Source organism: Procambarus clarkii, chromosome 7 (genome assembly GCF_040958095.1).
Source record: "Procambarus clarkii isolate CNS0578487 chromosome 7, FALCON_Pclarkii_2.0, whole genome shotgun sequence".
In the NCBI taxonomy this organism is placed as follows: Eukaryota; Metazoa; Arthropoda; class Malacostraca; order Decapoda; family Cambaridae; genus Procambarus; species Procambarus clarkii.
Genome location: NC_091156.1, coordinates 10,974,434 through 11,118,612, shown reverse-complemented (window position 1 = coordinate 11,118,612; position 144,179 = coordinate 10,974,434). Strand labels below are relative to the sequence as shown.

At 42.7% G+C, this 144,179-nt stretch overlaps 2 protein-coding genes across 2 annotated transcripts; one reads left to right on the top strand and one right to left on the bottom strand.

Annotated features, from left to right (window-relative positions):
- Positions 1-60,730: 60,730 nt before the first annotated feature.
- LOC123761302 (uncharacterized) lies at positions 60,731-115,104 on the bottom strand. Its single transcript, XM_045747233.2, has 6 exons — positions 113,535-115,104; positions 69,872-70,085; positions 67,823-68,028; positions 67,200-67,319; positions 65,839-65,963; positions 60,731-65,067 (listed from the first exon to the last, which is right to left on the bottom strand). Exons 1-6 carry the CDS (start codon positions 113,796-113,798, stop codon positions 64,902-64,904), a joined length of 1,095 nt encoding a protein of 364 aa, XP_045603189.1. The 5' UTR covers positions 113,799-115,104; the 3' UTR covers positions 60,731-64,901.
- Positions 115,105-115,740: 636 nt separating this feature from the next.
- On the top strand, positions 115,741-141,308 carry LOC123761300 (katanin p60 ATPase-containing subunit A-like 2). Its single transcript, XM_045747232.2, has 16 exons — positions 115,741-115,775; positions 122,574-122,640; positions 125,274-125,344; positions 128,589-128,712; positions 129,730-129,869; positions 130,111-130,284; positions 130,914-131,073; positions 132,128-132,245; positions 133,127-133,236; positions 133,795-133,963; positions 134,334-134,446; positions 135,317-135,513; positions 136,238-136,409; positions 137,017-137,116; positions 137,927-138,185; positions 138,313-141,308. Exons 2-15 carry the CDS (start codon positions 122,581-122,583, stop codon positions 138,064-138,066), a joined length of 1,848 nt encoding a protein of 615 aa, XP_045603188.1. The 5' UTR covers positions 115,741-115,775; positions 122,574-122,580; the 3' UTR covers positions 138,067-138,185; positions 138,313-141,308.
- The last annotated feature ends 2,871 nt before the right edge of the window (positions 141,309-144,179 follow it).

Here is a 144,179-nt window from a genome sequence, read left to right as displayed (position 1 = left end):
ACATCCACTGGAGCACGAGAAGGCTTTGTGTTCTAAAGATGGATTCAAATTACTTCAAGTGATGGAAATTGTAACAAGATAATTATTTTCAGCTATGTTCATGTTTTTAAATAAAAGAAAATTTTAGAAGCTGAGCGAGGTGCTCGGTGTACACCAGCTTCTTATGTACATAAGAGTTCGTTGTCTGTTTCTTTCAGAGTAAAGAGTCTGTTTTTAAACGAATTGTTGGGTGATTGGGTAAAATTCTTTTGTTTTTTTGACAAATTCAAATATTTGTGGTAGAATTATCTTAATACGAGTTTGTAAATGGGTGCTTTTACTAATGTCTTCTCACATTTAAATGAGAGTTCTCTAAATTCCAAGGCCCGGGCAAAAGAGATATTTAGAGCATTTAATGCAAATCTCGACCATTATTGATTGGTTTTTATTTGAATAACATTGGGCTGAACTATATCAAGTCAATTAAACTATAGAACTCCAGAGGAACTACCAACCACTTGCGCTGGACGGTAGAGCAACGGTCACGCGTCATGCAGGTCGGCGTTCAATCCCCGACCGTCCAAGTGGTTGAACACCACTCCTTTCCCCCCGTCCCATCCTAATCCTTATCCTGACCCCTTTCCAGTGCTATATAGTCGTAATGACTTGGCGTTTTTCCCTAATTCCCCCCCCCCCTCCCTCCAAAGGAACTCTATAGTGTAATAGTTCACGCACCCAGCATGAACTCTATCATGCGGGATGCGTCCATCCTGTTGTTCACACAGTTTTCATAGTAAATCAGTATAGCACGTAGGAAAATAATGAACACCTCTCACATCCTGGCCTTCCTACATCTCTGAATTATAGCTACGGCAACAGATAGAAACTGGGAGACTTCCGTCCCTCGATATCTTACCTATAAGGATTCGAAAGGCAATTTACATTATTGTTTACACTTAAATCCCAGCACAACACAAATATAAAAATATCCCGACATGACCGAACGCATTTTAATCCATATATATATGTAAGTCGTTCGGATGAAGGCAACAGTTGAAGATCAAGAATGGATTTACCTTGTCTTATTGACGCGGATATTTGGGTACCTCGTCCGATGTGGTCAGTCTGGGGAATAAGTCGTTGGCCAAACACTGTCTACGACTTTGGCTGTTCGTTAATGTTTCTCATTCGGTTCTTTTAACTCACTGTGACTGATCACACTTGCTCCTCTTATCCAGAAGTTGTGTTAAGATTATTTATTTACACAAGATATTTCCGTTAAACTCCTCACAGAACAATCATCAATTCCCTAAGGTAACGCCTTAATGATTCGACCAGCAGGCTCGTCAATGCTGCGGCTGTTTCCAGAGTTGCATTCCTAAATTTTATCATATTAAAAAGAGGTTTGCTCTCATATATAAATTAATATTATTATATATTAAAGTTTAATGTATAGTAAGGCATAGGCTACGTTAGTTTGAGTGCTTAGGTTCTGTTGGCGATATTTGGATGTTTGGAAGTACGTATTTGAGGCATTTGCAGCAACCTCTCCTCAGACCAAGTCCATTCCATCCAGCGGTCGACCCCAGAGACGCATTCATAAATTTTAACATGCTGTTCCTACAAAACAGTAATTTTCTGAAATTTAAATTTAATATTGTTATATATAAACTTACTGTGCATATTTAGGCATTGGCTAAGTTTGGTGTTTACGTTATGTTGGTGGCGACTATGTACGTGAGTGAATCATTTACCGGGTTTTGGTTCAAATAAAAGTCGTCAGCGAAGCACTTGTTCCGGAACTGTTCGAACGTCATCAGTTGTGAGTCGTGTGTAAACAGTTTTTCATTCAAAAACAGTGGGTTTGGCGGGAGCATGGAATGGACTTTGGTCTTTGTTTATGATGACAGACTAAAGTAAACATAATTGTCATCAGAACTGACAGTATACGCCTGACTTAATCTACGTCTAACTTTGCACAAATTGTAATATATAATAATATTATATATATTTGAGAAAATTCCTATTTGAGAAAATTGCAAGGTTGTTCTAATAAGAATACATAGCAAGACTGATCTTATGTAGATATGTTCCAAAGTTACTCTCGTATTTATATGTTCCAAGGATGCTCTTGTACAGATGAACTGGAAAATAACTTGGATCATACTCATACTAGAGCAGCCTTCAAATATATACAACATTAGATTAACTTTTGAAGATATTAGCTCTAGAGCGACCTTATTCTAACACAAATAACCTTGAAATATAGACACTAGAACAAACTTCGAATGTAAACACACTAGAGTTTCTTTGGAACATATACACACATACACCCAGAAGAGTTATGTTGGAACAAATACACACTAAAAGTTACTTTGGAACACATACATAGTAGAATTACATTGAAACATAAACCCACACTACAGTTACGTTGGAACATACACAAAGCAGGCCCATCCAGCACTCCTTCCTAGTGCATCACCAACTAATTAATTTATATTTGCATCTTCCTCTACCTCCCTTTTCTTCTCTTGTACCTCTCTCTCTCTCTCTCTCTCTCACTCCATTTCTTCCCTTCTACCACTCTTCCCAATCTTTTCTCCTTAAGTTACTCCCTTCCTTCTCCCCTGAATCACCACCCTTGTCCGCATGGCAACAGCTGCATGCTAGGAAGCATTTGGGGTAGATATGTCGGGAGGGATGTTGTGGAGGGAAGAGAGGGAAGGCTGGATGTTTCAGGGATGAATGTAGTGAAGAAGGGACGGAGGGATGGGCGAGATGAGAGGAGGCACGGAGTGGGAAAGCCGTGACGATCACAGTATTCCGTGACCACTCGACCCCGCCTTCATTTTTTGTATGTTTCCTCCTGCATCTAGTTCGACCACTACACACACGGCAATTCCCGTGACACAGGCAGAGGCTGAGCCCATCACGACATGAGAGGCCATGTAGTCCTAACCTGGAATTTATCCTCCCTGGACGGGGACGCTTTTCCGATCATTTCAGGATGGCAGAATGTGTTTTGTTAGTAGTTCTGCCCTGATATGTGTGTGTGTGTGTGTGTGTGTGTGTGTGTGTGTGTGTGTGTGTGTGTGTGTGTGTGTGTGTGTGTGTGTGTGTGTGTGTGTGTGTGTGTCGGAGAAACACAAGCAAGATTAAGTCCCAAAACTGAGAGGATTGATCTAAACAATATACAGGAAAAGCCTTAAGATGAATGGTGGAGAGTGAAATCACTAAGCAAGCTGACAAGATTCACATGTCAGTTACTCTTCTTCACTCCTGTGTAAAAAAAAAAGTGGCAATGAAAAGTATAATTGTCAAAACAGAAACAGAATTTTACAATATTATAACATAGTAACTAGTGTTTAAATAATGAACTCTGTTCTGTATTCAGTGAACAAAAGTGACCTGAAAGAGGCTTGAGTTCCCTCGTTCAGTATCCACGGAGAAAGAAAACAGTTCTCACTTGATTATGCTTGCCTGGGTCGACGCTGTATATGATTCGTTGAGCGAGAGTTGAGTGTGAGGCAGTGACGTCCTTTTCTTCCACTGGATGTGTGTAGGAGTCCTTGGAGGAACCAAGGACACTGGGATCATTTATGTTATCTTTTCCCTCGTCTTATATTATTCAAGTTCCTTAGCTTCCTTCACCTCTTTAAATGTCTGTTCTACTTCTTATTATTTTTTCCTTCCTCCTCCTCCTCCTCCTCTTCCTCCTCCTCCTCCTCCGCGGGTTGGCAAGCCATCGTTCCATTGTAGTTCATTTAATTATTGTCTGATTTGATCGTAGCTCTTGTTGAGCTCCTGCTGCTAGCCATTGTACTGCCAAGATGGTAATCAAATTGCAATTTTTCTCTGTCTATCTCTCTTCTGCCTTTCTCTTTTATCCTTGCTTAGCTTCATCACAATGAAGCTTATATCATCTGTTTAGCACCTCCAGGCTCCACCCACACATGTCTTCAGTCTCTGGCCTTGAAACATCTGCTGTCTGAGTGCATGTGAATCTTTATGTTCACTCTATCCCGTCGTGCAGTTGATGTATATGTTCTGTCTTTGCTTTACCTAATGGTTAAATCGTCTCTAGAGTATTGTTTCTGGTGGCCAAACCTGACCACTGTTGCTTCAAGACCTTCGCTGTTTTAATGACACTTATTTAATTTGAGAACTTATAAATGTGTCGCCTTTCTTGTTTTTACTCATCTTCTTCTTTTTGATTGGGGATTTTGCATAATTATAGCACTTATCCTCTGCTTCAGATAATTTATGCCTTACATGTTCTTTATCTCATAAATCTCTGTATCACATAATGTCTGTCTCTCAACCTTATGTACGCTCATTAAACAGCAGTTTGGGCTTTAGTAAATGTAAGATTATAAGCAGCAATTGCTGCATGAGAAACCTGTGTACAAAACGCTTACCCAGTTAAGAAGGGCAACTCCCCGTGTACACTTTTCTTTCTATATCCATAGTAATATATGTTTCTTCACTTCTCTGGTTCCTAAAAATAATTATAAGACGATTCGCTGTGGCAGGTACACGGCCAAGGTCCACTAGGTCACCTTGCCATTTTTCTATAACATAAAGGTCAAGGTCGTCCTCCACCTTATAGGTCAACGTTGTTCTCCTCGCTACAGGTCAAGATCGTTCTCCACCTTACAGATCAAGGTCGTCATCCATCCGCCTAGATCAAAATTGTCCTCCATCCACCTAGGTCAAGGTCATCCTTCCACATGGGTTGAGGTCTCACATTATTAGCTTGTCAAAGCAAGTTTAAACTGACTCTTGATACCCATTCAGCCTTGATATTTCCAAGACACTTGCACATGAAGGCGTATGATACACGCCTTGTGTGACCTGTCAACAGCTTACGTTTTCTGTAAACTGTCAGCAACATTGGTTTTGTGTAAGCTGTCAACAGAATAGGTGTTGTGCAAACTGTCAGCAACTTTAGTTTTGCTTAATCTGTCAGCAAATGAGCTAGCCACCAGCTCTGAAATGAATTCTGGAAGCTGGTGTGTAGGATGACAGGCGAGGAAGTTTTGCCCAATCAATGTCTTGGGACGCGGAAGTCATATGTTTTCCGTTTGTCTGGATGCTCTAGGTGGTTGTAAAGCTCTTGGGTTTTTACAACTGGAGGAGTGAGAAACATCGTCTCCACCTCAGCGGAAATTCCATCTAGAATCTAATGGATTCTCACAGAAGTGGTTGGGTACCTACCTGGTAACTGGTAAGGGCCAGTGTATAACTGGCGACAGGAATGGTCATTGCGCCATGCACTGTCGTCGGTGATCATCACGTAAACAATTGTTTCCTAGATTATGGTGTTCATTAGCAGTTATTGCTGTCACTTGAACAATCAACGTAGTGACCACATCGGAATGCAGGCGATGAGTCACAATAACGTGGCTAAATTATGTTGACCAGACCACACACTAGAAGGTGAAGGGACGACGACGTTTCAGTCCGTCCTGGACCATTCTCAAGTCGATTGTGAGAATGGTCCAGAACGGACTGAAACGTCGACGTCCCTTCTCCTTCTAGTGTGTGGTCTGGTCAACACCACACCGGAAGCTCCTTAGTGGTTTTCGGCAAACTTCCTTTTCGCCTCACGCCTCTCCACCTGCCTCTGTCGACGGCCACGCGATCGACACACTATATATAAATTCTCGATGTAGACAACTACATTACGGGCTATTCATGCCCGTGCCACCTCTTGGATGGCCTTATCTTTATCATTCAAACAAATATAAGCTGGACACCCTCATAAATAATATTAGGCAGTATCCTCCCCCGCGATAGCAGCCTGACGAATAAAGGCGACCTCAGCACACAGTATACATTTACTAAACAAAATATCTACTACTTACGGGCTATTCATGTCCGTGCCACCTCTTGGGTGGCCTAATCTTCATCAATCAAATCAATCAAGTAACTTTATTTTAAAATATGTATCAAGGCTTCACGGAGAACCATAATATACCAAGAACTTCAACAAAACGTCAGAGTTTTGAGGCAAAGTAAAATATATGCTATTCAATCCCATTACCATCATTCTACCATGCAAAAAGAGCCGTACATCTTGCATCTTTCACTAAAATGTTAAAATATACATCACTTGCATGTGTTGAATTAATGGGCCAGGAAAATTATTCCCACACTGCATCACTAAACAATGAAATGCGAACAACAATTCAAGAATTTAGGGGATAACTATTATTAATGTTCAATAGATGTCTAAATATTTTGTTTAAAATTATACACTACAGAAATGTCAAGTCAAATAGCCAAATTCTTCCTACTGCAAATAGTGCCTAGGAGACTAACCTTCGCCACACCGGCCGCAAGATGGCTCTCGGGTGCATGTTAGGCAAATTGAAATTATAAGTATCTTGTCCAAAAGGAAATATAATTTCTTGGGTTAATGAATATAGGTCCAGTTCCTGAACTCATCAAAGTGACTCTGTAAACCTTCAACCACCGTCCACAGCATTGGTATGGGCAGTACCTGTTATCTAGCAGTAAAATAGGTACCTGGGTGTTAGTCAGCTGTCACGGGCTGCTTCCTGGGGGTGGAGGCCTGGTCGAGGACCGGGCCGCGGGGACACTAAAGCCTCGAAATCATCTCAAGATAACCAGACACTGTCCATAGGATTGGGAAGTGGTTGATCATCATCGTCCACAGCATGGGTATGGGGTCCTCTAACGTTTACAGGATAAGAATGCAAGGTCCATCACCCTCCACAGGATGAAAATGCAAGATCATCACCCGCCACAGGATGAAAATGCAAGATCCATCACTCTCCACAGGATGAAAATGCAAGATCCATCACCCTCCACAGGATGAAAATGCAAGATCCATCACCCTCCACAGGATGAAAATGCAAGATCCATCACCCTCCACAGGATGAAAATGCAAGATCCATCACCCTCCACAGGATGAAAATGCAAGATCCATCACCCTCCACAGGATGAAAATGCAAGATCCATCACCCTCCACAGGATGAAAATGCAAGATCCATCACCCGCCACAGCATTAAAGCGGAGTATGTCAACAGGATGAGCGTGGGAGGCAAATAAACAAGCAAAACTAAAGGTCAACATCAGAGTGTTCAACTGCTCAAAAAATAGGTGTTGATGTGACTTTGGATTACGAACTAAAAGTTATCTTCCTCGTTCAAGAAGCGAGCAAAATGATACTTTACGTGACAGAACTCTGACATCTCGAGGAATATATACACAAAGGTGTACCCCGCTTCTCTGTGTATGTACACCGTTTAGTCCAGGACAATATTTACGACAAAAAGTATACTTGCTGGATGGTGAGTAAGAGGTTGACAGCCTTTAAACCCAACACCAAAAAACCTAACCAGTCACATGTAACTCACTACAAAGACAACATTTGCTATCGTGGTGGTATACATCTGCCTGCAAGTGAGAGTTTACATTAACCTTAGGCTATTGTAGAAGTTAAAAGATACTGAAAGGCTGGAAGTAACACAGACTGAAGCTCCTTGACACCTAACCAGCAGCTCGTGTTGATTAACTTCCCACCAGCAAACTTTTGACAAATATTTTGACCGGTGCAATAACGTTGTGTGTTTGCTGGGTTGGTATTGATATATTTTGGGAAATTTTCTCGTAGCAACTGGCAGTCAGTGGTCAGGGTCAGCCAGACACCTTTTGCACAAGATATACAGCAATACTGCACGGGGAGTGTTGGTGGACACCATGGTGAGTTTTTGGGTCCTTCTTCTTATATTAACGGGAGGACCTTGGTGTTTATTATTAGTTTCAACAGCGATGGAGAACCAGGCTAGTATATAAATAAATATACATATGAGGAGGTACAATGGGTTGTGTAAGTAATGGATTTGAGGTGATTAAATGGCACATTTTATGCGAAGCCACTAACATGCATGGTATATATATACAAATATACATACTGAAGGTGTGTTATCTTGAGGTTATCTTGAGATGATTTCGGGGCTTTAGTGTCCCCGCGGCCCGGTCCTCGACCAGACCTCCACCCCCAGGAAGCAGCCCGTGACAGCTGACTAACACCCAGGTACCTATTTTACTGCTAGGTATCAGGGGCATAGGGTGAAAGAAACTCTGCCCATTGTTTCTCTCCGGCGCCCGGGATCGAACCCGGGCGTTTGTGAATATTCACAAATAGTTGAGGACTTACTCATTTGACTAAACATAGCAGAAATAAATACAGATGAAGGAAAGATTCTATATATGTGTAAGTGTATTAAAAAAAATCGGATGTAATCAACATCTTCTCTTATGGTGCTGTATACAGTGTCCTTCAGAACATTCTATACAGAGGCTAAAACTGACATTTCATGTTCAATTTTAACTTGATAATTGATGATTCAGAACGACCCAGAACGTCGTCGCCTTTGCGCGTCCCAAACGTCTGATTTAATTTGGATTACTAAATTTCTCTTGACAAAGTAAATTATATAAGAACTGTTCCATGATTAAGAACATGAATATATTTTAAAGCGCAGATTTGAAGTCTAAATAAAGAAAATTCAGGTTAGTTTTCTTAAACATTAGGAAAAATACAGAAGGTCCAGTACACTATATGGCATTTTATAGACTCTAAAATCTAGCATATTAACGAGACATGCATAAAATTATTCCAAATAACTAGAACGATGACTTGGAGTCCCACGAACGACAGTAGTGGGCGTCCCAGCCTGGAATGAGCTTGCCACAGGCAATGAGTTTAATTCATTTATTATGCACCCTATACCCATCTTGTGGGCGGTAGTGAAGAGGGTTACAGAGGCAAATAACTGACTCAGGGACAGGTGATGACCTGAGGCAACACTCTACACTGTCCTACACTTTGTAAAGTTTCCTAATTTGAAGGGTTTCCACAGCTCTATCCTGGCATTTCCTGATAGAAACGGGTTAAAATATCTGACGGGATTCTCGGGAACGTCCAGCTGCTTTCACAAGACAGACGGAAAGGTGTGAGAGAAAGGAGAGTAAGAAAAGAAGATAATAAAGAAAGGGAGATAAAAGAAAAATAAATGAAAAGAAAGAGAGAGAGAGAAGGAGTGAAATGATGTAATGAAAAAGTTAATCCTTGTGTATACACAAAAATGTATAGAGTGTGGAAGAGTGGATGAGCTGAACTGAATAGTGTCAGAATTGGTGACAAAACTGGTATAATATGGCGAGACACTGAGCAATATTAGCTCCTTAGAGAGACAACATCAGTCTATAGATATACAGCATCAATCTACATTGAAACAGGGGTTCAGCTATAGACAAAATATCAATTTACGGAGATGAAAAAACATTCTATATATATATTCTGCATATATACAGTATCAATCTAGAAATAACAACATCCGTTTATAGAGGTTTAGCATTAGCCAATACAGCATAAATCTATTAAGATACAGCATCATCCTATAGAGATACAGCATTATCTTATAAAGATACAGCATTATCTTATAAAGATACAGCATCATTCTATACTGTAGACGCAGCATCAATCTATGCTGTAGAAGCAACCTGGCTATGTCAGTGTTACAGACTGGGTGACTCAAGTGTGGTAATGATCATAATCTTGATGCTAACATTACGTTAACTTATTTCTTAACGTGGGCCAACGTTATTGGCTTTTAACTTTCCCATTTTGCATGGAGTTGCCACAGCATCACTCTAAACTCTACCTCAGCATCATCCCTAAACTATGCCTCAGCATCATCCTAAACTCTACCACAGCATCACCCTAAACTCTGTCCCTTGAATATATCTTTAAGTTTCAGGTTTATTCTCATAAAATGTAAATATTGAATGGCCTTAGCAGATGTAGCTTAAATTAACGAAGATATTACGGTAATGGGTGTGGTTAAACTTACATCTCTGGACTTTCCAGAAGCACACACACCACCCTCCTTACCCTTGAAGATCTCGGGTGTTCACCGGTACAAGACGTGCTGATGGACCGATGCGTTTATAAGAAGCTCTGAGGGATGTACAGATATCAGTGGTAAGTCTAGCCTCATAATGCTGGAACACAAAGATTGTGGCGATTCACCCATTGTTCTACTGTATTCTGAATATTGTACTGAGTCAGTCAGGCTCATGCCGTCATCCCACGAGAAAGATTTATTTGCTTCTAAGTGACTTAACATGGTAATTAAGATAATATCTTTCTAAGCAATTTAAGTAACTGTGCAGCAGCCTTGAAATGTATTTTATTAAGCTCCTGGCCGGGGTCAGCTACACGCTATTATCATATTTACCATGTCACATGGTACCTTTCCTGCTGCTTGAGTACAGATATAAGCGATGTGTGTGATAGCTAATCATCACATCAGTGAGAGCTTCGAGCGGGATAATGAATGGTTGGAGCATGTTTAAGTCTTGATGGGGGTGGGTAGGAGATGAGAGAGAGAAATTATCTTCTGGGAGAGTAGGAAAAGGTGCTGGGTGAAGGAAGTACAATATAGGGCTTTAGAATGTGTTCTTGTGTGTATTTCCCCTCCAACCCCCATTTAGTTTACCGGGTCGCTCAATAGCTTCTTAGTCCCATTTTTCTAGAAATTGATGACTTAATGCAATGACTTTCCTTCCTCGTGTATCTCGTCGTAGTGTTTTTTGCCTGTGCTTGCGTGGGTTGAACTCTGTGTGTGTGGTGTGTGTGAGTGTGTGTGTGTGTGTGTGTGTGTGTGTGTGTGTGTGTGTGTGTGTGTGTGTGTGTGTGTGTGTGTGTGTGTGTTGTGTTGCTTGTGCAATTTCGTTTCTTCAGAAGTAATGTGAGTGTGGTTTTTGTTTCTATCGGGTCGCCATTCACACTGACAATCACTTTATCTTTCTCCTTGACTGGGTTTGACCTCACGAAAATTGTATATGTGATGGAATCAACACATGTCCCTGCCTTCAGAGCGTTCGCAGGTGTATGAGTATCTGTGTGAACTCGCCTACATGTGCCTTTAACAATGTATATTATATATACATAGTTACATTTCTTTCGAGTGTCTTTAAGTGACGAATTCGACCCAGACGCGGCATACTAATGAGAGGGGAGACAGCCATCTACCGGGCTCCCCATACAATAGCCTGGGCCTTGATCTATCCAACAAAAACTCATCGCTTTGATCATCTGTGGGTCGCATGACTCAAGTCGCCATTGTATCGAGACAAGTAAGAGTGCGGCAACTAGGTGATGGTGGTGACTGCCTCTGGCAACACAACTACGTCTATATACGACTGATTTATTACGAAGTTTTATATATAAAGAAATGTCCTCTGTATTATGTGAAATTATTTGTGGATTTTTTGTGATTTTTTTGTAATATAGGAACAAGTTGGTATGAACTGAGTGAGGATATCTTGAGCTACCTCATTCCTTTGATGGTATATGTATATCTCATCTTATTTTAATATTAATTTCCTCCATAAATTATTTTTTTTTGGGGGGGTCCGTAAATTCTCTGCATGACTTTCCCAGATAACATTAATTAATTAGCCAGCTGGCCTCTAGGGGTAGCCTTCCCAGGCAGCCGACCTCTAGAACTAACCTTTCCAGCCAACTGCCTTGGGTGCAAAATCTATACTAAGACATTAATGAGGACTGTTAGTCCTATGTGGGAAGCTGAAGGCCGAGCTCTACAAAAAAAACACATTAATTTTTAAATTTCCTTTAGAGTTAAAATGCAATATAAAAACCCGCATTGATAGTCAAAAATGTATATTTAAAGAGAGTTTTCGTGGCATCTCCCAGGAAACACAAACCGAAACTGTCTCTATTTTCCGCTTGTTATAACTTGCAATAAAGTTGTGACATCTTGGCTTAACGTGTTTATGAGGTATAAGAACGTTGTTACTACTTGCTATATTGGTTGTTATAACTGGTTAGGAAGGTGTTAAAACTTGTTCGAACGTTGTAGCAACGTCGTAATTTTGGTGTGTGTTTGGCGGGCTAAGAGTTGTCCACATATATCTCATCCAGTGATCTGGGTTGTTAATATCTAACAATCTCTACGGTGGTGGAGTGTAGCCAATACTCTCACGCTGCTGCACACAACTATTGAATGATAATTGCACGCTGGCTCTCATTAGGATGATTGTTTACATCAATCAAGTCATCATTTTTTAAAGTGAATGTGTATTTAGTGCCTCGCACGTTCGACGAGAGATCTAGCTTATGGGAAAATTAAATCACACTCATAGGCGAAGTCTACAATATTTACCCTACATCCGTTTTTTGATAAATTCTATGTTTATACGCTTTTCTGTCAAGTAAAAGGACGATTTTTGGATTAATTTTGTCTGAAATGTTTCTTTATGCTCTAACGAAAGAATGAAGGTCTGCCTCCTTGTGTGTGCACAAGGTCTGCCAAGTGCACACACAAGTAAATACATGCACAGGTACCCATAAATAATGCTACATGTAAACACAGGTACACATAAACATTGCTACATGTAAACACAGGTACACATAAACATTATTACATGTAAACACAGGTACACATTAACATTGCTACATGTAAACACAGGTACACATAAACATTATTACATGTAAACACAGGTACACATAAAGCGATTAAAGGCAGCGTCTGGGATGCTCTCGGACGCAGGTTCGAATCCTCGTCACGGCCCTTGTGGATTTGTTCAATGAAAATTACATTGATGGATCAGTTTGTAGGTCCAAAGGTCCCGGCCGTCTTAGGCTCCTTTAGTTAACACTTGCATCACATCACAGTGTGTCTGAGAGCCACCAAGACCTTCTCTAGACCTCGGGGAAACATTAATAATGTAGCCCCTGGCATCTTACACCATACTTGAACCCAAACTTCAGCGCCTCCACCTGCGGCGTGACGCCATGGTCGGCAGACAGGTGACATTCCCGATTGTGAGTTAAGAACGAAGCCAACTGTACTACGTACTACCCTACCTTACCCCCCCCCCCTCCAAACAAAACAGGCACACGTAAGTAGAGATAAACAGAAGCACAAGTTAGAAACAGGTAAACAGGGGGCCGAAGCACCCAGTTGGAGTCAACCCTTGTGTTTCTTCCTCATAGTTTTGCAAGAATGACTTAATGCAAATTGCCTGTCAGTTCTTCCAGTTAAGTCTGCAATGTTACACGCGAGATGCGAGTGGTAATATACAGGTATTAATATACAGACTAGATTTGATGGTAAATGACTCCCTTTGCTCCTCAAGACACAATGAAGTCACGAGAACGTGATATATATACGAGAAAATATTTTTAGTCTATTTCACATCCAACCAACACCTGGCGACACTCGTGGCGCGTACTGGGTCAGGTTATTTCATCAAATCTCTGAACATGCTAAGATGTCACCGAGTACATGTGTGAGCAAGGCTTAAGTGGTGGCCAAGCGCAGATATCACATGCCTCCCGTTGCCTCAGTCTCATCCTCTATGATAATCTTCCTTATCTCCCGTTCCGGTGCATTAGACTCGCTTCGGGGACTTGAGAAGGGTTCTCAGGGCCCCCGAAGCTGTGATTGCTGGGAAGGTGAGGCGACAGCGTGGGAGAAGGGCGTCTGGGAAGGGGTGGAAACAACAGTGTGGGTTAATTTAGGTAAGAGCTGTGTTAATGTGAGGTGTATACATACCTACTGCTCAATTTGTGTTACACAGCGTGAAAGACCGTTTATTTTTGTTAATGTGACGACTTATACTCAGTTTTGTAACTAGCTTATCAAGATTGTAACTTGCTTAGCTAAATGAATTGTGGGGGTTCAGTCCCTGAGCCCATTATGTGCCTCTGTAACCCTTTTCACAACCGCCTCAAGATGGGTATGGGGTGCATAATAAATGAACTAAACTAACTTTTTCGTACCTTTCACATCTTTCTTCTCTTCCCCTACACATCCTTCCTTCCCCTTCCCTTATTAGGTTGGAGGAGGCAGACCATAGGGGCACAACTGGGAATCTAGCTTTAGATTCAGCTACTGGGAACAAATGGTTCCAAATAGCACGGTCTATGGTGAGCTCGTAGAGGACTTACCTGAAACAGCAGCGGGGCTGTAATTCTGGGAACATCGCCTCATCATCTAGACAATATTAATAGTTTACGGGATTACTTTCACGGTTCTGTTTAGCATCTTATTCCTCCGGCTCCCAACACCTGTGTGAAGACTGAAAGTGTCGTGATAACGCTCTACTGTCATCGTTTCCTCCCCCCCCCCCCACCCCGGCCCCTGGCACACCACCCCTACACTCCATCTCACACCCCTTCCCCCACCCCCCCTCATCTACTCTCCCCCACACACCCTCCATCCTTGAGTGCAGTTAGATCACTTTCCATAGGGCCCGACCTGAAGAGATTCTTTCTCCATCCCAGAGAGCGACAATAGAAATAACACCTTATAATATAGGGAACCCTGCACAATGATGCTGACCATCGCACCTTATCATCAGCCCGACACACCATTGATTACTACGCGTTGTGGCAAGTCCTCGAAATCGACGAGTGATCTGTGTTTTTGCCTCTTTTTTCGCACTGTAATTAAATAGCGGCAGAGCTCGTATTCACCCTTCACATGCACCGATGACTTTGATGTGACACGACCAGGAGTGTCACCAGCAAACTTGGTTATTATAAGTTATTAAGTTAACCTGCATCCTCCAGTGCTCAAGACATGTGCAGTTGCTCCCATATTTGGGGGTATCGACGAACTTTGATATCGTACAGCACACCTCATTATCGATTTGTATGTAAATCATCTCCGCTTCACAGTTACGTGTAAATAGACTCTGTAACTGTTTTTGCACATGCAAAAACAGCTAAACCATTTCCACCTGAGCTGTTGGGGGTGAGATGGCGGGACAAAGTGCCAAATACAGACGTTCTTGCACAGACTTGTTTGGGCCAGCATCCACACCTTGCTTTGCAAAACACAGCTCACACGGAGCTGGCCATGTTGGGCACATACCCGATCTCAAGAACTATGAAAAGCTGGGAGTGCATCGCGGAGGATCACTCTGCCTAACGCGGACGAGTCGAACAAAACACCAGAATGATGCTGTGGATAAACGGTCGCTTAGCCAGTACAGAGTTGGTGGTTCCCAGTGTTGGGAGCCCACACATCCATGGCCCCACTGGAACCGGAAATTCCGAACTCAGATCGGGATAATCAGTCATCTCCGAACCCATACTCGGAGAAAAGGATGACATCGAGTGGTCTTCATCTACTCTGATGGGCGAACATCATTAGTCTAATTTACTTATAATCTTAAATCGAGAATACAACTGGATTTTAATTACGCTGGTTCTAATAGTAAAACCTGTAGCTTAACGCTTTCATGATTTTGTTTTGTAATTATGTTACGTTTTATTAAATACTTTACTACATATGTGGGATGGGATGGCTACATATGTGGGATGGGATGGCTACATATGTGGGATGGGATGGCATTTCATGAAGCACAAGAATATGAAGTTATACGTTGAAAGACAACGTCCCAGAGGATCCCAGATCCTCTCAGACTGCATATATCTTCATTTGCTCGCATGACGATAACTTCAACAGGTGTATGATCATAACTTCAACAGGTGTATGACGATAACTTCAACAGGTGTATGATCATAACTTTAACAGGTGTATGACGATAACTTCAACAGGTTCATGACGATAACTTCAACAGGTTCATGACGATTACTTCAACAGGTGCATGAGACACCTGTCCGTGGAGTGAGAGGAAGAGTGGAGTATTTAGAGGTATGGTAATAGGCGAATTACTCTAAAAATACATTTACTACCCGAGACCATTGGAACACGTCTCTAGTACGACGGAAACGCCTCTAGAACGCTTACAGTGCATCTTAAATAATAGCATATCAGAAATATTATAGATTTCTTGAGCATTAACGTCCTTTATAATTAACAAGTCGTATAATCCTGAGACGTAATTATCAAACCTATTATCATACATGTGTCGTAATTCACCTGAACTATAATCGTATACATGTAATTAACCAACCGTATTATCCACCCATTATCGCTTATAAACCTGCCCTATAATCCTAGCTGTTGTGTAATCAACCAGTTCTATGATTCTCATTCTACTTGGCATTGTTGTTGTTTTAGATTCAGCTACTGGAAACAAAAGGTTGCAAGTAGGACGGGCTATGGTGAGCCCGCAGTGGACTTACCTGGCACAGGAGCGGGGCTGTAATCCGTCTACTACTTGGCAAAGATCACAGCACATTTTATCTTAACGAAGAATACAGAAAGATCCTGCTAAAAAGGCTTAGACCCGCAGCTGATTAGCGTGGCATCAAAGGTTCTGTACTCCGGGGGAATGACTTCTAATTAATAAAATATTTTTCGAAATAAACTAATTCACGAATACCCGACTCGATCCCGCCCACCTGCCACGCCGTCTGGCTTAGGGTCAGGGCGCGTCCAAGGCTCCCGAAGTGAATTAGCATATTCTAGGAACCAGACAGCATGTACATGACCTCTGGGAAAGGGTGTGTATGTAACCCCAGACGCGCATTGGTGACATCAGTTAACAAGTAATTGTGTATATCGTCCTAAAAAAAAACTCTCGGTACGTCACCGAAGAGACGGGAAAGATATTTACCGAGGCGTGTGAGGGTGTGAGCCCGGCTCTCCTAGTATATATGGGTGATATGGTATAGATATGACATATATGGATATAATATGGGTCGGAAGGGCTAAAAGGAAAATTCATATACTAAGACAACGCGAATATTTACGCATAAACCGATCGCAAATGATTTCGAAAAATTGTAATATCAATTTTAGACTTTGTTTCAAGCAGTTTTATCAAAGACTGTTCATAATTTATGCTCTGAAAATGGCATGAGATATATAGATTGAGATGTCAATTTAAGTCATATATACAAGGCGCTCAGACTATCCGGGCATGCACGGGAGACATCTCCCGTCACGCAGGGTGCAGTCGCACCTCCACAGATCTCCAGTATCATCTATTGATACTGGTAATGGCTCAAAAGGGCCACCACTTACGGGCTATTCATGCCCGTGCCACCTTTTGGGTGGCTTAATCTTCAATAATCATCAATCAAATCCAGGCATGGCACCACTAGACTGACGCCACGTAAGGCGTGCCAACTATCCGGGCCATGGCACTACTCTTAGCGTACCATTATACGCACCCAGATATCGAGCGTCGATTGGCTCAATACGACGACTTTTCCCTCGTTTTTCTTACAATATTTACTCAAAACTTGTGTATCGAGGAGCTTATATTGAGTCAGAAGTACTTTTTATGTTCCCTGAGTTGCTGTGTGATCAGTGTGAGTCGCTGTGAGGTCAGTGTGAGTTGTTGTGGTCAGTGTGAGCTGCTGGGGTCAGTATGAGCTGCTGGGGTCAGTGTGAGCTGCTGTGGGGTCACTGTTAGGGAATATCAGTCCTAAATATAATGGCCGATTCTTCAGGGAAACGGTTGCCTCTGAGGGGGGCGGTGGGAAGTGAAGGAAGGGAGAATGGGGGGGAGGAGAGGATTGACTGGCGTGCTAGTATAGTGGGAAGGGCTGGGAATCCAGGTGTTGGGGTAAGGAAAGTGGTTCAGATATGTTTAGAGGAAAAGGACAGGTTCCAGGTACTGTGGGTCCGAGTATTGGGAAACAGGATATCCAGGTATTAATGAGGTAGGTGAGCTCCAGGTATTGATGGGAGAAGGAGAGGAGAGGAAGGCGTATAAGGGGAAAGTGAAAGGACTTCCAGGTATGAGCAGTACGGAATGTTGATTCTAGCGCTATATGGTCGTATTTGCTTAGGGGGTTTTCTCCTGATAATTACCTTGCCATGTTTAAGGGGGAAGGGGAAGGAGGGTTGGAAGGACCATGTATGATGGACAGGCACAACCACATATGATGAACAGGCACAACCACATATGATGGACAGGACCAACCACATATGATGAACAGGCACAACCACATATGATGGACAGGCACAACCACATATGATGGACAGGCACAACCACATATGATGGACAGGCACAACCACATATGATGGACAGGCACAACCACATATGATGGACAGGCACAACCACATATGATGGACAGGCACAACCACATATGATGGACAGGCACAACCACATATGATGGACAGGTACAACCACATATGCGGCAAAATCCACCGCCTGACTAATCTCTGAAATCATCACAATTTCTGAGTTATGTGAAAGAGTGAATATGCAAGAAACCTTTAAAGAATACCTGATCAACAGAGCTGTGATGAATACTTCAGGCTGCGAGCAGCGGCATCTAACAAGCAGGTTGACCAGACCGCCAACAAGGAGGCAGGGACACCGATTCCCGTAACCACCAACAAGCAGACTGGAGGTAGAGAACGCGGATATCAGGGGTATATAGAGACCACTAGAAGGAAGTAGTCCTAATAGGAAGGAGTAGAGAACACTGGGAGGGGTTAGAGACCACTGGGAGGGAGTAGAGACCACTGGGAGGAAGTAGAGACCACTAGGAGGGAGTAGAGACCACTGGGAGGGGTTAGAGAGCACTGGGAGGGAGTAGAGACCACTGGGAGGGATTAGAGACCACTGGGAGGGAGTAGAGACCACTGGGAGGGAGTAGACACCACTGGGAGGGAGTAGAGACCGCTGGGAGGGAGTAGAGACCACTGGGATGGAGTAGAGACCACTGGGAGGGAGTAGAAACCACTGGGAGGGAGTAGAGACCACTGGGAGGGGTTAGAGACCATGGGAGGAAGAAGATGACGGCAGATGAGTGTGGGAAGAGCGAATGATGTCATCTACGCGTGTTTGGTTACACTGGTGTTATATCACCTACCAAGAGAGCTCTTGCCTCGCCTCAATACTAACATTATCTGCTGGCTTCAGCAATTTCCGGATGAGAGCCCCATCTTGCGCGCCGCATCCCTATTAGCAAAAGCCCAGGAATATCCATGACCGAGAACTACAGCCCCTGAGTTACATGTTTTCGTTAATAGGTAACACTATTGCGTTACCCAATAGCTATTACCTAATAGGTAATAGAGGTCACGCGTTTTTGTGCACTCACCCGTCAACAGGAAGGTATGAAGCCGATTGTACCAACCCAGCCCGACATCTATATTCGCCACAACGTACAATATAAGGGGTGGTACTAAACCGCTTGAACTCAAGGCACTCACCTTTTTTTTTTTTTTTTTTTTTTTTTTTTTTGAGTTATATACAAGAGTTGTTACATTCTTGTAGAGCCACTAGTACGCGTAGCGTTTCGGGCAAGTCCTTAATCCTATGGTCCCTGGAATACGATCCCCTGCCGCGAAGAATCGTTTTTTCATCCAAGTACACATTTTACTGTTGCGTTAAACAGAGGCTACAGTTAAGGAATTGCGCCCATTAAATCCTCCCCGGCCAGGATACGAACCCATGACATAGCGCTCGCGGAACGCCAGGCGAGTGTCTTACCACTACACCACGGAGACTGCTAACCTAACCAATCTGGGTATAGAAAAGTGGATATGTGTAAGATATTACTTTTTCACAGGACCCCCTCATTTTGTACGTTAAGGACCAAAGCGTGCAAAATGAGGAGAATTAGTTGAGAGGACAGTAGTGGAGTATACTGTACGTTGAGGTACAACGTACAGTATACGTACGTTGGGATGGGTATACCATCCCAGGTATGGTATACCCCAGGTATACTCCCCGATCCTGGCATCCCCTGTAGCATTTAAAGGATTGACTGTTTTATTATCTGTTAAGAACATGGAACTACATGGTCTGTCGACGCGAATTAGTGTTCACTAGATAGTGTAAAGCATTAAAGGCTTGAATTAAGCTAGAATGTCATCCGTGATAGGCAACAGGCCAACAAATCTTAAACAACACCTAGACTAACTTATTTTAAGCCAAGCTATACATAAAATGCTACATTAAAATAATTATTATACGAGTAAATATCATGATTTAATTACGCAGCACGAAACAAATTACGAATCTGCCATACGGACGGTCCAACCTTAGATAAGCATAGCTGAGGATGAGTTAAATCTAACACACACTAGCCCCTATCTGTACTTAAGATCGTAATATATAATAATATTAGTTTACACGTGATTAATACAGTTTAGATTTACACAGCAGGAAAATAGTTTATGAATGTCCACTTTGGGGGACAAAAGCAGCCTCGACAAAGCAGCAGCAGCAGCAGCAGCAGCAGCAGCAGCAGCGTGTGTAAGTTAAATACTGTATTTTAATATTACCTGTGGGAAATGGTGTATTGTATACCCATGTTGTAGGCATGAGTACGTAGGACACATTGCCGCTGCCATCGACCTTCCAATGACCATACTCCGCTGTTCAAGAATCCTTCCACTCGATCTGAGCTCCAAATGATAGAAGTGATAGATAGTTTCTGCTCCATTAATGTTCATCCATCAGAGGTAAATTTGTTCGGTATATAGCTGTTTTCTGCGATTTTCTTCGGTGCTTTGTGATTTGCATATGAATGTTACCTCAGAACTGGTGTTTTCGCGCAGTGAGCGTTAGCATTGTTGAGAAATATTGCGAAGCGAATGAATAATATGGTTTGAATGTGACTATCATCTTCTCAATATATGCACTGTCAGCTGTGGAAGACATATATATATTTTTTAAGAATTTTCACTGTTTACAGAGCTTTATTTATTGAATTATAAATATAATATGTGCCTCTTATTGATTGTTTATTTCGATTGGTCTGTTTAAAAATTATTATGTGAGATGAAAGAATGTGTAGAATAGGTTCTTATACATTCTTTGCTCCGTAAGTCTTTTTGGTCCTAATCAATAATATATTTACTTTTGTCTGGAATTAGATGCAGCCTCTTTTACAAGGTATTTTTTAAATGTTTTGTTCTGGATATAATCAGTATATCCTATTTTCTCTCACCATCTTATCCTCTCACCATCATATTTTCTTGGAGTTTGGGAGAGGTCTTCAGTTCTGAGAACTTGTGGAGCGGGTACTTGGTATTATCTCAACCCGTCCTGAGCCATGGTCGTCCAAGCTGTGGTCCTCCTTACCAACCCGTCCTGAGCCATGGTCGTCCAAGCTGTGGTCCTCCTTACCAACCCGTCCTCAGGCCATGGTCGTTCAAGCTGTGGTCCTCCTTACCAACCCGTCCTCAGGCCATGGTCGTTCAAGCTGTGGTCCTCCTTACCAACCCGTCCTCAGGCCATGGTCGTCCAAGCTGTGGTCCTCCTTACCAACCCGTCCTCAGGCCATGGTCGTCCAAGCTGTGGTCCTCCTTACCAACCCGTCCTCAGGCCATGGTCGTCCAAGCTGTAGTCCTCCTTACCAACCCGTCCTCAGGCCATGGTCGTTCAAGCTGTGGTCCTCCTTACCAACCCGTCCTCAGGCCATGGTCGTCCAAGCTGTGGCCCTCCTTACCAACCCGTCCTCAGGCCATGGTCGTTCAAGCTGTGGTCCTCCTTACCAACCCGTCCTCAGGCCATGGTCGTCCAAGCTGTGGCCCTCCTTACCAACCCGTCCTCAGACCATGGTCGTCCAAGCTGTGGCCCTCCTTACCAACCCGTCCTCAGGCCATGGTCGTCCAAGCTGTGGTCCTCCTTACCAACCCGTCCTCAGGCCATGGTCGTCCAAGCTGTGGTCCTCCTTACCAACCCGTCCTCAGGCCATGGTCGTCCAAGCTGTGGTCCTCCTTACCAACCCGTCCTCAGGCCATGGTCGTCCAAGCTGTGGCCCTCCTTACCAACCCGTCCTCAGACCATGGTCGTCCAAGCTGTGGCCCTCCTTACCAACCCGTCCTGAGCCATGGTCGTCCAAGCTGTGGTCCTCCTTACCAACCCGTCCTCAGGCCATGGTCGTCCAAGCTGTGGCCCTCCTTACCAACCCGTCCTCAGGCCATGGTCGTCCAAGCTGTGGCCCTCCCCACCAACCCGTCCTCAGGCCATGGTCGTCCAAGCTGTGGCCCTCCCCACCAACCCGTCCTCAGGCCATGGTCGTCCAAGCTGTGGCCCTCCCTACCAACCCGTCCTCAGGCCATGGTCGTCCAAGCTATAGCTACCTCTACAGGCGTCTTCATAAATGCTAAAATACTGAGTAGTCAAAAACGGTGTTTTCTCAAACATTTGTTAATAATAAATGTTATATAAATGTGATTTCTTAGATGTAAGGTAGGTTAGACTAGGTGCTCTAATATGCAGCAAATACAGAATATAATTCCGAAGGATATTATTTGTATTTGCTCTACGTGAGTGAAGCATTTAGATTGGTGATCTTCGGACATGGAAAGTGAGCGGGGCAGTGTTTGGGAAAGGTGCGATCCTGAATAAGTGCAAACATGAAAAGTGACTATTATGAGTCGGCCCGTCTTCATAAACTCTCGACAAATATTCGGTAATTCAGCTGCCGCTTCTCTCTTTATATATATATATATATATATATATATATATATATATATATATATATATATATATATATATATATATATATATATATATATATATATATATATATATATATATATATATATATATATATAATCAGAAAAAATAACAGATAAAAGCAATCAAACCTTCACAAGTTTCTGTAGAAACTGAACAAAACAAACTGCATCAATTTAAATATTTACCACAGGAGTAATTTATTTAAGAGTTTGACCTCTTCTTCACCATAAATTATTTTTAACTTAAAAAACTTGATAAATTTCCTCGGGGAAGGACCTCAAGAGGTTTATATTATGAAGCGTGAATTCAGAAGCCAATTGTTGGTGTCTCAAGGTTGGCCAAGCGATACCCGGGTGGATATAATTAATATCTAAGGCATCTAAGTCCTTTCCAAGAAGGAACTGCTGACTCTCCCCAGGATGCAACCCCACAACATTTGCCTAACTCCCTGGTACCTATTTACTATAGTGTGAACAGGTCCATGAGGTGAAAGGAAACGTGCCCAGCCATTTTTGTGTACTCACCTATTTGTACTCACCTATTTGTGCTTGCGAGGGTTGAGCTTTGGCTCTTTGGTCCCGCCTCTGAACTGTAACTGTGTGTGTGTGTCTAGTGAAGATATTTTAGAAGGACTGTACTGATTCTGGAGACTGACTGGCGGAAATAGTAGCTGCCACCCACTGACCTCAGTCGAGGGATTAAAAACAATTAACAGAAACAAAAGCGCTCAGGGATGAGGGGGACGTGGAACTGGGGAGTGGGGACGGAGGGACGGCTTGGTTCCCATCCATTTGTACCATGAACAAATGGGGGGCGGGGAATCGATCGCTGACCTTGTAATCCAGCAGGTCGTCCAAGTGGATGGATGATATAATAGGTTAGAAACTCTGTTTAATCATACACTACACATATGGTTCATCAGGTTATCCTGCGTCTTTTAGGAAACGTGTTCACTCTACCGGGATAGAACAGGCATTACCTTTCAACACGATCATCCTCATAACTAATTATTTGGGTCAAATACTAACATATGAGAGTCCTCGTTAGTCACTTTGTATACCAAAGTAAAGCTGACCATGTTTGTAGACTGAGAAAAATGCCGTTCGTTATTGCAACACCTGAAGACTCTGTTATGCCAGCCGGGTGTCAGGTGTATAAGTCAGATATTGACTTAATAAACGGAGACGAGTCTACTTAGTGGAGGAAGCATTGATCTTAGAGCAAGGCTGTTTCCACAGGCTGGAGATATATATCGTTCAAAAGCAACCGAGGAAGATGTGTACTCCAACTGGGACTGGCGTCTATCCCAGCTGGGACTGGAGTCCATCCCAGCCGGGACTGAAGTCAAACCCAGCCGGGACTGGAGTCCATCCCAGCCGTGACTGGAGTCCATCCCAGCCGGGACTGGAGTCCATCCCAGCCGGGACTGGAGTCCATCCCAGCCGGGACTGGAGTCCAACCTGAAAGGGTGGCTGCCATTTGCACGGTCACCCACGCGTTAAATCGCCTCCCACGAGCCGGTTTGGACGATATCCAAGAGTAGTCAGTACTGACCGGTCTCGACCCAAACTGTTGTGTGGCAAGTTATCCGTCTCACATAATGACAACTCCAGTTGTCTCTCATAATGCTCACGACGACGATTCTCAAGTTTTAAATGTATAATAACCTGCAAAGGTGCGTTTTTTTTCATCATTATATGATTTTATTTGTGTTTTTATTAATATTGTAACCTGCAAAGGTGCGTTTTTTTCATCATTTATATACTTTTATTTGTGTTTTTATTAATATTGTTTATTATTTATTATGTTTATCCTTCGTGTAGATGTTAATGTGCTAGTTTTGCCTTTACGATTTATTAATTATTAATAGAATTACTGAAAATTTGCATTTTCAGTCAATCTTGAAAATTTGCATTTTCAGTGCTTTTATTATCGTTACTCTCAGAATTGTGAGGTCAGGTCACTTAAGGTCACTGCACACAAGCTCACGTCACACAAGGTCACATACAATGTCACGTAACACACAGACCGATAAAACTTGTAACGAAGCTCGAACTCTGGTTCTGGAAATGCGGATTCTGATATATATTAAAAATATGTAACAGATGACCTATATCACATATAAACCGACAGAAGATCGAGATACAGGTGCCTCACAAACTCTAGATATACGTTAAACTTACAGCCGAGGAATTAGACTCACTTTATATCAATGTTAGTGAGAAGATATTGAGGAAGATTTAGATTGGGGATGACTGCTTAGTTTTAAACGAGGATCTGGCTGAAGAACTGTCCCATAAGTGGTTACAAGATTTCAAGCCTAGCAAATGCAAAGTAACGGAGACTAAAGGTACAAGGAGACGAGAAGAATAGTACACACTGAACTATTTGGCATCTGTCAACTTCAGTAAAGAAAAACACCTAGTTCCTAGTAAAGAAAAAAAAAACATTATGCCAAACATTTACTGAAAGCTCTCAAAAACAGAAAAAAAAATTGCAACTTATGCATAGCTGAGAAAGTTTTTAAAAAGCCTTCAGGAACCTGGCTAATGATTATTTTACCACAATGAATACTTTTTACATAAGTCTAGAGTGTGAATATGTATCACCAGCATGGAATCCTCATCTAATAATTCACAAAAAGAAATCTGTAATAGCCATGAGGTTGACCGATAATTAAAAAAAAATACTTTGTACTTTGAAAAACGATCTAGGGGAAATGATCCACTTATCACTTCAAAGAAGAGCGCCAGAGGAGACATGATTGATACTTAAAAGATACTTAGGGTCAAAGTCTAAATAGATTAAGACAAATTGATATGTATTATTAATAATAATAGAACAAAACCACAAGGAATTAAATCACATATTAATAAGAGCAGTACTGACATAACCAAAACAAACTCGAGAAATAAAGCAGTGAGCAAGAGAAGCAAGTGTGAAGAAGAGACAGTTGAGGCTAACGCCATTGCTGGCATTAGAGTTGAATATAATAAAACCAATAAAGCAGAGCGCCTCAACATCAGATGCCCGACATCTAATAAAGGCAGAGCCCAGGAGAGGCAGCTTGACCCTTGCCGGCACAGTTAGGAGACCACATATACACATTATCCCACATTACCCAGTTGTAAATTAACCTGTACACATAGGCACTATATCATCCCACTACGCCCAGTTGCCTTGTAGGTCGCGGGTCAAGAGATATATAATCGGGTGTGAAGGCTTTGAATATATCAAAGTGAATTAACTTTGGTTACACGCATCCCCCGCAGAGCCCCTCCTGAACAACATACATGGCGACCTGGAAAGTCGACGATAGTTCACCCAGGTAAAAGGTCCACTAAACCTGGTAGAAGACAAACGAGGGGAACTTGGAGAGAAGGATTAAAATCTTGGGTTATTTTTACGGGATTTATATTTTTATTCCTCACGGTTCAACTTACAGGAAATACAGATTGGGGACTGCTCATTAAAATCCCGAATTTCAAGCCCAGCACTATGCTTTTCCTTCTTGGAGGTCAAGCTCTGAGTCCTTGGAGTCAATAAGTAAACTGTTGTGTACTACAAACACACACAAAGTTTCCATGGAGTGTTCACAACCGGGCCTGAGCAGCTCCCATTGTTTGAAAGAGAGATGACCCAAGACTATCGGATATAGAAGTGACAGAAGAGGAGGTAATGAAACAGCTGACAACACTGGATGAAACCAGAGCAATTCGATCAGACAATGTATCACCGCGGATACTAAAAGAAGCAGCGCAGGCCCTCAGCGTGCCTCTGGCAAGGATCAATTAAGTCACTTGCGAAGGGAGAGTTGCCCAGTTGCTGGAAGAAGATAAATGTGGTACCAATTTAAAAAAAAGTGATAGGAAAGAGGCCCTTAACTACAAATCGGTGTCACTGACAAGCATCTCCTGTAAGGTACTTGAAAGAATAAACAGGTTAAGGCTAGTTACACACCTAGAGAACATTAGTTATATAAATAAACACCAAAATAGGTTCAAAGAAGGGAAATCCTGCCTAGTAAACCTTCTGGAATTCTATGATAAAATAACAAGAATAAGGCTGGACAGAGAAGCATGTGCAGACCGCATATTTCTGGACTGCCAAAAAATTCTTTGACACAGTACGCACAGGAGACTGCTATTCAAACTTGAGAGGCAGGCGGGAGAACGGGAAAAAACCCTAGCTTGGGTAAAGAATTACTTGACAGTCTGGAGCCATAGAGTAACAGTCAGGGGCGAGAAGTCAGATTGGCGAACTGTAACGAGTGGAGTACCTCAAGGATCAGTGCTGGGACCAGTTCTATTTGTAATATACGTGAACGGCATGTTTACAGGAATCAAGTCCTATATGTCGATGTTCGTGGATGACGCGAAATTAATGAGACGAGTTGTGACAGATGATGATTGTAGGATATATTTAAGAGGACTTGAACAAGCTGCAGAGATGGTCAGAGAAATGGCTACTGGATTTCAACACGAGCAAGTGTAAAATTATGGAAATGGGACTAAACGACAGAAGACCAAAAGGTTAGTACACAATGAATGGAAACTATCTTCCTGTGACGATTCAAGAAAGGGACCTGGGAGTGGACGTAATATCAAATCTAATTCCAGAGGCACATTTAAATCGGATAATGACAACAGCGTACTCTACACTAGCAAAAGATAGAACGTCATTCAGAAACGTCATTTATATATATATATATATATATATATATATATATATATATATATATATATATATATATATATATATATATATATATATATATAAATATATATATAATATATATATATATATGTGTGTGTGTGTGTGTGTGTGTGTGTGTGTGTGTGTGTGTGTGTGTGTGTGTGTGTGTGTGTGTGTGTGTGTGTGTGTGTGTGTGTGTGTGTGTGTGTGTGTGTATCACGAAAATAAACACGTGATTAAAAATGCGACAGTGTCAGACCACGGAGGAAAAAATGAAACAGGAATTTCCTTAAGTACTTTCGTATATTAATACATCTTCAGAAGGAGTGTCTGACACTGTCATATATATATATATATATATATATATATATATATATATATATATATATATATATATATATATATATATATATATATATTTATTTATTTATTTATTTTATTTATGTAATAAATTCATACCTGTCATCGCAAGTAATCATGTTGAGGAAGGCAGGTGATTTATTACTTGGGTGTAACGAGATCATGAGTGTGTGTCAGTCAGTCAGTCAGCACACAGCTCCCGCCGTTTTCACACCTCCACCTCACGCTGACCGGTTGATCCATTAAAAGCTTATTTGGGGCCCCTAACAAGTTAATTGGTGGCGAATAAACAGTGTTGTTCTAACCTTTCGCTAAGGTACACAAATCTTGGCTCAACTCCCTAAAAGGAAGAGCGAAATTCGGAGTGGGAGGACTCGTTAATCTCACCAGGACCTCAGATAGAGCACCGGATAGAACACTCTTAGTCTATCTTCTATCCTTTGCCCTGAGGAGTTGAATTCAGAAACCTTATTAAACTGCTCTCATTTTCGTTAAAAGGAGGGGGTGGTGGGGGGTGAGGGGGGCGCATTTAGGGGGTGTTGGGTCGGGTTGAAGGGTGTTATTATATTTCATTAATTATTCTTTTGTTAGTACTAATTAATCCTTCATTGTTAGGGAATGACTTACGACAGTTCTAGATATTTGTTTACTCCTGGGATCCCATGTGTTGCCCTCAGCTGTGAGGAGAAAATGTCGAATGTAAACATATATCATCGAGTGACAAGGGAAAGGTATTGACGGTATTCAGCGAGGGTCTCCGCCAGGTGGCCTCGACTAGCCGTAAGGGTTACAACCCCGCATGACTCTGCATGACAGCGGGCTCTAATGAGGCTGGGTGGTAGTTGTGGTGGTGACGGTGGCTGGGTGGTGGTGGTGGCTGGGTGGTGGTGGTGCCTCTGCATGGTAGACAAATGGGGGACTGGGTTTTGTTTTGCATTGTGCAATTATTAAGAATTTCACTGTTCAGATTCTCTTTGGCATATAGACTAGTTTCTTGCTGGTGAGGATATTTTATGTTTAATTCAGTGTACCTAATCTTCATGGCCTCTACCTACACACTCTCTCTCTCTCTCTCTCTCTCTCTCTCTCTCTCTCTCTCTCTCTCTCTCTCTCTCTCTCTCTCTCTCTCTCTCTCTCTCTCTCTCTCTCTCTCTCTTTCTCTCTCTCTCATTATTGCTAATTTCTTTACATACTCATACAAAACAGATTCACTGCGTTTTAGGAATTATATAATTATATTGGCTGTAACACTCCATCTTAGGTCCATGGGATTTAGGTTAAGGCTACGCCCTCCTCGCCATCTACGTAGATTAATTAAATTACAGGTCAAATATAAAGTTCTTCGCCAGTACATACATTGTCAAATGACTTACTAAGATTGCCAGTCAGTTTTTGGTAATTGTCAGTTACCTAGCTGTTTGACCTGTCTCATTTTGCAATGACAGTGCAGTGCAATCGGTTCACAACGGAATGGTCCCGGGATCGATTCCCACTTCCTTTCACACGATGCCTTTGTTCACATGAGGTAAACAACTGTTGTGAGTGGCATTCTGGAACAGAGTTAACAGTACCAAATTCTACTGTGTAATTGTCCATTACGTCAATATATGTACGATGTTTATGTTATATAACATATATTATAACATAATAGAAGTATGAACACTTGACTGTTTCAAGCGTAGGTTAGACATTTATATGAATAAGATTGGTGGATATAAATAGGAGCTGCCTCGTATGGGTCACTAGGCCTTCTGCATGTACCTTCATTCTCATGTTCTTATGTTAACACAGTTACAAAGAGTGCTATGTAAAGATGGGTCGTACATTGACAACTTTTATTCCCAGAAGCAAAGGATGTCTGTGAGGAATCTGAGCCCCGCTATTTCAATTATATATCTTGTGTGTCGTCTGTGATCCACGATTGGAGGCCGAGCACTCAATTCACTTTGATCCGGACCGAGCTTTGTGTCAGTGAAGCCTTCCGAAGCTCTGCTAATCTTAAGGTTATCCAGGAGCAGTCTGGCCTCATAAATTATGTCTAAATGCTGGTTAATCCGGCCACCTAACCTCCCGTTTATGAGTCAAAAAAAAAAACTTTGCATATAACTTACCACAGATTACGTTTGAACTTTGCTTCTTGTGTTTGAACTACACCTCTCTGAATGCTTTACTAACTTAGAACAAAGATATTGAAATGCCAACAGAACCTAAATACCTAAACCTAACCTTTCCTAGGTTAGATTTAGGGTCTATCTAAACACACACAAAAACAGAATGTCATTAATTGATATTCGAGAATCTGTTTTTATTCTTTTTTTTTGTGTTGCACTCTACTGTAAGTTAAAATATACGAACACATGAACTACAAGGGCCGTGATGAGGGTTCGAACCTACGCACGGGATGTTCCCAGCTGCGCCTTAGTCAACTGTGCCACGACATCGTAAAAAGAATTGCAACCTGAAGTGCTACTGCCCTCACTAGGATCCCGAAGCATCTCGGAAGCCCAATCAGGGTTTCACGCGGTTCCCCCGTGCACCCGGGCTCTGTCAACCAGGTGTTCTACCTCTACAACCTTACTTCAATACCTACAGAAACCACAATAACGTCCAAGATATTGGACGTGGATATCTTCAAATGAAGATATCCACAAGTCCCTGAATCCTAACCTTCTAGTTACTACTCCGAACACTAGAATAAATATATAAGTTTATTATTTGTAATCCTGCGATAAAGAGGATTTATGGTTTTTTACATAATTTTTTTTTATTTTGGTTGTATTTATTGATAGCAGTAATACAAAACCTTTCTTATTTGCATCTTGACTATATTTGAAGCTGGAGGCGTGACCCTTGACCCAGTAAGTGACCCGTCGCTCGCCAATCAAGGCCTCGCTTCACCTCACTTATACTGCAGCAAAAGTCAAACATATTTCCCAAAGTGAGAATGGAAATTTAAAATGCTTGGTGATAGGGGGGTCAAGGTAGCAATTGTAATGTGTGTGCGTGTGTGTGTGTGTGTGTGTACTCACCTAATTGTACTCACCTAATTGTGCTTGCGGGGGTTGAGCTCTGGCTCTTTGGTCCCGCCTCTCAACCGTCAATCAACTGGTGTACAGATTCCTGAGCCTATTGGGCTCTATCATATCTACATTTGAAACTGTGTATGGAGTCAGCCTCCACCACATCACTTCCTAATGCATTCCATTTACTAACTACTCTGACACTGAAAAAGTTCTTTCTAACGTCTCTGTGGCTCATTTGGGTACTCAGCTTCCACCTGTGTCCCCTTGTTCGCGTCCCACCAGTGTTGAATAGTTCATCCTTGTTTACCCGGTCGATTCCCCTGAGGATTTTGTAGGTTGTGATCATGTCCCCCCTTACTCTTCTGTCTTCCAGTGTCGTGAGGTGCATTTCCCGCAGCCTTTCCTCATAACTCATGCCTCTTAGTTCTGGGACTAGTCTAGTAGCATACCTTTGGACTTTTTCCAGCTTCGTCTTGTGCTTGACAAGGTACGGGCTCCATGCTGGGGCCGCATACTCCAGGATTGGTCTTACATATGTGGTGTACAAGATTCTGAATGATTCCTTACACAGGTTCCTGAACGCCGTTCTGATGTTAGCCAGCCTCGCATATGCCGCAGACGTTATTCTCTTTATGTGGGCTTCAGGAGACAGGTTTGGTGTGATATCAACTCCTAGATCTTTCTCTCTGTCTGTTTCATTAAGTACTTCATCTCCTATTCTGTATCCTGTGCCTGGCCTCCTGTTTCCACTTCCTAGTTTCATTACTTTGCATTTACTCGGGTTGAACTTCAACAGCCATTTGTTGGACCATTCACTCAGTCTATCCAGGTCATCTTGTAGCCTCCTACTATCATCCTCTGTTTCAATCCTCCTCATAATTTTTGCATCGTCGGCAAACATTGAGAGGAACGAATCTATACCCTCTGGGAGATCATTTACATATACCAGAAACAGTATAGGTCCAAGGACTGACCCCTGCGGGACTCCACTTGTGACGTCTCGCCAATCTGAGACCTCACCCCTCACACAGACTCGTTGTCTCCTGTTGCTTAGGTATTCCTCTATCCACCGGAGTACCTTCCCTCTCACTCCAGCCTGCATCTCCAACTTTCGCACTAGCCTCTTGTGTGGCACTGTATCAAAGGCTTTCTGACAATCCAAAAATATGCAGTCTGCCCACCCTTCTCTTTCTTGCCTTATTTTTGTTGCCTGGTCGTAGAATTCAAGTAACCCTGTGAGGCAGGACCTGCCATCCCTGAACCCATGTTGATGCTGTGTTACAAAGTTCCTTCGCTCCAGATGCTCCACTAGTTTTTTTCGCACAATCTTCTCCATCAGCTTGCATGGTATGCAGGTTAGGGACACTGGCCTGTAGTTCAGTGCCTCCTGTCTATCCCCTTTCTTGTATATCGGGACTACGTTAGCTGCTTTCCAAATATCTGGCAGTTCCCCTGTTGCCAGTGATTTGTTATACACTATGGAGAGTGGTAGGCTCAGTTCTCTTGCTCCTTCCTTTAGAACCCAAGGGGAGATTCCATCTGGGCCTATAGCCTTTGTCACGTCCAACTCTAGTAAACACTTCCTTACTTCCCCACTGGTAATCTCAAACTCTTCCAGTGGTTCCTGGTTAGCTATTCCCTCACTTACCTCTGGAATTTCTCCTTGTTCTAAGGTGAAGACCTCCTGGAATTTCTTATTCAATTCCTCACACACTTCCTTGTCATTTGTAGTGAATCCTTCCGCCCCTATCCTTAATCTCATAACCTGTTCCTTTACTGTTGTTTTTCTCCTAATGTGGCTATGCAACAATTTAGGCTGAGTCTTTGCCTTGCTTGCGATGTCATTTTCGTATTGTCTTTCTGCCTCTCTTCTCATCCTGACATATTCATTCCTGGCATTCTGGTATCTTTCTCTGCTCTCCAGTGTCCTGTTATTCCTATAGTTTCTCCATGCCCTTTTACTTTGCTGCTTAGCTAGCCTACATCTTTGATTAAACCATGGGTTTCTCATCTTCATTTCTCTGTTTTCCTTTTGGACTGGGACAAACTTGTTCGCTGCGTCCTTGCACTTCTGCGTGATGTAATCCATCATATCTTGGGCCGTCTTTCCCCTGAGCTCTGTTTCCCATGCTATATCTGTTAGGAATTTTCTTATCCCCTCATAGTTTCCCTTTCGGTATGCTAACCTTTTGGTTTCGGTATCCCTCCTCGAGTTCAATAACCCTTCTTCAATCAAGTACTCAAACACCAGTACACTGTGGTCGCTCATTCCTACTGGGTCCTCAAAACCGATTTCTCTTATGTCGGAGTCGTTCAGAGTGAAGACTAGGTCGAGTCTCGCTGGTTCGTCATTGCCTCTCATCCTTGTGGGTTCTCCGACATGCTGGGTTAAAAAGTTGCTTGTCACCACCTCCAATAGTTTGGCTCTCCACGTATCCTCGCCTCCATGCGGTTCCTTGTTCTCCCAGTCAATCTTTCCGTGATTGAAGTCGCCCATGATGAGCAGGTGGGATCTATTTCTACAGGCAGCAGAGGCTGCCCTCTCAATTATAGTGTTAACTGCCTTGTTGTTGTTTTCATACTCTTGACTGGGTCTCCTGTCATTTGGTGGAGGGTTGTATATTACTGCTACTACTATTCTTGGTCCTCCCATTGTTATGGTGCCTGCTATGTAGTCTCTGAACTCCTCACAGCCCGGGATGGCCATCTCCTTAAAACTCCATTCCCTTCTCATGAGTAGGGCCACTCCGCCTCCTCCTCTACCTTCCCTCTCTTTCCTTATTACTGTATACTCCTGGGGAAACACGGCATTCGTTATGATTCCAGAGAGTTTTGTTTCAGTGAGTCCGATTACATCTGGGTTAACTTCTTGTGCTCTTTCCCTTAGTTCACTTGTCTTGCTTGTGATCCCATCTATGTTCGAGTACATCACCCTGAAACTGACTCTCTTCTGCTTCTTTTCTGGGGGGGACCTTTGGGATCTGGGGTGAGTGGGAGCTGGGGGGACCTGGCACGGGGGGATTGGTGGAGGAGGGAGGGCTTGGGGTGGTGGGGGAGAGGGGGAGGGTACAGGGGGTGGATAAGAGGGGGAGGGTACAGGGGGTGGGTAAGAGAGGGAGGGTTGGGGAAGCATGGGGGGAGGAGAGGCTGTGGGGGATAGGGGAGATGGGGGGGCTTGGGGGGAGAGAAAAGGGTGGAGGGCTTGGGGGGCGTGGGGGAAAAGGGAGGGCTGAGGTGGGTGAGGAAGAGGGGAGGGTTTAGGGGAGTGGGGGAGAGGGGAAGACTTAGGTGGGGTGGGGGAGAGTGGGGGGCTTAGGGGGGAGGGGGGGAAGGGAGGGCATGGGGGTGGGGGAGACGGGAAGGCATGTGGGAGAAGGGAGGGCATGGGGGATGGGGGGGAAGGGAGGTCCTGGGGTGAGGGGTGAGGGGGAGAAGGGGGGTGAGTGGGGGGAGGGGGGTGGGTGGGGGGAGGGTGCCCTAGGTGGGTACTTAGTGGGGGGCTGACAGGGGATGGGGCAGGTTGGGTGTCTGTTGGGTAGAATTTGGGGGTGGTGCCCCAATCCCTGTGGCTGTTGCACTGTTTGAGGAGGGTTCTCCACTTCGCTCTGGGATTGTAGGGTTCCGGGTTGTGGTACTCTGATTTCCTTCTCTCTCCCTGCGCTCCTTCCTCGCGTCTGCTGTCCGTATTCTCTCTTCCCTTGTCATATCCCTCTGCAGGAATATTTTCTTGAACTTCTCTACACCTTTTAGACAACACTTCCTTGCTAGCAGTTCCTCTTTCGCGATTTCGCTCATGAAAACCACCTTTATCATTCGGTCTCTGTCCTTGTTGTACTTTCCAAGCCTGAAAACCTTTTCAACATTTCGCTCAGCTCCCTCCATCCTTACCTCTTTAAGGATCTCTTTAATCATGTTTTTGTCCTTGTCTCTCCGCTCCTTTGGTCTGGTCCCTGTTTGTTCTTCAATGCCTGCTACTACTACTGCTCTATTTCTCTCTATCAGCCGGCTAGTACATCTAGCTGCTTCCTGAGAGGAAGCCACTTCCATGGCAACTTCCTTAACCGCAGACCTAGCTTCAGGGCTCTTTTTAAGCATTTCAGCAAATGAGATCTGGGTTGTGGTGGTCCCCTCCACAGTAGCATTCCATTGTGTGTGTGTGTGTGTGTACTCACCTAATTGTACTCACCTAATTGTGCTTGCGGGGGTTGAGCTCTGGCTCTTTGGTCCCGCCTCTCAACCGTCAATCAACTGGTGTACAGATTCCTGAGCCTATTGGGCTCTATCATATCTACATTTGAAACTGTGTATGGAGTCAGCCTCCACCACATCACTTCCTAATGCATTCCATTTACTAACTACTCTGACACTGAAAAAGTTCTTTCTAACGTCTCTGTGGCTCATTTGGGTACTCAGCTTCCACCTGTGTCCCCTTGTTCGCGTCCCACCAGTGTTGAATAGTTCATCCTTGTTTACCCGGTCGATTCCCCTGAGGATTTTGTAGGTTGTGATCATGTCCCCCCTTACTCTTCTGTCTTCCAGTGTCGTGAGGTGCATTTCCCGCAGCCTTTCCTCATAACTCATGCCTCTTAGTTCTGGGACTAGTCTAGTAGCATACCTTTGGACTTTTTCCAGCTTCGTCTTGTGCTTGACAAGGTACGGGCTCCATGCTGGGGCCGCATACTCCAGGATTGGTCTTACATATGTGGTGTACAAGATTCTGAATGATTCCTTACACAGGTTCCTGAACGCCGTTCTGATGTTAGCCAGCCTCGCATATGCCGCTGACGTTATTCTCTTTATGTGGGCTTCAGGAGACAGGTTTGGTGTGATATCAACTCCTAGATCTTTCTCTCTGTCTGTTTCATTAAGTACTTCATCCCCTATTCTGTATCCTGTGCCTGGCCTCCTGTTTCCACTTCCTAGTTTCATTACTTTGCATTTACTCGGGTTGAACTTCAACAGCCATTTGTTGGACCATTCACTCAGTCTATCCAGGTCATCTTGTAGCCTCCTACTATCATCCTCTGTTTCAATCCTCCTCATAATTTTTGCATCGTCGGCAAACATTGAGAGGAACGAATCTATACCCTCTGGGAGATCATTTACATATACCAGAAACAGTATAGGTCCAAGGACTGACCCCTGCGGGACTCCACTTGTGACGTCTCGCCAATCTGAGACCTCACCCCTCACACAGACTCGTTGTCTCCTGTTGCTTAGGTATTCCTCTATCCACCGGAGTACCTTCCCTCTCACTCCAGCCTGCATCTCCAACTTTCGCACTAGCCTCTTGTGTGGCACTGTATCAAAGGCTTTCTGACAATCCAAAAATATGCAGTCTGCCCACCCTTCTCTTTCTTGCCTTATTTTTGTTGCCTGGTCGTAGAATTCAAGTAACCCTGTGAGGCAGGACCTGCCATCCCTGAACCCATGTTGATGCTGTGTTACAAAGTTCCTTCGCTCCAGATGCTCCACTAGTTTTTTTCGCACAATCTTCTCCATCAGCTTGCATGGTATGCAGGTTAGGGACACTGGCCTGTAGTTCAGTGCCTCCTGTCTATCCCCTTTCTTGTATATCGGGACTACGTTAGCTGCTTTCCAAATATCTGGCAGTTCCCCTGTTGCCAGTGATTTGTTATACACTATGGAGAGTGGTAGGCTCAGTTCTCTTGCTCCTTCCTTTAGAACCCAACTCCTTTAGAACTCCTTCCTTTGTGTGTGTGTGTGTGTGTGTGTGTGTGTGTGTGTGTGTGTGTGTGTGTACTCACCCAGTACTCCTTGTTGTGTTTGCGGGGGTTGAACTCTGGCTCTTTGGTCCCGCCTCTCAACCACCAATCAACAGGTGAGGTTGTGTGTATGTGTGTGTGTGTGTGTGTGTGTGTGTGTGTGTGTGTGTGTGTGTGTGTGTGTGTGGGCGTGTGCGTGCAAACATTCACCAAGATGACGAAATACAAACACCTCAATCACAAAAGCAAGGGTTTCTTTGTCATCTTATCAAATACACAAAATCTTATCAAATACACAAAATACTTTATTTTCATTCTTTGCATTTATGTGATAATTGTGACAAGTGCGATAAGAATATATAATCGAGCCACAAGGGAAAGTTGGAAATACTTTAATATTAAGGAATTGTTGTCACAAAGAGTTGGTTGGCTGTTGAGCAATGCCGATTTTGTCAGCTTGCCTACGAGTGTTGCTTTGTATATGTGTATACATGTATGTATGTATGTATGTATGTATGTATGTATGTATGTATGTATGTATGTATGTATGTATGTATGTATGTATGTATGTATGTTATATGTTTATATATATATATATATATATATATATATATATATATATATATATATATATATATATTGGTAGCAATCTTTCTTGAAAACATGTTGTTGGATATGACCGAAAGGGTAAGATTAATTATTCTAACACGAAACACGAATCTTCTCAATATTTCTTGTGTTTTTCTTCACTGTCGGGGGTAGTTGAAAAATTAACTCTCTAAAGTTCATCTTTATCCCTTTATGGTCTGATGCCTAGAAGTGTTTCGCAAGACACTTCTTACATTTTCAAAGACAATTTTACATACTCAAATCGTGCTTAAATTCGTTTTTGGGTGAGGTGACAGGACACAAATTAAAGAGAAAAGACAGAACACGAATCATACTCAGTCCCTGAGTATGTAAAATTGTCTTTGAAAATGTAAGAAGTGTCTTGCGAAACGCCTCTAGGCGTCAGACCATAAAGGGAAAAAGATGAACTTTGGAGAGTTAATTTTTCAACTCCCCCCGACAGTGAAGAAAAACATAAGAAATATTGAGAAGATTCGTGTTAGAATCATTAATCTTACCCTTTCGGCCATATTCAACATGTATATACGTATATGTATATACGTATGTAATATACGTGTATGTATATACGTATGTAATATTAACAATTGTGTAACTAGCTGCACAAAATTGTCACCTACTTAGCTAAGCGAACTATTATGTGCGTTTGTAACCATTTCCACCATCACCACCCCACGGGATGGGTAAGGAATGCATAATAAGTAAATGAGTGAATGGAATGTCCTCGAAATTGGCTTCAGCTTAAAATAGGTTAAATCTGAGTAGGGGATTAGATCCCGTGCTTATGGTTGGGTAGTGTATCTAATTCCTCTGATTACTACCTTCTCTACGTGTCTCCTGATGGAGACCCCTTACCTTATTCTTTCTACAACATTCACTTCCTCACAACTACAAGAACAACTGGAGCATAAAGTGCTGTTTATCTATTGCCGTTTCTACCACTAACGTTGCTACTACTTCTAGGCTGCTTCCATCATTGAGAAAATCATTGGAGTAATACGGAGATCGAACCAGCGTCCTGAGTAATCTCTAGACGCGCGCTGTACCCCCTGCACCACGATATGCTGAAGGCTATTATTATTCCTGCTATTAACAAACTGCTACTTTTACAACGCTAATACTACTACTATTATTATTACTATTACTACTGCTGCTGCTCCCGCTGCCAATTCACCAATCCAAGGTTTAAAGCAACATAGTTCAACACACCAGCCTAAACAATGGAGAAGTTTTGTTTAAATCAAACATTTCATAATAAACAATCCCAATCGATAAAAAAAAGTCGTCAATCGATCACGAATTTCTTTCTCCTCGTCCATTCAATTTAAAAATAATCACATATTGCATAACGGGCGCAAGAACACAACCGGTTTCAAACGGTTCATTTTCTTCCCAGAGACGTGTTTCATTTCATGTTCCGCCGGATCTCGAAACGGAAAAAATAAGGTTATTAACGAGAGAAAGCGTCGAGTTGAACTCACAAGAGTTTGACACACAAGAAACTCTTAACTTATAACTGAAATGTACTCGTAAACCCAATTAAATATATACATACATATATATACATAAATATATATGTACATATATAATACATTTGTTAAGGGGTTAAGGGGAAGGTGCAGGAATGTGGCGCTGAAGGTGTGGCTTGGGTCAGACACCTACCCTGCAGGGAGACGGCTTTTTGGTGTGGTAAATTTCTGCCACATTAAGGCAGGTTTAACTTTCGTTTACTGTAGTGTCGGGAGAGGCACCGAGAGGTTAGAATGCTTAGAGATACTGCGAGTTTGATCTCGTTTAGCATTAAGGAAACGTCGCGTTGAGTTGAAAGAGGTCAGTTGGTCAACTTGTAATGTACTTCCAGTGGCATAGATATCGGTTGGTTGGTTTGCAATGCACTTTCAGTGGGATAGATGTCGGTTGGTCAGTTTGTAGTGCACTTCCAGCGACATAGATATTAGTTAGTCAGCTTGTAATGCACTTGAAGTGAGGAACAGAAGTCCTTCCGTCAGCTTACAATGCATTTCCAGTTGTCGATCGGCTAAACAGCTTGTAAAACTGTTTGGGTTGAAGATTGATTAGTCAGCTTCGCTTCTAATGCAGTTCCAGCGCTACAAATATATCGATTAGTTAGCTTGTAATGTAACTCCAGTGGTAGAGTGAGAAGGAGTCGGTTAGTCAACTCGGAATGCAGTTAGTGGTAGAAAAACGTCGACTGGTTTGTTCACAAAGCACTTCCAATGCACAAAACTGTTTCGCTAGCCATCCCATCTACCCTCCACTCTCTAACTTAAAACAGTAGTTCATAACTTAATGTAACAAGCTACTCAGAGTGTGCCACTTCTTGTGACCTTACATAAATTGGTAACACTTAGCTTAATAAACAAATGTTTAAACCCGATGTAGCTCCATACATGCAACCACTTGGGCTGGACGGTATAGCGACGGTCTCGCTTCATTCAGGTCGGCGTTCAATCCCCGACAGTCCAAGTGGTTGGGCACCACTCCTTTCCCCCTCTTATAACTCCCTCCCTCCATATATGCAAAATTTCAACGATAGGCTGTCACGTTAGGGGTTAACATTATGTTAACATGACAGTCAACTGTTAAACTTTGATATACATACTTTGGCAGTGCAATGAAGGACAATTATATGTACAATGCCTTGTTTATAAAGAGCAAAAGCTATGCTGAGCTTCGATGCATCAGGAGTGACATAGCATAGCATTCAATACACCAGGAGTGACATAGCATAGTATTCAATGCACCAGGAGTGACATAGCATAGCATTCAATGCTCCAGGAGTGACATAGCATAGCATTCGGTGCATCGAGTCACATAGCATAGCATTCTATGCACTAGGAGTGACATAGCATAGCATTCAATGCACCAGGAGTGACATAGATGCATACGATGGGTAGAATGTGAGAATTTGAATGTGAGGGGTACAGAAAGAACGTAATAAGCACTATAAGTACAGAAACATTAACGCACATCGTAACCCAGACTAGAACTCGCAAAGCGCTTGCGTGTCCTCTTACGAAAGCAGGAGTGTGGTCTGTCACCAAGAGGATGACAGTGCATACCTGGATGATTATTTTCATTTTTCAAGGTTATGAGATGATTGTTCATTATCACGAATATTGAGAGAAATATCTTATGTACAAGTTGACAAAGGGTGAATTTTTAACCTAATGTAAATGACTAAGGAAACAAGACCAGATTGACAGAGAACTTCTCTGGTGGGGCGTCCCGTCGACTCCTCGGAGCTGTCCAGGCCGGTGTGTGCTGGTTGGCCGATATATCGTGGCGTGCTCCGGCTCTTATATATTATATAGTGTACGAGCTTCAAAACCCGAGCTCCGAGTACGAGCTTCTTCTCCTTCGGAGCTCATAAATTGTTACATAAATGGAAGCCTAGTCGACTTGACTGAGGGAAGATGCACAGGTTTCTTAAGTGGACACGTCAATGTTTAACGAATCCTAGTCCAAATTACTACACATGTCCTGCCGAGTGTCTCGGTGGGTATCTGGCCGGTAATTTTAACGTCGTGCATGTTAACTTGGCCACTGGTGGCCAGAGAGCACGTTCTGGCCGGCCCTTCCATTCATGCATGACATTGCTGATAGGGACATTGTGTTCTGTGATGGTATCTGACTTAACATCTTTTGTGGTGTGGTACCTGGTATTAATATTACCTTTAATGCCTGGTAATGAGGAGCAATGGCAAGTGTGGGCCTGGAGGCCGTCGCCTGCTATCTTAGAGTTTAATGTATATTTTTTATGATGAAACTATGACTAAGAGTATCTAAGTGACCCCTGAACTTGAAAATACAGATACTAAGATTGATACCAGGCTGTGATTCATACGTCAGGCTGCGAGCAGCCGAGTCCAACAGCCTGGTTGACCAGACCATCAACCAGGAGGCCTGGTCAGAGACCGGGCCGCGGTGACCTTGACCCCCGGAATCACCACAAGGTAAGAGTATCTATGTAAATCGAAGTTACCTTTGTTCAGTTTCTAAGTTTATTTTCTGTTCTTTTCCCATCTCTTTCCCTGTATCACCCTCATTTCTCCCGTCTATCACCCTCCATCCTCCTTACATCTAACACCAACCTCCATCCCATCCTTGCCCTTCATAATCCCCAAACGGTTCTTAATTTGTCCCCATCATCCTTTCTTACCCCCTCACTTTCCCTTTCACCTTTCGTCCTTCTCCTTCTTCTCTTTCCTCCTCAATTACCTCATCTGCCTCCCCCCCCCTTCACTCCCCCCTCCTCTTTCCTCAGTAATTACCAGCCTGGTGTTTGAGTGACTGTGGGAGGTATGTAGGTCACGAGAAGGGGGGGGGGATGGGTATGAGAGGCAGTATTAAGCGGCTGAACCCAGGTCACACGAGGTCACAGGCTGAACTTAGCTGTTAATAGCGGTCCCTAGTGTGTGTATTATATATATATATATATATATATATATATATATATATATATATATATATATATATATATATATATATATATATATATTATATATATATATACATATATATATATATATATATATATATATATATATATATATATATATATATATATATATATATATATATATACACAACAACCTGTATATGCAGAGATCGAGCTCCAGCTCTTGGGTTTGTGTTTTCCAGTTCAATCCATATATGGAGTCTACTGTCACTCTATCTCGTTCCTCTTCTGTGACTCATTTACACCATATTTGGTCTGTCTGAAGCCTCGCTGACCTGTCTGGGTACCGTAGTCTGTCCTCGTTTATTCATGACAGGCCGTTCTCTCTATTTTCCACTCCGTAAAAAATGCAACTGGTTTGCCTAACCAGAAACGTACGAACCCAAGCAACCCACCTAACCTATCGAGGCCAAAGTATATATAAAACGTCAATACTACCTGGCATTCAAGTAATTCATTCCCGGCTCCTATGCCAGGTAAGTCCACTACAGGCTCACCATAGCCCGTGCTACTTGGAACTTTTTGTTCCAAGTAGCGTATCTTAAACAACAATAACTATCTTTTAAATCTATGTATATGGAGCTGATTTCTACTTCTTCCTCATCTAGCTCTTTCTGTTTTCCTACTGTCCTCTCGGTACATTTGTATTTTCTCCTGTCTCTCACTCATCTGAATGTCAGGAAATCAGACTTTTCTCGTTGTATTGATAATTATGATATATATTTCCTCCTTTTTCCTGCTACTATGTCACCTAAGTCATTTCTGCCTCTATCAAATCTCCTTTCTGTCTTCTTCTGAAGCGTCATTAGGCCATGTTTCTGATGGTCTAATGACGCTAAGGACCATTCCTCGCTCAGTGTTTGGTCCTACAGCATTGGTCTAGTGCCTCTGTTTATGTCCCAACCTCTTCTGTTAACTCTGTATTTGTAAGTCTTTCATCAGAGGTTACCTTCGCTCTCTCTCAACTTAGAGTGGTTTGGCTTCGATCGTGAATGCCTTTTTAAAACTTTTGTTGAGTTATTTGCATATTATCGCCTCTCTCTCTCTCTCTCTCTCTCTCTCTCTCTCTCTCTCTCTCTCTCTCTCTCTCTCTCTCTCTCTCTCTCTCTCTCTCTCTCTCTCTCTCTCTCTCTCCCCCTTCCTATTCCTCTTACCACTGCACTAAACCCATTATTTCTACCGCATGAAATAACATAGAAAAAACGTCGGTGAGAATAAAGATACCATCAGGTGATCTCTTACTGGAAGCGGAGGAGGACGTAGTGTGCCGTGAGATATGTACAGCCCCGCTGGCCAGCCGTAATTACACGCCCTTGATTGCTGGTAATAATAATGATAATCAAGGCTCTAGGTGATTTGCTGAGCCTTCCGCCGAGTTGAGGTCTGCCCCTGAACTTTGATTAGAGATTGTGTAAGCGATTTGCATATCAGCGGTGAAGTCTCACAGCGCGAGTTTGTGATGGAGGCCTTCGGGGAAGCACTGCTTTAAACCCCTCGTTAAGAAACTGGACGAAAATGGCTTGGAAAAGGAGAAAAATACAGGTTTCGTTTCCACGAAAAATTCAGTTTGTGTTGGGTTGCTCCCGAGGTCAGCCTGGCGTATACTCATCAGGAATTATAATGTAGCACGGTAAAGAGAAAATCAAAAGGCTTAGACCAGTTTCAAGAAGGTTGAACTCAAGGGACGGTTGTGCAACACAAGCACAACTGGCTGTCTTGAGCTTGGGTCACCATGTCGCTGAAGGAACCTCACCACACAAGTCCTAGAAACAGAAAACCAAGGAATGTATATACACTGAGAAGTGTATATGTTACTTCGTGGTATATGCACTGAGATTTGATGTTCAGGTCAAATGTATTTGCGGTGATTTGTCAGTTTGGAATATCATAATAATTATCATCTTTCGATATACCTCAGGAACAGTGCAGTATATATTTAAGTATACTGCTTAACTTTAGTGTATTAGTAGACACAAGGTGGAGTTTCTAAAACAAAAATGTAATAGCAGATGTCATATGTTTCCTACAATAATGTATAGATATGTAAAGTCCGCGAGAACTATACTACCTATAGATATTTAGTTAGCAACTAAAGCAAATAAAAAATATTATATGATGATGCAATAGTGGTTTAAAAATATACGATAAGGATTATCTTCATGCCTTCAACTAATAAAATATTGATTAACAAGATAATAAAGTTATAATATAAGTTGTAGTGTAATTGCATCACATCCGGGGCTCAAATAATCTAACATTGGTCAAATACGATATATATATATATCCCAACAGTTTAGGTGAGGAATATATTGATATGCAAAATTAATGCAACAGCAACTTCCATTATTGTGGGGGGTACACCCCTGGGGATGTGTGTGTGTTTGTGGGTGTGCTAGAGAGAAGAAATATATGTAGTAGACATAAAGAGTTTCTTACACCCAGTTGCCCCTGTTCACTTAGCAGTAAGTGAACAGCGAACCCTACCCACCTACAAAAGTTTTGGAGGCGTCAAGTCCAACACTAAACTAGAAAGCCTCTGGGGGATTCCGGTCTGCTTCTCCTGGGGAACCCAATAGTCAGTTTCCCCAGGGGTTTGAACTGGGGGTCAAATAACTCGGACAATATGGTAACGTGTTGGTCACCTAGTTGAAGCAACAGAAGTGGTGAGGACAAGGGTCAACACGCCAGTGAGTTGCTGATGTTGGATTCAGGACACTATTGAGTTACTGACAAAATGGCCAGGACACCACTGGAGTCCTATGTCAACATGGCCAGGACACCACTGGAGTCCTATGAAAACCTGGCCAGGACACCACTGAGGTCCTATGACAACATGGCCAGGACACCACTGAGGTCCTATGACAACATGGCTAGGACACTACTTAGGTCCTATGACAACATGGCTAGGACACCACTGAGGTCCTATGACAACATGGCCAGGACACCACTGAGGTCCTATGACAACATGGCCAGGACACTACTTAGGTCCTATGACAACATGGCCAGGACACTACTTAGGTCCTATGACAACATGGCTAGGACACCACTGAGGTCCTATGACAACATGGCCAGGACACCACTAAGGTCCTATGACAACATGGCCAGGACACCACTGAGGTCCTATGACAACATGGCCAGGACACCACTGAGGTCCTATGACAACATGGCCAGGACACCACTGAGGTCCTATGACAACATGGCCAGGACACCAATGATATCCTGCCACTATAACCTGCTGTCTCACATCTGGTTATAGGTTCTTCCAACATCATTCAGCTCTGTCTATAGTTTCCATTTCGTTGTATTTCGTCTTCATATTATTTAACTTGTTGCCTCTTTTGATCTTTTTCCTTCTCCTCTTCCTCATCCTCCTCATCTTCCTCCTCTTCTTTTTCAGTTTTAATCGGCTTGAAGGATAACAAATTTCTTCCCACTAATAGACGGAAGAGCCATAAATTAGGGTGTAGACACACGAGCAAAGGAAGATGTATCCCAAAGGTGTGTCGTGTAAGTTTTGTTATTGTGAGAGAAAAGCTTTCTTGTGAGCTGAGTTGAATGACTGTGAACTAAATTGTATATTGTGAACTGGCCCGTTTAGAACCATAGACAGTCATGGCGGTTGATTTTATCAAAAACTGGAGGAGACTGATTGCCTATATTAACTCAACCCGGAGGAAAACCTATAGGTAGTGAGGGCTAACCTGACTGTTTCTAAGTCAGTTACATTTCAATCTTACGGTTTCTAAGTTACATACTGGGATAAAGACCTACAGACGACAATGACTGATCCGGTCGCGCTCTCGCTTCATAAAACAAAACAGGAATGCGAAATGAACTTGCACCGTCCCCTGAGGTCAACCGGAAAAGGCTACCTGACGTGACCAGCTGGTCGACCTCTCATGTAACCATAGCTGTACAGCTGCCGCGAAGGATAAACCTGTGACGAAGAAATGAGGTTATCTCAAGAAGTCTTGAGCAGCCCACCTTAAGGTGAAATGTCATGGAAGGTCAGTGGGAGTAAGAGGAAGGCTGAGGGTGTTCTCAGAGAGTGAGAGTGACTAATCTGATGTAGTAATTCTTCTACCAAAAGTGTGTTCATGAGTTGACAACAATATGTTAAAGGGGTTTAGATATAACTTCAGTCTTGGTGGATATCTCGCTACATAGCTTATTCGGCCTGGTGTATTCTTTTGCTAATTACTTAATAGATAATTGTTGAAGTCTGCTGCAATTATTTCTTACCTAGTTAGTCATTTAAGCTTAAGGGATTACAGAGCTCAAAGTAACGACCCGCCAGTAACGCATGAGAAGAAATGATAATGAATAATTCCTTGATTAGAAGGTGTGGGATTCAGAGGAGACTGGGATTATCATATATTTTGACTAGCGCTGTACAGGGGGTGGTGGTGGTTCGATATATTTTGTATCTGTTGTGGAAGAGTTTTGTTTTGTATGATGATGAGTAATTATTGCCTGTTTTGTGATGAATTGTTAACATGTTTAACATCGAAGTTCTATGATGACTTTGTTCTACAAAAGTATTCGCATATTCTACAATGTAAAGCCTGTACGTAAGTCTTTTTGTTATTCCTCTTTTCTACAATGAGTGGTGTGCCGCTCTTCAACTTATATAATATTTGTTCTTACCCTCATTTACGATGAGCGGTAATAACCTGTTCTACGAGTGATATTACCCTTTTATACAATGAGTAATACTACTATGTTCTACAATGAGGGGTATTACCCAGCTCTACAAACAAGGCAAGTAAAATGATGGGGGTAAATTTCCATAGAGTAATTCTGTTCAAGTGATTTTATGAACAAGTAATATGGCCGCCTATCCCTGGACTTTTCACCATACTGTGCTCACCTATATACTCTCATCTAATTGTTTCTTGTCTAACTGCTTCTGGTTTCTGACTGGTTGAGGTCCAGGTACAGAATTCCAGCCCTCGGATCCCGTCTGTTAATTTTCCATTATCTGTAGAAATTGTTCAGTCATGCATACTACAGAAGGTGTATATGGCGGCTTCCTTCATTTACACTTAGATCGCTCCATATCACCAATACACTTAAAAATTTCCCTGTGGCTGAGAAAATAATCATTCTAGTGGTTGGGAAAGACGAAGGTATGGTTACGCCTCTGACATATAAGGGCCATATATTCATCTTTAATAGAAGGGTCGTAACAGGACTTTGAAAACTTGCAAAGGTTTTTTGCTTTAAGATATACGCATCGTCTATCTTTCCTGTTCCTGGGCGTATGTAGCGTGCCAAGATAATATGGGAAAAGAAGTTTGTCTTCTGTGGCTTCCTTCCCATATTAGTCTCCTAATGCATGATAGAACTGATGTTAGTCAAAACATTTGCTCGTAAAAAGGGAATTGGTTATCTCTTGGACGGCCTTCGAGTAGCCTGAAGGCAGTAATATTCCGGGAACAGCAGACAAATCTCGTAGACATGAGGGCAAAGTGAAATTCACATCAGTTACACCATCTATCATCATCTATCAAGCAGGAAGAACCGCACGTCTATGGGTCATCCAATAAGGTTAGCAGACTTCTAGACGTTACCACTGCTAGGCTTAGACTCGGCTACAAGTACCTCTAGGAGTCGGCACCATCTGCTGACGTAGACTTGACTAAATGTAAACTCTGTCAGCGAAAGTTTCACATAATTTGCGTCATTATATAACTGAATGTGAAAAAATAGCAGAATTTTGAGGCAGCTCCATCAATGATGTCCAAGAAATGTGTAAGTACTTCATTTATAATGACGTACTACTAGAAACTTTAGCCAAGTGCGCAAAGTTCATGCAATTAGCTCAACAAGATTGTTACTAAATGAACTGTTAGGGATCATTTCCTGAGCTCATCATGTTTCTCTGTAACCCGTTCCACCACCACCCACGGGATGGGTATGGGGTCCATAATAAATGACTAAACTGAGGTAATTCGGCAGCGGAGTCAACTAGGACACCGTGGAGGTCACCAGACCAAGTATGGCGGTGGTGGTGTTGTCCACCTCGCCCGCTGGACCACACTGTGTTGACTCCAGACCAGCCTCGTCATCACCAAGTTCTTCACGGCCCCGCCCTCACCGACGTCACGCCCACACCGTCGCCACGCCCACACCGTCGCCACGCCCACACCGTCGCCACGCCCACACCGTCGCCACGCCCACACTGTCGCCTCGTCCACGTCACCATCAATCCCGGACAGAGCCACCTATTCCGTTAATGATGGTGACAGCCAGTAAATTGACAGATTCTCTCCCCCCCTCCCCTTTCCTTACCTCAATACCTTCCACCTCCCTTCCCTCCTCTACCCCTACTCCCAGCTGGCCATGTGTGGTCAGCATGGCTGACCTTGGCTGACCTTGGCTGACCTTGGGGTCAGGTAGTTGGTGTTCACGGCCGCCCGAGTGTGTGCCTGGCTGATGAAGGCTACATTCCTCGCCTTCTTCAGTTCAGGGTGAGGAGCACACCCCCTCTATTTCCTCCCCCTTACCTCCTTTCTCTCCTTCTCACTCTATTTCAATCTTCCTCCCCCTCCCACTTAACCCCCTCTTCCTTTCCCCCCAATTCATTCCTCCTCCCCACCCACGTCTCCTCATATGTCTCCAGTACCTCCTTAATTTGTCCACAACCTGTCTTTACTTCTTTTTAATCCAATCCTTCCTCTCCTCCTCTACACCACCACCTTCTCCCTTCTCCCAATAACACCTCCTCCTCCTCCTTCCTCCTCTCACCCTCTGCTCAACACCCCTCCCCCCACCCCCACGGCTTTCCCCCATCCCCCCCCCCCTTGTATGTTATTCTTTGCTGTTCAAACATTTTCTAGTCATACAGTGCAGTCATTATCTTCTTGGTTGTGTTCATAAGTCATTGTGCAACCGTTACACGATGATTTAACAATGGACGACTGGTGGAAAGGCGGGGCTCAGGAACTGAAGCTTGATCCTACAAACTAGGAATACCTAGAACATTGATACGATCCCACGCACAAGGGGACACAGGTGGAAACTGAGTGCCCAAATGGGCCACAGAGATATTAGAAAGAACTTTTTTAGTGTCAGCGTGGTTGACAAATGGAATGCATTAGGAAGTGATGTGGTGGAGGCTGACTCCATACACAGTTTCAAGTGTAGATATGATAGAGCCCAATAGGCTCAGGAATCTGTACACCTGTTGATTGACGGTTGAGAGGAGGGACCAAAGAGCCAGAGCTCAACCCCCGCAAACACAACTAGGTGAGTACAACTAGGTGAGTACCTGCTGCTCCAGTAATTGTCTATATACCTGCGTTACTAACAAGCATCACATGAAAGGTACAGGAGGGAGTCGTAGGGACACGATTCTTGACAATTAGTATAAAATATGTTCTTCTCTAATCACCATTAGGGATTCATTGACGGTAGATCAATAGATCTACTCAGTAGCTCAATAGATCTACTCAGTAGCTCAATAGATCTACTCAGTAGCTCAATAGATCTACTCAGTAGCTCAATAGATCTACTCAGTAGCTCAGTAGATCTACTAACGAATGGTAGCAACAGCCAGCTGTGCGTCGAGGCCCAGAAGGGTTCCAGGAGCATGCATCTAGACGCTCAAGGAACAGACGCTGACGACACTGAACAACGGAAAGGAACATTGAAGAATGATGGTTATCTTGAGGGGTATCTTGAGATGATTTCGGGGCTTAGCGTCCCCGGGGCCCGGTCCTCGACCAGGCCTACTTTTTGTTACACTCCCCCAGCAAGCAGCCCGTAGCAGCTGTCCAACTCCCAGGTACCTATTTACTGCTATGATGGACGGTAACCAAAGATCAGCAAGAATTACAACCATTTAAAATACTGAATATTCTATATAGGCTGTACTGATGGGCAGTAGGGTGAATATTTAGCATTTTACTTGACAAGCAAAATTCAAGTTACCTGATCAGACCGTTCTCGTAGGAGGACTCGTTGCTCGTATAGTGCTTTCTCCTCTTACTAATGCACACCTGATTTGAAGTACTGAAGACAATCGCGTCTCTCAATGCAGCTTGTTAAAGATCGTTAGGCCGTGGAAGGGAAAGGAAAGGGAGCAGTTTTGGGGGATAGAGAAGGGAATGTGGGAAAGGAGAGAGGTGGTTAGGGCTCAGGTAAAGAACGGAAAGGTGGCTACACCAAGACCTTTCAACGACCACCTGCACTAAATAAACACCTGTTGACATTCACGCTGTTATACCCCCTCCTCACCCCCACCAAAGTGGGGGGGTGGGGGTGGGGACGGGGTATATTTGTATAGACATACAGTGTCTATACAAAATTCAACGTATACCTGTCGTGTTACCTGTTCAACACGAGTCATTCATTGCTGCATCGACAGTTGTACTCGCCACTGTTTAGGTCATTACTGTCGAATATAATGTAATGCAACTGTTGTCGAATATCGAATTATGCTGATATTGTCCAAAATAAATTCATGCAATTGAAGCGAAATATTATTTCAGTATATCCCACGTACGTATCCCCATTGTGTTGGCACTTTACATGTCCCAGCTACATGTATAGCTTACATGTCCCAGTTGCATGACCTAGCTGCAAGTCCAAGCTACGTGTTCCACCTGCATTTCTTAACAACCACATCTGTCATGGCAACACATAGGTCACTTGTCTATGAAGGTTAATTATACTGGCTTTCCCAGGTGGCCTTTAACACGTATTTAACAATTACTTTCCCGAGCCTTGGAGTGCGTTGTTCGCGCAGGCTCCCGTTGGTGTTCCACAGCTGCACAAGATGCAGCTGCTGCTTAACAGGTGTGTGTGGTCGTAGCCTCCCCCACAACTTAGTCAGCTGCTGCCTGATAGCTCTTTGGTCACTATAGCCTCCCCCAAAACTTAGTCAGCAGCTGCCTGATAGCTCTTTGGTCACTATAGTCTCCCCAAAACTTAGTCAGCTGCTGCCTGATAGCTCTTTGGTCACTAGCATCTCCACAGCTTGGTAAATAGCGGTTTTGATGGCCATCTTCCGTCCTGAAGACTTCAGCTTAACAGCTGCATAATTGACATTTGTGAAGACACTAACTATTGCAACAGACTTTTTTAGCCTTCAACATTACTCACATCTCATCCTGAATTGATTAGCTGGTTGCTTGATTAATCGATGGATTGGTTGATTAAATTAGTTGTCTAATTACTTAATTGAGTTTTTTAAATTTATTTATTGAATGATTATTTTGTTAAATTAACTCATCGGTCGATTAGTAGGTACATTGATTCACTAACTGTTTGATTTAGTAATTTATTGAGCGATCAATTGCTCGATTGACTGACTGCTTTGTTTACTAACGCTGTTAAACCTGTATGCAATAGGAAGAAGAATGCAATGGATGCGAATTCTGTTGTGTTGATTTATGCAAATCGGACACTCGCGCTCAACTGGTCCGACAAGCCACGCTTTTCCTAAGTGTTGACCAACAGATTGCATGAGTCCTTGCAAGCTCGAGGGGCTGTGCAAATTTAGAGTCGCGCCTCTTAATTTATTACCGATGAATTTCGTAAAGTGCTCGGCAACGTTAATCTGGTTGGAAGTTAAGCTTTTGTTAGTTTCACATGCGTAAACTGCAGGAAATTACTGACCCATGTATACCATACACACACATGCACACACACACACACACACACACACACACACACACACACACACACACACACACACACACACACACACACACACACACACACACACACACACACAAGGTTCATGGTCGTCCCGTCCCGTCCCTTAGAGGCTCATGGTCGTCCCGCCTCACGGTTGAGAGGCGGGACCAAGGAGCCAGAGCTCAACCCCCGCAAACACAACTAGGCGAGCACAATTAGGTGAGTGCACACATACACACACCGGATAGCCGGCCGACCGAGCGGACAGAACTCCATGCTAATAACACTATGCATTTCACACTTGATGCCGTAAAAATCGCCTAGGGTCTTGAATTGCTAATATTTCATAAAGCATTTAACTTAGACCTACACCAACCACCCTATTTCCATCCTGTATCCCAGACCATTCCTCCTGCAAATTTGGGTGAGGCTGCCCAAAGAGTCTGGCCTTCACCTTTGGACAGACAGGCAAACAGACATTCTGTTTTATAATATACATAATTGTGGAGAGAAAAGCCAAATGGTGTTTGAACGTAAACAAGGTTAGAGTGTTTGAAATGGAAAGCAAATGAACAAGGAGTCACAAATAACTAGGTGCCAATAGTGTGCCAATAACTGTGCCAATAACTAGGCACTTGAAGGAAGGCCAACATGCCAGTGCCATCTTGTGGAATGAAACACCACCCAATAACATCCTAGGCACCTGTAATCTCCCCTCATGCAAGAGCTATTCTTGGATCTGTGTTGTGAACCTAAATTTATACAATACCTCTGCAATGGTAATGCTGGCAGAGTGAGCCTTTTTTTCTCTTCGATAACGTGTTCATATATGTCCCTTTATTTCCAAGAATATGGACTTAAATTGAAACGCCACAAATTAAAATTTCTTTACACATAAGATTCAAGGGTTTGCCCGGAACGCTCTGCATATTAGTGGCTTTAGGCATATTATATACTAGCTCTATCTTCTTGTAACATTCAACTAATCTAACATTCTGCTTGTAACTCATTTTCCATGTATGTATTTTTACCTAGATAATGAATTATTAAGTTTATTAAGTATAACAATATAGGGGATGCAATCCTCGGAGAGAAAGCTATGTTCAAAACGCAAAACATAACAAATTGTGTCCATAAAATACTAATACATTACAGTTGTTCATACCAGTTTAAGCACTGAGGAGCTTGTGTTGCGGCAGGATGGTCTGAATCTTCATCTTTCGACAGAACTGCTTGACTGTTTCCTTGTACTCGTAAACCGCTTCACCGGTCATCTCGTTCTTTTGCAAGTTTTAGCAATATTCAAAACGCTCTAACTACCCCATTGCTTGTTGTAAAGATCGTCACCTTTGACCTCTCACTAAATTCTCCTGCTTTAAGTAGTTTAATAATGACACTGCTTTTACTTAATCAAGAACCTGACGGGGCATGTTCTCTCCTATACGGCCTTTCATCCTAACAAAAAATGGAATGTCTCTTTGTTGAACAGACCACACACTAGAAAGTGAAGGGACGACGACGTTTCGGTCCGTCCTGGACCATTCTCAAGTCGATTGTCTTGACAATCGACTTGCGAATTGTGTGGTCTGGTCAACATACTTTAGCCACGTTATTGTGACTCATCGCCTGCATATGGAATGTCTCCCTTTCGTAGCCCAACCACTTGGACTGGATGGTAGAGTGACGGTTTCGCTTCATGCAGGTCGGCGTTCAATCCCCGACCGTCCAAGTGCTTGGGCACCATGGCCACCCTCCCTCCCTCCCTTTCATAGCTTATGAAGCGCTCGATCCCAGTCAATCATTTAACAGCTGCTCCTATACGGTCAGTGTTAATAACTGTTCTAACGGGGGAGTTTCCTGATTCTCTTTGGACCCGAGGCGATATTATCACTTGATTAACACATAACACATACTTACTGTGCGCTCTTCAAATTGTACAGCTTTAAAGGTAAGAGACATTTGAACGACGCGGCCGCGCACGTCAGCGAGTAAACACCGATTAAACTACGATGCTCAGCCTGGCTCCCGAAGTTATTAAAACGGGAACAAAAAGTATTTTTGATTTCAATCATTATTTCATATATCAATCATATATGTATAAGGAAGGATAACACGGATGTAAATAAAATTTAAGCATTGTAAATACAAAATATTATCGTTTACGTTTACTGGACAACAAATGTGAATGGCAGGTGTGGTAGTGTAGGTAGTTAAGAGAGGGAGTGCAGGTAGTTACGAGGAGAAACGACGTTTCGGTCCGTCCTGGACCATTCTCAAGTCAATTGAGAATCGACTTGAGAATGATCCAGGACGGACCGGAACGTCGTCGTCCCTTCACCTTCTAGTGTGTGGTCTGGTCAACATATTTCAGCCACGTTATTGTGACTCCTCGTCTGCGTACAAGGAGAAGTTTAGGTAGTAAAGGAAGGAGTAGATAAAAATTGAGACTATAGTCAATACACAAGACGAAATCATAGTGCATACAGATGTCTAAGTCAGAATTTTCAAATAATAACAAATTCTATCGCGAGATAGAACTGGAATATATATATATATATATATATATATATATATATATATATATATATATATATATATATATATATATATATATATATATATATATATATATATATATATATATATATATATATATATATACTTGTGTGTATATCACGAAAATAAACACGTGATTAAGAATGTGACAATGTCAGACCACGGAGGAAAATGAAACAGGAATTTCCTTAAGTACTTTCGTATATTAAATACATCTTCAGAAGGAATGATTCCTTCTGAAGATGTATTTAATATACGAAAGTACTTAAGGAAATTCCTGTTTCCTCCGTGGTCTGACATTGTCATATATATACTTATAGTGCAAAAAAAGTTATTATTATCCGGAATACAGAGATGGGTGTTCACGTCCACCCTTTCCTTCATAAGGTGGATAGTCTTGTGCATGGATATTTTGACATCCAGAGTTCACGTGGATAATGTCTTGCATGACTGTCAACGCCGCTCTGACGAGGCCCGCGCATGACGTGAGCAACATTATCCATAACTTTTACCATGCAGTTAGCAAAGCTAACAAAAAATCCCTTTGTCAGGTCATTCACCTGTTTTCTCTGCCAGCGGGAGTAAATGCCTTCAGTATGCTGTTGACCTAAGGTAACCTGAACCTGTTTGGTGGGTGTGGGCAAGGGGGTGGGGGCGGAGGAAGGGAGGGGTTTAGGGAAGGTGGAGGAGAGGAGAGCCTTGATTTGGAGATGTGTAAAGCAGAGGAGATACTTGACGTGGGGACATATACTGCAGAAGAGATACTTGACGTGGAGACATATAATGCAGAAGAGATACTTGACGTAGAGACATATACTGCAGAGGAGATACTTGACGTGGGGACATATACTGCAGAAGAGATACTTGACGTGGGGACATATACTGCAGAAGAGATACTTGACGTGGGGACATATCAGGCAGACACTCAATGTGATGACTTGCTAGTAATTAATTAATAAACAGCTCGCCAAATCCTACACGATGGAATAATAGCAATGTTAAGAAATGCATTAAGGAGGAATAGCCTCGTTACGAATATCACGAAAGAGTGATAGCCACGGCAATATAAGGAACTGTTATAGCCGGCTGGGGCTCTTCTTTGGGCCGCGCCTTCGGGTATCAGATAAGTTCCTTCCAGTATCTAATATCCAATATCTAATGGAGGCATAATCTGTCGGACTCCCAGCACGGTTGGCGGTTCTCTTAGTGACACGTATCTAGAGCCTCTGTCAAGAGTCGCAGTGAAGATGAACAGCATCCTCACTGTCTTGTGTGGCAGTGAATATGAGTAGTATCCTCACTGTCTTGTGTGGCAGTGAATATGAGTAGTATCCTCACTGTCTTGTGTGGCAGTGAATATGAGTAGTATCCTCACTGTCTTGTGTGGCAGTGAATATGAGTAGTATCCTCACTGTCTTGTGTGGCAGTGAAGATGAACAGCATCCTCACTGTCTTGTGTGGCAGTGAATATGAGTAGTATCCTCACTGTCTTGTGTGGCAGTGAATATGAGCAGCATCCTCACTGTCCTGTGTGGCAGTGAATATGAGCAGCATCCTCACTGTCCTGTGTGGCAGTGAATATGAGCAGCATCTTCACTGTCCTGTGTGGCAGTGAATATGATCAACATCCTCACTGTCTTGTGTAGCAGTGAATATGAGCATTTTCCTCACATAGTGAATTGAATTGATGAAAATATCTGTGCCCATTGGCCACCATGGGCAGTTGCCAATTGGGTTTAAAGTCTAACAAACTTCCAATTGTTTTGACAGTCAGTTGTGGTCCCGACAAAAATAACTTTAAATATCACTTTCAATAAATATATGATAGAATATACTTAAAAAAAAAATCAACAAGTATTCTTGGAAATTAGGTCCATCTTATACGCCGGCAAGTTGTAACATAATATTGTACAATATTGAAACATAATTTTGGTGAGTGTTTGATATCTTACTGAATGGTTCTATTTGACGAGATTTCGGACCCGGGTGGCCTGCTCTGTAGGGGTGGACGGGGCCAGGGTCGGAAGAGCCGCCAGTATGGCTGAAACATTGTGAAATACAACGGGTTTTTAAGAGGCCTTAACTGAATTTATTGTATATTTATTTATCCCGGTGGCTTGTATTTGATCAAATCAGGAGCCGGTCGGCCGAGCGGACAGCACGCTGGACTTGTGATCCTGTGGTCCTGGGTTCGATCCCAGGCGCCGGCGAGAAACAATGGGCAGAGTTTCTTTCACCCTCTGCTCCTGTTACCTAGCAGTAAAATAGGTACCTGGGTGTTAGTCAGCTGTCACGGGCTGCTTCCTGGGGGTGGAGGCCTGGTCGAGGACCGGGCCGCGGGGACACTAAAGCCCCGAAATCATCTCAAGATAACCTCAAGATAACCCCGATTTGTTTTGTGTTGTTGCGGCTTTATCTTAATATATGTTTACGTCAGTCCTTCACATTCTTCATAATTTATTGTCACTGGCTGGCCTGCAGAGCCTGATGGATCACGGTGTATACATAGCCCAACTATTTATTAATATGAGGAGACAATATGTTCTCGACCCCACAGTCTGAAAATCTCGCGATGTACCTCGGAACTTCTGTTGTTTGGAATTACATTTTATTATTTGCAACATTCTCCATCAATATTGAGGTACAGGAAGCAATGGAATATGCAGGAGAACGGAAGAGCAGTTATTCGACAGTAAATAAGAAAGAGAGAGAGATCGCGAAAAAGGTTTAAAATAAATGACAGAGAATGACTCAACAGAGAAGAAAAAACCTGAGAGAAACTAAATCAAATTAAAACTGAATTGAAAGATAACTGAATACTGTTATTCGCCACCCTCCCTTCCCCCCAACTCCCTCCCATACAAGCACACACTGTTCGGGGAGTCCATGGACCCGGGTTCGATTGCCGGACGAGACAGACACAAATGGACAGTTTCTTTTACCTAGGAAGATAGGTAAGCATGAGTAAGCCAACAGCTGTTGTTATTGTTTTAGATTTAGCTACTCAGAACGAAGTGTCCATGTAGCACAGGCTATGGTGAGCCCGTAAGCCACCAGCTGATCGTAACTCATCTTATATGTCCCATTTCAACACCATGGAAATTTCCTCAACACTCACTCCACCCGTTCCACTTCCTCCTTTACTAAAAAAAACTATACATATAGTCTCTCCCAGATACCTTTTCCAGGCGCCATCCCTCCGCCGGGAAATCCCCTCTTCCATGCCCGTCTACCTTAACCGTCTCTTTTTATGACGTTCGTACAGCGGGGAACGATGTCCGGACACCCTGGAAAACCCGTACGTAAAACATCGACTTCTGAACATCCTTCCCCGTACAGTATTAAATCTCTACGTCATATATATATATATATATATATATATATATATATATATATATATATATATATATATATATATATATATATATATATATATATATATATATATATATATATATATATATATATATATATATAACGTGAAAATGTTTTTATTTATTTATTTAGTTGAAAGCAGACAATTTATTTGATATATTTTAGGGTATACTCTGTAATACTCTGTATCTTTCAGCGCGATGAGGGATATAAGCGTACGTTTTATAAGACAAAGGTCAGTGAAGGACTTTTTTTTCAGTCCTCTCATCATCTTACCGCCTCGCCATCACCCTTGCTTCCCTCCGCTCTCCCCCTCCCTCTCTCATCAAGAAAAGAAGGAACCCAAACACAACTCCAAACAAAACGCTGACTGTCAGCAGTGGCTTCCAATGACGACAATAAGCTACCACTGTTCTCAGTAAAGTCACTACTGAAATTACTACTGCTTGGGTTACTACTGCTCTCAGTGAACAGATTCACAAGGGCCTTGATGAGGATTCGAACCTATGCACTAAGTGTTCCCTGATGCTCTCTATAGTCAACTGTACCGTTATACGGTACATTGTGAATTTGTTCAATGTTATATCACGTTATTGTGATTTGTCTGTGAACTGTCCTCAGTGTTGTGTGTGGTCTAGTCCTTGTACGGCTACTGGTGGGCAGGGAGTGACGCGTGGACAAATATATTTAATCGGTATCGACGCTCCTGTCCACCAAGTAGTAATTGGTGACTTGGTTCCAAATCGAATGGCGGATCGTGCTCCAGTGTAAACTATTAGTGTAAGATTTAAGATGAGCTACAAGAAAGCTCCATAAGCCTGCCAACGGAAGTCAGATCTTCCCCTAATATAGAGGGCTTTGCGACAGCTGATCCCACGGGAGACATCTCCCGTCACGCAGGGTGCAGTCGCACCTCCACAGATCTTAAGTATCAGCTGTTGATACTGGTAATGGCTCAAAAGGGCCACCACTTACGGGCTATTCATACCCGTCCCACCTTTTGGGTGGCTTAATCTTCATCAATCAATCAGATGGTCCCGTATTAGGAAAGAACTTACGAGGATCACATCACGTACGGCAGACAGGTCCATGGCAGCCCAGCCGGGTAGTGAAGGTGGGCTGCCTGAGGTGGGTCTTCCCTGACAGAGGTTCCGTTCCCTTCAGGATGTAGCGAGCAATTTACTTTTGCTCTTAATGCCTGCAGCGCTGCTAGGCTCTGAAGGACGTCGCTGTGCGCGTGTGCAGAATGCTGAAGACCAACATAAATTGTTACACACCGCTCGCCCTGTATATATATACATATATATATGGTGCTCAAGCTTAACTGGGATTCACAGGGAAAAGAAATTCGATATAATATATCTCTCAGCAAGTGGGAGATACATCCTAATAGTCACACCAACTATTGTGTGTTTACAATATGTGTGTTTACGGTCGCAATCTATGTAGACGATAGTATGTTTGGCGAGCTCTCATTGTCTTGTTTGTTCTAGTAATTATTATTGGTCCATGATTCCTTCATTATTTACATCGACAATAGTAATATATATATATATATATATATATATATATATATATATATATATATATATATATATATATATATATATATATATATATATATATATATATATATATATATATATATATATATATTCGATTCATAATAATTGATATATGTGAGATTTGATCCTATTGGCGTGAAAAAAGTGTTCATTTGTTTTTTAAATGATTCCGTTCAGTTGTTAAATATTTTTATGGTGTTTTCTTGGGGCTTTTTGTTTTACTGGTTAATGGCGGAGTATATTTGTATTGTTTGGAAATAACTTTTGTTGGTCTTCTCATTGACAACTCATGATTTTTGTTAATCTATTAATTTTTTGGCTAATTGTTAGCATTATGGATTTATTCCGGGTTTAATTCCCAAATGAGACAGAAATACTTAGCACGTTTCCTATCACCTCATGCCTCATTTCATCAAGCAGTAAATAGGTACCTGGGAGTTAGACAACTGTTGTGAGGTTGTGTTCTGAGGAAGGTCAATTTTTCGACATTGGAAGGACCTTAATACAATTGTAAAGTATATATAAATATATACACAGGCTTCCTGTCTCCAACAAAAGTAACTATAATTTACATAACTAACATGAAGATACAAATTTACTCTCAATACATTAGTTACCCCTTAAAATTTACAGAAAGTTGGAATTAAATTCAAATGCAGAAAATGGAAACTTTGTAGAGAATAACTATAATATCTTCACAAGTAACAAATAATATTTTCCACCAAGCTGTAAGTTAATTATTCTTGTTACAGAAATTACGACAGAGGCTTGAATATTTTGATATCTTGAAAGACAAAAGTTTCACTTCACACTTGGGTTCAATCCCCGAGCCCATTATGTGGCTCTGTTATACGTTTTCCACTGCCACCCAGGGGATGGGTATGGAGTGCTCACTCCGTGAACTAAACTGAACACACAGATGTTCAAATCACTTAAAGTTGAATCGTTTTCTTACCATTAAACTAAACGAGGTCCAGCCATGACCTGATGAACGCGGTCTACGTGTCTGTTTTCTTGGTCAGGGTGTTCTTATCACTGGATGGGTGACCAGTGCACAACAGTCCTGTTCATAGTTCGATGGTCCCAGGCATGCCAAATCAAAACATTCAATTCACATGTAATAAAGTTCCCACCTACCGTTGATCGGGTGGAGTGTGGTGGTTCGGTGATTCCATTTTTAAGCGTTTATCAAACTATATGTTCCACAGCACCGCTCCTGTGCCAGGTAAGTCCACTACGGGCTCACCATAGCCCGTGCTACTTGGAACTTGTTCCAAGTAGCTGGATCTATAACAACAACAACTGTATGTTCTGTACATACTGTCCATTTACCATGAACAGTAATTAAAATCAACTAAGCGTATCGACCCCCTCCCCCCCTCCCCCCTCCTCCCCCTTAACCAATGACAAGACTCCCCGGACGGTCACCCATTCAGTGTTGGCTTTAACCTGACAAACTAGGTGATTTCTTTCCAGTCGAACCTAATATTCTAAGGTAGTGGGATTCATAATTCATTATTAACTGTTTATTCATTATCCCCTGTGAACAGCCTATCAACAACACCTAAACAAACAGGTTTAGGTGGTAATGATATTAGCGCTAATAAGATAAATTTTCTATTGGCTGTGTCACAGACTGGGGGCCAAAAAGCGACATTAACTTGTGGATTATATCCCATGCAAGAACGTCAACAATATCCTGAAACTTGGGAGATAGTCCAGAAAAGGCTCAAATTTGTAAATAAGTTAGACTATAGGTATTACGTGGCCTCATATAGGTCCAGCGGTCTCCTCAGAAGCATACACTCAGCAAAAATACACTCAGCAAGAATACACTCAGCAAGAATACAGTCAGTGAGGATACACTCAGCAAGAACTCACTCAGCAAGAATACAGTCAGTGAGGATACACTCAGCAAGAATTCACTCAGCAAGAATACAGTCACCAAGAACTCACTCAGCAAGAATACAGTCAGCGAGGATACACTCAGCAAGAATTCACTCAGCAAGAATACAGTCAGCAAGAACTCACTCAGCAAGAATACAGTCAGTGAGGATACACTCAGCAAGAATTCACTCAGCAAGAATACAGTCAGTGAGGATACACAGCAAGAATTCACTCAGCAAGAATACAGTCAGCAAGAATTCACTCAGCAAGAATACAGTCAGTGAGGATACACTCAGCAAGAATTCACTCAGCAAGAATACAGTCAGCAAGAACTCACTCAGCAAGAATACAGTCAGCGAGGATACACTCCCTTCTAAATAACAGACGTCAACATGGTGTCATTTTATTTTTCCCAAAGAGAGATACATTACAGTAGATAATTATGCACATGTCACTATATGCTCATGTCAAAATATGCAGACGTTGGAATTGTTCTCTAGTAAATATATCGGGTATTATGATACATGATTAAAGCAATGGTACTCGACATGAACTCATGAGTAGTTAAATGATACTCAGGCTGGAACAGAAATCGTAAAAGATCATCAGGCGAAAATAGTCTTCGTCCCTGTTTTCAGTTTTTTCTTGTTTTTCCTCCCTAAATGAGAAAGTGAAATCGCAGCATCTGGCGTTCACAGCCTGCAGGCGTTCACAGCCTGCAGGCGTTCACAGCCTGCTGGCGTTCACAGACCATCCTTCCCCTGTACATGTACAGTCCAACACAAATAAAAAAACAAATACAAATAATAATAATTATTATGATAATGATAAAGTATGGAGGCTATACAATGGGATCGATCTCACATTCCTGAACTTCCCACACTCTCTACTGATATCGGAGTGAGAGCGGATACCTGAGTGTGGACTGGTACCCGAATGTGGGGCGGATATCTCGGAGAACGTGGACTGTGGTACTGGGTAGAGCCTTCCAAACGCTATTTATGTCTGATAGTACTTCTGGCTGAGATACTTCATCGTGTTTCATCTGCTGTGGCGCAAGTCCGATCCCAGTACATAGCTTCAATATTTAATAACAGACACATTACGTTTCCTGTGATTACATTGTGTATAATAATGAAAATATTAATATATAAAATCATAATTAATATATAAAATCATAATTAATATATAAAATTATAAAATATAAAATCACAATTAATATATACAATCAAGTAGAGCTTTCATAATTCCCATTCATAGTATCACAAATATTTCTTTCCAGTAGCAGTTTGGTTTGATTTGCTGGAGGAACAGAGTAGATATGGGTACGCGACGACATGGATGGATACCTCCCAGAACAGGTGCGTGGGGATAGACAGGCCCACATGTACGCGGAGGCATGAATACCCCCCGGGACAGATTCGTGGGGCCCAGACACGGCAGCAAATACAAGCAGGTATGTACCACACTGCCTTTAAATTTGCTGTGTCTTCATCCCTGTTTATGTTGACGCCCTCGACTCCACTAAACAATCCGATGTCAATCAGTAGAAAACAAATAAATTATACATAGAAAAGCAGACCCGTCAAACCATCTCATGAAGGCCAAGAGCCCAAAGTATCATTCAGGCCACCTCACCAAGGTATAATCAGTACACCTTGCTATAAAACACCACAAGGAGTAAGTCAACCTTGACAATCGACTTGAGAATGGTCCAGGACGGACCCAAACGTCGTCGTCCCTTCACCTTCTAGTGTGTGGTCTGGTCAACATACTTCAGCCATGTTATTGTGTCTCATCGCCTGCACTCAGACATGCTGTAACGATTAAACCTGCTTCACCTAGGCACAGACCTAAATAGATTAATCAGTCCAACTCAATTAGGTAGCCTGCACCGAATCCTTCAGATTAATTCACCAAGATACAGCCTGCATTGAAACCACTTTCCCAAGTCAGAAAAATGAATTAAAGAGGCCACCTCGCAAAGACAGATTACAGTGTATTAATCAGATTACCTTATCTAGGTAGTGACTGCAATGAACAAACTCACAAAGGCAGTAACTACCGTCATTTACACAGAACTGTTCACCAAAACGCAAAATAAATTAAGTCAAGCAGATGACTCACCAAGACAGATTACAATGCGTAGGGTGATCCTTCACCAAAATACACCGAACAATATCGTGCTAGCAGGCACTTTTTTTTTTTTTAAGACACACCCGATTCAGATGCCTTATATGCTAAGATTTTAATGTCAATCCATATACCTTCTTAATTTACAAATAATAAGGGAAGAAAGTATATGATACAAGGAATATAGAAACTACTATGCAAATTTGTACCATTCACAGCGTATTTTTATATATAAATATATATTGTATCTACATATGTGCATCATCAGTCATTAACATCCTGCCACGTTATAAAAAGCAGTTTGTATTCTCCTCTGTGTTTGGCTCTCCGTGACACTTTAGAAAACACCTAGTTTGATCAGCACTGTTGTAGCTAGTAAAAATGTTTCCATATATATATAAATATTCCTCTTGTGACATCGGCTCTCAAGGCAGCCATGAAGTACGTTAGCGATGCGGCAAATGTTATATAAATACCATACATGTACGTCATTTAAAGTAAAAGTTGAGTACATACAGTCAAGATCTCCAATAGTTTGTTTAGAAGTACTGAAAATGTGAGGGATGTTTATCAAGTAGTCTTCACAGTGTTTAAGGTACAGCCACGTATTTTAAAGTTTCATCTGATATGCTTCGGCTTTGCGCTTTTATGGCCCTGTTATACACTTTTTTAATCCTTTTTCTATCTACTCTAACCAGTTTATTATACTTGCTCGTCGCTCTTACTCTGAAGAATCGTTAACTGGTATCCTTACTAATTACTTTCCCGTTGGACGTGTTCATCAAGTCCTCAAGTCCTCTTTTCTATATACATGAATAAAGACACTTAGAATACTGATTGCAACAAGAGATAAGTATAATTTTAACATAAATTCCCTTATAGATAATAATTAACTAATATATGGATGAACGGAGGATGATACATTTATCGTAGCTGGGACAAGACGGAGGATACGGATACAGGGACACACACATATTACAGTGTTCACAGCTCCTGCTGCTAAGCAATGCCTTGATCAACACAATTAGCACAACATTTCACCTAACAGATTACTGTAAATAACTTTAATCCATATTCAAATCACGGTAATTATATTCGACCTTGCAGCAGTCAGCAGGTCTAGTTGATCGACCTTGTTAACTGACCATATAGTAGTAGGTTGGACCAGTTAACTGACCATATAGTAATGGGTTGGACCAGTTAACTGACCATATAGTAATGGGTTGGACCAGTTAACTGACCTTATAGTAATGGGTTGGACCAGTTAACTGACCATATAGTAATGGATTGGACCAGTTAACTGACCTTATAGTAATGGGTTGGGCCATTTAACTGACCTTATAGTAGTTGGTTGGGCCATTTAACTGACCTTATAGTAGTTGATTGGGCCATTTAAATGACCTTGTAGCTATAGATAGACCCAGTTTATTTTTTTTATTACTCAGGTAAGTGTATGGAAAAATTATTACAAATTGTGTAGTTCATGTTGTCAGTAGAACGGATATGAATATTAATTGTCTTAATGTTCTACCCATAAAAATATATTGGTTCTGTATCGTTTTTACTTGAAACATGTAAAGACGTCCACACTATTCTTATATGTATCAGATTTTCTTGTTTAAATTTCACAAATCACACTTGTCAGTCTATTCATTCTCTGTGGGATACAAAATTGCTTCTAAGTGCACAAATAGTGTTAATATGTATATTTTCCTCACAATGTTAACCCATTTTGGTGGAATTGTATTATATTAACAGGATACGTGCAACCATGATACTGTTATTCAATCTTGATGTTGTCATTCAACCTTGAAATTATTACACAATCTTGATATTGTTATACAATTATAATGTCGGTTTATAGTTTTGTCATATTCTAAACTCTCACATTCCTATACAATACAGTAGTATATAATACGGTAATGTATAAAATATTTTAACATAAGGACACATCGGTTTTAAAGTGAATGTATGCAGTATACATTGGGGAAGGGAGTTATTTGTTCATTGCCCGAATATTTGCTGTGACACCTCAGTTGTGTGGTATGGAACCAAAGGAGAGATATTCTATGCCTTTATACAACAACATCAGCCATTAATGCCTTCTTTATCATAGAATGACGGCAGCACTCTTAAGATTACCACCTTGAAGGGTTTTCAAGTAAGGATCCATGTTGTAGCGGCCAACCCTTCAACGCGAAGGCAACACCCCTTTTCTCAGATAGTTTGTGAGAAACCCGTCTCCATCTGGTGCAGACATTAACTGATCTGCACACAGTTTTCCTGTTCTGTAGATTCACGTGAACACATCATCTGACGCGTCTAACGCTATCAAGGCTTATTTGAGAGACACAATGGGCTTCAGTGTTCAATTCAACTGAATCTCTGATAAAACAGCAACCACAACAACATTTAAATATTGCGATCACTAGTCAAAGAAATTATCACTTAGGTTTTTGCCATTAAAGGCTCGAGAGGTGGGTCCGAGAGGGACCGGAACCGGAGGACCATTGATAAGTTTCTTCAGCTTTACGTGTTGGGCCCTCTTGTTCTTGGCCTGAAGCTTGTCTCGCAGCTCCCTCAAGTGCGCCTCCCTGCAACAAACAAGCCAAGTTAATAGAGCAAAACAGACGGATTTCTTCTTGTTTAACATTTTTGTGTGCAAAATTCTTATTTAACAATTTATATCAACAAAGGGACACGGCAAACTAATAATCATTCTTACACTGGACAATGCATCTGTGTTATGAGGATCCAGACAACCCTTTCTAGCCAAATATGCAATTATCTTTCACTAAACCTGCTTAAAATTAGAGAATACTACCCCAATACACACATTCACACACCATCAGGGATCGTATTGACGTAACTGATTTATTTGTAGGGATTTATTGAGGAGGGGATGCTCCTATCCCTCCCGGATCCCCTTAAGGTCATGAGACCCTACCTAACTAGATCCAACCCAATTCCGGACTCAGTTGGGTCACATCAATGACTTCTTTACAGTTGGGGGACAGGGAGGTAGGTAGGGTTAAGGTCAAGAGTATAATTGGATTGATTCAAAATACGTCCATTCAATTCTAAAACAATTTTGAATGTATATTGTAGTTTGTATTAGCAGGTAAACATAGACAGACTTGTTACAAAATCACGTTTGGCAGTTGTAAACAATTTCCAATGTTTACCTGAATGTAATGATTAAGGAAGTTTTAATTTGACACAGCTATACGTCTTGAAGATTATAACGTTTGAAAACTCTAAATTAAATTACACTTACAAAACAACACATATTTGACGTAAAAGTACGATGTAATTTTTGCTACTAAATATTTTTGCTTTAAAATATTTCACGGGTGATTTCTGACCTTTTCTCGAGCGCCGAATCGTTCTGTTTGGTCATCTTCTGTTCGAGTTCAAGGCGCCGCTTGTCCTCCGAGTCCTCCTTCTTGTAGAGGGACGCCATCCGCTCCTTCACCGACTCCAGCTCCGCCTGCAGGTGTGACACATGGGCTGAGCATTCTCCTCTCTCGAGTGTCGTTGTTGTTGATGAAGATTAAGCCACCACAAAAGATGGCACGGGCATGAATAGCCCGTCGGTGGTAGATGTTTGGGGTGAATATGATCTTAGGTCGTGTGACATCTTGCTCACGGGTGTGGTTGCGGGAGTTTAAAAGTGTGATGAGGGAGGTTGTGTTTGTGTGGGTTGTGATGTGTGGAGAGGTTGGTGGTAAGGGTTGTAAAGTGTGATAAAGGTTATACATAAACCACAATATATGAGTGCATCTTCTACCATTAATGTCACACTCCCACTGTCATTCTTATCTTCTTGATGAGTTGCGAAATAAAGAACGAGCCATAAGAAAGAGAGGTATGACACAGGTGAGATAGCAAAGCATAAGGAACAACAGAGGCATCAATAGGGGCATCAATTAATAAAGTGGCAACTCTCTTTGTACGCTCTGACGTCATATGTCAACACGTAGCCGAATGCCTGTGATCAATGACTTTCATTATTTTCAAATAAAATCGATTTTTTTATGTATTTATTTTAAGACTGTACTAATGGTATTGTGATAAAAAAACAGAATAATTCACATACCATATTTGTCTTATGTGTTAATCTCTTATCACTATCAAATCGGGTTATCTATTGATGAGTAATTATTTCTGCGAATCAAGATCATTGTTGACCATTCAATGATGTTATTTTTATCTATTGTTCCACCGTACTTCATTTGTTAAATAATCCTAATAGAATTATCTGCATATTTTATATTATTTATTCAACTGTTCGGTCAATTTTACCCCTTTGCTTGTTGCCTGTCACTTTGTATCTATCTATATGTTATGTATCTTAAGACGTCTGCCTGTCTGTCTCACTGTTTACATGACTATAATGGTCAAATATTGAAAGCGAGTGTAGTCTACACAAGGTCAAAACATCTTTAATTTTTACTGATGTTGTCTGCTTTGGAACTCCAAACGGCAGTAATAATAATATTATTAATTATTATTATTATTATTATTATTATTATTATTATTATTATTATGTAGCAGATAACAGGTAACTTGAGGCCAAGGCAAATAACTTGAAGCAGAGGATAAGGAGACAGACAATATGGTAAGAAACCCTTAGCAAAGAATAAAGTAAAGAATAGGTGACGGAGAGTACGGTAGAGAACGGAAGCGTGAGAGAGCAAGACAGAAGTGACAGGTGTTGACGTACCTGTCTCCTCTCATTAGCCAGGTGCATCTTCATGGAGACGTCGGCGTGGGTGAGGTCCCGGAGGCTGTGTTTGTTTCTCTGGGACTCCAGATGCTGCTTCGTCTCCTGCGGCAGGAAGTCCTGAAGGAGGAAAGGTTCGGCGGGTCAGTCGTCAGGCGCTGAGTGCAAGTCAGGGCAGGATGAGCCCACAAGCGATCATATTTGGTCATTAAAAGGTGAACCGGGGTGGTGAGAGGTCCTTTGGGTATAAGGAAAAGCCATTTGTTTTGTTTGGACGTAGGGCCAGGAGCACTTGACTTGTGACTCCTGTTAGCAGACCAAGAGCTTTCTATTCCAACTGCTCTTCTTAAGGCTTCCATTACTAGTTTCCCCTGGTATACCTGATATACCTGGTTGTAAACCGATTGAGGCGTCGCAAATTGGTTTACAACCAGGTCCATGATTACTGCAGAGTGAATACGGGAGAACAGGTTTCCCCTGGTCAGAATTCAAACCCAAACGAAATAGCTTTCCAGCTTCTCTCTCTCTCTCTCTCTCTCTCTCTCTCTCTCTCTCTCTCTCTCTCTCTCTCTCTCTCTCTCTCTCTCTCTCTCTCTCTCTCTCTCTCTCTCTCTCTCCCTCACCTTAGGCTTGAACTTGCCGCTGCCGGCAGACTCCGTCTGTGGGGTAGCCTCGATGATCTCGTAGGCGACGCCCCTGCCAGCCTTCTGTCTGGAAGTGGTGATGAAGCCCTCCTCCCGCAGGGACTCCAGGATGGACTGTTCCTCCTGACGGGCCTTCTGGTACCCGCTCAGGAGCCGAGGGCACTGCTTGCCTGTCACCGTCAAGTCTACCAGCGGTGACGACGGAGGTAGTAATGAAGATCATAAAAAGAGAGATGATAATAATTATAGCAAAGAAAATAATATCAATAATGATGAGAAAATCCGTTGGAGCTGTGATGAGGGTTCGAACCAATGTAGGGGGTGTTCCCAGGCATACGTTTTAGACGACTAGACGACGACATGGTGTAAGGTTCCGCCAAGGTTCGAAACCCAATACACAGCTCCTACGGATTTTCTCATTGATACAGTCACGTTAGTGTGCATCAATGTGTATCTGTGTATCAATAATAATAATAATATTGATAGTGATAATAATTATACCAATACACAATACCTTATGCAAACTCAAAAAAATAATTAGTTTTCAAGTATACACGTAATACATTAAATTACGTTAATAATTATAAGCTAAGCAATTATGATAATACATTATATAATTACATAATTTGTCAAATAATCATTATAATGTGTAGCACAAAGAAGGCCAATTGGCAGCTGCAAATTTTGGTTAAAAGATTATTTAATTTGTTCATGGCTTTGTTCACGGTGTTGCACTCTGCTTATACAGCCTTGGTGATGATAACTTTATTGTTTCAGGATCTTTGGCAAGTTTTATATTTTGTGTTAGCTATCTATGGCAAGTCATTGCAAATGATGATAGCTATTACTATATAGAACCCTCCCTGGATGGGCATTACTATATAGAACCCTCCCTGGATGGGCATTACTATATAGAACCCTCCCTGGATGGGCATTACTATATAGAACCCTCCCTGGATGGGCATTACTATATAGAACCCTCCCTGGATGGGTATTACTATATATATATAACTACTATATATATTACTACTATTTAAATTACTATATATATATACTATATGACCAACGTTCTCCAACAGGGGAGGGTTCCCCAAGGTTCTTCAACAGGGGAGGGTTCACCAAGGTTCTTCAACAGGGGAGGGTTCACCAAGGTTCTTCAACAGGGGAGGGTTCACCAAGGTTCTCCAACAGGGGAAGGTTCACCAAGGTTCTCCAACAGGGGAGTGTTCACCAAAGTTCTCCAACAGGGGAAGGTTCACCAAAGTTCTCCAACAGGGGAGTGTTCACCAAAGTTCTCCAACAGGGGAAGGTTCACCAAGGTTCTCCAACAGGGGAGTGTTCACCAAAGTTCTCCAACAGGGGAAGGTTCACCAAGGTTCTCCAGCAGGGGAGTGTTCACCAAAGTTCTCCAACAGGGGAAGGTTCACCAAGGTTCTCCAACAGGGGAGTGTTCACCAAAGTTCTCCAACAGGGAAAGGTTCACCAAGGTTCTCCAACAGGGGAGTGTTCACCAAAGTTCTCCAACAGGGGAAGGTTCACCAAGGTTCTCCAACAGGGGAGTGTTCACCAAAGTTCTCCAACAGGGAAAGGTTCACCAAGGTTCTCCAACAGGGGAGTGTTCACCAAAGTTCTCCAACAGGGGAAGGTTCACCAAGGTCCTCCAACAGGGAGGGTTCACCAAAGTTCTCCAACAGGGAAAGGTTCACCAAGGTTCTCCAACAGGGGAGTGTTCACCAAAGTTCTCCAACAGGGAAAGGTTCACCAAGGTTTTCCAACAGGGGAGTGTTCACCAAAGTTCTCCAACAGGGGAAGGTTCACCAAGGTCCTCCAACAGGGAGGGTTCACCAAAGTTCTCCAACAGGGGAGTGTTCACCAAAGTTCTCCAACAGGGGAAGGTTCACCAAGGTTCTCCAACAGGGAGGGTTCACCAAAGTTCTCCAACAGGGGAAGGTTCACCAAGGTTCTCCAACAGGGGAGTGTTTACCAAAGTTCTTGATGGGATTATGGGTGAGAGACAGTCGGGCTTACCAAGGTTTTCGACAGGCGTGAAGTCCGCCTCGACTCTCTTGATGAGCTCCGGCGGGGAGTTCTCAGTGATGACGAAGGAGTAGTCGTCATCCAGGTCATAAATACCGGAATCGCTGGAGTCGACACTTCTGGCGGAGGTGGTGGTGACGGAGGTGGGAGGCGCTCCGGGCTGCTTCAACCACGACGCTCTGCCTCTTCTGCAGTCCAGGGACTCCTGTGGATGAGAGAATATCTCGCGTTAATACGACCTGCTGGTGGGAAGGAATTCCTGGACATAATATCTCCTCTGGATACTAAACCTGGATGTATTCGCTCTTCATATCTTATTTCATATGCAGATTGAATTTTTAAGCGTCATACGCTGGAAGTCGATGTTCTTTACAGGCAAAGCTTCACGTGATAAATTTTGACTATGGGTGATAGAGGACTTGATGTAGAGTCCATTTCATCGATATCTACAGACGTGTACATGTCGTAGAACTACCAATATCCTTCCCTACGTAAATGTCGTGGAATCTTTTCCATTCATCCCTATGTAGGTATACATCTCGCAGAACAATCTCTTTTGTTGTTTGTTTAAGATTCGTTACTTGGAACAAAAACTTCCAAGTAGCACGGGCTATGGTGAGCCGCAGGGCTGTGTGTTTCCTCAACCATCTCTATCCTCAGCTACTTATGGGTAATAATTATGAATGTCAAAGAACCTTTACCATTGTCTACTTAAGTATCGAGTGAAACTGTGTCACCGCCGCCCACACGTTTCTATTTAAAGCCAGGCATCTCCTTCGGATCTCTCTGATGTGAGTCGGCGTCATTGGCCTCAAAGGGTACAGTAACATTTAAGTGTCAAGGCTGTTGCCTAATACACCTCACCTGCTCTGTTCAGGGGGTGGCGCGGGTGTCAGGTATAGTGGCTTACCTTTCCTGGGTATTCACCAGTCGTAGAGATACACCACACACAGAGTCACTATACTTTATATCCATAATACTTTGCACTATTTAATTGTAATTCATGACCCACTTACAACTAACCTCATCACACCCTTACTTGCCTGACCTAACAAAACCTTCACCTGTCTCACCTCACTACACTCCATTTTCATCTTTATAAACACATTTGGTTTGACAAAACTTTTACTGACAAATTCTTATTTGCGTACGAAGTCTACTGTCATCTTGTTTCTATATATTACCGTATATATATATATATATATATATATATATATATATATATATATATATATATATATATATATATATATATATATATATATATATATATATAAACTATTTGCATATATTAGAGATAATAAGTTCAATTTTAGTGAGACTGAACTTCTGTGATTGAGCTAACGGGCCAACCAAATATCTTAGATTCGTTCAATTTTAAGTTCAGCTAATCAGGACAGTTTTGATTTTGAATTCTATTTAAAATTTCTAAGAATTCGCAGTTGTGAATGACTTACAATTTTGTCGCTGCGTGTGGAGACCCTCGTAGAACACTCGGAAGATTCTTGCATGGTTGGAGCTAAACTGAGTAAGCTGCTGGTAAGCATGAAGAGTATAGCAGTGCAACAGAACGCTTAGTCTGGCAATATCTTCAACGGGATAGTGATGGGTCTGAGGACACTAAAACTATCCTCCACTAGCATCCAGGAGTGACGCCATGGAATAGCGTCACTAGCTGTGATGGTGTCTCTGCCACCATTGTAAACACAGTATCTATCAAGAGCTGCCACAACACAGCACCGAAGGCGACTGAGCGCTAGGCAGTATCTCGTCCAGGTAAAATTACTACATCACAGATATTCCCAGCAAAGAGCAACTCGCGCAGCCGCTCTCGGAAAGGGCACTGGGAGAAGATCTCACGTCACTATAGTAGGTAGGTACCATCCTTTTATCTCATAAGAACAATCTGGCTCGGTAAGTGTGAGTATTAGTAATTATGGGCATCATGGAGGTGAATGTACCGGAATCAACTGATGTTTGCTGATCTAACGCGGTGTGAAACATTTTTAAGCGAATGATCATCTCCCTGTCATTATGTTGTGAAGAGGTCAAAACATACAGTGATATTAACACGTGGGTGGTAACTATATTTTTGTGTCTGTTAATATAACGCCACTCACTACAGGAATATATTCACAGTGTTAGTTGGGAGTTGATCATAGTATCCTAACTAATTTTTTAAACAGTTAGTAGTACTCATCCTAGCACAAGGAGAATGTTGCATTGTTGAGTGAAAGACAGAAAGCGCATCTATGTTGGGAAGTTACTTTATAGCATAGTGAAGAGTCACCAGTTGCAATGTGCTCCTGGCGGTCCGGGTTCGAGTCACTTCTGGGGTGTGGCGTTTTCATTCGCATATATGCTTGGGGACCATTTAAGCTTGTTCGCATTTTTGTTGCTCACGTGGCCCCACTAAAATGAAGTGATTTGATGAAATAGCTATGCCCAAGATTACCATCAAAGTGCCGCCGGGGGGGGGGGTCAAATAGCTTCGGCTATCACCTCCTTATGTGCGGTCGCTGATGGCCGCAAAACTATAAATAAACGAATCAAATGGAATTATCCCTTTACGAATTTTAATCTCATATCAGAACTGTCCTCACTTTAATAAGACCTAATTGAATTGCTCAGATTAGGCAAAATTGTAATTATTTTGAATGATGCCCAACCACTTGGACGGTCGGGAATTGAACGCCGACCAGCACGAAAAGAAAACCGTCGCTCTACCGTCCAGTCAAAAGGGCTAGGTAAAGTGATCACAATTTCCTTGATAAGAACCCAAGAAAAAACACTGGAATACTGTTTTATCTCGGACTCAGTTTGGAGACCGAAATATTTAGTGTTTTTATCCAGTATTTGTGGGATGTGTGTGTTTTGTTTTTGTCTTCCATTACTGTGACTTGTGCTCCGTTCATTTTGGTTCCCATATGTGATGTAATACAACGAATTCAGAGAGAGAGAGAGAGAGAGAGAGAGAGAGAGGGGGGGGGGGCAACGGTGGGTGGCGTTCCATATGCGTGATGTACGTGTCAGTATCGAACAGTGTTGGCACTTCTCGGTCTCACTCTCTCCCACCTTTCCCACACCCCTTCCTATCCCCCCTCCTCCCTCCCTCCATTCCTCCCTCCCTGCCTCTCTCCCTACTTCCCCCTCATCCCCTACCCCCCTGCGCCCCCCCACACACCTCGCCGCGACCTTCAGGAGGCGGGACCAACTCGCCCGATGCCTGTCAATAGTTGATGACCTGTGGCAGATCCGTTGAATACCAGAGTTTGCGACAATACAGTAAAATACAACACCATTCAGGAGTGTATGGTTGAACCATTGCACTGGCCTGTCTGACCGTGCTGAAGTACGTAAGTAACTGAGGGACTCAGCGTTGCTCGGGTGAAGAGCAGGGGAGGGGGGAGGGAGGGTCACATATTCACAAAAAACAACCTAAAATTTTATAAAATCTTCATTAATATGGACCAACCCTCTCAAGTCCCCTCCAGGGTTCCACAAACCCCAAAATTCATGTTATGGAGGCCTATCTGAGGACCCTGGGGGTTCCTCCAGAACCCTTGGTGTGTAGAAGAGGTTTTCTTTTATGCCAAACTTAAGATAGTGATAGTGCTACAAGTGACAGAATGCTTCTACAAAGGTTTCCAGCGCAACAATTGTTACGAATCAAAACACTGTCATCATGAACGCCCTGTATCCCATGACCTTACTTGCACCACATGGTGAGGCTTTGTCAAGTATTTGTATTATACAACTTTGGCGACGCATTTCAGGAACAGCTTAAAGGGTGGTTTCTGAATCATAACAATTATAGGTAAACACAACGTCCAGGAAGCGCGTTTAAGGTTAGGTTAGGTTGCCATTTTCCATCTTCACTTCCAGATCTGTCTGTCTACTGGCCTCTGTTTTTCTCTATTTGTAGTTTATATTTCCCCCCTTTCTCTCTCTCTCTCTCTCTCTCTCTCTCTCTCTCTCTCTCTCTCTCTCTCTCTCTCTCTCTCTCTCTCTCTCTCTCTCTCTCTCTCTCTCTCTCTCTCTCTCTCTCTCTCTCTCTCTCTCTCTCTCTTTCTCTCTGCCCATTCTTTAACTGTTAATTGATGAACATATTGTGATATATATATTTTGTTGTATATTATACATTCAGCCAATATCAACGTATATACTTAGAAATAAGGCTAATAGTAGTTTATGCTACAATTTATAGCTAATAGCAGTGTATATACCTACATATATAGTAAATAGTATATACTAAGCACTAATCAGAATTCGATATGCAAAGAATACAATTTTTCACAATTGATATTGAAGCTGAGGAAGGATTGTGTTTTGTACTGCTACGGGCAAAGTGTGATAATTAGAAAATGTCTGTTAATTTGCTCGAGATCAGTACACAATTGTTCATGTCACTATAAATAAGTATGTAATTATCAAAAGAAGGTACCAAGCCGGACAGACTATGTAGCTATAAGTCTATACAAGACTTATATCTTGGGTTATCTTGAGGTGATTTCGGGGCTTTAGTGTCCCCGCGGCCCGGTCCTCGACCAGGCCTCCACCCCCAGGAAGCAGCCCGTGACAGCTGACTAACTCCCAGGTACCTATTTACTGCTAGGTAACAGGGGCATTCAGGGTGAAAGAAACTTTGCCCATTTGTTTCTGCCTCGTGCGGGAATCGAACCCGCGCCACAGAATTACGAGTCCTGCGCGCTATCCACCAGGCTACGAGGCCCCCGTAGTTATATATAGTTATATAGTTATAAGTAACTTATAAGTAAACTTATAAGTCTATAAGTTTAGCAGTCCCCGTGGCGTAGCGGTAAGACACTCGCCTGACGATGATTGAATGACAAAGATTAAGTTACCCAAAAGGTGGCACGGGCATGAATAGCCCGTAACTGCCTGGGGCCAGATTCACGAAAGTACTTACGCAAGCACTTACGAACGTGTACATCTTTCTTCAACCTTTGACGGCTTTTGTTACATTTATTAAACAGTTTACAAGCATGAAAACTTCCCTTTCAACTGTTGTTATTGATATAAACAGCCTCCTGGTGCTTCGGAGCTCATTAACTGTTTAATAATTGGAAACAAGGCCGCCAAAGATTGAGAAAAGATGTACAGGCTCGTAAGTGTTTGCGTAAGTGCTTTCGTGAATCTGGTCCCTGGCTTTTCGCAAGCGCTTTGCCTGAGTTCATATGCTGGCCGGGTTGGATTTACTAAGCGCCAATTCATAACTGTAGCCCCTGTTTACCCAACAGTAAAATGAGTACCTGGTTGTTAAACGATTTGGCGGCTCGTATTCCGGAGAATATTAGGATTAAGAACCTGCCCGAAACGCTATGCGTGCTAGTGGCTGTACAAGAATGTACTCTTGTATACATAAATACAAAAAAATAAATAAATTAAGATATTTTTTTATAACATTTAGCCAGCGTTATCAGCACCTAGTGCCAAATGTGGGAGCCCATAGCCTCGGAGAAGAGAATAAAAAGTATTCAGAGATAAACTTGAAGATATTCCCTCCCTCCCTTTTTTTTCTTAACATATAACTTTTTTTTTAATATTCAAGGAGAGTTTAACATCACAAGTTTATATATAGAAAATATAAACACGTCAATATAGCGATCAGTCATGCCTAAAAACACTATCATTACATACTAAGACACGCAAATGACGTTACAGGTTGCGTGGCCACTTACTCACCTGAACATTCCTCACCCAGTGAGGCCCTCAGGCCCGTCACGTGACACTCTAAACCGTATACCCTGGAAACACAAACCGTAACTGTCTCTATTTTCAGCTTGTTACAACTTGTAATAAAATTGTTGCATCTTGGCTTAACGTGTTTATGACGTATTAGAACGTTGTTACAACTTGATATATTGGTTGTTATAACTGGTTAGGAGGTGTTAAAACTTGTTCGAACGTTGTACCAACGTCGTAGTTTCGGTGTGTGTTTGGCGGGATACTGCGTTGCCGCTCTGTACACCAAGTGTGCATCAAAGTGAATATTCGCTTTTCTTGAGTGATATTGACGTGTATAATAAGCACCCTGTCATCCAGACGCTATAGTACCTATAGTGACTGTGGGCTGCAATGTGCAAAATTTAGACTGTTGCACGCAAAAAAAATAAGTTTCATTTTTTGTGCTGTTCATGTTTTAGAAGGCGTGAGGGGAAACAACAATAATGAAATTAAATTGTCTAGGTCTTGTATAGCACATGTTTAGTAAATTAGTCCTAGGAGTGCGTATATTAGGCCTAGGATTTTATATTTAGGCCTGGGATTTTTTTGGTTTAGAGGTTGGACAGGCTGCATTTGATTAATGGTTAGTCCGTTTCAGTTTTTGTTATACCATTTAATTCCAACATTACAAAAAGTTAACTTATTTTGAGTTCAACATTCAATACTTTGAATATTACATCGATAGTAGCTATAGGTACTATCATTTTGGAGGACGAATTATGTATAATATTATGTATAAGACATTTCATACACATTATTCTTTAAGAATAATGTGTATAAAATAATAATAAAGGGTGGAGAGGAAGCGACGTCAGGAAAAATAACACATAGCATCCCATTTAGTCTAATATGTATTCTGTATTTTCTGTATTGCGAGTACAGAATATACATATAAGTCCATTTATAGCAAAATGAACAATTAGTTTGCTAAACTGTAGTTTTCAAGAAGACACCTTGATGCAGCTACTGTCATATGAATGAATTAAGCTACATGCACAAGATTTCTGCACATACGACACTGATTTTATTTGCGTTTCGAAATTTTCATCAAAAAATGGCTCCAAGCCTTATGGCTTTTCATCTCTTGTCGATGGACAAAAAAGAGGCCTTGCGAAAAGTAAACACGAAGCAAAAGAACCCCGGGTTACACCTGAGGGTTTCTAAGACATGTTCTTCGGCTTTGTTCTAAGACTTGTTCCATGACTTTGTCCCCCAAGTGTAACCTGGGTAGCCTAAGCTACTCTATCCCTTCGAGATGTATTTCTTTCGTGTCTCAATAAACATACTTGAACTTGAACCTGGAGGACAAAGCACCAGGACTTACCCTGCACAGAGGACTAATCAAAAGGGCTATCTATCGACATCGAGTGACCCCCAGACGATATAAATATCAGGCATCCATCGAACAAGATTCGTGCCTGATAGGAAAAATATTCAGCAATTCAGAGGGCGCCTAACAGCTGGGTGGATAGCGCTTCGGATTCGTAGTCCTGAGGTCCCTGGTTCGATCCCCGGTGGAGGCGGAGACAAATGGGCAAAATGTTTCTTTCACCCTGATGCCTCTATTACCTAGCAGCAAATAGGTACCTGGGAGTTAGACAGCTGTTACGTGCTGCTTCCTGGGAGTGTGTAACAAAAAAGGAGGTCTGGTCGAAGACATAAGGCCAAAAATTTTCGTACTTGAAAATGGAAGCGGCTGGCGAAAGTGACGTACTATCCCGTTTTCTGTTTTGGGTCCTCTGACTTTGTTAGGTTAGAAGGGGACACTTTAATTTGCCCGATTTCTTGATGTAGGGAAACCTTAGGAGGACGGGCTGGCCCATCAGGTCCCAAGGGGCTCAGCAAGTATCCAGGAGCTCAGCAAAACCCACTTATTCCGCCCTAAGATCTAATCGAAAAACGTAAAAAAAAAAGATCCACTTGCCTGTATCCCAGAAATCGTATAAATCCGGAGTGGTGGAGAGAGAAGTATGAGTCCCAACGGGTATAATCTCAACATGTTTTCCGGCTCCCTTCTGGGCAGAGCAGAAAGCGGACGCCCAATGATCGTCGAGTTCAGACTGGGAGTCATTCTCAACGCTAAAACGCAAATGCAGTTCATAATTGTTTATCAAACGTCATGAACCTAATCCGAAGGTTGCGTCGTTTGACCCCTCCCAATGTGACGTCAGTACAAGGCGGTCTATACTGATGTTCATCACGCCATAAAATACCACTATGGTTATCAACAGACACAAAACTCCCCAAATAAGTGACCATTTTAAATGACACATCTTCTGGACATGGGCGATCCAGCGCTCTGGAATTCATGGCAAAGATTTAAAACATATTCGTAACACAACCTCATCACAAACCGGAAGCTATATTCGACCTACTGAAGGTTTACCCGAAGAACCCTTCCCTTAGTCGCCCTGAAGGTGTACTTTGTGTGAGCTAGTGAATCCATTAATTCCTGCAAATGTGAAACGCAATATCTGCCTCAACTGACAGTTGATGGCAGGACGCAACACTATTTTACCGCTCTCGTAGCACGGAATACATCCATTTAACTTGTCGTGTAAAAGGAATATAAAAGTAGCTGTACCTGGGATCGTCCTGTACATCTTCTACCATCAACTGTATCAGTAGCTATTTCTGTATCGACATTGTTACTAGTGAATCAGTTATTGAAAGTGAAACCCAGCCAGTTTGTGTGATCGTCGACGCCCCCTTCCAAATCCACAATCACCCCCACATCCCACCGACCACAATCACCTAATGACAGAACATTGTGTTTCCCCCAATTTGACTTACCTTCATCATGGTATGTTCCATGTTGACGCACGGCAGGAAAATGCTTTTGTCCCTTAACCTTGACCAGAGCAAATACCAACTGGTACGTTGGTATGAACTTGCAACACGTAATGTCAATTCAAGCAGAGTAATAATTATACTTCCTAGAAACGCTCACTGTTTGGTATGCTGTCAGAGGGGAGTGTGGTGGAGCCGGGTGGTGGTCCTGTTTACTGTCTGAGGGGAGAGTGGTGGAGCCGGGTGGTGGTCCTGTTCACTGTCTGAGGGGAGAGTGGTGGAGCTGGGTGGTGGTCCTGTTTACTGTCTGAGGGGAGAGTGGTGGAGCCGGGTGGTGGTCCTGTTTACTGTCTGAGGGGAGAGTGGTGGAGCCGGGTGGTGGTCCTGTTTACTGTCTGAGGGGAGAGTGGTGGAGCCGGGTGGTGGTCCTGTTCACTGTCTGAGGGGAGAGTGGTGGAGCTGGGTGGTGGTCCTGTTTACTGTCTGAGGGGAGAGTGGTGGAGCCGGGTGGTGGTCCTGTTTACTGTCTGAGGGGAGAGTGGTGGAGCCGGGTGGTGGTCCTGTTTACTGTCTGAGGGGAGTGTGGTGGAGCTGGGTGGTGGTCCTGTTTACTGTCTGAGGGGAGTGTGGTGGAGCCGGGTGGTGGTCCTGTTTACTGTCTGAGGGGAGAGTGGGGGAGCTGGGTGGTGGTCCTGTTTACTGTCTGAGGGGAGTGTGGTGGAGCCGGGTGGTGGTCCTGTTTACTGTCTGAGGGGAGAGTGGCGGAGCCGGGTGGTGGTCCTGTCGAGAGGAGTGTGTGAACGGTGTGAACTTTGGCTGCACACTGGTCCACAACGCTGGACCTGCCTAATGATAACCTTCATCTATTCATTTTCTAATCATGTCTCTTGCTTCTTAAAGTCTATATCTCCTGCTTCTCTGTTTCTATCCCTCTCTGTCTCTTCTTTAGCCTTGTTTTCTTACGCTTCTCTTCATCTAATACTTCGTCTCGCCTGTTCTCCAGTTTATTATTCTCCACCTCCTTTGCAACTCGTGGGAACTCTCCTTCTGGCCTACTTAGCTAATGATATGCAAAGGAAGCAACTTGCAAACCTTCATTGTTTACATGCCATCACTGTGCGTCAAAATAATAACATGTTTGTTTACATTCGTTAGGCGCACGTGCTAACAGGCATGTGTACACACGAACCTTAACATGCTGGTGAAAATGTACACACACACACACACACACACACACACACACACACACACACACACACACACACACACACACACACACACACACACACAAGCGCTTGAGTAAACACAACCTAATATACGAATACGTACGCTCTACGAACACACATATATATGAAGACGTGTATACAGAGGCAATGAAAGATACAAAAACTCAAATACGCGTTCATAACAAGCCCTTGAACTTGGTTCATCACTTGCATCATAGAGGCAGGCAAAGGGCCGCTGGTTAATATTTGTTCATACTCTCCTGGTGGAACTCCTGACGCAGGTCGATACATAGCACTGTAGCAAGACCCTGAGGTCCTCCCCCCTACTGTTACAGTGCTCACTGTGTCACCGTGCATCGTGGGAGTCTTGGCAGGAGACCGACCTATTGCTGCTTATTAGATATTTTATCAGTTTAAGCTACAGTTATGAGGAATATTAAGACGATACTTCAGTGGTCGTTTTGTACAGGTATTTGAGCCTATAAACATCTCTAGATTTATTAAGGCAATACCACTTGTTTATTGACGATCGAGCAAGTATACTATAGTCCTAATCATAGTTTACAATTCAAGTAAGCTCTCAAGTGTGTATACACCGAAAAGCGGGCTATACCTCTTTACTCACCTAGTTATATTTGCGGGGGTTGAGCTCTGGCTCTTTGGTACCGCCTCTCAACTGTCTCTGTGTGAATATCCTTACCTGAAAGCCAGTGAACACCATTGGTATGCATACGAGGATCGGAATCGGTTTGCCGCAGACACATGAGGTATAAACTGCTCGGGTAGTTCCAGGAGCTCGTTACAGCAGGTGTTCCGAGAACATGTCGACCCAACTTGGGACGAAAGATTCGCATTGGACGGGTAAACGTGTCGTCAGCGACACCCACAACCGTTCTCTAAGTTCTTGTTCTTAGCGCCTGGTGAATGTGGGGAGTAAGGAAGGGAAGAATAGCTAGGGTGAAAAGGGGGAGGAAAAGGAAGGGAAGAAAAGATGGGGGTGAAGAGGAAGAGGAAAAAGGAAGGCGGGAAAGAGAAAGGAGAAAGATTAAGAGAAAGATGAAAGGGAAAGTTGAGAAAGAAGGGGTAATAAAAGTATCTTAGAAAAGCAGAGATATGAAACAAAGGACTTAGGTGGGGTAGAAAGATAAGAGTTTGACTGATCCTTAAATATATAAATTAGAAAGCCTGTCTGACGGTCCGATATGCATTCGAACACCGTCAAACAGGAATTCAACAATATCTCTACATTGCTAACCAATTTAACCAGATAACTATATATAGAGTTCCAGCTCCTGGGCCCTGCTTTTAATGATTGTTGTGAATCAGTGTCTGTGCTCGAAAATTTGCTCGATAACTGATAAGGCTCAGTAGCTATAATGAAGTGTACTCAAGACGAAGAAGGAGAGAATGAGACAGTATCTCATTCTATGCCTTAGACATAGAGATACTCAAAACTATAAATAGAAACACCTTAGTAATGCATTTTCGTTTAAGCCAAATGATATACCAAATTATATTTATATGATGTCATAAATCCAGACACTCAATGGATTTATTACATCACCGTGATAAGACTATACAGACAATACACTCAAAATCTGTGTGTGTGTGTGGGGGGGGGGGAGGGATGGGGAGAGGGGGGGGGCAAGCAGGTGCGGTGTATTAATGATTGAGTGCCAGATTAGCTTCTTGGCAAACAGGCAGGCTCACTGATTGGCTGGTTGGTTAGTTTCCTGACTGGCAGATTGGTTGACAGACAGGTTGATTGACTGGCAGCCAGGCTTTCTGACTGACAAGCAGGGTGGCTGACTGAGTAACAGGCAGGTAGGTGGTTTTTCTTTCAGTTGCGCATGTACTAGGAAAGCCAACAACAGTCAGAAAAAAACGAGTATTCATATCTTTGGTTTCATGCGTGGCGTGTGAAGAGGGCAGCGAAGGCACGTAGGGAAGAAGGGCAGGCTGGAAGGCTCTGGCCAGGAAGCACAAAGCTCTGACTGCTTGCATACTGCATGATCTTCATCACATAATCGAACCTCGATCCTTAGGCTGTGGTGTAAGGGTGGTAAACCCCCCCCCCCCCCCCTGCGCACGACAGGATTCTTTCCTCTCTCTCCTTCTCTCCTTCTCTCCCTATCTCCCTCCATTTGTCTCTCCTGCTTTCGTCCTTCTCTCTCTCTCCTCTATCGCCTCTCGTGCTAGGAATCATTCTATCACACACGGAGTCAGTTAATATTACTTTAATTACTGCCCTTTCCGACCCATTGCCCTAGCCTAGGACAGTGGGTCGCCCTAGCAGTGCCCTCAATATACCGCCCACACACACACACACACGTGTGTGTGTGTGTGTGTACTCACCTAATTGTACTCACCTAATTGTGCTTGCGGGGGTTGAGCTCTGGCTCTTTGGTCCCGCCTCTCAACCGTCAATCAACTGGTGTACAGATTCCTGAGCCTATTGGGCTCTATCATATCTACATTTGAAACTGTGTATGGAGTCAGCCTCCACCACATCACTTCCTAATGCATTCCATTTACTAACTACTCTGACACTGAAAAAGTTCTTTCTAACGTCTCTGTGGCTCATTTGGGTACTCAGCTTCCACCTGTGTCCCCTTGTTCGCGTCCCACCAGTGTTGAATAGTTCATCCTTGTTTACCCGGTCGATTCCCCTGAGGATTTTGTAGGTTGTGATCATGTCCCCCCTTACTCTTCTGTCTTCCAGTGTCGTGAGGTGCATTTCCCGCAGCCTTTCCTCATAACTCATGCCTCTTAGTTCTGGGACTAGTCTAGTAGCATACCTTTGGACTTTTTCCAGCTTCGTCTTGTGCTTGACAAGGTACGGGCTCCATGCTGGGGCCGCATACTCCAGGATTGGTCTTACATATGTGGTGTACAAGATTCTGAATGATTCCTTACACAGGTTCCTGAACGCCGTTCTGATGTTAGCCAGCCTCGCATATGCCGCAGACGTTATTCTCTTTATGTGGGCTTCAGGAGACAGGTTTGGTGTGATATCAACTCCTAGATCTTTCTCTCTGTCTGTTTCATTAAGTACTTCATCTCCTATTCTGTATCCTGTGCCTGGCCTCCTGTTTCCACTGCCTAGTTTCATTACTTTGCATTTACTCGGGTTGAACTTCAACAGCCATTTGTTGGACCATTCACTCAGTCTATCCAGGTCATCTTGTAGCCTCCTACTATCATCCTCTGTTTCAATCCTCCTCATAATTTTTGCATCGTCGGCAAACATTGAGAGGAACGAATCTATACCCTCTGGGAGATCATTTACATATACCAGAAACAGTATAGGTCCAAGGACTGACCCCTGCGGGACTCCACTTGTGACGTCTCGCCAATCTGAGGCCTCACCCCTCACACAGACTCGTTGTCTCCTGTTGCTTAGGTATTCCTCTATCCACCGGAGTACCTTCCCTCTCACTCCAGCCTGCATCTCCAACTTTCGCACTAGCCTCTTGTGTGGTACTGTATCAAAGGCTTTCTGACAATCCAAAAATATGCAGTCTGCCCACCCTTCTCTTTCTTGCCTTATTTTTGTTGCCTGGTCGTAGAATTCAAGTAACCCTGTGAGGCAGGACCTGCCATCCCTGAACCCATGTTGATGCTGTGTTACAAAGTTCCTTCGCTCCAGATGCTCCACTAGTTTTTTTCGCACAATCTTCTCCATCAGCTTGCATGGTATGCAGGTTAGGGACACTGGCCTGTAGTTCAGTGCCTCCTGTCTATCCCCTTTCTTGTATATCGGGACTACGTTAGCTGCTTTCCAAATATCTGGCAGTTCCAAATATCTGTGTGTGTGTGTGTGTGTGTGTGTGTGTGTGTGTGTGTGTGTGTGTGTGTGTGTGTGTGTGTGTGTGTGTGTGTGTGTGTGTGTGTGTGTGTGTGTGTTTTATTGATTTAATGCTGCAGTTGCTTGTTGCTATCAATTGCACTATTTTCACAATTTATTTAATCTACGTTTGTACAAATATTATCATCGTAATTAAATATATATATATATATATATATATATATATATATATATATATATATATAACTGAAAACTCACACCCCAGAAGTGACTCGAACCCATACTCCCACAACTGGTATGTACAGGGACGCCTTAATCCGCTTGACCATCACGACCGGACATAAGGAAGTGATAGCCGAGGCTATATGAACCACTTCCCCGCCGGCACTCGGATGGTAATCTTGGGCATAGCATTTTATCAAATCACCTCATTCTTTGGGGCACACGTGAGGAACACAAATGCAAACAAGCAACAAATGCAAGCAAAATGCTTGTTTGCATTTGTGTTCCTCACGTGTGCCCCAAAGAATGAGGTGATTTGATAAAATGCTATGCCCAAGATTACCATCCGAGTGCCGGCGGGGAAGTGGTTCATATAGCCTCGGCTATCACTTCCTTATGTCCGGTCGTGATGGTCAAGCGGATTAAGGCGTCCCTGTACATACCAGTTGTGGGAGTATGGGTTCGAGTCACTTCTGGGGTGTGAGTTTTCAGTTGTATATAGTCCTGGGGACCATTCAGGCTTGTTTGCATATATATATATATATATATATATATATATATATATATATATATATATATATATATATATATATATATATATATATATTCGCACTCAACGATGAATACATGGCAAGCAGGAAGAGTGCAGCAACACACAGAGGTGAGCACAGGTGTCCCTTAGAGAACAGTAGGACCACAGAGGTGAGCACAGCTGTCCCTTAGAGAACAGTAGGACCACAGAGGTGAGCACAGCTGTCCCTTAGAGAACAGTAGGACCACAGAGGTGAGCACAGCAGTCCCTTAGAGAACAGTAGGACCACAGAGGTCAACACTGCTGTCGCAATATTATACAACATGACTTAGTTGCAGACGAATGTAAGCAGCTCTCTCAAGCAGTCGTAGTTTGTATAGAAGTGTTTGTTATTTCCCTTTTATGGGATCATATAGTGCTCTTGTGCAGGTGAACTATAGTCGGTTCTTGCTAACAAACAATTATTTCCTTGGAATAGTTCATTATATGGCCACACTGTATACCTTAGTCCAGTGTTGGAAGATAACGTAAAAAAACGCGACCTATTAGTTGAGATTAGATATACGCCACCCTCTCTAATTGGTCCCTCCTTGATGACTACTCGCACACTCTCTAGCCATGGAAAATGTATTTGAGTTAGCGAACCCACATGCTGTCATACATTTGTTGAGTGAAAAGGAGGATGGTGGGTAATCAGAGTTCGGCTCCAAGCGCACCATTCTCGATGCAAGGTCATTAAAATGGCACACTGAAAGGTGGGGTTCTCAGTCTCGTCCTCTCAACTTCCGTACTGATGCCTCCAGAGGTAGTACAGGCCTTGTACCTTCCGTACTAATGCCTCCAAAGGTAGTACAGGTCTCCCACCTTCCGTACTAATGCCTCCAAAGGTAGTACAGGTCTCCCACCTTCCGTACTAATGCCTCCAACGGTAGTACAGGTCTCCCACCCTCCGTACTAATGCCTCCAAAGGTAGTACATGTCTCCCACCTTCCGTACTAATGCCTCCAAAGGTAGTACAGGTCTCCCACCTTCCGTACTAATGCCTCCAACGGTAGTTCAGACCTCCAGGGGGGTAACCCATAAGGAGCACAATCGGATTTATTGCATGCTTGGGAGATTGGAATCAATACTACATATAATTTGCAAATAAGTGCAAATATTGTGGGCGACCAAATGGACATCCATCAACCACTACCAAGCAGAAACCTTCATAGCTGCATCATTGGCAAAACCAGAAAATCATCTTTTTCATAATAATCATTTAACTAACAGCACTAAATACGATCCAATAGACAAACAAATCAACTAAGAAAGTAATGTGCAGGAAATTTAACTAAACAACTAAACTAAGCAAACTTACTCCAGGGAATGGACCCCCCTACAAATTGAGACTGTATCACATGTTGTTGAACTGGCAGAGAACAGGCCCCTTTTCCCCTTTCCCCCTAACACACATCTCACCTTTCTCCTTAACATCCCCTCCCCTTCCCTTTCCCCTCTCTCTCTCTCTTGCCAAGTGCGTGACTGGCGTGAAGGTTAAGGTACACAGTTGCTGACCCCCTCCCTCTCTAGCCCCACACCCCTCCCTCCCCCTCTAGCTCTACACCCCTCCCTCCCCCTCTATCCCCCCCCCATTGCCAAGGGGATCGTCGTAGGTAGGTTAAATGGGCCAAGGTCACGCCGATCGACTCGTGGGGGTCATTACCTATTGTATTTAATGTTAAGAATTAAATGGGAAGAGTAATGGGAAGAGTGGAACGGGAGAAGAGGTAAGAGAGAAAGGGAAAAGGAGGAGAGGGAGGAAGAGAAAGCGAACAAAGAAGAAGAAGAAGGGAAAGGAAGAATAAATGGAGTGAAAAAGTCTTACAGGTGGGAGAGAAAATCCTGATACATAAGACAATGACAGAGATAACTGACTCAGGATCAAAGGAGAGGTTACGATAATTACCTCGAGGTCACAGTTCGACGTAATAACTCCGACACAACAGTCAAAAGTGATTATCGTCCAGTAACTGTGTGCCTTCACGGAAGTCAGTGACACTCGAGGGACTTCACCTCACTGGTCACTGTTGACTTGACATCATAATTGTTAAATTGTTATGATGACCTCAGTAACGGGGCTTTCTGGGGTTTTAAGTACGTGTGTGTGTAATTACCTAAGTGTAGTTACAGGATGAGAGCTACGCTCGTGGTGTCCCGTCTTCCCAGCACTCTTTGTCATATAACGCTTTGAAACTACTGACGGTCTTGGCCTCCACCACCTTCTCACCTAACTTGTTCCAACCGTCTACCACTCTGTTTGCGAAAGTGAATTTTCTTATATTACTTCGGCATCTGTGTTTAGCTAGTTTAAATCTATGACTTAGTGTGTGTGTGTGTGTGTGTGTGTGTGTGTGTGTGTGTGTGTGTGTGTGTGTGTGTGTGTGTGTATACTTGTGTTTACTGTGTCAAACAATAGCCCCTGAGCCCCGCCTTTCCATCTCCTGGTCGGTTAATGGTGTTTATTGAATCTCTTAGTAAGTTTTATTTTTGTATAACTCACGCTGAAGACGTGTGTCTTCAGACGTCTCTCCGTCTCACCTAATCCTTCAATTTTCACGAGGGACTTTTGTCCTACCTTTCTCTTTATTTAATATTTCCTCTTTGTCCACCCTGTCTGTTTCCCTTAACATATCTGTTAACATATTTTCCGTTATTACCATATTCCTCCGATTCCCCATTACTCCAAGCGTTGTTTGAATTCAATAATACTAACATTATCACATTACATTATTATTTCCTCATTGGTGGGAAAACATATTGTCGCATAACTCCGTATCTTTATATATTAAATGAGTCCTCCTTGTCAGAGAAGCATAATTTTTTTTAGATATTTTAGTTTTATCTTGATCAATATATATATATGCCAGTTTGAAGTATGTGGCTGATGTTATTTTGTTAATGTGTTCCTCAGGTGACAGGTCTGTTATTATATTTACTACCAGACATGGATATTAATGGCACATTTTTCTCTCGGTCAAATCGTTGAAGTATATCAGGAACAGAATGTGGTCCCAATTGTGATTCAGCAAAACACTTCTCCCAGATACACCAGCCTGGTTTCCAAGTATGAATAATAACCTCTGATGCAAGACTGTGTCGAACCCTGTCAATAACAACCAAGAAATAAACAGCCAGTTTACCAGTCACTCTTATTTTATCGTTAACATTTTATAGTAGAGTTCTAGTAGAATAGTGTTTTGTGACAGAAAGAAATTGGTTTATGTTGGGTAGGGGTCGTCTCTCGGTGTGCCTCTCTAGGACCTTGAAAGGTATGCTGATTAAATGACACTGGTCTTTGATTCAGTGCTACCTGCCCACCTCGCACTTTCTTGTATATATCGACTCCAAATGTTACCGTAGCATACATCTGCAGTCTTCAGTAACTTAGGAAATTTCATTCGTTTTTCGAAAGGATTTGAAGATAAGTGTGCAGTAGTGACTGAGACCCTCAGCTGCCTTTTTTTCTATATCCACGTGAGTTTCCGCCTGTTTTCACAGCCATCTTCCTATCTAACTCATCCAGTTGTCTTCTCGCCCCGTCTCCAGTCACGTTGATGTGGCTCTGTCTTTCACCTGGTAACCTCCCGTAGTAATCGAGTGGGAGTTCTGGCTTCTGCAAATACTTCATAGAATTTCTCGAATAGTACTTCGAAATACTTCACTGTCATTTTCTATGTAACCACCTATTATCTTTCGCACTCACACACACACACACACACACACACACACACACACACACACACACACACACACACACACACACACACACACACACACACACACACACAGTCACAGAGCCACAGAGACGTTAGAAAGATTTATTTCAGTGTCAGAGTAGTTAATAAATGGAATGTACTAGGCAGTGATGTGGTGGAGGCTGACTCCATACACAGTTTCAAATGTAGATATGATAGAGCCCAGTAGGCTCAGGAATCTGTACACCAGTTGATTGACAGTTGAGAGGCGGGACCAAAGAGACAAAGCTCAACCCCCGCAAGCACAACTAGGTGAGTACACACACACACACACACACACACACACACACACACACACACACACACACACACACACACACACACACACACACGCACACACACACACACACACACACCACATTCCTGCCACATAAATATATTACCAAACTCTAGACATTACTCGCCTGCCGTGTGGTAGCGAGACAGCACCATTTTCAAATGCTCGAACGCCATGACTTCCGTTCGTCCACATAACTTTACGAGAAATAATAGAGACGTGCGCCCCATGGGAGGCGCAGTGCCACCCCAGAAGGTCATCAGGTTGGGTTCAGGTTGGGGCTCGACGTTTGGGTTGTGGGGTTGGGTTCGGGGGGGTCGGGTTTGGGGTGGGGTTCAGGGTGGGGGAGGGTGTGGGGGTGTGGGTTGGGAGTCTAGGTCCCCTGATCTATACACCACTGAAGTACACCAGCTAACTTGCACGCAACCTCACTCGATAACTTGTACATTGCACGCGGTCTCACTCGTTGTAATACCAGCTCTCTCTCGTCGCACTCCATCTCTCACCAATTGCAAGTAATCCCTCGTTCATTGCAAGCCTTTTCTCGCTTATTGTACATCATCTCTGGCTCATTCACACCATATTTGGCTAGTTTTGAGCGTTCTATCACTCGGTGCACGCAATTCCTCGCTCATTGCACTGCATTTGTCGCTAGTTGCACGCCAGTTGCACCTTTCGTGTGAGTAGTCCGGATCTGAGGTCGAAAGCCAATCAGGTTCAGAGTGGCCCCAATACCTCACGGTCACACTGAGTCACATTGAGTATTTTTAAATGGTTTCTGGTTCATACTTGCTAAATTAAATACCCGTGCACATTTACAGGCACTCGCACACACGCACGATGAAGCACGCAATCACACACGCACACATAGGAAAACACACACACTTACACACAAGCGAACACTCACAACCATTTACACACACACACACACACACACACACACACACACACACACACACACACACACACACACACACACACACACAAAACCTCCAAAATATTGAAAATATTAATATTTGTATTATAAGTAATAATATTATAATTAAGATAGTCGTAATAAGAATTGCGATAATAGAAACGACGATAATAGAATTACTTAACGAAATAATTATTAGTTAAATTATATATACGAAATATTGACCATCGCTTTGTCTTTATTTCCCCTTAGTGTCTTTACTCGCCCCTGTGCTTCTATTCTTGCTGTCTTTATTCATTTCTGTGTCATTATTCTTTCCTCTGTATTTATTATGTCTTATGTCTTGTTCTTTGCTGTGGCTTCACTCTTTCATTTGTCTTAATACTATGTTGGGTCTCTGTTCTTGCCTGTCTCTCTATTATTGAGTCTTTATTAGCATGTTTTTTATTCCCCATTAGCACGTGTTCCTCCACCTGCCCCTGACAGGTGAGGGGTGGGGAGGGAGGGAAGGGGATTATCAGGGGAAACTCCCAAGCCATCATGACTATATAGCACTTGGAAAGGATCAGGATAAGGATTAGGGATGGGACCTAGGGGGGGGGGGGTAATGGAATGGTGCTCCAACCACTTGGACGGTCCGGGGATTGAACACCGATCTGCATGAAGCGAGACCGTCCAGCCAAAGTGGTTGGGCCCCTATTCCTTTTACATTCCCCCGGGGGGGGGGGGGGAGTGATATGTAGGTGTAGACGTGAGGGGTAGAGGAGAGAGGGAAGGTTCGCCTCCACAACATCTCTCCCTTAGTGTTTACATCGTCACCTTAGTACCCACACGCACGGTGCCACACACCTCGTCCCACGCCTCAACACTACACAACCCTCCACAGTACCCAACACCATCCACAGCTCCATACAAACATCCCTACTTCCTCCACAGCACCTATCTAACACTCTGGCACCCTCCACAACACCATACAACACTCCAACACCCTCCACAGCCCAACATAACCCTCCAACACTCTCCACAGCACCTTACAACACTTCTCCGCACCTTGCAGCACACCGTATGCCTCCAACATTCTCTACTTCATGTTACAACCCTCCACAGTACTTTCTGAAACACCAACACTCTGCACATACCAACCACAACTCAACACAACCCTCAACAAAAACCTAGAATATCAATATATCCCCAAAATGTTTATCTCTTCTCAATTCTCATATAAATATATAAGGATAATTTATCATCCGTCTGTTATTTTAAACTAATTTAATTTTACACACATACACACACACGCCTGACGGCTGAGTAGTCAGCGCTCGGAATTCGTAATCCTAGGGTCCTGGGATTTATCCCCCCGGCGATGGCGGAAATAAATAGGCAGAGTTTCTTTTACCCTGATGAGTCTGTTCACCTAGCAGTAAATAGATACCTGGGAGTTAGACAGCTACTATATATACGTGCTGCTTAGTGGGGATGTGTGTGTGTGTGTGCGTGTGTAAGAGAGAACTATATATACCCGAAACAAAGAAAAATATTGGTTAGAAAGGCGGGGTCCAAGAGCTAATCGCTCGATTCTGCAGGCACAAATAGCAAATAGGCATATAATTGCTGTATCGCCTATCATGAACACATTTTAATTGGCATAATACAATTACAGGTCCAATCAAAGATGAAATACGAGCACTGCAATAAGCTCTGGAATATTTATTGGTTTATTTATTCATGGTGTGAAGCAATAATGCAAGTCATTCCCCCCTGGCCATTCATCATTGCAAATGCGTGACGCAAGCATTCCTTCACGAATTGTGACGCAACAACTCGGCAAAAATTTTAACAGAACCACCAGAGTACATGTGCTTGAGTCTCTAAGATACTTCTACATGCTTGAGTACGGGAACGACTACTCAGGAGGGTGATGAGTTTGAAACGACTGCAACTTACGAGGATCAATGTCCCCGCGGCCCGATCTCAGGCCCCTTTTAGTTGGTGGTCTTGTTAACCAGGGGCCAGATTCACGAAGCAGTTAAGCAAGTACTTACGAACCTGTCCATCTTTTCTCAATCTTTGACGGCTTTGTTTACAATTATTAAACAGTTAATGAGCTCCGAAGAACCAGGAGGCTGTTTATAACAATAACAACAGTTGATTGGCAAGTTTTCATGCTTGTAAACTGTTTATTAAATGTAACCAAAGCCGTCAAAGTTTGAGGAAAGATGTACACGTTCGTAAGTACTTGCGTAACTGCTTCGTGAATCTGGCTCCTGGGCTGTTAGACGCAAATGCTAGTATTCTTTAATGGTGTTTATCAAGTTCTCTTGTGAACACCGTGAGAGGCCGGATATAGTTACTACCTACCTCTTCTAAGACTACTACAAAGTGTTGATCTCGATGTAGAAAATACCAAGAAGAAAGATATTAGTAGATAACATTTTGCATGTACATGCATACGATTAAACCAAATTTATATTAAAAGATACAAAAATGACATCATTAACATATGTATCTTAATATGAATAAACTAACATAAAATCTTAAAATCTTAAATCTTATCCTAAAAAAATCTTAAAATGTTACATCTTATCTTAAAAAAATCTTAAAATCTTAAAAAAATTCTTTAACGTGCAACTTGATATTAATAAGCTAAATTTTTCTTAAAATAAAAAACACAACAAATTATATCTATAAAATGTCACTTGATACTAACAAACTTAATCTAAAAAAGGACAAAAATAACATCTTCAAACTAATCTAAAAAAGATTATCTAAATTAAATTATCTAAACTAATCTAAAAAAGATTATCTAAATTAAATTATCTAAACTAATCTAAAAAAGATTATCTAAATTAAATTATCTAAACTAATCTAAAAAAGATTATCTAAATTAAATTATCTAAACTAATCTAAAAAAGGACAAAAATAACATTTTCAAACTAATCTAAAAAAGATTATCTGAATTAAATTATCTAAACTAATCTAAAAAAAAGGACAAAAATAACACCTTCAACATGTGCCCTGAAGATTAATCGAGGACGTTAATTATGCCAATTTCAAGCCTCTAAGAGCAGGAAAGTTTATAAACAGCTCGAGAACAAAATCAGTTCACATTCAGTAATAAATTGATTACATGATTGGGTAAGTATACTCCCTTCTTGGACCATATTATGGGATCGACAACACCCTTAGGTACCACGAACGTGCTTCACGAACGTGTTTCACGAACGTGTTTCACGAACGTGTTTCACGAACGGGCTTCACGAACGTGCTTCACGAACGTGCTTCACGAACGTGTTTCACGAACGTGTTTCACGAACGTGCTTCACGAACGTGTTTCACGACCGTGCTTCACGACCGTGCTTCACGAACGTGCTTCACGAACGTGTTTCACGAACGTGCTTCACGAACGTGTTTCACGAACGTGTTTCACGAACGTGCTTCACGAATGTGCTTCACGTACGTGTTTCACGAACGTGCTTCACGAACGTGTTTCACGAACGTGCTTCACGAACGTGTTTCACGAACGTGCTTCACGAACGTGCTTCACGAACGTGCTTGACAGGGAACTTCAGCAAGTCGCCAGAACAGAAGGTAAAGCCAAGATTTCCTCTTCATTATAATATTACCATATAAAAAGGGTCGGGGATGATGTGGATCTCACCAAGAGTTAGACTACTTGACAGTCTCACCAACAGTCTGGGTTACTATCTAAGAGACTCGAACCTATTAGCGTTAGATTTTCATAAGAGCCAAACATAAACCTTTGCTTTATCTAATGCTGCAAGTGATGATTCCTTTTAATGATGTACACCATTGTTTTCTTTCAAGCTTTGAGGTGGTCGTGTCCCCCAAAGTGTCGGGTATGTGAGAGTTTGTGCCTCTTTACGGTTGGTTGTGAAGAACATTCTTGTAACTGATAACTTTTTCTCGGAACCTTCAATAACCTTTGAACTCTAGAAATAGATTTTTGGAGAGGGCTCGGAAAGACCTCAGATCTTTTCCCTCTTCTGATAGAGAATATGTCTCATCTTCATTCTGTAATGCTGTAGGAGGCTTCTCTCGCTTGTCTCAGGCGTCAGGGGGCTTGACGGCTGAGTGGACAGCGCTCGGGATTCGTAGTCCTAAAGTTCCGGATTCGATCCCCGGCGGAGGTGGAAACAAATAGGCAGAGTTTCTTTCACCCTAACTCCCAAGTACCTTATTACTGCTAGGTAACAGGAGGGGCATCAGGATGAAAGAAACTCTGCCCATTGATCCTCGCCAGAGCCGGGAATCGAACCCAGGCCACATGATTACGAGTCCCGCGCGCTGGCCACTCAGCTACCAGCGCCCCTGTAGCGACGTGTGTGTATATGCGCATGCGCGCGCGGATGTGGGGGTCTGTGTATCTACACAACTTCCTGGAAAACCACCTATAACATAGATATATCGGTCTGGCCTCTTGAGAAATTTTTACTTCAAAACTTCCAGCAATAAAATACCTATTTGTATCGTGTCAGAGCTTAACGCCATAAAACAATATTGTATTTCTTAAAGACAACAATAAAATGTTATTATGAAAGACGCAACACTAAGGTTTCCATGCAACAGCACGTTTTGAACATTGCAATATAAGAATCCATTGAAATTGGAATTAACCAGAACCATATACATTAAAATTTTGAAAAAAAACCTTCCAATGACTCTGTCAGGCCAGAGCTGCTGCAATAGAGCTGTGGCAATAGAGCTGTTCATATTATGGACCAATTTACGTTTTTTCTGACTTTGTGTTGTTCCTCTAATTTAAAATAGACATTAGAAGCCCTTGAAGCAAGTGTTAGAAGTCTTTGAAATAGTATTAGAAACTTCACTTTGAGATGACGTATTTTTCCAGTTGCTATTTTTAGAACGCAGTTGCATTCAGTCTAGCATTCACAACTTTCAATAAAACTAGACTCAGAAACCAAAGGAGCAATAAAGCTCGATAAATTATTCAATAATGTTGCGATGATTGATGGTCTCGTGGGTCCCACGCTCCTTGTACCTCAGCAAATCTATTGGAGATTTGTGCTCCTATCTCTTCGCATAGGAAATCTATCCAAGATGGGATTAAAGAACAGTATTCTATTATTTTGGTTCCGCGGTGTGCAGAACACGCTGAAGCCACGATGTAATTCGTGGTATGGAGTCTAGAAATGTACTTTTTCCCATTAGCCTAGACAAGGGCTTGTGGCGAATGGTCCAGATGGAGGCATATATTCCAGTTGTCTGTTCATATGAATTTCCAAGCAGCTTGGTGAAGTTCACTTCTCGGTGTTATACTGACGTTCCACGGGCCTGGCGAATTTCATATACTTCATGACTGGTGAAGTTCATGTCCCGGCTGCTTGGTGAAGACAAGGGTGCCTGCCAAGGCGCTGTTGCGTCAGTGGTGTCGCGCTCACCCTCTTTCCAAGACCTGCTAGTGCTTCCGGGTCTTTGTCACCGCCGCGCCCCATGCCCCTCGCACTCACACACTCACATACTCACATTATATACACACATGGTATGTAGGAGCTGCCTCCTATGGGCCAATAGGCTTTAAGCAGTTTCCTTAATTCTTATCATATAAACCCTGGATGAAAACAACGTAGACAGGAGTATCCTGCCACAAAACATGATGAAATATACATACGAAAGGGATTACATTTTCTACGCTGCAATTTGCAGTCAGACGCCCAGAACCGAGTAATGAACCGCCATAAAATTCCACACAGCTGTGCTCTCAGCTCCAATGCAAATTACACTGGTCGCGGGTACACCCAAGTCATTCCCCACGCCCCAGTTTTGTCCTGACGGCAGTTCCTGTTTGTTAATGGCTAATAACTAGCATGGAGGTGAGTGTTTGGGGCGACGTAGTTACCCTGGTTTGTTATTGACCCAATCACAGAGTCAATTAACTTTGTCTCGTTATTATTAATCGTCCTTGAGAGTGATTTATATATTTTTTCGGGACGTTGGCGCGAGCATCAAGCAGAACGGTGGATTTTACTGTGGATTTAGTTCCTTGCATGTTAATTATGGGGGAATCTGTATATCACAGCTATCTTCAGTGGTGAATTAGGAGTAACCAACTAGTAAGAGTGTTTGGTAGTGACAGAGAGAGAGAGAGAGAGAGAGAGAGAGAGAGAGAGAGAGAGAGAGAGGGAGGGAGGGAGAGAGAATAAGAGTGAGAGAGATCTAATTATCTACCTCATTACTTATCCTAATTAATATTTAATGAAGGAAAGAGTTTTTCTCAATGATCTATCGCTAGCCGACTAAATTACAACAAATTTCTCCTAAATTGAGCTTATAACTTTTTTGTTCATTATTTAATTTGTAAAGTAAAATGTTTCCAAGTTCTTATTAATTTATTACTTGGATCTGTAAATTGCCTATGAGACCGCACACACACACACACACACACACACACACACACACACACACACACACACACACACACACGCACACACACACACACATACACACACACACACACGCACACACACACACACACGCACGCACACACACACATTGTTACTGTTTGACCCAAAGAGCCGAAGCTCAACCCCCGCAAGCACAACTAGACGAGTAAACTGAGACTCGAACTCATGCCCCACCTTGCAGCAGTTCCGGGTGTGATCAGAGACCCGCATAGACACGTCCACAGGAGGTATATGATCCACAGCCACAACCAGCTCACGTCGCAACATGACATTACCAGCACGTCAGACCACGTAACGCGAGCCGTGTGTGTGTGACCCAAATTCTAAAATTGGCAAAGTAGGTCCTAAATTTCAGCACATATGCAAACTCTATTGCTAACATGTCTTCTAAATAATATAAACACATGTTTTCCAATAGAACTATAGCAAAAAATGCCCCATGTGACCCAGTTCTGGAAATTCTGACAGAAAAAAATCATGAGAGGCAGTTTTCGAAGGGTTATATATGAGTTGGGGTTTGGGGGTCTTAACATAAGAGAGAATTGTGGCTGGTCTTCTTATTGGAGTATCCTGTAAACTTCAGTATACAAGGCTTCGTTATGGTATGCTTTAGGTATGTGTAACTCCATAAATATCGCCAGGGATATGTACTCACCGGTGGCCTTTTTTATGTAGTTACGCCTGCCAAAAAGCATGCCATAACAAAGCACTGTGTACCGCATGTGGGTGTGTGTGTATGTGTGTGTGTGTGTGTGTGTGTCCGTGATAACTGTGTACAAGAAGCGAGTGTAGCGTGATTGATGCGTCACAGCACCTCCGGTACACCACCCCCTCTACACCGTCCAAGTCCCCCTTGTGGGCCTCCCTTTGACCTTGTGAACACATAAGGTCACTAGTGCTCTGTGTACTGAGACCAGCGCCGTGTGAGAAGGGCCTCAACCTCACCTGTCACCTCGCTATTGATTGTCGCCACAAGTGCTGAATAGGGCTCCTGGCCTGCTCTGTCTCGGGCTGGGAATGATGTTCCTGTTGGTCACTGTCTCAGGCAGTTCCCTAGAATCGTCTAACAAAAGTCATGACAGAGCCAGATGCCAGATTCACGAAGCCGTTCGTAACACTTACGAACCTGTACATCTTTTCTCAATCTTTGGCGACTTTGTTTACAATTATTAAACAGTTAATGAGCTCCGAAGCACCAGGAGGCTGTTTATAACAATAACAACAGTTGATTGGGAAGTTTTCATGCTTGTAAACTGTTTGATAAATGTAACCAAAGCCGTCAAAAATCGAGGAAAGATGTACACGTACGTAAGAACTTGCGTAACTGCTTGGTGAATGCTAGAGTGCTAGAGAGAAGCACAATATCGTCTGATTCAGTGTCATACAACCAGTCTCTCCAATACAGGAGAGAAGTGGCTGGTCTCTGTATTCTCAAGGCCCTCATAATCCGACCCTTCAACGTCTCAATCATACCATGTGGATGATCTGTATTCGCAAAGGCTTCAAAAACCGTACCCCTTCCACCTAGCTTCGCTGAATCCCCTTCCCTCACAAATAGACTACTAAGGTGTCACAAGCGCCTCGATAATAAATGTTCTCCTTGCACGAACTGAGCAATTTAAACGCTCGTATCATCCTAAATAAGCAACACTAAGGAACTTGTTTTGGTAACTGGTTGGCGACCAGACCGTATTGCCGCTTCAGCTGCACAAACACCTCGATTATGATTGGCTAATGATGCAAAACTCAATGACTCTGTGCTGTGTAACTCCACGATCTAAATCCCGTCTGATAACTGTACTAAGACTGCTGCTCTAGTCTGTAGCAACGAAATGTTGCTTAAATTATAAGTAAGAAAAATGTCTAGAGTGCCTGCGACTATTGTAGTCCCTAGAGTGCCTGCGACTATTGTAGTCCCTAGAGTGCCTGCGACTATTGTAGTCCCTAGAGTGCCTGCGACTATTGTAGTCCCTAGAGTGCCTGTGACTATTGTAGTCCCTTGAATGCCTGTGACTTTTGTAGTCCCTAGAGTGCCTGCGACTATTGTAGTCCCTAGAGTGCCTGCGACTATTGTAGTCCCTAGAGTGCCTGCGACTATTGTAGTCTCTTGAATGCCTGTGACTTTTGTAGTCCCTAGAGTGCCTGCGACTATTGTAGTCCCCAGAGTGCCTGCGACTATTATAGTCCCTAGAGTGCCTGCGACTATTGTAGTCCCTAGAGTGCCTGCGACTATTGTAGTCCCCAGAGTGCCTGCGACTATCCCCGTCCACAGAATACCTGCGACAATTATCGTCCCTTGAGTGCCCTGCGACTCGTCTCTTGAGTGCCGTCGACTATCCTGGGGGCTCATATTACCTCTTCTTCACCCGAGGAACGACCCGGTGCTCTATAATTGTATCGGCTCCAGCAGCAGGAATTAGCGGAGATTATTTCGGGGTGGAGGGTAATGGCTGTCGTTACCACCCCCTCGGCAGGCAGTAGGAGGCGTCCCCTGGAGGAATTGCTCTTATATCCTCTTCTGTTCCTGCTACTCTTCTCTCTCTCTCTCTCTCTCTCTCTCTCTCTCTCTCTCTCTCTCTCTCTCTCTCTCTCTCTCTCTCTCTCTCTCTCTCTCTCTCTCTCTCTCTCTCTCTCTCTTGTACTCATTTTGGACTCCTTTTTTTTACTTATATTCGACCGTTTTATTCCTTCTTCGTCTTCTTTTCCTTTTCCTGATCTCTTCTTGATTCTCTTCTTCATCCTCTTCATCTTCCTCCCTCTTATTTCTCATTTTCATCACACATTTTAAACTCCAACGTTTCTCATTTCACATGGAATATCTTCTGGGCCATCATATCTAACTCATTGCATTTCTCTCTCTAACTTTTTCCTTCCATCTCATTTCTCCTACTTTACTCTTCTTTACCTCTCATTCCTCCCTCTTCTCTTCTCTCCCGTCTTTCCCTCCGCTCCTCTCACCCATTTATCCAACCCCGAACCATCAAGTTCACCACTTGCGTATCGGTAATTATTTCGAAGCAGAACGAGAGTTCAGGGGGAGCGATGGCACGGTGGAGGAGAGGTGTGTGTGGGTGTTAATGAGGGGGAGAGTGAGGGGGAGAGTGAGGGGAAGAGTGAGGGGGAGAGTGAGGGGGAGAGTGAGGGAGTATGAGGACATATTCCTAGAAGCCACTAGCTTACATCCAACTTTCCTAGAATCTATTTATTCACATCTGAGTTACCTAGAAGCGACTAGTTCGCTTCTGATTTACCTAGAAGCAACTATAGTCTACAAATCAGACTCATCTACAAGCAACTATAGTCTACACTTTATCTCATCACCTAGAAGCGACTAGTTCACACCTGGTCTCACCTACAAACATCATGATGAAGCCGAGTCATCACTTCAACAGACGGCCGCAGGGTTACCAAATGGGAGTCACGAACCCCACGCACGCTATAATACCGTAACTGGCCATACTGCAGCCAATTGGTGGTATGGTGGTGGGTGGTGATAGGAAGGGGGAGGGGAGGGAGGGGGAAGGGACTGTGGTTGTGGTGGGTATTGTTGTGGTGGAGGCTATTGTTGTGGTGGGAGTTAGTGAGGGATGGTGATAGTGTCGGTGATAGATAGTCCTTGATGATTTTAGTCCGGGTGATTGTGTAGTAGTTGATGGCGTTGGTGGTAGTGTTGGTGATGGTGATATAGATGGTTGTAGTGATGGTGATCGCGATGGTTGTGGTGTTGGTTGTAGTTGTGACAACCGTCGAAGCGCGCTGTTACCTTCGTTTGTGAAGCCAAGATGGAGGATATTATAAGAAAAATAACTTATGAAAAACGGAACAGAGAAAAAGTGAAGGGAGGGAGAAGAAAGCAAAAACGAAAATAAAGAAAAAGAGGAACGAAGCAATAACCAGCAGCAAGGGAGAAACACCAAATACATCCGCGAGAGGACAAGATAAAAAAGGACAGAGCAAGGAGAATGAAAAACGTGACAAAATAAATCGAAGTTGGGTAGGGGAGCGCCACGTATGATAAAGATACGAGACAGGGATGTATAGAAGAAGACAGGGAGGCAGATAAAGGAGGAGACAGACAGGGGGGGGGGAAACGGGAAATGTAATGAGACATCTGTCTGTTTATAATGCGACTCTTGAGACAGGTCTGTCAATAAAGATAACGTGTGATACTATTTGATTATGATATCACATCTTGACTAATATTAGAAATATTTTAAGAAGAGCTTTTAAAAGGGCAACAGTTAGCCAACTGTTATGAAATGACACAAGAAATTGTCGAAGCGTCGCAGTTAGAGAAATAGACAATTGTGTGTGTGTGTGTGTGTGTGTGTGTGTGTGTGTGTGTACTCACCTATTTGCGCTTGCGGGGGTTGAGCTTTGGCTCTTTGGTCTCGCCTCTCAACTGTCAAACATCCGAGTGTGTGTGTGTGTGTGTGTGTGTGTGTGTGTGTGTGTGTGTGTGTGTGTGTGTGTGTGTGTGTGTGTGTGTTTGAGTGCGTGTCAATGAGCGTGCGCGCCCGAGGAAGCCCTGGTGCCACAGTATTTATCATGTGTGGAAACGTTCAGTGACCCCGGATTTGGGAGATTAGGACCGCCTCACACACACAACAAGTCACCAAACACGCAAGGGATAATGCACTCAAACAGGCATAATAACCGTTTCGCCTCCCACATAAAACACGCGCGCCACCGCCGCCGCGACGGATTATATATAGAGGGGAAACTGGAAAAAACAAATGAGTCACAGACCAAAGACTAGAAGGTGAAGGGACGACGACGTTTCGGTACGTCCTGGACCATTCTCAAGTCGATTGTGAATCGACTTGAGAATGGTCCAGGACGGACCGAAACGTCGTCGTCCCTTCACCTTCTAGTGTGTGGTCTGGTCAACATACTTTAGCCACGTTATTGTGATTCATCGCCTGCACAGACCAAAGAACTCCTCTGGTGTCGTAAATTAATGGAATGAGTTAGATGAAGCTGTCGAAGGATAACCAACACACACAAACACACAGTTTTATATGGAACTATGATAGGAAACTCGTCAGAGAGAATTATCAGGGGAAAGCCCTAAGCCATTACGACTATATAGTACTTGGAAGGGGTCAGGATAAGGATTTGGGCTAGGACGAGGGGAAGGAATGGTGCCCAACCACTTGGACGGTCGGGGATTAAACGGCGACCTGCATGAAGCTATACCGTCGCTCTACCGTCCAGCTCAAGTGGTTCGGTGAAACTCATGGGAATTGAGCCATTACGTTAAACAACTCAACAGTTCGAACAAGGATTTCGGACAACACGCTTGACACAAAGTGCATTTAAGTGCCGAGCGCTTAAACTCACACACCTGTAAATTCACAATGTTTGTTTACATTACTCAAACCTCATATCTTCATATGTCACAGCTATAGACGGCAGAGAGACAGTCTCGCTTCATGCAGGTCGTCGCTCGATCCCCGACCGTCCAAGTGGGTTGGCACCATTCCTTCCATCCGTCCCATCCCTTGCAAGTGCTGTAGAGTCACAATGGTGAAGCGCTTTGATTGTCTCATCTCCTTCAGTTAGACACGAGCTGAATTTCAAGATAGATTCGGGGCTCAGTGTTGCTTCAGTCAGGTCACTTGCTAGAAAAAAAGAGCAGATGATCCGCGGACAGATTCACGAAGCAGTTACGTAAGTACTTACGAACGTGTACATCTTTCCTCAATTCTTAACGGCTTTGGTTACATATATTAAACAGTTTACAGGCATGAAAACTTCTCAAATCAACTGTTGTTATTGTTATAAACAGCCTCCTGGGGCTTCAGAGTTCATTAACTTTTTAATAATTGATACAAAGCCGCCAAAGATTGAGAAAAGATGTACAGGTTCGTATGTACTTGCGTAACTGCTTTGTGAATCTGAGGCCAAATTCACGAAAGCACTTACGCAAACACTTACGAACCTGTACATTTTTTTTCAATCTTTGGCGGCTCTGTTTCCAATTATTAAACTGTTAATGAGCTCCGAAGCATCAGGAGGCTGTTTATAACAATAACAACAGTTGATTGGGAAGTTTTCATGTTCGTAAACAATTTAATAAATGTAACCAAAGCCATCAAAGATTGAAAAAAGATGTACACGTTCGTAAGTGCTTGCGTAACTGCTTTGTGAATCTGGCCCCAGATCATATACATATTTCTAGCCCCAAGTCATATACATATTTCTGGCCCCAGGTCATATACATATTTCTGGCCCCAGGTCATATACATATTTCTGGCCCCAGATCATATACATATTTCTAGCCCCAGGTCATATACATATTTCTAGCCCCAGATCATATACACATTTCTAGCCCCAGATCATATACATATTTCTAGCCCCAGGTCATATACATATTGCTGGCCCCAGGTCATATACATATTTCTAGCCCCAGGTCATATACATATTTCTAGCCCCAGGTCATATACATATTTCTAGCCCCAGATCATATACATATTTCTAGCCCCAGGTCAACATATTTCAGCCACGTTATTGTGACTCCTCGTCTGCATAGACACCAAGGTTGGGGTGGACGGCCTCGTCAATACTCCCCCAGGTGCACGGATGGGGACACAGGTGACCTCAGGGTAAAATAGTCCGGAGGGGGGGGGGGGTGGCGCTGTGATTAATGTTAACGAGGCACGGAGAAGGGGGAGGTTGGATGTATATTTACCTACTTGTGCTTGTGAGGGAGGGTTGAGCTTCGGCTCTTTGGTCCCGCCGCTCAGCAATCTATGAGTGAGACCCTTTATTTTTAGAGAGCACAGCGGATTTTCTGTTTAAATTAAATTAAATTAAATTGAAATAATTTATTTTTTTTATTCGGGAAAAGTACATAGTTGATTTACAAACATAATGTTGAATTTATAGATAGAGCTAGTACATACAATACCTATAGCCACTAATACGCATTTGTGTATATGTGGTTATATATGTTAAATATGTGTATATTTGTGCCTGCAGGGTCGAGCTGTTAGCTCCTGGACCCCGCTTTTCTGACCATTGGTTGATGAAGTACTGATTCCCAACCTAATTTTCTCAATCAAATCTACTATCATATATTTCTCCCCGTCCCCCCCCCCCCCTTACAGCCCAACATTCTAGCAGCTGTCGAAGTTTCAGGTACTTATTTACTGCTAGGTGAACAGAAGCAGCAGTTGAAAGAAACTGCCCATTCGTTTCTAACTCGGCCATAAATTGAACTCGGGTCTCTTGGAACTACGACATCTCGAGCGGCGTGGGTGTGCGTGCGTGTATTTACTATTTGTGTCTGCAGAATTTAACTTTTTTAGCTCTTGGACCCCGCCTTTCTAACCAATCTATTTTCCTCTATTATATTTACCACATATATTTCTCTAACACACGCACACATCCCCAGGAAGCAGCCCGTAGAAGCTGTCTAACTCCCAGGTACCTATCATTGCTAAGTCAACAAATGCATCAGGGTGAAAGAAACTCTGCTCATTTGTTTCCATCACGGCCGGAAATCGAACCCGGACCCTTTGAACTACGACCCCGAGGCTGTCCACACAGCCGCGAAGTGTGTGTGTGTGTATATATATATATATATATATATATATATATATATATATATATATATATATATATATATATATATATATATATATATATATATATATATATATACCCACCTATTTGTACCTGCAGGATCGAACACTAGCTCTTAGCCTCCGCCTCTCTAGTCGCTAGTTGTCTAAAGCAATGACTCCGGACCAATTTCTCTATAACATCTGCTTTTAAAAATTATGAATGAAATTTGCTTTTACAACCTACTCCTTTAGCTCATTCCATGTTCAACTTTTTACTTAAAATTATCTGTTAGATTAAGGACCTGCCCGAAACGCTGCGCGTACTAGTGGCTTTACAAAATTGTAAATTACTATGCTATGTATCCTCACAAACCCAATGTACCTTCTTGTATATAAATAAATAAATAAATAAATAAATAAATAAATAAATAAATAAATAAATAAATATATTTGTGTCTGCGGGATCAAGCTTTAGCTGATAATTACCAACTGTTAACTTTCAAAAATTTTGCTGTGAAAGCCGCTGGTGAGACCTCCAGGTCATGGGTGAACGCATAAATATATTACTTATATAATTATAGTGCTATAATTTTAGAATGATAATGCTGGTATTCCAGAAGAATGGCTTGGGTGAAGTCCCCGAAGGGGGCCCCACAGCACCGCTCTTGTGCCAGGAAAGTCCACTACGGGCTCACCATAGCCCGTGCTACTTGCCCCGCTCCTGTGCCAGGTAAGTTACGGGCTCACCATAGCTCGTGCTACTTGCCCCGCTCCTGTGCCAGGTAAGTTACGGGCTCACCATAACCCGTGCTACTTGCCCCGCTCCTGTGCCAGGTAAGTTACGTGCTTACCATAGCCCGTGCTACTTGGAACTTGTTCCAAGTAGCTGAATCTATTACAACAACAACACCAAGGGGATCTGATCCCTTCCAGCGAGTTGGTTCCAGCACAAAAATCCCATTTGATCCCCACTTGCAAGAAGAGGAGGAAGGAGGGAGAATGTAGGCGTAAATTATTAGCACAAAACTTGGGGTTAATGGTAAACCATAACCAGGTGAGTTATAGTCTCATTACGCTGTAGAGACAAACAATAATTAGCGTGTTCACTTGTAATTACAACTCTTATGGAAGGAAGCTCTTGGGTGTGTATGTATGTATCGAGCGTGTTTGTTGGTTCGTGTGTGTGTGTGTGTGTGTGTGTGTGTGTGTGTGTGTGTGTGTGTGTATTACTGAACGACTCAGTAGTTGACAGACTGACTGGATGGGGAGTTTATGTGGATGAGTTCATTCTCTTTCTCTCTCTCTCTCTCTCTCTCTCTCTCTCTCTCTCTCTCTCTCTCTCTCTCTCTCTCTCTCTCTCTCTCTCTCTCTCTCTCTCTCTCTCTCTTTCTCCCTCTCTCTATCTCTCTCTCTCTCTCTCTCTCTCTCTCTCTGGTCCACAGGTCCACTTGCTCCTCACCTGCAGCTCTGGACTAGACACATAAAATCCCCCTGTGTCCTCGAATGAATTCAACTCGCTTTTACACGAATACAATTCAGAGCAAAATATTAACCAATTACAGTAATACAACACAATGTGACTAGTCTGGAACAACAGTAACAATAGCAGTAAAATATTTCAATACAATACAATAGCACAATACAACAATATGAGCTCAGTGTAGTAGTGAAATAGAGTGCAATTATTTGATAAGTGAAAAATACAGTCAAATTTAATAGTACAATAACGTACTTTTTAAGTACAACGAAGCAACAGTGAAATAATGCAATGCAATAATATAAATCAATTAAACAATACAGATATTATTAAGATACAAAGTAGCGAGCGAAAGTTCTCCACAATGCAAAATAAAGTAATTCAACACAATATCAATTAATGAATCAAAATTCATAGCAAAAGTGATGTTATAATACGTGTTGTAGTGAGGATACGTGGGGGAAGTGGGGGGGGGGGGAGTGACCTTCAGATGTGGGGGGTATGTGACCTACAGTTGTGGGGGGTGAGGGAGGGTGACCTTCAGATGTGGGGGGGTTGTGACCTTCAAGTGTGAATGTTGACCTGCAGTGGTTCGCGTGTCCAATCTCAGGTCACTGCTCGCTAGATGACGTCACTGTGTTTATGTTTTTCAATAGCTGTTTCCGCAGTGCGTTCTTCCCCCCCCCCCCCCCACTCTCTTCCCCCCTTAATTTATCTCCCCTTTCCCCCTGACCCTTCTCCTTTTTACCCCCTCACACCCCCAATTGCTACTCCTCTCTAACACCAACTTCCCAATATAATAGTTCCAATATTCCCAACACCACTTCCCCAGCCACTACACCTTCCCCTTCCCCCACTGCTGTTCCCCGCCCCTTCCCACCGGAATGACGCGATCCTATCCCACCATGTAGATTATCTTCATTGTTATGGCTTGCAAAGTCAACAAGAATGCATGAATAGCCACCATGCGGGGCCACGAGACAACCTCAGCAGCAGGGATTAACAAGCTCTAGGGGTCGTTGGCCTAGATGCCAGACACCTTTCCTTTCTATCTAGCTTCTTCAATCTACTATTTTTACTCTTCATCATCTCTTTGTGCCTTTTAAGCATTCAGAGACTTCTATCTCTTAACTTCACTAACTATTGAAGAGAATTCACTAACGACATAAGCTGGATCTTCGCAAATGATTATGTGCCTCTGTCCACCCTGTCCACCACCGCCCATGGGATGGGTATGGGGTGCATAATAAAGGAAGAAGTTGAATTCACATCTGTCTCTGGACGTTCATAACACGTGACACTAAAAGCATGTTTAGTCTCTTGTCTTTCTGGTTCATTTGGGTTCATTCGACCCCCTCGTCTGGACCTTCTATCCCCCTCCCCTGCCACTGAGATAAATTAGTCATTGTAAGTCTTGGAAATTGATCATTGTCGGATTTTGGAAATTGGTCATTGTCTGCCTTCGAAATTGGTCATTTGTCGACCTTGGATATTGGTCATTTTCGGCCATGGAAATTGGTCATTGTCGGCCTTAGATAGTGGTCATTGTCGATCTTATTTTTTTTAATTTTGTCATAAATATGTTTGTGTATATTGTGTATATGTTGTATGTGTGTGTGTATGTGTGAGTGTGTGAACCAGTTATCGCTTGACACTGACTAAAAATAATGCACTGTTTGTAAATATATAATTCCAAGCTTACGTAATTGTTAATTAAATTGTTCTGTTGACGGTAATTCCCAAATTTCATGATGAGTGATGAGTTTTACGATGATTCGTGTGTTTAGTATTTGTTTACATATATTTGTATTTTTAACTCTGTTTTCATATTATGTTTTAACTTCAAAATGATGTGATTTTTAACTGTTTTGTATTATTTAAACTATATTATGGCATAATTGTATTATATTTCTACCTATATTATTAATACTATTAATATTTAATACAAGTATTAAAATATTGACAAATAATACAATTATATAACTGGAATGAACACCCCAGGCACTATGCCAGACCTGCTGACACCTCGGGCACTCTCTGCCACACCTGGTGACACCTTAGGCACTCTCTGCCACACCTGGTGACACCTTAGGCACTCTCTGCCACACCTACTGACACCTCAGGCACTCTCTGCCACACCTGGTGACACCTTAGGCACTCTCTGCCACACCTACTGACACCTCAGGCACTCTCTGCCACACCTGGTGACACCTCAGGCACTCACTGCCACACCTACTGACACCTCAGGCACTCTCTGCCACACCTGGGGACACCTCAGGCACTCTCTGCCACACCTACTGACACCTCAGGCACTCTCTGCCACACCTACAGACACCTCAGGCACTCTCTGCCACACCTGGTGACACCTCAGGCACTCTCTGCCACACCTACTGACACCTCAGGCACTCTCTGCCACACCTGGTGACACCTCGGGCACTCTCTGCCACACCTACTGACACCTCAGGCACTCTCTGCCACACCTACTGACACCTCAGGCACTCTCTGCCACACCTCCTGACACCTCAGGCACTCTCTGCCACACCTGGTGACACCTCGGGCACTCTCTTCCACACCTACTGACACCTCAGGCACTCTCTGCCACACCTGGTGACACCTCAGGCACTCTCTGCCACACCTACTGACACCTCAGGCACTCTCTGCCACACCTGGTGACACCTCAGGCACTCTCTGCCACACCTGGTGACACCTTAGGCACTCTCCGCAACATCTATTGACACCCCCACGTCTACTGACACATTACAGGAGGATATTTAGTTTATAATTAACCTGACAATTGATTTAATGACAGAAAAGACATAATCAAGTTGAAATTGTTCCGCCAAATGTGTAATTCCTTTCGCTAATGCTCCTATGAAACTCGATCCTTCAATCGGTTTACAGATCCCCAGGTATATATATATATATATATATATACCTGTTTACAGGTATATATATATATATATATATATATATATATATATATATATATATATATATATATATATATATATATATATATATATATATATACCCACCTATTTGTACCTGCAGGATCGAACACTAGCTCTTAGCCTCCGCCTCTCTAGTCGCTAGTTGTCTAAAGCAATGACTCCGGACCAATTTCTCTATAACATCTGCTTTTAAAAATTATGAATGAAATTTGCTTTTACAACCTACTCCTTTAGCTCATTCCATGTTCAACTTTTTACTTAAAATTATCTGTTAGATTAAGGACCTGCCCGAAACGCTGCGCGTACTAGTGGCTTTACAAAATTGTAAATTACTATGCTATGTATCCTCACAAACCCAATGTACCTTCTTGTATATAAATAAATAAATAAATAAATAAATAAATAAATAAATAAATAAATAAATAAATATATTTGTGTCTGCGGGATCAAGCTTTAGCTGATAATTACCAACTGTTAACTTTCAAAAATTTTGCTGTGAAAGCCGCTGGTGAGACCTCCAGGTCATGGGTGAACGCATAAATATATTACTTATATAATTATAGTGCTATAATTTTAGAATGATAATGCTGGTATTCCAGAAGAATGGCTTGGGTGAAGTCCCCGAAGGGGGCCCCACAGCACCGCTCTTGTGCCAGGAAAGTCCACTACGGGCTCACCATAGCCCGTGCTACTTGCCCCGCTCCTGTGCCAGGTAAGTTACGGGCTCACCATAGCTCGTGCTACTTGCCCCGCTCCTGTGCCAGGTAAGTTACGGGCTCACCATAACCCGTGCTACTTGCCCCGCTCCTGTGCCAGGTAAGTTACGTGCTTACCATAGCCCGTGCTACTTGGAACTTGTTCCAAGTAGCTGAATCTATTACAACAACAACACCAAGGGGATCTGATCCCTTCCAGCGAGTTGGTTCCAGCACAAAAATCCCATTTGATCCCCACTTGCAAGAAGAGGAGGAAGGAGGGAGAATGTAGGCGTAAATTATTAGCACAAAACTTGGGGTTAATGGTAAACCATAACCAGGTGAGTTATAGTCTCATTACGCTGTAGAGACAAACAATAATTAGCGTGTTCACTTGTAATTACAACTCTTATGGAAGGAAGCTCTTGGGTGTGTATGTATGTATCGAGCGTGTTTGTTGGTTCGTGTGTGTGTGTGTGTGTGTGTGTGTGTGTGTGTGTGTGTGTGTGTGTATTACTGAACGACTCAGTAGTTGACAGACTGACTGGATGGGGAGTTTATGTGGATGAGTTCATTCTCTTTCTCTCTCTCTCTCTCTCTCTCTCTCTCTCTCTCTCTCTCTCTCTCTCTCTCTCTCTCTCTCTCTCTCTCTCTCTCTCTCTCTCTCTCTCTCTCTTTCTCCCTCTCTCTATCTCTCTCTCTCTCTCTCTCTCTCTCTCTCTGGTCCACAGGTCCACTTGCTCCTCACCTGCAGCTCTGGACTAGACACATAAAATCCCCCTGTGTCCTCGAATGAATTCAACTCGCTTTTACACGAATACAATTCAGAGCAAAATATTAACCAATTACAGTAATACAACACAATGTGACTAGTCTGGAACAACAGTAACAATAGCAGTAAAATATTTCAATACAATACAATAGCACAATACAACAATATGAGCTCAGTGTAGTAGTGAAATAGAGTGCAATTATTTGATAAGTGAAAAATACAGTCAAATTTAATAGTACAATAACGTACTTTTTAAGTACAACGAAGCAACAGTGAAATAATGCAATGCAATAATATAAATCAATTAAACAATACAGATATTATTAAGATACAAAGTAGCGAGCGAAAGTTCTCCACAATGCAAAATAAAGTAATTCAACACAATATCAATTAATGAATCAAAATTCATAGCAAAAGTGATGTTATAATACGTGTTGTAGTGAGGATACGTGGGGGAAGTGGGGGGGGGGGGGGAGTGACCTTCAGATGTGGGGGGTATGTGACCTACAGTTGTGGGGGGTGAGGGAGGGTGACCTTCAGATGTGGGGGGGTTGTGACCTTCAAGTGTGAATGTTGACCTGCAGTGGTTCGCGTGTCCAATCTCAGGTCACTGCTCGCTAGATGACGTCACTGTGTTTATGTTTTTCAATAGCTGTTTCCGCAGTGCGTTCTTCCCCCCCCCCCCCCCCCCACTCTCTTCCCCCCTTAATTTATCTCCCCTTTCCCCCTGACCCTTCTCCTTTTTACCCCCTCACACCCCCAATTGCTACTCCTCTCTAACACCAACTTCCCAATATAATAGTTCCAATATTCCCAACACCACTTCCCCAGCCACTACACCTTCCCCTTCCCCCACTGCTGTTCCCCGCCCCTTCCCACCGGAATGACGCGATCCTATCCCACCATGTAGATTATCTTCATTGTTATGGCTTGCAAAGTCAACAAGAATGCATGAATAGCCACCATGCGGGGCCACGAGACAACCTCAGCAGCAGGGATTAACAAGCTCTAGGGGTCGTTGGCCTAGATGCCAGACACCTTTCCTTTCTATCTAGCTTCTTCAATCTACTATTTTTACTCTTCATCATCTCTTTGTGCCTTTTAAGCATTCAGAGACTTCTATCTCTTAACTTCACTAACTATTGAAGAGAATTCACTAACGACATAAGCTGGATCTTCGCAAATGATTATGTGCCTCTGTCCACCCTGTCCACCACCGCCCATGGGATGGGTATGGGGTGCATAATAAAGGAAGAAGTTGAATTCACATCTGTCTCTGGACGTTCATAACACGTGACACTAAAAGCATGTTTAGTCTCTTGTCTTTCTGGTTCATTTGGGTTCATTCGACCCCCTCGTCTGGACCTTCTATCCCCCTCCCCTGCCACTGAGATAAATTAGTCATTGTAAGTCTTGGAAATTGATCATTGTCGGATTTTGGAAATTGGTCATTGTCTGCCTTCGAAATTGGTCATTTGTCGACCTTGGATATTGGTCATTTTCGGCCATGGAAATTGGTCATTGTCGGCCTTAGATAGTGGTCATTGTCGATCTTATTTTTTTTAATTTTGTCATAAATATGTTTGTGTATATTGTGTATATGTTGTATGTGTGTGTGTATGTGTGAGTGTGTGAACCAGTTATCGCTTGACACTGACTAAAAATAATGCACTGTTTGTAAATATATAATTCCAAGCTTACGTAATTGTTAATTAAATTGTTCTGTTGACGGTAATTCCCAAATTTCATGATGAGTGATGAGTTTTACGATGATTCGTGTGTTTAGTATTTGTTTACATATATTTGTATTTTTAACTCTGTTTTCATATTATGTTTTAACTTCAAAATGATGTGATTTTTAACTGTTTTGTATTATTTAAACTATATTATGGCATAATTGTATTATATTTCTACCTATATTATTAATACTATTAATATTTAATACAAGTATTAAAATATTGACAAATAATACAATTATATAACTGGAATGAACACCCCAGGCACTATGCCAGACCTGCTGACACCTCGGGCACTCTCTGCCACACCTGGTGACACCTTAGGCACTCTCTGCCACACCTGGTGACACCTTAGGCACTCTCTGCCACACCTACTGACACCTCAGGCACTCTCTGCCACACCTGGTGACACCTTAGGCACTCTCTGCCACACCTACTGACACCTCAGGCACTCTCTGCCACACCTGGTGACACCTCAGGCACTCACTGCCACACCTACTGACACCTCAGGCACTCTCTGCCACACCTGGGGACACCTCAGGCACTCTCTGCCACACCTACTGACACCTCAGGCACTCTCTGCCACACCTACAGACACCTCAGGCACTCTCTGCCACACCTGGTGACACCTCAGGCACTCTCTGCCACACCTACTGACACCTCAGGCACTCTCTGCCACACCTGGTGACACCTCGGGCACTCTCTGCCACACCTACTGACACCTCAGGCACTCTCTGCCACACCTACTGACACCTCAGGCACTCTCTGCCACACCTCCTGACACCTCAGGCACTCTCTGCCACACCTGGTGACACCTCGGGCACTCTCTTCCACACCTACTGACACCTCAGGCACTCTCTGCCACACCTGGTGACACCTCAGGCACTCTCTGCCACACCTACTGACACCTCAGGCACTCTCTGCCACACCTGGTGACACCTCAGGCACTCTCTGCCACACCTGGTGACACCTTAGGCACTCTCCGCAACATCTATTGACACCCCCACGTCTACTGACACATTACAGGAGGATATTTAGTTTATAATTAACCTGACAATTGATTTAATGACAGAAAAGACATAATCAAGTTGAAATTGTTCCGCCAAATGTGTAATTCCTTTCGCTAATGCTCCTATGAAACTCGATCCTTCAATCTGTTTACAGATCCCCAATCACGGCTGGATGAACAAGGAGGACGAACAGTTAAGGATCAGTTCCCAATCGTCGCTCCCTGCATTGGGCTCGAACTCTGGCCGATATTGCTGGCGAAGCATAATTGGATAGATCAGGGCCCGTCCACACACACTAGACCCTGTCCTCAGGCTAGAGCCCCGTACTTTGGCTAGGCCGCTTCCCCTGGTTAGACCGCTTTCTCTGACTATTTCCCTATTCAACAGAGGACACAATGGAAGAATTATCATGCTAGGAATATTATAAATAATAAATATTTAATAGTAGGAATGATAAAAAATAACTGTTAGAAGTTGTACAGAACTTAACACTTCATGAAAAATAATAAAAGTTCTATTTTTTTTTATTTGAAAGGAAACCAATGACGACGTCATCAGTCATATGTTCAAGTACTCTCTAGATGACGTCATCAACAACGTATTCGAACGCTCACTATAACAACGTCATCATCGACGAGGTGTTTAAATATTAACTACTTGGCGCCACTCCGTCACCCACCAGAGTGAACATACTCAATAACCCCCCTCCCCCCCCCCCCCCCGCCCTACACCCCCTTTTTCAGAGTGATGGAGTGAACACACGCAGCACACACCTCTAAGAGTGACTTGAGTGAACACACTCGGGACATATCGCACATTCTCTCGTCTAACGTGCGAAATTAACCTTGGTGAGGTGAGTGTGTGTGTGTGTGTGTGTGTGTGTGTGTGTGTGTGTGCCCTGGCGCCCACATACACACACTCACCGACGCACTCACACTCACCGACGCACTCACACTCACCGAGTGTGTACACACCCACGCCTGTCGCTATGGGAGTCAGACGAGTCATAACGGGGAAGGTAGGGTGGAGATGGGGGAGAAGCAGGGGAAAAAGGAATAAAAAAGGAACAGGATACAGAAGGGGGAAGGAAGCGAAGGAGAAAAAGTGAGGGAGGAGGGAGGGAGGGAGAGAAAGGGTGGAACAGGAGAAAGAAAGAAAGGGAGGGAGAGAGGTAATGTTAGAGGGCACATAGTTTTCGCTTGAAGGGCAAGCGCTGAGATTGGGTGGGGGAAGGGTAGGGGGCTTAGAAAGGAAATTGGACAAACTGTTTACACTAACTACCAATACTTTTCGTTCTTGACCGCGCTGTTCATCTGGGGGGTAATCACACGATGTAATTTAGGAATTAGACACGTTTCTCAGAGCGTAGACGCGGGTAGTACATTCCTGGAACTTGTTTCTCAGTTCGTAGCATTACTACATTATATGAACGGACGAAATTTGGCCATATACATTTAAGAAAGGCCACTGTGTACGAATTTTAAATACCTTCTCTCTCTCTCTCTCTCTCTCTCTCTCTCTCTCTCTCTCTCTCTCTCTCTCTCTCTCTCTCTCTCTCAAATATTTCATAAATAATTTTTGGAGAATTTCTCTCACATTTCTGAATTATCCCCAACCTACCTTATTGATAATATTAACATAACATTTGTCACTGCTGTTAGCAACATATGACCAAGTACTCACCCCTAGGTCGTTGGTGGGAATGCTGTCGAGGGTGAGAGGCAGGTCCTCCACCAGGCTGGCCTTGGAGTCCTGGTGACGCAGAAGCTTATCCTCAGGGGTGTGGGGCACTGAGGACAGCGAGGACCCATTTCCGGAGGACGAGATGGAGTTGGAGGCCGAGTGTGTGAGTCTGACTACTGCCAAGCCCTCCAAGGATGACTCTAGCTTCCTCTGGGCGTCCGCTACAGTAATAGGTTTAAGGTCCTTGCTTTCACTGCACCCCATGGTTGGTGGGTGTGGGTAGTGCGGGCCTGGATAGGGGGCGGGTGTGGGTAGTGCTGGCCTGGGTAGGGAGCGGACGTGGGTATGGGCTGGAGTTGGCAGGGGTAGGTTCGGGAAGAGGGGGTTTAGGTAAGGGCGGACGTTAGGAAAATTTTGTGTACGTAAGGGCTAGCGTAGGAAGGAAAGACTGAGATACAAAGAAAATGGCAAAATGATTAGGGAATCATAGGTCAAAAAACTAAAAAATAAAGATGAAACACTATAGATGCAGAGAGTTGAAATCGTTCAGTAGAGGGGCGACGTGCGACCAGTTTTCACCAGGGTGACGCCGTCTCGCTGGCGACGGGACAACACCCGTCACTGATGACGCAGGTACTTGAGACAGTAGTGGACAGGCTGGGGGTCGACTTGCTTGATCGCCGCTGATTTTCCTTTGCTTAGTCTATATTGACCACTACGTGCGAAAAAGGTCTGCTTCGCTGAATGACTTCTAATAGGGCTAACTTTCCGCACTTCAAGACTGGGGCTGTCTCACAGATTATGTTACACACAGAACCACCATTCTTTTGGCTTTTAAAATCTCCATGTGTAGAGAATTATAGCTACGCTTCCCTAAAATCCACTTCATAGTCATTACAAATCTGTACAACAATACGAAAAAAGTTCAAACTTATATCCGCTTTTCCTGTCACTTTTAAGAAGTATTTTAACCTTTCACTCACGAAATCTGTCGATGATATGGATAAATATCACTCTACTTTTCGACTAGTTACGAACTAGTTCACGTGAAGCGGCTCGCTCACGAAACGAATACAGGAGTGTTGGATGGAATGTTTATCTCTGACGCCCTGACCACTGAAGCTGTCGACTCACTGACTGACTGACACTTGAAGGAACGCGGGGACCTCCATCCACCTCACGACATCAACCGTTTTCTCTCATGCGCCAGCACAGAAAACCAGTATTTTCACCCCAAACACTTTCATTTATTTACGCACATTTATAATTTTAGCGTGTTTCACAAGTGAATATCTCACACAAAAAATAATGTAATTATTTAAAAAGGAAAAGGCATAACATAACGTTAAATTTATATGACAGGAAAAAGGATAGTGTTCGAGGAAGGTGTGAGCAACAGAAAACGGAGGCGTGCGTGGGTCTCGCCATGGCAACCACGTAAATAACACGCCGGAGCGGCCTGGTCAATCAATATTCGCATTAATACAACGGTTATGGTCGTACTCTAACATGTCAACTACTAATGAACTTTGTTATTCTTCTCCAAACAGTATCCAAACTTAAAATTAACAGAAGAATGGTGTGAGTTTATCGTGTAAATTAAACGCTGTCGAAATGAATGGTTTCTATCTATCGTAAGACTTGTTTAGCCTAATAAAAACATAGTGGTTCCTTTTAATGAACAAGGCGGAAAGAGCTATCTAATAGGTACAATTAAAACAATTAAGAAGCTCAGATTAATAGGCCAAATATTTTGCTTCCCAGCAATTAAAAATAAAAGGTGCCTGTAAACAACAAAAATCAAATGATTTCTTCTTCGCTTAAAAATAAATCTACATTGCACTACACTTCAACCACTTCACCACTACCTGAAGTTCGAGGTAATATGAATTAAGCGTCCCTCGACGACCGATAAACCAATAGTTTCAGGAAATTGAAATTGAAATAAGCTTATTGAGGTATAAATACACACAAAGGGATGAGGTAACTCAAGCTATTCTCATCCCGTTCAGTACAACGTGTTCATACATATATATAGACACAAATCACAATCAATCCCCCACATTATGGAACACTTTGAGCGATTGTTGCAGGAGACCATGACACAATCAGTGTGCATGACAATAAACGGGCATGCGGGCGGCTGGTGGCAACCCTTCGAGGGGGAGGCTTGCCACAGCGTCTGGTCGACAGTCAGTTGGTCGACTTCCCCCACGCCAGGAGTCTACCACGTGCGCACAGGTGAGCCCAGTGGCAAGGGGTCCCCTGGCAGAAAGCAGTTTCTTTCCTCTGGTGACGTGTATACGGGCTGTGATCTGCTACATATAGCCGGTGTGCAGAGGAAGGGTGAAGCGTTTGTGTTCCACGGAGACACAGGAAAGGTGTTGCAGTGTTGGGGAAGGTATAGCCGGGGCCGGTCCTGGACGCTGATGTGATGGTCAGTTTGGCGTGTGACTGGTGTGGGAGGAAGGGGTTGACGCTCACCTATGACTAATAACCATTACCTCTCCCTTCCCCTATTTTTTACAATGGGGGGGAAGGAAGGGGAGGCAGTCAACCAACCCCCATTCGCTCACTATTCCCCTCCATCCCACCCCCTTTCCTCCTCCTCCTACACTTCCTTCACTCCCATATCTCAAGTATCAACTTCGCAAAAATAATCTTCGAATCATCAAGGGTTGGACGCAGTGCCCCGGACGGCCAAGCACACAGATTCATCACTTATATATTCCGTGTGTGACCTCGTAAGTGCATGTCCGCCGCCCACCGACGAGGCCACGTGAACCGCTTGCATGTCCCAACATCGCCGCCATCGATTGCCGGAAACAGGGTTAAACGTTTCTCCCAAAGTTGCAAGTGCCAATGTTATCTCAGAGTTCAAACGTTTGACACGAAGCTGCTAACGTTGCCACTGGTGAACGGTGCTGACGCAGGATTAAAGACGTTGCTTTCGCTGCATAAATTATAAGCGTTAAAACGTAGCTCCCGCGTCTTTTGAACGTTGATGGTGGACGCAATGCTGAAGCAATTATTCCAAAATGTTGATATATGTCTGCTGCTGCTGCTTCTGCTGTTCTGATTGTTTTATATATAGTTGACGTTGTGGTCCACGACTGCTCTAGTATACCTGAGTCTACGGTAGTATACCTTACGTCCACTCATCCACCCACCCGTCCACCAGCACACACAACGACCACTCTAGCCTCACCTAAATCATGACCGGTGTATATTACGACCCTCAGACACTCCAATCATAAGCAATATACCAGGCTACCGTCCTATTATGCTATTCGGTAGCAATATTTTTTCACGACCACTTTATATAGCGTTATAACACGAGGTGGGAGGGATCTGGCAGGGTGGAAGAAAGACTGGCAGTTCTGACACATAACACAGGATGGTTTTATGTGTCCCAGTATGTGTTCCACCTTATCCAACACATTATAGCGCATGATAGCAGTGTACGGATCTGACTTAAAGGGAGAGAACTCGATTTAACATGATTTTATAGCTATAATTATGCCAGACTATAATTGGTGTGTGATAAGCTTTTGATGCATAAGAGGTAACGAGCGCATGTAGTACTAGTCTTTGCTGCAGTAGTGATAGGTAACGATATAAATTCTGTTGTTGATAATAATACAGATAATAATAATTACTGTAATTACCAGATAAAAACTGTAAACAGTTGAAGAACGATTTAAACTAACACACATACACACACAAGCACGCAATTTTTACTGGAACATAGCAATTAAAATCCGTAATACACCGTAACCTAGCGTATGCCATTAATTTCCACGGAATTTGAATTATTCTTAGATAAAATTATTTAGTATTTAATTTCTTGGTTGTTGTGACACGCAGAATAAATCTAACTAGCGGCGCCCCATAACTCTAACCAGTATTAATCGGGTTTTAATAATGGTTATTAAATTATACAGAATAGTCAAAAAAGGAATTTAATCTGTAATAATATCCATATAAATTGGATTTAAGACTCCACAAAATCCCACCCTAGTCTTTATGTTAGCAATGAGTCTTATGCACACACTTTGGTGATGAGTTGTGTGTTGATAGTCGAGGGGAAGCTTGACTGTGTCTTGCCGCTATTATACTCTGTTATTAATTGCTATAAATTTGCAAAGCAACAGTTTTCTTAGTAACAAGGTAATTTTCCCTAATTTGAAATTGCAAGAGCTAATTACTGTCGATGAAAATGTAACATAAAACATGTGGTTAGTGTTACACACGCATGATATAAATGTGTATGTGTGTATACTTGTCAATATATTCACTCGCCTATTTGTCTCGTAGAGCGGTCTTCAGCTCCTAGACTCCGCCTTTCAATCTTCGGTCACCAAGTGGAATGGCTTCAAATTCTGTTGCCCGCTTTCATACCTATTCTTGAAACTATGTATTAACTTAGTCTCAACTACTATTACTTCATGGCGCTAGTTCACTACACGGAATAAGTGCTTCCTAACCCTTCAGTGGTTCCTCTGAGATTATAGTTTCCACAAATAGCCCTTCATCTTTCCCCTGGCCACGCTTACTGAGATGGTAGGCATTGTTGCTCAGCCATTTATCATAAAAGGAGTGAGTTGGTATGTCAGGAACGACTATCTGAGAATAAGTCTACGGGTGAAGAGCTTCATGTTTAAATATGTTTAACTTTCTCTTGGGTTAATGCCCTCCTCCTGCTCTTTGTGTACGAACATGTGTGTGTGTGTGCAACTGTTCCAGTGTGTACTAGTGCGCTCTCGCGTGTGTGTGCTTGCGTGTGCATGTGTGTTGGTACTGGTACTCAACTTACTATGACTGCGTTTTCTGTTTACGGTCGTCTAATGTAATATCCCATCCCGCATTTTCTTGGGTCGAGTAACTGTGTTACAGTGTGAAGGATGTGTAATTATTATTATTATTATTAAGGTGTTAGAAACAATTTAATTTTTGGTTCTTGGATTATATCAGTGTGTGTGTGTGTAATGACCTAGGTGTAATTACCTAAGTGTAGTTACAGGATGAGAGCTACGCTTGTGGTGTCCAGTCTTCCAAGAACTCTTTGTGAAATAACACTTTGATGTGTGTGTGTGTGTGTGTATGTGTGTGTGTGTGTAAACGATTAAATGATCGTTGAAGAAGGGCGTGTTCAGCTTGGAAACACAGACAATCTCTAATTATATTAGCCAACCAACACACACCTGCGACCCTTTCCCTATTCTCAGAGGCGTGGCCAGAGATGCAGCTTCCGAGAGGTTTTCTTCCCATCATCCACCACTGCACCCAACACTAAACACATTACACCATCAACCACACGCACACTCCACTCGCCACAACACACAGTAATATTCACCACACTTACACCCACCACTACACACTACACCCAACACAACACTCTCTCATCTGCCCTCAGACACTCCATGTGCACTAACAATTAAAGAAATTGGTCCTCAATGACATGTAGTGAGGAGCATAGAATGAGTGCCTGATAATGAGATATGAGTACAAAAAAATAGACCTTCCTTCGGGACTATCATCAGAATCCTTGTCATTAAATGTAAGTTAGACGAGAGACTGACAAGGTTAGTGGTTCTCTCTCTCTCTCTCTCTCTCTCTCTCTCTCTCTCTCTCTCTCTCTCTCTCTCTCTCTCTCTCTCTCTCTCACTCTCACTCCCCCCCTTCCTTGTCTCTCCCTTACCTCTTCCCTAGTTCATCATTAGGAACTTCTCCACCAACTCTGCCATAACCTGCTAGACTCGAGCGCTGCTCTTAATGTTGTTGAAGAATCAATAAATTCTCCTCTTGATGCTGCCCAACCGATCCTTCCCGGAGACCTCTCTATCCTCCTCCTCCTCCCAGAGCCTTCTCTCTATCCTCCTCCTTATCGTCCTTCTCTTCTTATCTAGACCTCCCCTTCTTCCCGGATGTGGGACGTGAAATCGTCTGCCTTTGACGTGTCCCTTCGATCTTGTGTCATATTATTCTGTAGAACAGGTTGGCTTCTGGCTTCTGCCAGAGGCTTGCTGGGTGCTGGAGCTGGTTTTTTCTTTACAATATTTTTTTAACTCATAATTCCACATGGAGTTCTCTTTACAGTGGCTCGCCTTTATTGTCCAATCTCATTACCCAGAACAATTTGGTTCTCTTAGTCTACCATATTCGATTAAACATTGAATTGGAATGTAATAGATCTGCTACTGGCGAATTCTCCTAAACTACTCTTTCTTATGAACGGGGTGATGCTCTCTTCCTCTCTGCTTGGTTCTTTCTTGATCTCTCTCTGATTCATTTGTTTCTCGTCTAATCAAGTGTTTTTTTATTTACTCGAGCTCTGCTCATTTCAATATTTTTTCTCGTCCTCATTTCATTTTCCTTTTTATTATGTTTTAGTATTGTCTCTGTAGTTTATCTGTTCTGTTATCATATATAATGTTCTATGCTGGGTTTTTTCTACCCGCATTAGTTCCCTATTCAATATTCTTTCTCTTCTGCTGTGCTCTCTCCGGATATCTTCTTCCCATTCTCTGTTGACATCTGCAAGTCGTCTTAAGACTTTGCCCCATACTCCCAGGCGTAATCCTCTACATTTCTTTCATTCCCCCTTTCTTTATTCAAGTGATTACGTATTCTCACACTTGTAAATGCCTTTGTGTCACATTTATTTAATATTTCAGGAGTAATTATTCGTCTTCCTCTCTCGAGGATCTTTAACCAACCCCCATCGTTATCACTCTCCTCTTCACACTCTTCTTCGCTAATACCATTTTGCCCTTCTCAGTCGCTAGTTGATTCTCATAACCCTATTCCTTGCCTGTGTATTTAGAACCCTCTATACTAACCATTTCTCTCATCTTTCAGTGTCAAAACGTTTTGGCTTGAAATCTCTGAAGTGCGTTCTTCACAACGATCTTTCTAGTTCAAGTCCAAATACGTTCATTGAGACTATAAAATACATCTCAAAAGAGATAGAATAGCTTAGGCTATTTCTAATCTAATTTAGGTTATTTCTATTTCTAGTTCGTCGTCTTTAACCATGTTTCCCAGTTCATTGTTCTAAATCTTGTTCTTTCCAGTGTTTCGTTTCCCATGTAATTCCAGTTCGACGTGTCAGCCATTGCCTTCTTTCCATTTCGTTCTTTCCTAGACCTCATAATAATTAACTACAGAAGTTTGAGAAAACAGACGCCATTTAAGTGTTGGAAATGACAAGCCAACATCCCATAAATGATTATAGTTGCACTCTTGAATTGTTTGCAAAGTGTTTAGCTTCAAATTTGTTTAAATATATTTGTGTCTGTCCTGCAAGCGAGGTTTATACAGGACCAGCGAGCAAACATGATTACACAGGACCGTCCTCAACTCCGAAATGATGTGCTTAAAATACCGCCCCTAGTTAAACCTAGACAAGACTCGCAAGGAATGTAATTATCTTCACTAATCCTGTACCTCGTAAAATACGTGCAGCTGCAGTATATCACATTGTTAAATTCTTGGGTAGGAATTCGTTATAGGCCCCCCCCATCCCCACGACAAAGAAACAAAGAATATATAGGTTATATGTTAGGTTATATGTTAGGTTATAGGTTGTTTGAGGACGCAGACCTGCTCCTGGGCAAATCCAGAACCGGGTCACCCCCTTTGTTTCTCTTCACAGTTTTATTAAGTTGAATAAAGCGAAGGTTGCGTGCTTAAGGTATACCCCCGCTCTGGTTACATCTAAATGCGTCACTAGCTGCGTCATGTATCACTAGCCAGAAGCACCAGTCTAGTAACCGCTCCCAATGAGCTTTATCTTAGTAATCCTCCGAAGGCTTATATGCTGGAAATTCATTCTGACTATACTGGAAAACAAAATATCTTCCGTCCAAGAGCCTTTCTCGAGGATTATGTGTGAAATGTACTTACAGGTGAAGCCCGTCCTCAGCCACAACGAGCATATGCTCGTTAAACCACCCGCCAAACTCTTTGTTTACGAATGAACAACGCTTGATACACGGCTTACCACTATTGCAGCCCGTCCTCGAACAAAGACCCAAAAGTGATTCCACCCACCCGCCAAACCCCCTGTTTACGAATGAAAAACGGTTTACACACGACTCACAACTGCTGACGTCCGAACATATCCGGAACAAGTGCTTCACTGACGAATTTTGTTCGAATCCCAACGCTATAAATGCTTCACCCACGTACTACAAATACAAATAATCGCCAACAGAACCTAAACACCTAACCTAACCTATGCCTGTATATGCACAATATGCTAATATATTATAATATTAATTTATACTTGAGAAAATTCCCGTTTTGAATGAACAGTATGTTAAAATGTATGAATGCGTCTGTGGGGTCGACCGCTGAATGTAATGGACTTGAGTCGTGGACGGGTTGAAATAGCAACCCGTCCTCGATTCAAGTTCATTACATCCAGCGGTCGACCCCACAGGCACATTCATACATTTTTACATGAAGTTCATTAAAATCAGGAATTTTCTCAAATATAAATAAATATTATAATATATTTGCACATTGTGCATATACAGGCATAAGTTAAGATAGGTGTTTAGGTTCTGTTGGCGATTATTTGTATATGCAGTACGTGGGTGAAGCATTTACAACGTTGTGATTCGAAAAAAAATTCTTCACTTTGGTTCGAATGAACAGCGTGTACAAATTTATGAATGCGTTTGTGAGGTCGACCGCTGGATGTAATGGACTTGAGTCGAGGACGGGTTGAAATTAACCTAACTCACCTAGCATCTTTAAATCCATCAATGTAACCTTGCCTAACCTAACCTAAAACCTAGCCTAACCTACCTCATATCCCTCAGGTAACCTACCTAACCTGATCTAAGTTTAGGTAACCTAATCTCATACCATAAACTCATTGAATATAATTTCAACGTGCCACCATGAATCAATCGCGGCGGTGCGCGCGCACACGACCTCTTCCTGTATGGAAACACTCCCATACCGCAGATTGCAGGATTGCCACAACCATCCTGCAACGTTAACATTGAATTATTTCCGTTTTTCCAGATGCGTGATGACATCCAATCACTTATCCCTGCAGTCCTTACGGGCGGCAAGCCAGGCCAAGGAGTTGGTGAGTATCAAACAGAGAGAGAGAGAGAGAGAGAGAGAGAGAGAGAGAGAGAGAGAGAGAGAGAGAGAGAGAGAGAGAGAGAGAGAGAGAGAGAGAGAGAGAGAGAGAGAGAGAGAGAGAGAGAGAGAGCCTGCCTTCTCACTCAACGAGTGGTAGATCAATAAATCAAATTCTGATTTTAATTCTTGTGGGTTAACCAATGCAATCAGTTACGCGCATGTAATGAATAACCTCCTACAGCCCTCAGAGACGGGTCAAACCCCTTCCAGCAGCCTTCTACCTATTCCTTCCTGTCCCCACCGTCATGGTGGTGGTGGAGGGGGAAGTAGGGGCGTCCGTACTGCTGGTGGTGGTGGTGGAGGTGTACGCACGCTGCCTGCTCTAGTACCCGCAACGGGCCAGGTGTGTTATCTGAATTGATTATGCAACCCTGGACGAAAATCCCTCCCTACCCTCACCTCTACGACGCCGTCGTGGAAACCTCCAACCCACCTATTACCCTTCCTGACTCCCCCACGCCACGAACTCCCTTATTCGTCCACACGCCATCAGGAAGGCGCTCAACCCACGATTAGACAGTACCCACGATCACCATTGCAGGCGATGAGTCACAATAACGTGGCTAAAGTATGTTGACCAGACCACATGCTAGAAGGTGAAAGGACGACGACGTTTTGGTCCGTCCTGGACCATTCTCAAGTCGACAATCGACTTGAGAATGGTCCAGGACCGACCGAAACGTCGTCGTCCCTTCACCTTCTAGTGTGTGGTCTGGTCAACACGATCACCATTCTTATTCACAATCCTTCCCACCACAGGCTTGCCCACACCTACTCCACCACACACCTGGCCACACACGAAGCCACCACCACCACAGCCACGCCCTCATCGTGCCCATACCTGCAAAATCGTGTAGCCTTTGATCATTCATCCAAGATATTCACTGTAATGAACAGGCGAGTACTAGTAGTTAACTGCAAGAGAGACAGAGAGAGAGAGAGAAGGACAAAGAGTCATTACCTAGTTGTACTTGGGGTGACTGAGCCTCAGTACCCCTGAAGGTTAATGCCTCTAAACCTTCACTCAGCTGGTTAGTTTGGTCGTATGTGATTTTATGTCCATTTCTTGTAGTTTGACTGCACAACCTTTCCCCCTTATTCTCCTGCATGATCCCTCCACGAAGATCTTCGTTCTGTCCCTGTTGTTCATTTAGATACGCATTTTAATTTATTTTGACCTCTTTCATGTCACACTATCTGTTCCTATGAGCTTTGTCGATGTCCCTGATGATCTTAAATGTCGTGATCATACCTCTGATGAAGTGAAGCTACATTGGTGCTGCATACGTGGATACTGGTCTGACATATGTGGTGTATAATGTTCTGAATGAATCCTGCTCTAGGCTCCTGAAGCCTGTTCTTATGTTAGCCACCATTACAAATACCGTTAATTTGTGTGTGTGTGTGTGTGTGTGTGTGTGTGTGTGTGTGTGTGTGTGTGTGTGTGTGTGTGTGTGTGTGTGTGTGTGTGTGTGTGTGTGTGTGTGAATGGTTTAGTATTTATGAAGGTACATGAACGTATATTTGGATATAAGGGTTTCCATGTCTGAATGCAAAGGTGAATAGTCACGTATATGCGTGTATGAAGGTAATGGGAATGGAAGGAGGGGACTTGGAGGAAAGGAAGGAGAACAGGGTAGGAATTACAGGAAATCAAACATGACTCACCTGGTGTTGTCTAACCCAGCATTTCACCCTTCCCCGCGTCTGTCCTCCCTACCGTCCACCCTCCCCACTGTCTACTATCCCCCGCGTCACCATCCCTACCAACTTCCCCCTCTCCTTTATGGTATGTCATGGTAGAACACTGTCCCATCTCCATCCGTATCTCCCATAAACACACACACACACACACAGGAGTCCAAGCTCTGGGTCGAAGAGCTAGAGCTCGTTCCTGAAGCCTCAGATAGGTGAGTACACCCCACACACTTAAACTGAGAGGTAACATTGAACAAATCCTCGAGACTGGTCCCGTAACCGAGAGGGATGAGATATGAGGTAAGGCCCAACCCAAGAATGGAAAGACGTAAATATGAAGGTACATGATCACAACACAGCTTCCTTCCTGTGTGTGCTTCAGGTGCGACTTGATAAGGGTCGAGCTTGGCCTGCAGTAACGTCGTCAATTTCCTTTCTTTTCATAAGTGAGATTGTGTTTTTTTTCAGCCGTGTTATTGTAATATTCTTTGCTTAATAATGAATTTATATTTCAGAGCAACCGATGATGTTTATAATACAAATTTCCACTAAAATGTTGATAATGATGATCTCTTTCCTCTCTTTTTCCCTTTGTTGCTTCCATCCTTCGGACCATACCTTTCCTTCCCCTCCTCTTCCATCTCCTACCATACTGATCTCAATCATCTCACATACATAACTCGATTTCACCCCCTCTAACTGCTATCCCTCATGCCTCCCATAAACTCCCCTCCGTCACCCATTCCATAACTCTCCTCCGTCACCCCTCCCTCACCTGTCCCATAACTCCCATCCCTCATCTGTCCCTCACCCGTCTCTCACCCATCCCTCACCTGTTCCTCACCCGTCCCTCACCCGTCCCTCACCCGTCTGCAGGCGGACAAACGAGCTGAGATTCGACGCAAGTCCCTCATCATCTTGGTTCATCACTATCTCGACCAGGAGGGGTAAGTCCTCGACCAGGAGGGGTAAGTCCTCGACCAGGAGGGGTAAGTCCTCGACCAGGAGGGGTAAGTCCTCCACCAGGGGGATTAAGTCCTCCACCAGGAGGGGTAAGTCCTCGACCAGGAGGGGTAAGTCCTCGACCAGAAGGTGTAAGTCCTCGACCTCTGCCTGTTTCATGGCTGGCAGAACTCCTGCCAATATCAACGTGATGAACACGTGGTCGACATAACCAGTTCATGTTAGTAAACATCTTGACCACTCACAGCCCGTTGGACACGTTCTTCTCGAAGTCAATTTTTTGAATTCGCTTAGAGAGAAAAGGTTACATAGCTAAATATGTTCGGGCATGGAGATAATTATCCGTTCCTGTTCAATTCTCGTTTCTCAGCAAACACCTTCAAACAAAATAGCAATACTAGAGCACATATGAGTCCCGGAAAAGTTGAAAAAACTTAAATGAGAGAATTCAAGTGATACTTGAAAGTTGAAATGTTATTTTATCTTCGATCCTTAAGATGTATATCAGTTAGCGCTTTGCTTATGCCTTAAGTAGTAAGTTCAAAGTATTAAAGGCAGCTTACAATAAATATATACAAATACTCTACAAGCACATCTACGTCCCCTGTGACTTGATGACTGCAGCAGCTTGATATATGACGATCTGCACCTTTTGTGTGGTATTCTGTCTGTCAGTGTTCCCGTGTGTGTGTACGCTCTATCGTACCGCCTTGAAAATCGCAGTTCAAATTCCTTAGCACTGACGGTATAGGCTTATTGATTTGTCCGGCCTTAAAGATCAAGGAGTCAGCGTGAAAGGTTACCCGACCAGGTGTGATAACTAAAACTTCTATCCTGGCCTTTGTTATCTTCTGCTTTGATAACTGATAAGATGACCAATGGAAGGATGAGGACACCTTCTATGAGGATGAGACCCCCCTTCTCTGAGGATGAGTCACCACCTGCAGGACGATTCCTTCGTCTTCTTGACCAAGAAACCACCTGCCGTGGCCTTGACGTGTATAATCTGTGTCTGCACGCCATTACTCTTGCTAGCCTGACCTTGAGTGCCACCTTGAGTGCAGTCGTAACCGCTTGTTTCGTGGCCCCTGGAGCTGTTAGTGTCACGGGATTAGATCTTGGCTTGACCTGTTTGTTATTATCCACAAGCCTTACGCGCCTGGATTCAGAGTCGTGAGTATTAGGCTTTTAAAGGGAAGAAATATTTTGTAAACATTTACACAAATTTTTGTGTGAATTTTATTGTTTGGCGATAAATGTTTTGGGAATTATTTACCGTTATTTTATCTCTCTGTTTTCGTATTTATTTTGTTTCCTCCGTACCGAAGAGCCTCGCTAAGGGAGAGAGTCAGTATTTCTACCTGTAATTTTGTGGCGGTAATCTTGTAGATGGACAGTTTCTGTCTCGTCGTAATCCCTAGCATTCTGTCATAAACCAGACGGTCGCGCTAATATGTATTCTGCACATATCTCACTGTGCTGTTACACGTTTAAATTGATGAGAAGAACAGTCAGAGAAATACACGAAAGGAAATAAGTCAGGAAGAATAAAAGAGAAATATGAACAAGAACAGAAGAAGCAACAAGAAAGACGGAAACAAAAGCAAATTAATAACATCCAGGAGGATAAAGATAGGAAAACAAACAAGCGGAAGCTGAGATAAAGATTGGAAAACAGAGAAACGAACAGGGGGCTAAAATAAAACCATAACAACAGAAAAACAAACAGACAAAGACTAAATGTATTCACAAAATAAGACCAAATAGGATGAAAACCTTCTTGGGTTGTACCTTTCCATTCATATTTCTCACTCAGGTTAGCAATCGGTCGGTCAATATACACATTTAGAAGTATATTTTAGGCTGTGTCTCATCTTCTGACATTTCACTGTAAACTAATAGTTAAGCAACAAATGCAGGGAGACATTTTATTCCTCCTAAAGGTCATGATACGAAGTCAGGAAATATACGAACGGCATCATTACAGAGGTATGTGCATGACAGTAATAAAATTACTAATGTTATAGTTTTCTGAAATTTTGCATGCACATATACCTCGGCTAAGATACGAGGCTGAATTCCACCACTTCAGGCTATTACAACGTATTTTAATAATAATAATAAAAATAATAATATTGTTACAGCAAGGCAAATATTCTCTATTAATATGTTTGTTTATATGCATACAATAATGTTTATTTACTGTTGATACTAATTGCTTACTGAAATGACGAAGAAAAATGGTTGACTTGACTGAGGAGTTAAAAGGCTCCACCCACACGCCATCTTTCAAAACCCGACTCAACTCACAACTTAAATTCGATATTTTCTTATCATCAATATTTAACGCATATTCGTTATATATATTTGCTCAGTGTGTTTCATCTATATAATGACCAAGGCCGTTTGTTTAACCAGTGATCGAGAATAATGATGAAGATACCTTCTATATCATTGTGAGTAAAAATGAGTCTAGCATGTATCAAAATGAGCTAAATGGATGAATTGCAAGTGGTCTGGCTGAACTCTTATCAGCTAACAAAATCATTGAGATAAAGCCATTATATTTAGCAATTTTGCTATAGGATGAAAATTCGCCTGATTTAGTAATGATCATGTAATCAGAGTGGAAAGAGTGTTGCTGTCCGACGGACGCTTTTCAAACGACTGTTAGTAAGAACTTTAAGAACAAATGGAACTGCAGAAGAGCTATTGACCCACACGAAGCTACTTCAATTCTAATGAACTCAAACTCATTCATCTATATATATGTCTGTCAATAAGTCTTAGTTCGAAAATCTGAGTCAATTATAGGTGAGATTTGTGAAGGCTTTTGGCTAGGATTATCATGTCAAAGTCACACAAATGTTAAGAATCTCATTTTCCGCTCTTAGGGTAGTTTTCATGAATCTTATACAAATTGAAATTATTATTTTTTCCTGATTTACTGTGGATAAAACGGTTTCTAATTCCAAGTATAAGTGGCGAATTTGTTTTCAAATTTCACATGGAAGTTGCGAAAAACTTCTGATTATCTTGAAATGTGACGAAAAATCTCCCGTAGTTACCTTGCAATGTGTCGAAAACTTCTTATAGTTATTTTCCACTCCTGAGAAAATTATCATGAGTCTTCTTACTTTCGAAGGAGAACGTTTCCAATATGCATAAGAGAACATCGGTGCTGCAGCTGCTTCTCCTGACGAAGGATTGTTTGGTGTTTCCTTTCAGATATAGTGATGCAGCCAAGCTCCTGGTGCAGGAGGCTCGACTCAACACCGAACAGTTCTCCGTCTGCGACAGCGTCGACCTCGCCGGCGTCCTGCAGGAGCATGAGGCCTGGTTTGTTGCTAAGGTTAGCCTTTGTGACCCGTCTTAGTATCTACTAGAACAGTGTATCAGGTGAGCAGACTCTCACTCGCTCTTGACATGTCCAACAGCAAGGCTGGGCCATACCTACGGTAAGTATCCTTTCCTGTTTACTGTATGGCTACAGATATAAAACTATATCATATATAGATATACAACTATAGATCTATATATAGATCTTTATATTTGCTTACTGCTGATAAAGTGTGGTACAATACCTCAAAACATAAAATAAGTAAAGGATCGCAAGGAAATGGTAAATTATGTTAGAAGTCTTTGTCATGGCCAACTACTTAGATGCATGTAAGGTCGGTCCTTCTCGTCCGCTACTAGACTGGAGGTAGGCAAGGTCTTGCCTGTCTTGAAGAATGATTCGCGTGGCGCACGAGACCCGTTCATCTGGCTGTCAGCAAACAAGACGTCTCAGCCTGAATTGCAGGTGAAATAATCTAACACGTTAACGAAACTTGACTATTCGAGGATATTACTTATGACGGCGACTCCGATACAATACTGTACTTACAAGTATTTATTTGCTTTTGGTTTTATAATCAGTCACAATTTTCCAAATCCACTTACTTCCAGAGTCTCGAAAGTAACAGGCACTGCCCCATCCAACACAGTTACTGCTTATTCTAACACAATCACGGCTCTAGTCAACAAAAATCACTGCCTTGCGAACACAATCACTGCCTAGCCAACAAAATCACTGGCCTGCCCATTACAATCATTGCCCAAACTAACATTACTACTAATTATCACCAACAACATATACTGATCGCTTTACTGTTTGTAATTTTGTTTAATTTCAAGTAATTATCGTCTTCATTACCCAAACCCAATCATCTCTCCTTTCACCCTAATCACTTCCATCACTTCCTTTCCAATCGCTTCAGCCCCAACAACAACAACCTCACACCACTACTACTACCACCACCTCCACCACCACCACCACCACCAACATCAGGGCTGATGCAACTCTAATCTCTTGCTGCTCGCACAGTACCAGAAGTACCCGAAGCTGGCGAAGCGGGTGTTGGTGCCCAGACCCACGCCCAAGCCCCACCGGTGTAGCCACCTCCACGAGGAAGCCAACGCAGCCAAGAACGACACACTAGCGGGGAAAAAGAGCCCTTTCTTCAGGTAGGTCGTGTCGGTGAAGACCTTTTCGGAGGAGGGCCGGATTTCTTTTAAATAATGAATGCCTTTTTTTATGTTATATATGTTAAAGTATAGGAACTAGTTCAGGGTCTGAAAGGGAACATCGGAAATCGACTTATGTAACAAGATAATCATTTTATAAAATCAAAATAATGCAGCTGCAGTCGTAAGTTTCTTCCGGTATAACCAGTTCTGTATCTCCGTTCCTTATCGGCTCCTGCAGGAGAAGGTCACTCCCTCGGCACGGAGGGTCAGGAGGGAGCATGGGTCGCGCCGCCAGTGATCCAAGCCTCAGCGACGACGTCTCCAGCGCAGGCGAGGTCAAAGGTCGCGGTCGTTCCCGCAACTTTGTCAGGAACAAGATGATCGACAACAAAAAGCGTGAGGAGGTCGGCAGGTACGTTGTTCTTTGTGCATCATATTGACCTGTTATCTTTTTTACATATCTATCCATCAAACTACTTATCTATCTTCTGATTTATCATATACCACCCATCTTTACCATGTATATTGGCCCTCCTCCTCAGTCCATGTGTTTGGGCACCATTTCTTCCCTCTCTCATATCCCAACTACTTGACCTCTCAACCCTTTTGTGTCCTGTATAGTCATACTGGCTTAGGGCTTGTCCCTGGTAATTACTCGGCCCTCCTCTTACCAGCAGACAGTGCCAAGCTGTTTTAAGCTCTTCATAACAATGTCAATAATTTGACATAATTTGTATATATGATCCACGTATATTAAAAATTAGCAATAACAACGATATGAATACAAATATTTAGAATTATCAAAGTAATGTCACATTGGATAATTTCCACTAGACCCGAAAACAATTGAACTACCCACACTCCTGTATGACTGAGACCTTGTCCCACTTCAATAGTGTATTTTTGATCGCCCGTAAGCCAGTACCACCGCCCAATGCACCTCTGTATCACTGAACCCTCATATCCTCCCAACCACTCTGACGTTGTGGTCTGTTACCCCCTGTCTTCTTCTGTACTTCGTCGACCCTGCCTGTGTCCCAGGGTTCCGCTGGTGGGACGGCGCGTCTCGGGAAGTGGAGGACCACTGCGGAGTCCCGGGGACGAGAAGAAGGACCCCACCAAGTCCTCCTCCGACACCGACAGCGAGAAAGGGGGCGCGGGCATCGCAGCCTCCCTCGCACCCGTCAAGACCGGCAGGATGGTGAGTACGAGGGAGGGGGATTCTTGGATGATGGAGGGAGGGAGGGAGAGGGAGAAGGCGGAAGGAAGAAGGAGGGAACCGGAGAGGGAAGAGGAAAGAGCGAACTTTGGATACTAGACTAGGATTTCCGGCAGTACATCATTATGAATGAAGTACATACACATCTCTTGAACACCATTGATAGAGTTATCTCTAAATTCCGCGATTTTTCGCATTCAGTCACATAATGACGCAATTTATATGAACAGTTCTGCGGACAGAGTTTACATTTAGTCAAGTTTACGTCAGCAGGTGGTGCAAACTCCCAGAGGTACATGTAGCCGAGCGTAAGCCTTGCAGTGGTAACGTCTATAAGTTTGCTAACTTTATTAGATAATCCATAGACGTGCGGTTCTTCCTGCATAATAGAACGATCATAGATGTAGTAACTGGTGTGAATTTCATTTTGCCTCAGGTCTAATACATTTTGTTGCTGTTTCCGGAATATTGCTGCCCTTAGACTGCTCGAAATCAATACAAAATGGTCATCAATTCTATATTTACGAGCAAATGTTTGGGATGACTCATCAGTTCTATCATGCATTCAGAGACCAATATAATCAGGAATCCACAGGAGACAAACTCTGACTCTCTTGATTATTTCCTTATATATGTGCCTAGCTTCAGGCACAAACACGTCACAGTTAAGCCCTGAGGAGCTGAGTGTTGTGAAGGATGATAAGGAGTCACTTACAATTAGCGTGTCGACTCTGGATTTAAGTACTCGTTCGAGTGCAAGAAGATGGATATTTTGCTACAACCTATAAAAGCAGTTATACGATATTAAACATGTGATTCAAGTTTCATTAATTTTCATTTATTAATATTAGTTGAGCCTTCTAAAGGAGAAGGGAACAACCCCTAGTGTGTAGCTACACGCTGCTAGAGACTACCCCTTGTGTGTAACTAAGCTCTGCCAGAGATTACAGTTCATGTGTGCTAAAACCCCATGCAAATCCGATCTCTGTTTACATCTTGTGTGGTTCTGACCCTCACTCTGATCTACTCGCCACAGCCACGGCAAGTGTTGGACCTGAAGCAGATGATAAGTGACTACACACGTCTTGAAGACAACATTGGTGATGTGGGTAAGGGTCCTCCCAGGCCTCCTTCCCACCCTGACCAGTCACCTGGTGAGTTACGTTATAGCTACTCACACACACACCTGTCTTAACGCTTCGTACGTACACACGTACACGTCAATCTTCACACCCCTACACCTCGTAAACACACACAAGCACGCACACATCTGCTATCATCCCTTACATCTAACCTTACACCTCACACACCTCAGCCTACACCCGCTACACATCGTATTGGTTGTATATACACACCTGTATTCCCCCCTCACACCGATTCTCACTTTTCGTACATGCACACTCAACTGCGTTCACACCCACACCTGTTCACTCACACACTACGCTTACCACATACCTGTTCGCACTCAGGAAGACCTGAGTCACATCTTTATCCTTCAAGAAAAACAATGTAATATTTCAGAAATTGTTCTTGACAATGTGCAATTCTCCTTTTAAATGCAATACAAACCCCGTTATATATAAAAAGCTCATAAAAAAAAGAAAATATTAAATATATTGTGACCAATTTGTTTTCTATTTAGTGTGTAGAAAATACAAATTAAGCTAATTCTATGTATAAAATTCACCCTAACAAATATGTATCAAATTATGTGTTTAAATTGATTAAATTGAATAAATTTATGGATTAATTTATGGATTAATACATACATAAATTATACAATAATCCGTTTGCATTGTTTAGAGTGAGGAAACGGCATTAACAAATTGCAACATTGAATTCAATATAAATATAAACATGAAAGTAATAGCTTAACTCATTACTGGTGATCAGATATGTTGTCATATTCAATCATTTAGAATTAAACCGTAGCTCTGTTTGCCTTATCATATCAGCACACCCCATGATGACCTGTGAATTGATCGTGGCATGGCCCGTTTGACCTAGATGTAATGTGTGACCTTTGACCTCACAGGTGAGGATGACGAGGACAGCGATCTGTGGGACGAGAAGAGTGTGAAGCCGCCTATCCTCATGCCTCACTTCACTGGAGAGTTCAGAGACCTCGCCAACATTATACAGCGGGTGGGTGGTCACTACAGCTAGTGGGTGGTCACTACAGCGGGTGGGTGGTCACTACAGCGGGGTGGGTGGTCACTACAGCGGATGGGTGGTCACTATAGCGGGTGGGTAATCACTACAGCGGGTGGGTGGTCACTACAGCAGGTGGCTATATATATATATATATATATATATATATATATATATATATATATATATATATATATATATATATATATATATATATATATATATATATATATATATATATTCTGAAGATGTATTTAATATACGAAAGTACTTAAGGAAATTTCCTGTTTCATTTTTCCTCCGTGGTCTGACATTGTCACATTCTTAATCACGTGTTTATTTTCGTGATATACACACATATATATATATATATATATATATATATATATATATATATATATATATATATATATATATATATATATATATATATATATATATATATATATATATATATATATATATATATATATATATATATAAAGACATTAATTTATCCATTACAATTCTCATTTATTCAGTAATACTCAACGCATTATTTTCTCACATCAGGAGATCTTGGTGGACAATCCTGAGGTTAAATGGGAGGATATTCTTGGTCTGGAGGACGCCAAGAGACTTGTGAAGGAAGCCGTGGTGTACCCTCTAAAATATCCTCAACTCTTCGTCGGAAGGTTCAAGCCGTGGCGAGGCATTCTCCTGTATGGACCTCCGGGCACAGGTGAGGGGCGTGTCAGTGCAGAAGGCAAGGCCAGTAATATAAGCAGAATAATAGTCTTGTTATATTTACCTGCATGTTCAGGAGATTAGGGCATGGCTATACCAAAGGAAACAAAGAGTATAAATGGGGTTAAGTCAGAGTGGGAAAATGTTGTAAGTGGAGTGCCTCAAGGCTCTGTCCTGGGACCTCTGTTATCCATAATATATATAAACGATTCAGATCTAGGTTTGAGGCATGTTCATGAGAACAATGCTTAAAAATGGATGTGTATCATCTCTCTCTCTCTCTCTCTGAGCTGGCAGCCGGGCTCTGAGTACGTAGTTTAATCCGTAGCTGTTAACTAGGTTCTTTGTGCCTCCTCCCCATGCAGGCAAGACCCTCCTGGCGAAGGCGGTGGCGACGGAGTGCAAGACCACGTTCTTCAACATCTCCGCCACTTCGCTGGTGTCCAAGTGGAGGGGTGACTCGGAGAAGCTAGTCAGGGTGAGGATCGAGGCTGCTCGGGCTCGTCTTGGCATGCCAGAGGAGTTCTTCAAGAGCCTGGCCAAGCTCGCTCGCTCGCTTGACTGTTTGCTTAACTATTTTTCTACCTCTCCAACTCTCTTGGTCGGCGTTCAATCCCTGACCGTCCAAGTGGTTGGGCACAATTCCTTTCCCCCGTCCCATCCCAAATCCTTATCCTGACCCCTTCCGAGTGCTATATAGCCGTAATGGCTTGGCGCTTTCCCCTGAAAATTTTCTTCCCTTCTCTACCCCCTCCTTCATTATCTATTAAATAAAAACGTTACCACCTGCAGGATCTACAACATGCATGCATTTAAATATAAAATGTGCTGTCTTAGGCTAAAAAATACTTTCATTTAAAATTTTTATGCTTTTTAATTTCTTTCGAAAGAAAGTGGTGTTGTGGTAAGAGCCATGTTTACATATACCTGGCACCAGACCCGCAGTAACCCTCCATGTGTAAGACTCTCTATAGTCTTATGCAATAACCCATTTAGTTGTTGCTTAAGACTAGGAAGTGAATGAACTCTTTTTATTGTACTCTTGTAAATATGTCGTTCAACCACTTGGACTCGTAAAACGACGACATCCCTTCATGCAGGTCGGCGTTTAATTCCCGACGGTTCAAGTGGTTCCTTTCATCCCTCAGTCCTCATGTTCCAGCTCTTATGCTCTTCGTATTTCTTTTATGTGTCATATAGTCATAATTGCTTAACTCTCGGTAATTATTATTATTATTTTTATTATTACATTATTTTATTATTATTATTATTATTATTATTATTATTATTTCTAGATTCCTGCCATGTTTTAACTGCCATATCCTCGTGTCTACTGCCATCCCCGCAGGTGCTGTTTGAGATGGCGAGATACCACGCGCCCTCCACGATATTCGTGGACGAGGTGGACGCGTTGATGGCCTCACGCCAGGGTGAACAGGAGCATGAGGCCTCCCGGAGAATGAAGACCCAGCTGCTGGTGGAGCTTGATGGACTCACCCAAGCTAACCACCATGTGTTCCTCCTCGCTGCCTCCAACATACCTTGGTAAGCTTTCCCATGCTGCCACCCAACCACTTGGGCTGGACGGTGGAGCGACGGTCTCGCTTCATACAGGTCGGCGTTCAATCCCCGACCGTCCAAGTGGTTGGGCACCATTCCTTCCCCCTGTCCCATCCCAAATCCTTATCCTGACCCCTTCCAAGTGCTATATAGTCGTAATGGCTTGGCGCCTTCCCATGATAATTCCTTCCTTCCTTCCATCTGTAATCCATCAAACAGAATTTCCCATGCTGCCTTCAGCTGTTGTTTTAGATTCAGCTCCTCGGAACAATATGTTCCAGATAGCACAGGCTATGGTGAGCCCGTAGTGGATTTACCTGGCACAGAAGCGGGGCTGTAACTGGTATGGCCTTCAGCCTATTCCCCGCCTTTATCTAAACCCCGTATCTTAATCTCTTCCCTCCTCCCAAGCTCCTCCGAGGAACCTCTGAGAGGAAAAGAGGACAAGGAGACGCCCTAGAGCACATGTTTCATGAGCAACTAACACACCTCCTGTAGCAAGATATTGAACACGTATATAAAGACGTGTATCAATTTGTTGAGGCAAAGCAAACGAGAGTCACGAATATAAAAGAGTTACATACATGAATAGGAAGCAGGAGCGATCTTTTTATTCAAATTTACAGTGCTGGATGTCTTACGCATCACCAGCTTCTTAATTCATGCTTAATCTCTAATCAACCAATCAACTCATGCCATACCCCAATAGGCAGCTGGATCCAGCAATGCTCCGTCGCCTGGAGAAAAGAATCCTAGTGCCACTACCGGGCTTGGAGGCGCGGGAGGCCATGTTCAAGCACCACCTGCCAGATGTCATCCCCGACCTGGAGGAGGCTGGCCACGCCATCACCACCCATCTCGACTACAAGAAGTTAGCCCAGGTCAGTCAGTAGCTAGGGACTATCTCAGCTGGGTTAGATCATCCAGGGGGCCACTAGGTCGGGATTTTACCACTGGGATTACAGCGGAGGATGTCATATGCCAGTGGGACTACGTTAGAGGCTGCTACATTTCAGTATGACTCCCGTAGAGGCTCTCATACTGTATGTCAATGAGACTATGCTAGAGGCGGTCATTTTTCAATGGGACTATGCTAGAAGTTGTGATATATCAGTGGGACTCCGCTAGAGACTGTAATTTGTCAGTGACACTGCGCTGAAGGCTGTCACATCCAGGAGATCAGCACTTGTAATCAATACTGGTACAAGTTAATGGCAGCTAATACCAGTCAGTGGTTAATTAACAGGTCATTCGAAGGACACCTGACTGCAAAGAGGAGAATGGAAGGTCAAAAAGAGTTTATAAGGCCGTTGATATGTACACGTAGTCTGACAGTGACCTTGTTACCCACTTTTCCCCTCCCACCAAAGGTGTCCCTTCTCCCACCACGGGTTTACCCTTTCCCACCACGAGTATCACTCTCTCCCACCACGAGTATCCCCTTCTTCCACCGCAGATAATCCTCTATCTTTTGCCCTCTCCCCGCAGTTGTCTGATGGGTACAGCGGATCCGACCTCCAGGTGGTGTGTCGGGAAGCCGCTATGAGCTGCCTAAGAAAGGTCTTCAACGTCTTGGAGGATCATTCAGGTGAGAGGTCACCCTGGTGAGATGAGTGACCCGGGGCGTGAGTAACGTGTGTAAGGTGAGCAATAGGTGAGTTATGGACGCGTGAGGAAGTAACAGGTAAAGTGTGTGGCAAGTGAGATGAATGACGCGCGAGGTATGTAGTGTGAGGGGTGAGTAACAGGTGAGGCGGGTGGTAGGTGGGTTGAGTCTCTCATGAGGAGCATGACAGATGAGGTGATCGTCACACGTGATGAGCCTGACAGATGAGGTGATCGTCACACGTGATGAGCCTGACAGATGAGGTGATCGTCACAGGTGAGGTGGGATGAATGCCATTTAAAATCAGCATCAAATCACATTTGTCGATCAATACTTAATTTTAAAAATCAATCAAAGTCCTCTTTTTAGTGAATTTGAATCACTAAAAATATATTTTTAAAATTTTAAAATATTAAATTTCTTTTGAGTAAATCGAAATATCAAGTGCTTACTTCTAATTATTATTTGTTATTATATTCAATATCTTAAAGAACACTTAAGGCCATGTCTTTGCCAGACCTATTGTCTGTACGTACTTCATTATTTATTTTCCCTTTATTTATCACTTTAACAACTCTTGCTATTTGGTAAATTATTTACCTACATCCTCCTCCTCTAACAATGCTCTTTATTCTATTAATTATCTATTTAGGGTCATTACTGTTGATTGATACTGTGACGCCATATTTGCAATTTTTAATTACATCCCATTTATTACCCTATGTATATTATTTACACTGTCACTCCAGTTTACACTATTCACACTGACCTGTCTGGTCTCCCCCGCCACAGTGGGGGACTCGGAACTCCCGGAGCTCAAACTGGACGCCATAAACATGGGCGATGTGGAGACGGCGCTGCAGAAGACCAAACCGGCGCAGAGCAACAACCATCAATACCTCTCCTGGCACTCCAAGTTTGGCTCTGCTTGAGGGGCCTCCTTGACCTCGAATCTTTCCCTGCGATTGTCTGCCGTGGTGTGCAGACTGTGGTGGGGGGAGAGGAGGGGTTACAGCAGTGCTGAGGAGGACCTGGTGTTGGAGACAGGATGGTACGTTAAGTAGGTGTTAATGTGTGCTATGCTGGTGGTAAAATACTTTGTACATGAGTCAGATTACTTTAAATTGACAGCTTACACAATGCAGCACATTCATACAACGCTTTTTCTCTTGTTCCAGGGAGTTTATTGCTGCTTGAAGCCTGTTTTCTTGTTGGATTCAAGTTGTTTGCAAAAGGCAGGGATTAGCAGGTTCACTTCCAGGAACGTATTTACCTGATTTACCTGAGGGCCACTAACCCTAGTGGCCTCGACGACGACAGGAAGCTGTCGGCTTGTCGAAAGCTCCCCCAAAAATGCTGGTGGTAACTGATTTGCAGAGTTAGGTGAAGTTGATACACGTTCCCAGAAACTGTTACGGTTGGAGGTACACATTCCCATACCAGGGTATACTTATAACTCAAATAATTCATAATCATGGGTATGTGGATTCGTTCTCATTCCTAGAATCACACGATGGTCGAAACTTTCTTAAACCTGAAAAGTTGAGAGACTAGTGTGGCTTATGTTTTTCATTCCACGAAGGCTGGAAGTGCATCATATCTTCGAAGCTTCAGAAGCTGTAGGCCTTCCCATCCCTGGAATCCCAAAGACTGTCAGTGTTCCAAGTCATGCAACTTCCAAATACTTAAGATGTTCTTGCTTCTGAACAAACACGTGAGAGAAACTGAAGGCGCTCCTAGTCCTCAAAATACTCATTAAGCTCTTAGGTACTGAGAGATATAAGGGCACACTCACCATTTAAAATCTCAAAAATCTCTGACTTTGCCAAGAGTCTATGTTTACTCTTGCCGACGGTAATGCACAATTACGTGGCTGAAAATTAGACAACCAACTCACAAATAGGAATTGACGACGTCTCGGTCTATTCTGAACCGTTATCATTACACGACTTGGAATGGCCTAGGATAGACAGAAACGTTGTCAATTTTTTTTATCTTCAGATTTGTTTGTTGATATGTTTACTCCTGTCAAAGAATGAACCTCCTTTATTACATATCTGCGTTTATGGTTTTAGAACCTATAGTACTCTTGCTACACAAGTGCTCCAGGTTCTACTGCCAGTGACCCTCAGGTCTTCAAACCTCTTCAGCATAAACAAATTATTTATAAACATTTGTTACATTCATTGATGACGCAGCTTGCTGGAGTACCTTACTAGATACTTGCTGGAGGCCTTATTAGAGTAACAATTGCATCCTTTTCAGTGAGGTCAGAGTGACTCTCGCTTGTTTTAGTCAGTCAGGTCAGTGAATGCCAGTGTCATTAGTCAACTGATCTCCTTTTCAATCTGGCTTCAAATTTGATAATGAACATTGAATGGGACTGAATTTATGTACCAAGGATCTCTTCATCTCACGTAAGGCCGTTCTCACCTACGCCAGATAGGTCAAAAGCAGTTTTTTTGCATAGTGTTGACTTTTGTTAGGATCTGTAGCATTACAAATCCTAAATTACGGTTTAGAATACGACACTTTGGTTTTTGAACAAAAAATGAAAATAAATGTAAATTCGTAGTCACGACACTATAAAACCTGGATACAAATGTTCGAGGTGACTTAGGTCAGGGTTTAGTATTGTTGTTAAATAGAGGTTGATACATAACTAATCTGCCATTTTGTATTAAGTAGTCATAAGTGAGTGTGTAACTGGGTGTGTCCTCTGTGTGGTCGTGTCTTATGAGTAGTATAACCAAGTGTTTTGTGCGTGTTTGTCTCATCAGATATGAGGAAGTGTCGTGTGAGTATATGTGATTATGGTATGTGTAGGTTCAACACACGACTCTGCGACTCCTGAAACATTCAGTGTTCTAAATGGTTCTGAGTCCAGACTATCTTAGGCTGCTCATATTTTTGTCAGAATTGCATATGCCGCTGATGTTATCCTTTATATGTGCTTCCAGTGAAATACTTTAGGTCATATCCACACTAAGGTCTCCTCTTCCTCTTCCGATGTTGGAAAGTGTCTCTCCTTCAGGCTGAACCGATGTACCGATCATCTAGTCTCGTTTCTCTGGATCCAATCCTCATTGTTGTTCTTATTAGGATTGAATTCCAAAAGCCACTTACTGGACCAATCTTGCATATTTGAGGGTGTCTTGTGAGCGTGTGTGAACAGTGTCCTGGTAGGAGATATTATTGTCTGGAAAAAGCTTTTTCAGGAATTGTTGAGCCTTCTTTAAAAATACCTTTTCAAATTGAATTATATTCTCTGTTCGAGGTAACTTTAATTAGTTTTAATTTGACTATACATATCTTTACTCAAACTAACTTTTCTCAAAATGTTTTCACTCAACATGTATGTCTTTGCTCAAAGTACTTTACTTAAGATATCTTCGTTCAATTTAACGTCAATGACGATTCCTTCTCTCAAAAACTCTTGAATTATTCTATGTTTATTTCCAAGTTTTCTCTCACTTATTCTGCAAGATGCTGTTTAGAACTACGGGTATAGTTTGTATTACAACTATCACACGATTTGTGCTATATAACACCCGTAGAGTTAGATATATTACTTGTCTTGAACTATATTCCGTAAGCTGTAGATAACCTTCCTTTTCGTGAACTTCTATCCTCTTGTCCTTTTGCTGAGCCTCTATCCTCTTGTCCTTCTGATGGACCTCCATCCTCCTGTCCTTCTGCTGACCCTCTATCCTCTTGTTCTTCTGATGGACCATCCTCCTGTCCTTTTGCTGAGCCTCTATTCTCTTGTCCTTCTGATGGACCTCCATCCTGCTGTTCTTCTGCTGAGCTTCTATTCTCCTGTTCTTCTGTTGAGCGTCTATCCTCTTGTCCTTTGGCTGAACCTCAATCATGTTGTCCTTTCTAGGTGGTCATGATGTTCTTGGTGTTCTGTGAGATATCTCATCTAGTTGTAAATATATGAGTAAATTATACTTATCTAGTCGTGATCTTGTAGTGATGGGAAGTATTTGCCATAGTTTACTGCAAGTCTTGACGAAACAGGCAGGCTTAAATATTGGATGAAGTTGTCGTAGTTGTACTCAATTAATGTACAATTTTGCTTCTGTCTTCCTTCAGGCGAGTGGAGGACAGATGGCATAGAATTACCAATGAATATGGTTCTACAGATTAAATAAATTAACATATAAATGAATATAGTAATAAAGGAATCTATTGTTAACGGGATAAATGATAAAGAAGCTACAAAAGACTAAACACAAAAGGGCATGTACATGAAAATAAAGGAAGTGAAGGGGTTTATAAATGAATGTAAGTGATGGTTTTTGGTGCAGGGCTGATGGCAACCTCTGGAGGGCTAGTAAGACCACATCAACAGCTTTCTGACTAACCAGCAACTATACTTTAGTCTTGGACATAGTCCAGGACAAAAATAGTACGTAAATCCGGGTTGACCTTCATTAAATAATGAAGATATAGGAAAAAATGGTTGATTGGTGTTGAAGGTATAATAAACTCAGAAAGTGAATCCACAACACGAACTGCCTTTAACATTTTCATGTATATTTTGTATTATGCACCCCATACCCATCCCGTGGGCGGTGGTGGAAAGGGTTACAGAGGCACACAATCGGTTCAGGAACTGAACCCCTTCGTCCATTGTACGTTCAGCTAAGTAAGTGACATTCTTGTGAAGCTAGTTACACAATTGTTAATATTACATACACATGTACATGTATATATATATATATATATATATATATATATATATATATATATATATATATATATATATATATATATATATATATATATATATATATATATATATATATATATATATATATACACACACACACACACATCCATGTACACAAATACATATATATATATCAAGAATTTTTTTATATCACAAGTGATTCAACAAGAGGCTCACAACAGTCACTATACAAGGCGCTTTACATCTATGGTGAGTCGCACAGTTACTAGTCTTGCTCCACACCCACCCAACTGGGCGGCAGCTTTACATTCATGTGCAGGCTGCACTTAGTTAGCAAGCTTTGGATACTTTGCTAAGATTCCTGTCAGTACATCATTATGAATGAAGTACTTACACATTTCTAAGACACCATTATGGTGTTATCTCTAAAATTCGCGATTTTTTCTATTCCATTATATAATAATGACGCAAAGTATGCGAATAGTTCTGCTGACAGAGTTTACATTTAGTCAAATCTACATCACCAGAGCTGCAAACTCCCAGAGGAACTTGTAGCCGAGCCTAAGCCTAGCAGTGGTAACATCTAGAAGTCTACTAGCCTTATTGAATGACCCATAGACGTGCGGTTCTTCCTGCATAATAGAATGATAATAGATGGAGTAACTGGTGTGATTTTGGACTCTGCCTCAAGTCTACGAGATTTTGTTGAGATTCCCGGAACATTACTGCCCTCAGGCTGCTCAAAGGCAGTCCAAGATGGTAATCAATACCCACTTTATGAGCAAATGTTTTGACTAACTCATCAGTTCTATCATGCAGACGAAGTTATGAAGCTTGGTGGTTTTCTCTGGTGCTGGTAAGCTCAATAAAGGAGAACGGGGGCGGCGTTAAAGCAAGTGGGGGACTGAGACAAAGTGAGATGATTAAGGGTAATTATAATACTATTAATCAGTATGGATGATGGAAGAGATGCTGTGAGATTATAGGCTGGATGCATGTGTGTGTGTGTGCGTGCGTGTGTGTGTGTGTGTGTGTGATCATCTAATTGTGCTTGTGGGGGGTTGAGCTTCAGCTCTTTGGTGTGTTTGCGTGCGTGCGTGCGTGCATGTATGGTTTTGTGTGAGTGAGTGAATTTATCAACAGAGCTCGCCAGGCTCTGTGAGCTCTTTTGTACGTCCACACATTCCAAATAAATATATTGATATTTTGTTTTAGTTATTACTGACCCTTGATTATCTGATAAGAAAGATATTCTTAGGAGCAAAAATAGTAAACAATGTAATACACTAAAAAGAGGTGCTAAACTCCATGGAAAGCTTCATATACATATATATGTACACACACACACACACACGTGTGTGTGTGTGGGGTGTGGAAAAAAATAGTAGTAGTAGAAACAGTTGATTCACAGTTGAGAGGCGGGCCGAAAGAGCAGAGCTCAACCCCCGCAAGCACAACTAGGTGAATACACACACACACACACAAGTCAGAGTAGTTAACAAAGGGAATGCATTAGGTAGTAATGTGGTGGAGGCAGACTCCATACACAGTTTCAGATGTAGATATGATAGAGCCCAATAGGCTCAGGAATCTGTACACCAGTTGATTGACAGTTGAAAGGCGGGACCAAAGAGCCAGAGCTCAACCGCCGCAAACACAACTAGACAAATCTGATATATTCCGGTTTTCAGTAATTTGCATATTTTCAGTATAAAAATTAGCAATTTAAAACTCTAGATATGTGCAATGAGCCAGAATTCGGCTAAAAAATAACGCTCAAGAGTCAAATATTTTATATTTTGAAAACTGTTGGGCAGTTTGAGCAATATCTGACCATTCGACGTTTTCACTAATTGGCATACATGCCTCAAAGAAGAAGATAATTACTGTGTAAACAACTGAGTCGAGGACTCGGAGCCATTCAACTCTGGTCTCATTCTAACTATTGAGATACTATTCGAGATGTTGAGTTCCCATCGTGACGAACCAGACAACAGAACAGCTAAGTCGCAGCAAGTGAGAAGAAGCCGCATTTCCTCGCAGTGATCTCAAATAGGAGAGGATGCAGCCTGCCTATGGGGCAAACCTGTTCGGTAAGACATACCCATGTGTTCATGAATACCGTGTTTGAAGTTTTGTGAGGTATTTTCCACGTATCGAACATTTAAATAGATAAACAACGACTTGAGAATGGTCCAGGACGGACCGAAACGTCGTCGTCCCTTCACCTTCTAGTGTGTGGTCTGGTCAACAGATAAACAACACCAGATCTGAGATCATAGAGGTAAAGGATCTCTACATTTTAAACAGTTCCACTGTTGTAGTTGTTAGTAAACACGAATAGAA

Coding starts and splice junctions, on each gene's coding strand:
- LOC123761302 (XM_045747233.2), bottom strand. CDS start 113,798: ATGGGGTGCAGTGAAAGCAAGGACCTTAAACCTATTACTGTAGCGGAC. Junction 68,029..69,871: donor CACGCCTGTCGAAAACCTTG/GTAAGCCCGACT, acceptor CACCGCTGGTAG/ACTTGACGGTGACAGGCAAG. Junction 65,068..65,838: donor GATTCGGCGCTCGAGAAAAG/GTCAGAAATCAC, acceptor TGTTTGTTGCAG/GGAGGCGCACTTGAGGGAGC.
- LOC123761300 (XM_045747232.2), top strand. CDS start 122,581: ATGACATCCAATCACTTATCCCTGCAGTCCTTACGGGCGGCAAGCCAG. Junction 129,870..130,110: donor AAAAAGAGCCCTTTCTTCAG/GTAGGTCGTGTC, acceptor CGGCTCCTGCAG/GAGAAGGTCACTCCCTCGGC. Junction 130,285..130,913: donor AAGCGTGAGGAGGTCGGCAG/GTACGTTGTTCT, acceptor CCTGTGTCCCAG/GGTTCCGCTGGTGGGACGGC.